Source organism: the organism of the source record quoted next, unplaced genomic scaffold (genome assembly GCF_019419815.1).
Source record: "Pyrus x bretschneideri cultivar Hongxiangsu unplaced genomic scaffold, Pyrus_bretschneideri_v1 Contig19, whole genome shotgun sequence".
NCBI classification, from domain to species: domain Eukaryota; kingdom Viridiplantae; phylum Streptophyta; class Magnoliopsida; order Rosales; family Rosaceae; genus Pyrus; species Pyrus x bretschneideri.
This window is the reverse complement of record NW_025999490.1, coordinates 4819939-4926453: the sequence shown is the minus strand read 5'-3', so window position 1 is coordinate 4926453 and position 106515 is coordinate 4819939. Positions and strand designations below refer to the sequence as shown.

The 106515-nt window shown below is 37.3% G+C and overlaps 18 protein-coding genes and 2 non-coding genes across 33 annotated transcripts; 9 read left to right on the top strand and 11 right to left on the bottom strand.

The window, feature by feature from the left end:
• Positions 1-1435: 1435 nt before the first annotated feature.
• LOC103930153 (splicing factor U2af large subunit B) lies at positions 1436-7258 on the bottom strand. 2 transcript variants are annotated; one of them, XM_009339484.3, is made up of 18 exons: positions 7082-7258; positions 6521-6708; positions 6229-6330; positions 5909-5976; positions 5285-5355; positions 5149-5190; positions 4971-5030; positions 4581-4641; positions 4322-4449; positions 3796-3911; positions 3570-3668; positions 3409-3484; positions 3146-3234; positions 2986-3052; positions 2813-2911; positions 2573-2654; positions 1994-2061; positions 1436-1886 (listed from the first exon to the last, which is right to left on the bottom strand). In XM_009339484.3, the coding sequence occupies exons 1-18, from the start codon at positions 7241-7243 to the stop codon at positions 1749-1751; spliced, it is 1716 nt and encodes a 571-aa protein (XP_009337759.2). In that variant the 5' UTR covers positions 7244-7258; the 3' UTR covers positions 1436-1748. The 2 variants fall into 2 exon arrangements, with proteins under 2 accessions (XP_009337759.2, XP_009337822.2); XM_009339547.3 differs by having other exon boundaries at positions 5285-5343.
• Positions 7259-10901: 3643 nt separating this feature from the next.
• On the top strand, positions 10902-12489 carry LOC103930009 (CBS domain-containing protein CBSX5-like). Its single transcript, XM_009339326.3, has 2 exons — positions 10902-11288; positions 11369-12489. Exons 1-2 carry the CDS (start codon positions 10927-10929, stop codon positions 12243-12245), a joined length of 1239 nt encoding a protein of 412 aa, XP_009337601.2. The 5' UTR covers positions 10902-10926; the 3' UTR covers positions 12246-12489.
• An 85-nt stretch (positions 12490-12574) lies between these two features.
• LOC103929920 lies at positions 12575-15334 on the bottom strand. 2 transcript variants are annotated; one of them, XM_048582332.1, is made up of 4 exons: positions 14983-15334; positions 13352-14558; positions 13112-13202; positions 12575-13008 (listed from the first exon to the last, which is right to left on the bottom strand). In XM_048582332.1, exons 2-4 carry the CDS (start codon positions 14348-14350, stop codon positions 12812-12814), a joined length of 1287 nt encoding a protein of 428 aa, XP_048438289.1. In that variant the 5' UTR covers positions 14351-14558; positions 14983-15334; the 3' UTR covers positions 12575-12811. The 2 variants fall into 2 exon arrangements, with proteins under 2 accessions (XP_048438289.1, XP_009337492.2); XM_009339217.3 differs by having other exon boundaries at positions 13352-15334.
• A 2343-nt stretch (positions 15335-17677) lies between these two features.
• Positions 17678-20833, top strand: LOC103929780 (E3 ubiquitin-protein ligase AIRP2-like). 2 transcript variants are annotated; one of them, XM_009339115.3, is made up of 5 exons: positions 17678-17943; positions 18695-18845; positions 18938-19004; positions 19128-19329; positions 20138-20833. In XM_009339115.3, the coding sequence occupies exons 1-5, from the start codon at positions 17864-17866 to the stop codon at positions 20346-20348; spliced, it is 711 nt and encodes a 236-aa protein (XP_009337390.1). In that variant the 5' UTR covers positions 17678-17863; the 3' UTR covers positions 20349-20833. The 2 variants fall into 2 exon arrangements, with proteins under 2 accessions (XP_009337390.1, XP_009337325.1); XM_009339050.3 differs by having other exon boundaries at positions 17683-17943; positions 19095-19329.
• Positions 20834-22481: 1648 nt separating this feature from the next.
• LOC103929689 (sphingolipid delta(4)-desaturase DES1-like) lies at positions 22482-24362 on the top strand. The gene is given in 7 exon segments (XM_009338945.3): positions 22482-22639; positions 22641-22761; positions 23361-23375; positions 23377-23654; positions 23656-23701; positions 23703-23748; positions 23751-24362. Coding segments are annotated over 7 exon segments (975 nt in total). The 5' UTR covers positions 22482-22595; the 3' UTR covers positions 24176-24362.
• On the bottom strand, positions 24302-26557 carry LOC103929591 (tetraspanin-19). 3 transcript variants are annotated; one of them, XM_048582437.1, is made up of 6 exons: positions 26118-26539; positions 25757-25856; positions 25481-25561; positions 25213-25338; positions 24776-24919; positions 24302-24658 (listed from the first exon to the last, which is right to left on the bottom strand). In XM_048582437.1, the coding sequence occupies exons 1-6, from the start codon at positions 26285-26287 to the stop codon at positions 24647-24649; spliced, it is 633 nt and encodes a 210-aa protein (XP_048438394.1). In that variant the 5' UTR covers positions 26288-26539; the 3' UTR covers positions 24302-24646. The 3 variants fall into 3 exon arrangements, 2 of the variants coding, with proteins under 2 accessions (XP_048438394.1, XP_009337122.2); XM_009338847.3 differs by having other exon boundaries at positions 25213-25317; positions 26118-26532; XR_007257705.1 differs by lacking the exon at positions 24302-24658 and having other exon boundaries at positions 24841-24963; positions 25117-25338; positions 26118-26557.
• A 517-nt stretch (positions 26558-27074) lies between these two features.
• Positions 27075-27147, top strand: TRNAV-UAC. Its single transcript has one exon. It is a non-coding gene; the product is annotated as a tRNA-Val (tRNA).
• A 312-nt stretch (positions 27148-27459) lies between these two features.
• LOC103930366 (general transcription and DNA repair factor IIH subunit TFB2) lies at positions 27460-32801 on the bottom strand. Of its 2 annotated transcripts, none has more exons than XM_048582331.1 (15): positions 32364-32801; positions 31722-31889; positions 31545-31613; positions 31299-31452; positions 31007-31107; positions 30840-30885; positions 30690-30749; positions 30116-30184; positions 29773-29856; positions 29573-29656; positions 29358-29443; positions 28833-28923; positions 28378-28458; positions 28072-28146; positions 27460-27989 (listed from the first exon to the last, which is right to left on the bottom strand). In XM_048582331.1, the coding sequence occupies exons 1-15, from the start codon at positions 32474-32476 to the stop codon at positions 27846-27848; spliced, it is 1425 nt and encodes a 474-aa protein (XP_048438288.1). In that variant the 5' UTR covers positions 32477-32801; the 3' UTR covers positions 27460-27845. The 2 variants fall into 2 exon arrangements, with proteins under 2 accessions (XP_048438288.1, XP_009338006.1); XM_009339731.3 differs by having other exon boundaries at positions 31299-31392; positions 32364-32799.
• A 1079-nt stretch (positions 32802-33880) lies between these two features.
• On the bottom strand, positions 33881-36209 carry LOC103930512. 4 transcript variants are annotated; one of them, XM_048582575.1, is made up of 6 exons: positions 36039-36168; positions 35696-35768; positions 35543-35596; positions 35035-35138; positions 34529-34567; positions 33881-34440 (listed from the first exon to the last, which is right to left on the bottom strand). In XM_048582575.1, the coding sequence occupies exons 2-6, from the start codon at positions 35706-35708 to the stop codon at positions 34306-34308; spliced, it is 345 nt and encodes a 114-aa protein (XP_048438532.1). In that variant the 5' UTR covers positions 35709-35768; positions 36039-36168; the 3' UTR covers positions 33881-34305. The 4 variants fall into 4 exon arrangements, with proteins under 4 accessions (XP_048438532.1, XP_048438531.1, XP_048438530.1 ...); XM_048582574.1 differs by having other exon boundaries at positions 35696-35743; positions 36039-36149; XM_048582573.1 differs by lacking the exon at positions 35696-35768 and having other exon boundaries at positions 33881-34396; positions 35045-35138; positions 36039-36209.
• A 2706-nt stretch (positions 36210-38915) lies between these two features.
• LOC103930665 (allantoinase) lies at positions 38916-44043 on the top strand. Its single transcript, XM_009340060.3, has 14 exons — positions 38916-39278; positions 40847-40940; positions 41059-41179; positions 41287-41360; positions 41445-41558; positions 41643-41728; positions 41950-42009; positions 42205-42353; positions 42433-42559; positions 42645-42800; positions 42928-43038; positions 43119-43229; positions 43392-43490; positions 43625-44043. Exons 1-14 carry the CDS (start codon positions 39192-39194, stop codon positions 43751-43753), a joined length of 1518 nt encoding a protein of 505 aa, XP_009338335.2. The 5' UTR covers positions 38916-39191; the 3' UTR covers positions 43754-44043.
• Positions 44044-45871: 1828 nt separating this feature from the next.
• Positions 45872-50304, top strand: LOC103930747 (putative nuclear RNA export factor SDE5). Its single transcript, XM_009340154.3, is given in 12 exon segments — positions 45872-46997; positions 47553-47578; positions 47786-47863; positions 48260-48324; positions 48411-48496; positions 48499-48672; positions 48906-48988; positions 49112-49168; positions 49384-49451; positions 49573-49679; positions 49761-49834; positions 49909-50304. Coding segments are annotated over 12 exon segments (1503 nt in total). The 5' UTR covers positions 45872-46432; the 3' UTR covers positions 50029-50304.
• A 444-nt stretch (positions 50305-50748) lies between these two features.
• Positions 50749-53331, top strand: LOC103930840 (monothiol glutaredoxin-S17). The gene is made up of 3 exons (XM_009340262.3): positions 50749-51036; positions 51145-51219; positions 51904-53331. Exons 1-3 carry the CDS (start codon positions 50866-50868, stop codon positions 53134-53136), a joined length of 1479 nt encoding a protein of 492 aa, XP_009338537.2. The 5' UTR covers positions 50749-50865; the 3' UTR covers positions 53137-53331.
• A 169-nt stretch (positions 53332-53500) lies between these two features.
• On the bottom strand, positions 53501-55682 carry LOC103930927 (pentatricopeptide repeat-containing protein At4g21705, mitochondrial). 3 transcript variants are annotated; one of them, XM_009340357.3, is made up of 2 exons: positions 55341-55682; positions 53501-55123 (listed from the first exon to the last, which is right to left on the bottom strand). In XM_009340357.3, exons 1-2 carry the CDS (start codon positions 55581-55583, stop codon positions 53879-53881), a joined length of 1488 nt encoding a protein of 495 aa, XP_009338632.2. In that variant the 5' UTR covers positions 55584-55682; the 3' UTR covers positions 53501-53878. The 3 variants fall into 3 exon arrangements, with proteins under 3 accessions (XP_009338632.2, XP_048438287.1, XP_048438286.1); XM_048582330.1 differs by having other exon boundaries at positions 53501-55143; positions 55341-55482; XM_048582329.1 differs by having other exon boundaries at positions 53501-55130; positions 55341-55482.
• Positions 55683-55966: 284 nt separating this feature from the next.
• On the bottom strand, positions 55967-58659 carry LOC103931012. Its single transcript, XR_007257646.1, has 2 exons — positions 58521-58659; positions 55967-56532 (listed from the first exon to the last, which is right to left on the bottom strand). It is a non-coding gene; the product is annotated as an uncharacterized LOC103931012 (transcript).
• Positions 58660-66864: 8205 nt separating this feature from the next.
• On the bottom strand, positions 66865-69248 carry LOC103931103 (E3 ubiquitin-protein ligase RMA1H1-like). 2 transcript variants are annotated; one of them, XM_048582328.1, is made up of 3 exons: positions 69069-69248; positions 68516-68577; positions 66865-67763 (listed from the first exon to the last, which is right to left on the bottom strand). In XM_048582328.1, exon 3 carries the CDS (start codon positions 67726-67728, stop codon positions 67000-67002), a length of 729 nt encoding a protein of 242 aa, XP_048438285.1. In that variant the 5' UTR covers positions 67729-67763; positions 68516-68577; positions 69069-69248; the 3' UTR covers positions 66865-66999. The 2 variants fall into 2 exon arrangements, with proteins under 2 accessions (XP_048438285.1, XP_009338820.2); XM_009340545.3 differs by lacking the exon at positions 68516-68577 and having other exon boundaries at positions 69069-69247.
• Positions 69249-79070: 9822 nt separating this feature from the next.
• LOC103931390 lies at positions 79071-81352 on the top strand. The gene is made up of 8 exons (XM_009340894.3): positions 79071-79288; positions 79394-79483; positions 79884-79943; positions 80086-80125; positions 80214-80307; positions 80692-80751; positions 80842-80933; positions 81011-81352. Exons 1-8 carry the CDS (start codon positions 79197-79199, stop codon positions 81095-81097), a joined length of 615 nt encoding a protein of 204 aa, XP_009339169.1. The 5' UTR covers positions 79071-79196; the 3' UTR covers positions 81098-81352.
• Positions 81325-83732, bottom strand: LOC103931249 (protein LOL2-like). 2 transcript variants are annotated; one of them, XM_048582572.1, is made up of 4 exons: positions 83458-83732; positions 82765-82866; positions 81967-82076; positions 81325-81602 (listed from the first exon to the last, which is right to left on the bottom strand). In XM_048582572.1, the coding sequence occupies exons 1-4, from the start codon at positions 83534-83536 to the stop codon at positions 81531-81533; spliced, it is 363 nt and encodes a 120-aa protein (XP_048438529.1). In that variant the 5' UTR covers positions 83537-83732; the 3' UTR covers positions 81325-81530. The 2 variants fall into 2 exon arrangements, with proteins under 2 accessions (XP_048438529.1, XP_009338990.1); XM_009340715.3 differs by having other exon boundaries at positions 82765-82872; positions 83458-83715.
• A 622-nt stretch (positions 83733-84354) lies between these two features.
• LOC103931470 (DNA-directed RNA polymerase II subunit RPB2) lies at positions 84355-91262 on the bottom strand. Its single transcript, XM_009341006.3, is given in 24 exon segments — positions 84355-84849; positions 84980-85285; positions 85287-85403; positions 85497-85796; positions 85893-86039; positions 86132-86185; positions 86269-86338; positions 86422-86537; positions 86667-86762; positions 86858-86935; positions 87022-87147; positions 87253-87357; positions 87437-87592; positions 87863-87979; positions 88063-88170; positions 88268-88344; positions 88555-88765; positions 88865-88909; positions 88997-89117; positions 89195-89346; positions 89433-89630; positions 89726-90016; positions 90107-90328; positions 90838-91262. Coding segments are annotated over 24 exon segments (3582 nt in total). The 5' UTR covers positions 91087-91262; the 3' UTR covers positions 84355-84729.
• Positions 91263-93681: 2419 nt separating this feature from the next.
• LOC103931554 (CASP-like protein 1C2) lies at positions 93682-95385 on the top strand. The gene is made up of 3 exons (XM_048582579.1): positions 93682-94030; positions 94263-94365; positions 94712-95385. Exons 1-3 carry the CDS (start codon positions 93876-93878, stop codon positions 94946-94948), a joined length of 495 nt encoding a protein of 164 aa, XP_048438536.1. The 5' UTR covers positions 93682-93875; the 3' UTR covers positions 94949-95385.
• Positions 95386-98455: 3070 nt separating this feature from the next.
• Positions 98456-103270, bottom strand: LOC103931647 (probable ubiquitin-conjugating enzyme E2 24). Its single transcript, XM_009341192.3, has 9 exons — positions 102617-103270; positions 102411-102478; positions 100747-102212; positions 100485-100616; positions 99898-100296; positions 99739-99802; positions 99463-99602; positions 99053-99364; positions 98456-98944 (listed from the first exon to the last, which is right to left on the bottom strand). The coding sequence occupies exons 3-9, from the start codon at positions 102202-102204 to the stop codon at positions 98699-98701; spliced, it is 2751 nt and encodes a 916-aa protein (XP_009339467.2). The 5' UTR covers positions 102205-102212; positions 102411-102478; positions 102617-103270; the 3' UTR covers positions 98456-98698.
• Between the last annotated feature and the right edge of the window lie 3245 nt (positions 103271-106515).

The window sequence follows — 106515 nt, the reverse complement described above, 5'->3', positions numbered from 1 at the left end:
TTTTTAGATTACATTAGTATTCATGTCCGTTTGTACATTTTAGTTAGAGATGATTAATTTCTTTATAGTAATAAACAACACGACAATATCCTTTTTCTTTACTAAAGTTAGTAACAAATTTGGATCATCTTCGAACTTTAGTGTCCGATGTCTAAGTAGGCCAACAGAATGAGTTAATGAGGATCGTTAGATTTAATTTGAATGGTCCGGATTGCCTGATCATTGAGCTCAAGACAATGAGATCAAGAGTAGATTTATGTCCGATTGTAATATAGTGATATTTTGCCATACCAAAAAGAAAGGCGTGAAGTTCGATCTCGTTTGCTTAGTTTAATCCATCTGCTAGCAAATTTCAAAGACTAGATTTATGAAATGTAACAGCTAAAGTACAATGGTAATGCTCGCCGCCAATTCAGGCTGTTATTACCAAAATCTGTTATCCTAGTCAGTCGGATTAGAAAATGGAGATAAAACTGAATGGGTATTTTGGAAACAGTCAAAACGTGTGTGAGTTGTACGAACGCTCTTATCCAAAACTAAAGAACAAGTATAAACAGTGTTTCGAAAGAAAAAAAAAAGAACAAGTATAAACAAGGTAGAGGAGGAGGAGGAGGAAAATGTGTGTTGTGAGTGACAGTGATCTGAGTCATCCAATCCAACCTTTTATTTCATTGCTCTTTTGACTGTTCCCCACGCCTCTGACACATACATGTGGCTGATAATCGACAGCCTAAATAAGGAGAAATTTTTTATTATGCTCAAAACACAGATGATACACAACGTGCTATTATACAAGTAGAGGAAAGTTTTATTTTCTAACTTGTTAATTTTTTAACACAAGTACCTCACCGTTTGTGTAGTGACACATAATGTACCACCCATGTTCAAGCATAAAAAGTCTCTCCCAATGAAGCTGAAATTACTGAAATATACCATTTGAAAGCGGTTATAGAACTTATTAAGTCAACTAGACTTCGCAAACAGATGTTTGTTGTGTTTATCATTTTCGTGTCATACCGGTTATTTTAGTGGATCGTGTTATGTCAAACCTACTATCTTAACAAATTATGTCATGTCAATTTAGAATTCTTAATAGATGATCCGATAACGACTTAAATCGTTAAGGTTGTGTCATTCTAATATCTAGACCTTGCAACCATAATGTGTCAATGTCATATCCGTTATCTTAACGGGTTCTTAACAGATGATCTGATAACGACGCAATTCATTTACATTTTTTTTTCTCATAATGACCTGACTCATTAACAAGTTGATCTGAAACCTGAAATTTCATGTCGTTTCGTGTCATATTAACAACTCGAGAAAGAATTTGCCAATTCCACAAGTTAATATATTTATTGAATTTTCTTGGCAGGAATGAAAAAAAAAATCAAATAAAAAGAATAATAAGGGGGAGCCAGAATGGAGTTTATGGTGAGGGAAATCAACATGAAAAATAAGTTTATGATGCTTTTGTACAAACATCGAAAATAAATGAGTTGCTCGGCAAATCACAAGACCACCATTAATCTTAGTTTGTACACCATCATATTGATACAAACCAACCTAAATTGCCCGAAAGCCAGGTCAAACATCAAAACACCTAGAGAACAAAGGCGCCGAAAGGCACTCGTTGATTTTCGGTTCCTTGAGCAACCATTACCCACATCTGAAAGTTCGTTTTGAAACGTACAGCTAATTTACACCACAAGAAAAAGATAAAAACCCAGGCCGGGGGCTTAGTACTCTTACGCACTATAGTCCCTGTTGTAGTATTTCTCTTCTGGATAGTAAACGGCATGCACTATGTTACCTCCGAATTTTCTCCCACCGAGTACATTCTTTGCGTTGGCGCAACCCCCAGTGTCAGTATATTCCAAGAATACCTGAAAACGTTGTATAATTATGGAGAGAAGGAAGCTACATGTTCAATCCCAGAGAAAAAAGAACACCATTAAGAGCATAGTAAATAGATGCAGCACAGTAGTTTTACCTTTCCAACGCCTGGAATCTGTTCTCCATTTTGATCCGCACGAGGAATAACAACATTCACCAGAGTTCCTAATCATTCAAAACAAGAGAAACTCCTCAGTTCCAATCATAACCATAGCAAATGCCAAGCAACGGAAATCTCTTACAGTCTCCACTTGTTTTGCGGCACTGTATAACATGATTGTTTCCCCTATGCAACAAAAGCAAGAGAAAGAGGTGGTCCGGTTGTACAGTACATATCCCAACTTAATTGCAGAAGCCAAAATTTTAAATATTTTATTTTGGAAGTCTTAAGAAATTACATCGGGTAGATGTTCAGTACTTCATTCTTTCCTAGTAAGTAGTTTAACAGTCAAGGTTTGGCCAACAAAATAAGCTAAGTAATAAAACATATTCATTCTCAGAAAATTTTTATTGAGCGCTTTTAGAGGTCCAGGCACTCAATTTTAATTATCCCTAAAATATTCACTTGAAAAAAAAAAAAAAATCAAACGTCTCTGCTCAGCAAAATACAAACATCCACGCACACAACAAAAGTTTTAATAAAAATGAACAGGCAGACAGGTTAGGAAGAAAATACCAAATTTGCTGCATTCATCCCTCATGTCTTCTAGTATTTCGACATACTCTTCATCATCACCTAGTTGATCAGCGGTAATCGCCTTCATCATGAGAAAACACATGAATCAGCCAGTTGGAACAATCAAATATTAACTCATAATAAACAATCCTAATTTTTTTTAAATCGAGGGTGCCAAAACTAACTATACAAACAAAATGCATGAATTCTATATAACTTTATTTTCAAATGGGATACTACCTCAGTCAAGCATAGGACTTTAGTGGGAGTTTCACCACTAGCCATTGTTGCCATTCCAGCTCCTAGAAGATTGAAGTCACCAACCTGCAAGGCCATTTTCTACAACGAAAGACATAACTCAACAATGCATTTCCTAAAACATAAATGGGGAACCAAGGATATGTATTCCATACCTGCATGGCTATATGCTGTTGTGCCTGTACCAAGATATTTTCTTGCTCTGTTTTAGACTGCCCATTGCTGTAAAATCATTGCAAAAAGGTTTCAAATTATCTAATTGGCTTGAAAGGATAAAAAGATCAGGCTTGCCCTTTAGTTTGAAAGAATACCAACCTGGCAGTAGCACGCCGGACAGTTAAAGTTTTATCACCCATTTTTAAGCCATTGAGAGCACCACAAGCAATGTCTGTCACAGTTGGATCCTGAAGTTCTAGAACATTAGTTGACCAGATTTCCAGGAGTGACCTCCAAGAATCATAAAACAGTATATATGTATTAAAAGAGAGAATACTGCCTAAAATCAATCACTAAGTAGAAAACAAACAATTGAAAATGTGACAACAATCAAAATCAAAAGCCGGGATTTGAGTATGTACCTGATAAACACAGAATCCATATCCTTTAGAGTTTCCTGTGTCTTTATCCTTTACGAGGTCAAAACCACGGAGAGGTCTGCAGTGATCAATATGTTAGAATTTGCAAATACAATTTATCATAAATGAGGAACGTCAAGATTGCTGGAAATTTAAGCCCATACCCAAAGGACTGTAGCAATTCTCTAATCTGAGCTTCAGTGAAGTAGTAAGGTAGCCCACCCACAAAGATACGGTCAGGTCCCTCGGCTCCACCAACAGCACTGCCAAACAAATACAAAATTAATACAACATAAGACTTTTACAACTCAACACCAAATTTTTTAAAAGTAATTCTAAAGAGTATGAAACTAAAGTAGTCTTAAAATTAAATAACTGAAGTCAACCTACCCTTGTGTGAGACCAACGGCAGCTAAGTTAAGGTGAGGACTTGGTTGGCTAGGACCAAGTGCTGCAGCTAAAGTAGGATTGTAGTCTGTTGGCCTTCGTACCCTCACAGCAACCCCCTGATAAATCAAAAGGAGCATGTCAACGAAGAAATATTTCCTTCATACCCCACAGAGCACACAGAAAGAAAGAATAAAACATTATCCAAAGATTCTGAAACCTAAGCCCCATCATAACCAACAAGTACAAATCTCAATTTCTTTTTACATATTTAAGATAAGTCTCTATAAAATTGTATGGTTCCTTACCCAATAGAGTTAACCAACTTAATGAATTTGATCATACTGAAAATAGAAAAGGCTTTAATCCGATAGACATGATAACATTTAAGTTCTACACCAGTTATGCTGCTTATTTTACCCTCATATTCTTCTTTAACAGTACTTTACCAGTGACGCCCTCCCCTATGACAATTATAAACAGATCAAACAAAAAACAAAACTGTAATGATAAATTGAAATTGACATGCCTCAAATATAATTCCATCTAATGCCATTGCATTACTTGCTTCTTCAACCGTTCTCATCTCCACAAATGCAAACTTTTTCTCATGATTAATATAGACATTTACTACCGCATCACCTGCAAGTTCAGATACTGGAAAACACACTGCTCTCAGATAAAACCCATGAGATAATATAAATGCACTGCTGGTCTAGATCCTGAATCATGTAATACATTAAGGTGCATGCTGAACTTAGTTAAAGTGAGACTATGATTACACATACCTGCACCAACAGAATTTCCCCCAATGGCAGCCATGACTTGGCTAAAGAATGTGGCAATTGTCTGACAAAAAGATCAATTCCATCAAAGTCTTTCAAGGAATACAGGAAAAATACTTTGAACAAGAAAGAGGCAAACAAGAATTTCAAAAAATGTAAAACATTTAATCAAAATTTTGGCTTATTTGTAACCCAGTGCAGTTGGCCCTGTAACAACCTACAAAAAAACTGCCTTATGAGCTTCCTTATGTACATAGTAAATCCCCAGATTCTAGAGTGATGACACAAAAGGCATCAAACTTTAGCCCAGATTCCCTGTCCATCTCAAGTATAGACTCAAAACATTTGCTGTTACTTGGGAAAGAATCCAAAACGAAAAACCAGAAATATAACCTGCTCATTAGCCAAGGGAGGAAGCCCACCAACATATACCCGACGTGCATGCCTTGTAGCCTGCAAAAGAGAAAGATATATATCCTGCTCATCGGCCAATGAAAACGCCGTTCATGTATTTATGAGAAAAATAAACTATGTAAATTTAAATATATGAACACAAATATAATAATTTTACCTGCTGAGTCATGGCTTGGGCTGGCATCAAAGGAAGAGCCATCTGTAACATACAAAAGAACATGAAGTTATTCACAAAGAACACAAACAAAAATTGAAATCAAGATTTCATAGAAGCTTATACTGGTGAAACGTACATGCGATGCCCCAAAAGGTAATGAATTTTGTACTACTCCTGGCATCATTTGCGGAATACCTGACAGTTGTCCTGCATTATTATTATTGACAGAAGTGGAGCAAGCAATAACAGAAGGATATGTAGTACAGCTTTCCGGAAAAAAATGTCGCAACTACACTGGTAATGTAATCCATCTGAAAGCCCAGAAGTATCCTTTACATTACATATAAAGCTAATATTGCATACCTAAGATATACCATGAAATAATAAAGTAAGAAACAAATTCCATCAATGGGGATGGTAGGGAAATATCTGTAAGTCTACCAAATGGCAACTGTATCAGTCGAAGGAGAAGAATGTCCAGCTAATCGTTCCATTGGTTCTCCCTTGAACATCAATTGACGTAGTCATGCCAACTCAACGTCGCCTTCTTACCCAAACCATAAAAGCAAACACATACAAACAACAACACAACAACAACCAAACAACACAACAATGGCTCTCAGTTTCCGCAATAAACCAATAAGAAAGATAACTTCTAACATGCTCAAATAAATAACAGGAGATCAGGAAGCTAAACTCAAATGAAAAGTGTTACACATACTTTGACAAGAATTTGGTGATCGGGTAGTTAGATCCAAACCTGAAACGGGAGCATTAGGCAGCACAGACCCAGCAGGTGGTGCCATATCAAAGCCGCTTGTACGCTTGCTGCAGACAAAGATTTCAGCAAGATTACAATGGAACAATGCAGCTTTCAAGACAAATACTAACAGCATCTATACTATGTTTTAACCACCTAAAGCTTTTGAAATAGAAATAATGTCCGAACAACATTACTAAACACCAAATGCATAACCTAAGTGAGCGAGAGAGATATATTTCTCATCAACTAAAGATACAGTCAGATGTCATGATCAAGAACAATATGAAAGTGAACGTTTATGTAGAAGTTCCCCTTACCTCTTTGAACGAGAACGGGAAGGAGATCTGTCACTTGAGGGAGAACGAGAACGTGATCTATGTCTATGCCTCCTTTCTCTATCTTGATCATAATCACGATGCCTACAAGACAAACATACAATGCAAGCAAACGAAAAGTCAAAATTTTGTTTTTCCACTTACTAAGTCCACAATGCAATTGAAGTTATGAGAACAGCTTGGATATTTTATTTCATTAAAACGCAGTGCAGGAAGACTCAAGCCACAGTATGTATCAGTAATTTATAGAACAAATAAGAAGCACATGCTTAACCTGTCAAAATCTTCGTTTCGACTGCGGCGATAGCCATTGTACGAGTTCCTCCCTCTGTCAAATCTTCCACTTCTATCCTTAAACTCCCGTGTATACCGGCCACCATCTTTTTCTCTATCTTGACCTCGGTCTCGGTCTCGCTCTCGATCTCTCCACGAGCTCTCACGTTCTGATCCACGAGAATTGTGCTGAGGCAATCAAAACATCACTCAGCCATTCGATAATCGTCACATAAACATACTAACAGAAAACCGTTATCCGAAAAAACGTACGCATCATTCTTTCAGGTAATTCATAATAAAATCAAGTAATTCATTTAAAATTTATCGTTTCCTCTAGGGATTCACACTCAAATACGCCCAATTACTTCCTAATTTCATGCCCTAATTGATTTAACAAACAGAAACATCATACTCTGGAAAACAAAAATTACAAAAAAAAAAATTTAATCCGATTCGACAAATTAACCAATCGAATATAAACAAATTGACAAATCAAACGAGAAAGCATAGCTTCAGAAGTTGGATTAACGAATTAACAGAACGGAATTCAGAAAAGAACCTTGCTGCCGCCTTCGTAATCTGACATTGTAGCAGTCCGAATTTCAAATGAGAAGAACCCTAAATATGGAAATTCGCTGGAACCAGAAGCTCGCGATTTGCAGGCCCTTTTGATCTGGTGTATGTGAGCACCATCACGTGTAACTAGGCGCCGTCTCGGCATTGGACGCGATTGCTATTAGGCCCGTTTGGACGGCGCCAATTCAGTAACTTTGAACTAGGCCCACATGTAACAAACCGTGTTTATTCAGATAAAGCCCGCTACATTAAACGGGCCTAACTCGGCCCATGAACTCCCACCCGGTGCCAGATTAACAAAAATGCCCTTTCGGCAAGTCTCAAGTCAGTTTATTAGGAAATAGCAATTGCTGGTTGGGAGTACGATCGTCGCTACAAAGAGACTTGCATCTTGACTATACTTATTTTAAAATATGAAAATTTTAATGAAAAGCTTCTGATATTATTTACTTTAACAAAAGACACATTTTTACGTTAAAAATCAATTATAATACTATTCATTTTACCATTTATGTTGTCCTTATATTTAAAGCTCAAAATGAACCGTACCGAAAATTTTTCATTAAAATTTTCAATAAAATAACAAGAATAATCAACTAATTCTCCAACAAGCATAAAGTAAGAAAAAAGGCAAGAGAGAAGAACAATTGGTCATAAACACCAAGGAAACAACGAAAAACGTCGGGAAACATGCCACCGCTCCCGAAACAGCAGTTGGAGGAGATAGCGGTCGGGAGTGGAGCAAAAGGGCAAGTGAGATTTCTTTTAGTTGCATGTTTACTTATCCATTAGAATAGTGGTGACAGCCACCACCGAATTAAGGTGATGAGTAAATTCGCATTCCAAATAATTCAATTCTTAATTTTATAGGGATCGAACTCTAAAGATTGGAATAGTAAGTCAGATTTCAAATTTTTAATTACAAATTACAGCATGTTTGGAGGTTACTTAAGGAACAACAAAAGTAATTAGTAAACAATTTTAATAAAAACGCATAAAGAAATGTTAAGAAGAATCTCAAAAGTGAGATTTTTCATAGATTCTATGCTACCTCATATTTTTTACACAATGTAGTATAACGTATACATGAAAATTGATGCTAAATTATATGATAATAGAAAATCTATAGAGATTTCACTTTGCATTACACAAACTCGAGATTTTGACTTTTCGTCTATCCAACACCTTCTCAATTTAATTGCTAAATACAGACATATAATCAGTCGTCAGTTCAGGAAAAAAATAATAATAATAATAATAAAACAAATTAACAAACAAACCAAGCTAGATTGGAGGATTGGAGGATCGGAGAATTGGATCCGGAGAAGGTCCTGGTAGTCCCGCTTGACTTGTTACTTGATCTGACGGCGCAGAGGATGTCGTACAAACCACAAAACGTGAGCGCTGACGCACCCACCGCATTATCAACCAAAATAAGAGGCACCACCACATCAAACATCATTTGCGTTGGCTGAGATTAGCGGATCTAAATTAAAGCCCGAAAGATGGCCCACGAAAATCATGGTTTGTTTTTGGATCCTTGTGGGGTAGGTGAGGCACAATGGGCCCCACTACTACATACAGCCAGCCCCTTTCGTTTGATGCTCTTCTTGTTTGGAAAAAAAGTAAATATTAAACTGAGAGGGATGCTTTAATTATGAATCCGACAATCATGTTGATGATCTATATAGCACCAAGGAAAGACAAAGACATCGTTCTAAAAGTGTTTTTAAAATTACTAAAAGCATTTTTAGTGAAAATTTTATGGAATCAATTCATAATAAAAATGTAAGTAATTTTATGAAAGTACTTAAAGTACTTACTGAAAAACACATAACTAGTATTTTTTTTTTGCAATAATGTGATTCTTACATAAAACACTTCAAATGTTATTTAAACTCAAAAACGTTTCAGTTTCAATCATTTTAAAATCACTTTCAAACGAATATTAAGCGGTAAAGATACGAACGTTTATGTAACCAAACAAGCACAGGCATTTCATGCGAGTTTATTCTAGAGTTTTGTACATGATGAGCTTTCCTCATCAACAAACAAAAAAAAAATGGATAAAAATGATAGTGAGCACTAAAATGTTGTGATTTTGTGCGATGTTAATCTCTCATTAAATTATCGAGATGATTACTTCAAACTCGAGAAAAAAAAATTTATTGTGACGAAAATACGGGTAATACATTACGTGTTTTTATAGAAGTGGTGGAAATTTTTATTTTTTAAGTTATTTACTTTTTAACATACATATTTCATTATTTGTATAATAACATGTGATGTACTATTTCGTATATCAGTCACACTGAAAAATATCTCTAAACTCGAGCAAATGTCTATAATGGAGTACATTCTCTCTAATCAGTGTCTTGTCTTTACTTTACATCTGAAAACGAGTGGGAGTTATTTTGCACCTTTTTTTTTTCCATTTGTAAATTACAAATTTTGTACATGATCACCGACGTCGAATGGACCATAATTATATACAGTTCTCCTGATATCAATTTCGGTAACAGTTGGGAGCTTCGTATTAATCCTTAAGCAACAAATAATATCAATGCAAACGTCTAAATCAGTATACTCTCGCCAATCATAACACAAAAGCACAATATTTTTTTATTGAGTATCTCTCGTAACGTCACATGTCATTGATTATAGTTTCCATTAAGAAATGGCTGAAAATATTAGAACATGGACCTTGCAAAGATTCCATAAATGCGGCTAAACATGTAGAATTTGTAGCCATAAAATTTGGAGTGGCTTGCCACATCAATAGAGAATATGCTTGCTTAGATATTCTTCAGTAATACCACATTACAGTGTAATGATGAAATCTAAATATATTAGAAACTATTATTAGATGAATTTTAATTATTTATAATAGAGATATTTATCGATTTGTCTTCCAAACATGTACATAGCTGCCAATTTTCTCTTGAAATTTAATTTTAGTTAATTACTCCATAAACTTTTATAATAATCAATTTCCCCTGAACTTTAACTTTAGTTATTTACATCATGAATTTTTATAAATAGCCAATTTCCTCTGGCTTTAGATTTAAAAAATTTCATCCATCAAATTTGCCTTCATACAGTTATCATGTTGTTCGCGTGAGGAAGATGGATAGATTGGATGAAAACTTTTAAAATCTAATGCCATGGTGGAAATTTACTATTTATAGAAATCCATGTGATAATCAACTAACATTGAAGTTCAAGAAGAAATTACCTAATTATAAAAATTAAAAAAAATAATCAACTAAAATTAAAATTCAAAGAGCATATAAATCCGGAGAACAAATTAACACATATTTTTTATAATATTACCTTGCTCTAGACACCTTCCTCACGCGTACAAATCCACACCTTTGCTCTAGACACATTTTTTCTTTTTCTTTATTAAGTACATTAATATTTTTACATTAAAGAGATGAAGAGTTTGGCTAAGTCATATAATAAGCAAGCTAATTTAGCATCGAATTTGTCATCTACTAGATTCAAACTTAAGACCTTTAACTTCAGAATAAAGAAGAATACCATCGGACCATGGTAACGAGTGACACTTTTTTTCTTTATTTTATTAATTTTTTGTAAGCTAAATTTTCAGTGGCTGATCGCCAAAAAAAGAAAAAAACAGCAAATTCCGTACAAAATATTATCCGCGCGAGTCCGCGTCCGTGTCCTCCGCAACAGCCGCCTTTAAATAGCCCGCCAAGTTCCAACCTCACACATTCACAAACCTCAAGCCCAATGTTCTCAATTTGCTCAGGTTTGATCGGTTGATTGGTTTTCGGTTTTTTATTTTCAGTTTTCGATTCGTGCATGGCATCGCTTCTGCTTTCGCAAGAAGCGTCCGATCTCTGCCTCGGAAAGCCTCCGCTAAAGTCCGTGTCGATCTCCGCCACGGTCGGGGAGGCATTGTCGGCTCTAAGGCGGCTCGGCGAGAGCAGCCTCAGCGTGTGGAGCTGCGACCACTCCTCAGAAAAAAGCAACGTTAGCGTCGTCGGCAGTTCCGACTCCACGGAGGACTGCCGATGCGTAGGAAAGGTTTGCATGGGGGACGTTATATGCTTCTTGGGGAAAGAAGAGAACTTGTCGTCTCCGGCGAAAGCGCTCGAGGCTCCGCTGGAGGTTTTGATTCCGAAAGGATCTGGCCTTGTTAGGCATTTGGAACCACACGCCAGGTTTATAGTTTTTCATATAGATGAATTGCTCTTACTCTTTTTTATTCCTTGCTCATTTGATTCTTTTTGTAATTTTTCAGCTTGGTGGAGGCCATTGATCTCGTTTTAGAAGGTGCACAAAACCTTGTGATTCCGATTCAAAGCCGCTGGACCACAGCGACAAGAAAAAAGCTCCTCCCCAACCGCTCCTTCAACACCCTCCACAACAACCGTGAATACTGCTGGCTCACACAAGAAGACATCATCCGCCACCTCCTCAACTACATAGGGCTCTTCAGCCCCACCTCAAACACCCCCATCAACTCCCTCCATGCCATCGACACCGTAAACATCCTAGCCGTTCATTACGACGACCCTGCCTCGGCCTCATTGCCCCTCATCTCTCAATCCCTCGCCCAGCAAACTTCGGTTGCCATTCTTGACGTGGACGGCAGGGTGATCGGGGAGATCTCCCAATACACCCTCAACACCTGCCAAGAGTCCGTGGCAGCTGCCATTGCCACGCTTTCCGCAGGTGACCTGATGGCGTACATTGACTGCGGTGGTCCGCCAGATGAGCTGGTGCAGTTGGTGAAAGAGAGATTGGAGGAGAAGAAATACGGGGCGTTCTTGGAGCTAATGGAAGAAGAGTCAACAATGTCAATGTCGTCGTCTTCTTCTATCTGTTCAACGTCTTCGGATGAAGAGTTCGGGTGGGGAAGGAGGTCCGGGGGAGGGTATTCGGCACGATTAGTTAGGAGGTGGGAGGCAATTGTGTGCTATCCGTGGAGCTCCTTGGTGGCGGTGATGGTTCAGGCGCTTTCGCACCGCGTGAGTTACGTGTGGGTTGTAGAAGAGGATGCGACTTTGTCCGGCATAGTAACCTTTGCAAGCATGTTCAAAGTTTTTCGGGAACGTTTGAGGTCTATGGGAATAACGGAAGATGAAGTCACACAATTTAGTTTAGCTAGTCTTTGAAGCTAGTCCAGTTCAAGATAACCTACTATAGAAAACAAGGCCTATAGGGACATGAGATCATGATAAGTCACACAACGGATTTATCATAATAATTTAGTATCGAACTTACTACTTACGAGAGTCAAATCTAAAACATTGTATGGTAGGCCAAAAATCCAAGTGTGATGCAATTAATCACACTCCTGAAGTTGTGGTTGTTGTAATTCTTCCAATGTTGTTACCGAGGCGTTGATGGTTTTCTTCACGTGACCCAGATGTTGATCCGACCACCTGATAGTCAATTATAAATTTACCATGCTCCAAACTATTTTACATAAAAAAAAGTAACATCCTCACAATCAACCTATTACATACATAATTTAGTAAATTTAGCGTTCGCCGCCGATTATTATTCATCTCCAATGTGAACTTTTTTTCCATTTTCTCTTGTCATCACTTTTATTTCCTTTTTTTATATGTATACAAATATATCTAAGAAGCACCATCTGCACGGAGAGCCTACAAAGACAAAATTTGGAACAAAAAAATGAAGAAACCGATGCAACAACGCATTGTTTCGGGTTTAGTTAAGAGTAAAGTCGCCTACTGCCAAGCTCCAACATGCACGATGATAAGGCTTCTCTTACTTGGACATTGTTCGAGTCCATATCGAGTGCATCTTCATACAGCCTCTTTGCCTGCTCTAGTAACTTCACCTTCTCTTTACCATTACTGGGACGTAGTCGGGATCGTTGCTGTAGTGCCACACCCCATCGAAATAGAGCTGTAATTTTGCAAGTTTTCAAAATTCAAAATAGAATCAAATATCTTATACACTTTCTTCCAGAAAATTATGAGGATGAGGAGGGGGGAGACCAGAAACATACCATCCGGGGCATAAACATTTCCCTTTGACATCATTGCATCGAACTTATCAATTGCAGCCAAGAACAGTTCGTCGGCATCAAAAGCTGCTTCCTGAAATCCACAGAAGAAAGGGTTTAAAGTGTAATTCAACTGACCATAACGTGGCTTACACAACTGAGCAATGTTAAGAGTTCCTCAACCTTCAATGATAAGCAAAATTTGAAGGAAAAAAAATGCTCAAAGTTTTGTTAAGTTCTTACCGGTCCAATATCTGCAATCAACTGTGCACGGAAGGTAAGAGCAAGACCCCAATTGTATAGTGCTCTCACATCATTCCCGTCAATTGATAACGCCATTCTATACCTTCTGCCTGCTTCCACAAGAAGTTCCTCGCACTCTTCACAAACATTAATGAGGACCGATGCAATGTCATCTTTACTTGTGACTTTATCCTGCATTCTAATCCATTTCTCAACCGATAAGGGGTCACTTCTTGAAAGGTGCATTCTCAACTCGCGACTAATCCTTAATTTTAATTCTCCATGAAGAAGGCAAGTGTTGCCTAACTGGCCCACAGCCAATAAACTCATGGGCTTCATAGCTATGGCTTTGGACAGTAATTTGGCTGACCTGTATAATACGATCTCTGCACGCTCTTCATTGTGTCTGACCCTTATAAATTCCTTGGCTTGTTTTAGAAGATCATTAGCTTCTGTAACATACCTGTCAAATAATATATCATCCAAAACCAACGAAGATGAAAGGGAAGGTAGTTCATTCTCATGTCCAGGCAGGTGATCACCAAGCTGGGAATCGTCATTGCGATTTACCTTCTCTTCTCTACCATGAAACTCATAAGTTCCATTCACATTTTTTCCCCTGATATTAGAAGGCCTGTAAACCCCATTAGATTTATCGTCCATCTGTTTTGTTCTGACACCGAAATCTACAGAATCAAGTAGACTTTCAGGGAATTCCCACGTTTCAGCGTGATAACTAGCATCCATCTTCATAGACACGTGACCATTGCTTTGCAACCCATTATTCTGATAATTAAACACTTTTCTAGCTGTAGATCTGTTAGGACCCCCGTCCGCCTCCTCTGAACTCATCTTATTATTTTCCAAAGCAACTTTGGTTCTTCCATATCCAGCCTCATCAAAACCAGACTTACTATACACTTCTTGAGAATGAACAGAACCGAGAACCACTCCTTTAACAGGAGGCATTGAACCGTTCCCTCGAGATTGATCATCCATCACTTTCTCCGTAGTCTCTCGCTTAACATTGTTTTTCACTCTACCAGACTTCGAATCAGCCAATTTGTCGTTAAATAAACCTCCGATGTACTGGAACAACTCGTATCCAATCTCAGCAGGCTCTTTCTTTCTTTTACTCGCCTTTTTGCTCTCAGCTAACTCAACACTGAACTTCCCCAAGTTCTCAACAGACCCATCAGCAACATTCCTAGCATTCAACACCGACGAACCAATACTTTCAATGACCTTTACATAACTTTCCAAATCAGTAACTGTAATTTCTCTACAATCAATAGCTTTTTGTATATCATACTTCAAATTACCAACTTTAACATGGAATTCGTCGAAAATTTCCACCAATTTCCTCAATTTATCAGATTTAGCAATTAAATTTTCTTCCTTTCCCCTTCTCTTATCTCCAATTAACCTCACTTCACCAACGCCTCCACGAACAAATCCAAACGAAAACCCAATTGCGAAAACTAAAATCGACGCTGGAAACACAACAATAGAAGAAACCCTAACCCTAGAAATGGCGAAAGCACACACAAGGCCTAACAAAAACACGAAAACATGTTTCTTATCGTCGATTCCTATAGAATTCAGAAACTGACGAAACTGATCGGACTCACCAGAGGGACCCGAGCCGCCGGCTAATCTGAAGTCGTCCCACCCGCCGTAACTCGCCGATTCAGAAGCACACTTAGCTCCGACGGAAGAGAATCTAAAGGTTCCGGGATTGCAAGACCATTTTCTGCGAGAAAATTGAAGAAAGTTCTGGCTTCCCTAAAAAGTGACGGAAAATGGAAGATGAAAGCCGATGGCGAAGATTGGGGATTCGAACAATTTATAGTGAATTGCGAAATTAGGGTTTTCATTGGGAATTGTGAGGAGGAGGAGGGACTGTACGGACGGCCGTGCTGCTGTACCGCACGGCAACAATTAAGCTTCTTCAGTTCTCGCAGTCCTCAGCTGAGTGCACAATCATTCGTTGCACTTGAACTATATGGGCAATTTTGTAATTTACGGATAGTGGTGGGTACTTTTGTCATTTCACCAATCTTAGTACGTTTCACCTAATTTCTTGTCCATTTGCAAATTTCATTTGCTTGCGTTGTTTTATTTATACTTCACATTTTGTTAATTATTTGTAAAAATTATTACAAACAAATAACTTTAACTTGTATTTGTTTAAAAATCTGCTTATGCCATATGTAATATTATAATTTCGACTTTAAGCATTCAACACAAAACTGATTGACATGGTATTGGAAAGACTCGAGATTATTCAAGCATTTTCAATGCAAAACTTTCATATTGAATGTGAATGTTCTCTTCATGCCACGTTACGTGGCACATCTCTTATTTTATTAATGATGTATGAGCATGTGTGATTATTGAGACAAACATGTTAACGGTCTCATCGATCCAAGTAGCCTGATACTGTGTGAGAATACAAACCATCCAACCAAAACTATTGAGCCTGAACTGTATAATGGTGTTTCATGCCCTTCATTAGTTCATGATCCGCTAATTTTATGAGAATCGAAGTTTCCTCTAATTAAATAGAGACATATATCACTAATCTAAAGACTGGTGCTATCCACACACTTATTTTAATTTTTCACACACTCTTTATTAATTTTTATCTTTTGATTTTTTTCAATTCATTTGATCCGATAACCGAAAATTGAAAGGGTGTGTGAAAGGTAAAAAAAAGTGCATGATAGACCAATCAGCTAGTGTCTTGAACTTCAGTGGAGGTAAGATTTTTGTCATAAATATTTTGAACATATAAGGATCTTTCAAATTCGAATGCAATAATAGTGTGTTGAGAAATGCTAAGGAGATTCTCTTAAAATAAGAATTTTCATGAAAACTCTGTCACCTCATTTTTTTTCTTCATATTTTATAATGTTGGCATGTGAATTGTTTAAAAACTTAAAAGGACGAAGAGTTCTACATTTAGGGAAGTCCTCGACACTTTATGGGACTACCGCAATGATATCCCAACAAGGCAACAACCATGAGCCATAATGCAAATTAAGACTTCAATTAGCAGCAATAATGCTAATTATGTTATCTGATGATCCACGTGTCACTTTGTTGGAACTTGGGACATGAATAATTGCAAAAAGAATAAGATTTTATATCTAGTATTAAAGTTTTAATAACTATTATCTTCTATTAACAGATTTTTAGAAAAATATTTGGCAGATATTCTTGTAGTAGCATGATCCATTTTATTTTGTATTTTAACGATTAAATAATCTATCATTTTAGGGTATCTCTAAAATCTTGGTCTATGGTTTTTTTGGTTGCCAGAACTAGATGTCTTTATGATTTATGTTATGTCTAACTTTTTCAGATGTTTTATAAAAAAAAATTTAAAGAAAAAAAAGCCGAAGAAGGGGATATGCAAATTTATAGAAATATTTATGGATATATCAATATCTACATCAATATCGGTTGTTTTCAACGAAGTGAAGTTCCAATTGAAGTTCCTCTTTTTAATGTGGTTATCATATTACCAAGTGAAGTTCCTCTTTTTTTAACGTGGTTATCATATTACCAAGTGAAGTTCCAATTCTACCATAATGCGTTTATATGTATCATTAACAATAACAAACTCCAGAGGTGGACCGAATCATTGAATGTCAGGCTTTTGTACTAGAAACAATTATCATGAGTTTCGATTTGCACTAACAAATTAACAATACATGACTATGTGACAATTGCCACATTCTGTAAATTACAAAAATTATTTGAAAATTTTGCCTACCTAATATTTTTCAAAACGAAAAAAAAAAAAAGTTAAAGAAAAGGTAATTTTGAAGAAAATAGATGGAAGTTGAAGCGGCAAAAAAGGTAAGAGGAGACGGCGGGTGAAACGATCATGGCATCGGTGCGTGGAGGGAAAGCAAACGAACGAGTAGAAAGGGAAATGGAGAAGTGGCAGACACAACCCAAAGAGAGTGGACAACCCCCGTGAATTCGAACGCCTCTTTTTCGACGCTCCTCTTCTTCTTTTTTATTTTATTTTCCCAAAAAGGAATTAATTAATTATTCTTTATATTAGTATATTTAAGTTATAATCACTTAGTAATACGGTTTGATGGTATTTTTTTTCAGAGATTTTAGATGAAAATCTCGTAGATGACGAATTCAATACCAAATTAGACTACCCATTATGTGATTTATCCGAACTCATTATCCCTTACTATAAAAATATTGATGTACTAAAAAAAAAAAATTTACTAGTGGGGACACGTGTCGAGGCACCGTCTCGTCTTCGCTTTCACCAGCACAGAAGCAAAGCAACACGAAGGCTGAGGGGACTGAAGAAGAAAAAGGAGAGCGAGAGTGTGTGTAGGGAGAGAAAGTGAGGATTTTGGGGAGTGGGAAGAAAAAAATTTAGGGTTCTTGGAGGGGCTGATTGAACATTTTTCTATCTCATTGGGTTTGTAATTATTTCATATTTTTTAAAAAAAAAATTTTTGTAAGACTTTGGAGATGTACATAGCTTCAATGCGAAAGTCGTTCAAGGACTCTCTGAAAGTTCTTGAAGCTGATATTCAGCATGCAAATACTCTGTAAGCGATCATCTGCTCTCTTAATTTAATGGTTTCTTCTGAAAAAATTGTTTCTTTTGTTAAATAATATTTATTTTGTAAATATTCTGCTTGAATTCTAGTGTTAAAGGTGTGAACTTTAACTCCATTTTTATTTATATTTCATATTGGAAGTGTAAGATTTTTTACCTTTCAGCCTGGTTTGTTTTGATTTATTTTCTTCTGGGTTGTCAATTTATTTTTGGTTATTGTGCAGCTTAAAGATCATAAAAATTAATAAATAAATAGCTAAGAATTATTTTACACTGACAGTATGATTCTGGGAAAGCAATTGTTTAATTGTTTAAGCAGATATTTATTTGTGCATTAACCTTATCTTGATGAAGTTTGAGGGAGCAACCAAACCAAAATTGTCAGGGATTAAATGGGTTTACGTGGCCAATGGGTTCCACCTGCTGGTGTTGTTTTTAATTTCTTGTTCATAATTTTTTTTTTTTTTTAAATTATTTGTTCATTGTTCTTGGAATGTAGCGTTTTAGTCTCATTGTTTTGAATGCAACAGATATGTTACGGTGGGAAAAAACACGCTTAATCATAATTTTTAGTAGAATGCTGCAATGATAAGATCGATTGGAAAGATAGTTTTATCGAGAGAGAGTAGTTGGATTGGTATCTGTTATGAGTTAATGATAATTCTGTGATCTTGGTAGTTTAATCCGATAATTAGTTTTCTGTTTCTGTTCAATCCTTATGTTGGAAATGTGAGGTGCAGGGCCTCAGATTTTCCGAGGGAGTATGATGGTGCTTGTCTTCAGATGAGAATGTCGTACAGTCCAGCCGCTCATCTCTTCCTTTTTCTGGTGCAGTGGACTGGCTGCAACCTTGCAGGAGCCCTCGGGCTGTTAAGAATTCTAATCTACAAGGTTGAAGTTTGTAGCTTGAATAGCTTCTATTTCTTTGAGTTAGATTCCAATCATGGATGTGGGTGACCTTCACATTTTCGCTTACACTACAGGTTTATGTGGATGGCTCGACCACCATGTCTACGAAGGAAAGGAAAGCAAGCATCAGAGAGTTCTATGGTAAATTTCTGATTGCACAACTTTTACTTTTTGGTGCTTGTTGAGCGGTAAAGGGTTTATTTTCCTACTGATGCCTCATCTCGTGGACAGCTGTTATTTATCCCTCTTTATTGCAACTTCAAGGAGGTGTCACCGATAGTGAAGATAAAAGGCAGAAGGCGGTATGCATGGAAAGGTATTGCAAAAGAGATGATGAGGAAAGTAGACAGTGTTCAGATATAGACATTGAAAGAGAAGAGGAATGCGGTATATGCATGGAGACAAATAGTAAAATTGTATTGCCGAACTGCAACCACGTTTTGTGCCTAAAATGTTACCGTGATTGGTACTCTCTCTATCTCTCTCTCTCTCTCTGACCTTATTTAAACATCGAAGTTCGCCTGCTCCTCTATATTTCTGGTACTTTTTTGGGAAGATTCATGTTTTCAGTCTTGCTCAGAAATTATGTTGCTTTCTGTATCAAATAGTTGATAAGACGTTGAGCCCTGCAGTACGTTGGTAACTTTGCCTAAAGTTGAAATGCACTTTGAGCTACGGCATCAGTGAGCATAGTGGTTTTAAGTTATGGTAATTGGAAAATTGAACGTAGAAATGATTGTAGTGTAGACTTGCGGCTTCTAGGTTCAGTAGTAGGTTGCAGAAATATCTCCCCAACAATTTTCCTGTGGGTGTGGGATAAGAACTTTTCTAGACCTCTCACTGTTGCTCCAGACTTTGTTGTTTGTTAAGATTCACTTACACCCATCATGGTTGTTTTATTGGCATTTGAATTGAGAAAGAATGAGAAACCTTGTACCATGGGTTTACCATTAAAAGTTCAGCCAGTTGTCGTCGCCTAAATCCTAAACTCTATGGTACATTTTTCTTTGGTTCTAGCTTGTACTCATAATTTGATTTGTCCGCTGACCAGATAGGTATTTGCTTTGTTGTACACTGTATCGTCATTAGATATTTTGAAATACTATACTTTCCCTTTAAATCATTTATGTGATGAAGGAATTGTGAAGCATAGAAATCACCAGCTTTAGCAAAATATATTTCCATGAACTCTGGTCCTCCCAAAGGGAACTTGCTGGTTCATTTGTGTCTACATGAATATGAGTGAAACTAACGATCTGTTGACACATTTGCAGGCATACAAGATCTAAGTCATGCCCTTTCTGTCGTGACAATCTTAAAAGAGTGAACTCGGGCGATCTTTGGGTATACATGGACAGCAGGGACATAGTCGACATGGAAACAGTGATGAGGGAGAATCTCAGGAGGCTTTTCATGTATATAGATAAGTTGCCCCTTATTACACCGGATAACCCTTTTGACTCGTATGATTCCCACTTAAGGTGATCGATGGGGTCCAAAACCAGTCTCCCGTTGCAATTTAATGAACTAGTTTCTTTTCTTTTGATTGCATAAGGACTGAAAATTCATTCGGCATGTGTAAGTAGGGCGGTATCATCCCACTTCTGTTCAGAAGACCCGGCCTGAGTTATTGTTGGCTGGCGGGTGAAGTTGAGGAGTTTATAAATTGTATGTAGTGCATTTGTACATGCTTGTACAGCTTTGAAGTTTGCTTAGTGTTTTACATACAAGTCCTCTCCTTGTTTCGAATTGAGTGGGTTCGGACGGAGGAACTGTTCCGACACGGAGCGATGGGCGAACGCAATGTGGTGAGAATTTCTAGTTGATGAAAGACGAGATTATGTTTCTTCGTACTAAGTTGCAACTGATATACAAACGAAAACTTTGAGGATGGATGGGCTTCAACAGTGTTTATTGTTCCTGAAATAATGGACAACTGAAGTAATAGACTTTGTTTTCTCTTATGGGCACATATGAGCTTGTCTGTCTTTCAATTTTCCTTTTTTCATTAGCGTATACTCGTTAGGTTATGTTTTTGAAACGATTGAAAACGTGTTTTCATATAATTAGAAGCGTTTAGGTTATGTTTTTGAAATGGCTGAAAATGTGTTTTCATATAATTAGAAGCGATTTAAACGTGTTTGTCCGAAACAACTAAAGGGTGGCTCTTTTGTGCTTTTTGGAAAAGTGCCCATCTTCAATAGACAAAAGTATTTTCTATAAAAGCATATTCCAAATGGAATCCCGATCCTCTTTGTGAGAATTCGATAATTCGTGAATTATATATGTTTCTTGTATATTGTGCAGTTATAAATGATTTTAAATATTTTTATTTAAAATTAAATACAAATAGTATTAGATAAAAATTGATCGGACAATTTACGATGAACAGACACGATTTACAAATCTTCAAGATCCTCATCGAAAAGATCCCGAGAGGATCTTGTTGGTTCCAAATGGGTGCATCTGCGGGACCTTCTTATGCCAACTTGGCAAGTACGAGCGATTGACCATGTATGAGGTTACCTGAAAGGGTGAAGGACTTAATCGGCACATGCACATTGACAGAAAAATTTGGACTAGGTGACCTTGCAAATTGACACGTGATCAGCCAATAACACAATGTCACATTAAGGCCATCTCCAACCGATCTGGTCAAAGAGCTATAGGACAAAAAATAGCTCGGAATGACACGAAAATCGTCTCCAACCAAGGGTTAAGCCAAAGGGCTTGTGGGCTCACTGGGCCCAAACCCCTAAATTAGGCCAGCAGGCTGGCCATTTCAGCCAACCCTCCAGCCCAGTCCAGCGCTAAATGTCAAGCTTGACATTTTGCCAGCCCTGCCAAGCCCTTAAGCATCAGAATGTCAAGCTTGACATTTTACCAGCCCTCCAGCTCAACCTATTTGAATGCCAATGGTTAATTGGTGTCAGCATGACGACAACTAGCAACGGGTAGCTAACATCATGCTGAGGAAATTTGCATTTTTTTTCTTTGGACAAATTTTAAAAAAAAAAAATTCTAATTTTTTTCCTATAAATACCTATACCATTCATACAACATTGAAATCTGAAGATAAGAAGTGTTATTTAAATAATAATTCTATCTAAAATTTGCACAACCAATTATATCTCGACACTTGGTGAAAGGGATCCGTTCTTTTTGTTATCCTACGTGGGTTTTGTGTCCTTGTCATAGATAAAGAGAGACACGTAACTAAAAGATTTAAAAAGTAGAAAGAGTAATGTTATTCTTATCACAATTTTATACCACATTTATTTACCATCTTAGGTGGCAAATGAGCCGGACAAATTATATCATTTAATTTCAATATTTTTATTAATTATAACACTTGAATAATCTTAGGTGGAAGAATGAAACTCCTCGTATACTATAATCATCATTTAATTAATAATATTTTTATTAATTATTGATTAACATTTTGAAATTAAATTTAAATGATATGGCTGTCTACATCAGATGCAATCTAAAATTATATACAATTATGATATAAAAATATAGTAAAAATAACGTTATTCAAGTGGAAAAGGATGCGTGCTTTTGGTTGGCAAAGAAGTCCACTCATGCCACAAATAGAAAGAACTACTCAGATTCGAAGTGAACCAGGAAACAAAAAACAGACATAAATATTAGAGAGAGAGAGAGAGAGGAAGCCAGGAAGAAAGAGGGAAGGAAAAGAAAGGGTCTTTTGAGAGAGAGGAGGAGAGAGAGATGGGAAGAGGGGGAGAGAGAGAGGCAACAGAAGAGGAGGGAGTGGGCTACAGACTTCTTCTGGTCCTACACGGATGAGCCTCACGCTTCTAGGCGCCGTCACATCCTCTCTCAGTACCCTCAGATTAAGGAGCTCTTTGGTCCCGACCCCTGGGCTTTCCTCAAGGTATCTCACTCCACACTTTGGCTTTCCAGAAATTCAATCCGCCATTTTTGTTGGGTTTTCTTTGTTTTGCCTGTTTGTGTTTGTTTTTTTCCATTGGTTTTATCTGTGACAGTGACAATGTTGGTGATTCCAAGAACATGGTGCGGATACGATTTTTGATTTGTTTCTGCAATTGGGTATTGAAAGCTTTCCGCTTTTCTGAATTATGTTGCGAATTTCATACGCGAAGTGGCCATTTTTTGCATTAAATGTTAGTTTTCGCACATGTTAGTTTTGGGAGCCAAAGTTTTGAGCTTTCTGAACTAAATGTCCTGTTTACGCAGCGAAATATGGTGTTTTAAGATGTCATGAACAAATTGCGCATGCTGCTTTTGCGAATTTATGCTTCCTCACTTGATATCTCATTTGTGCTCTTCGTGTGAATCGAATTTATGCTTTCTATTGTACTGGTTTAGGTTCAACAGGTGAATTTCGCAGAGTTTTGTCAATGTAGAAATTGGAGTATTAGTGTTCTAGTTTGAGATGAACCGAAACGTAAATGTCTCCGTTAACTATATTTTGATTTTGTTTAATGACCTTCAAATGAAATCATGGTGCAGATTACTGTGGTTGTCTTTGCTTCGGCTCTGGACTGCAACAGCCCTCCACAATGCAGGCTGGCTGAAGATGCTAGCGATAGCCTACTTCTTTGGCTCGTTTCTCAACCACAACCTCTTCTTGGCCATCCATGAGCTCGGTCACAATCTCGCCTTCTCCACTCCAGTCTACAACAGCTGGCTCGGTATTTTTGCTAACCTCCCGATTGGTGTTCCCGTGTCTGTCACCTTTCAAAAATATCACCTTGAGCATCATCGTTTCCAGGGAGTAGACGGAATTGATATGGACATCCCAAGCAAGCCATGTGGTGACTAATGTGGTCACGAAATCCATATGGGTTCGCCCTCCTTCAACTGTTCTTCTATGCCCTTCGGCCTGTGTTTCTCAAACCAAACCCCCTGGTTATTGGGAGTTCCTCAACTTTTTCATTCGGATAGCCCTTGACGTTGCCACGGTCTACTTTTACGGCTGGAAATCTTTTGCTTACTTGATCCTCTCTACATTTGTCGGCAGTGGGATGCACCCAATGGCGGGTCACTTCATTTCGGAGTATTATTTCTTTAACCCTGATCAGGAGACGTATTCTTACGATGGCCCTCTCAGTCTCCTAGCTTGACATGTAGGCTACCACAACGAGCACCATGTTTTCCCCAGAATTCCCGGGAGCAAGCTTCATAAGGTGAAGGACATTGCACCGGAAGACTACGAGGGTTTGGATTCGTATAAATCTTGGAGCCAAGTGATCTACATGTACTTAGCTGATCGAACTGTTGGACCGTTCAGTCGAATGAAGAGAAAGGCAACAAAATCTGAATAGATTCTCTCTCGTGCACTATTTTGTTCCATTTTTTTTGTATCCTATACTGGTTCTTAAACGGGTTATTCGTTCTTTTACTTTCGATTGTTTGTAGGGTTATTCGTTTTACTGTTGTATAGACCGAAGAAAAGGAAGTTATACTTATTCATTAATTAGCAATTGGAAAAGAAAAAAACATTTTGTTTAAGCTATGAACCCTATTTTATATATCGAAAAGATGGAAAGAGATTCGAGGTATGCTATGGTCAATCGGCCATCCATCCTCATCTGGGCCGCTTATGCTAGCAGAAGTCTGAGACATTCTTAAACCAAAAGAAGTAAACCAAGGTAGGAAAACATCATCACTATACATATGGATTCTAAGAACCAAAGGACACAGCAACAAGACTTCAGTTTCTTCTCCCCCAAGCATCTGGTGACAGTGAGTGGTATCATCGGTACTATCATAGAGCTCTAGTATCTTTGTTCTCTTCACTTGATTGACTGAGAAGGAGAAACAGAAAGTGATGCATCAAATGTCAAATCCATAGAAAGAAGAAAATGTCGTAAAATAAAAGAATCTGAAGCAGTGAGATTGCAGGTTTAGGAGTGAATTCTTACATTCCAGTTACTGTTCTTGGCAGGTTGACCATTAGGATTTATGAGCGGGAGTCTCTCCGGGGGACACTCTTCATCGCTATCGTAGCTGGATCTTTGGTTTGGCCCTGCAGACCTTAGAGCTGTGGCTAGTACGATTGATAAACCCTGCAGATTATCTACTTTAGTCCCCATGACAGCTGATAATGTTAGTCGGAAACACTTATAAAATCAAATTATAGGAAGAAAAGACCCTCGCCTATACTGAAATAACATTCGGTGCAATAACAGTTGGGTCCAGAGTTTCTCTTTCGAAATAGAGATTTAAGCCGTTTCGACTATAGACCATAGTTCTAAGGGGCTTACTTGTGAAAACCCTAAACTTTAACAAGATGGATTTAAATGCGTTTTCAGAACACTGGCTGTTATTGTTAGCAAAAGCATCAAACACTTAAAACCACCTGTGCTAAGACGATGAACAAGCCGATCCACTGAAATATGTCCAATTTCGACTCGACAAAATCTTTGAAATCACTGAACTTTCCTGTCCGGTCATATGGCAAATCCTGAAAAACGAAGAACAAATTGAGTCCAAGCAAAAACAAAACGACATTCTAAACTACTTTAGCATGCAGAAAAGAGGGTTCAACATTGGGCGAAAAAAGGCGGGCACGCTGCCTTGGCCAACTGACTTAACTCACATCTACGAAAACAAGGACTATGGTTTACCTTTTCCCAGTCTGAATTTAAAAGTATATCTGCAGCCGCTGCAAACTCCAGTAGAAGCAGCAAAAACATGATCAACATATACTAGAACTTGTTCAAGGTCAACATGAAAGGTGTTTCTTCAGTACAACCGGGTGTATACGTCCCCATAAGTATCTCCCGTGTCACTTGACACAAAAATACTAAAAAGGCGATATACCCCTGTTACAGGTTAGAATATCTCAAACATAAGATAAATTCGAGTTTGCAACACCTATGTACAAAACCAGAAAAGGATACAAAAGAGAGGCAACAGCCATGCGTAAACTTTGCAGCAACGTGACCTATGCATGTTATTATGCACACGGTAAAACCGGCGCCAATAGAAGTGCATATAAACCTACAATTTCAAGAGAGGGATGAAAATGGTAAATCATTACTACGATTGATAAAATAAAAAGTAGTCTGGCTATGGACCAGACGTCCATTATGTATATGAACGGACTATTGATCCGTCATTTATAATGTATCGATATCATTTTCTCCAACATAAACAATTACTACCACTAATATACATAACCCTTCGTAAGGGGGATCCGACTAAACTGTAGTTGTACGAGATTCATATCGACACGGTATCAACTATCAAGAGAGTGCTTACCATGGAGGAACAACACTCTGATGGTCAAAGGGCGAACCGTCAGAGTCCCTCAGCCAAACTCTAAGCATCCAAAGGCCATACAGAATCATAGCAATTCCAACCATTCCCAAAAGTGAGTTCATAGCTTTCAGCAGTGACTGCAGGCAGATTCTTGCAATTGTTGCCGCCATTGTAGTAGCTAGCTAGTGACTACCAAAGCTTTTCAACTTGGACAAAGTAAGAACTCCAAATTAAAGATTACAATTAAACCTCAATCCCTTGTTCAGGACCGCTTCTGGAATGGTTGAAAACGCTTTCCAACAAACAAAACCGCTTCAAAGTAAAAAAACTTGAAGTATGCAACGTTTAAAAGTTCGATGTTTTAGTTCATAAATTCTTCTTAATGATTAAGGGATGGTGGTACAACTTGAATTCTGTTCAAGACATTTGTTGAGAAGTGCCGAGTAGGAAATTTCTAAGAAAGTGAGTAATGTGTCTTTTTACTAAGATTTTTGTGAGTAGATTTTGTCCTGTGATACTGATATATTGGTCTGTTCCAATCCCACACGTTATCATGTTTGGGGTGATATTTGCGTACCTCGTTTTGCCTTTCACACATCTTTCTCAATTTCTAACCGTCAGATTGAATGAACTAAAGAGGATCAAATGATAGAAATTATCATGAGATGTGTGAAAGGTCAAAAAAGGTGTGTGGATAGCAAGATGCCAATGTTTAACTTTAGGTGGCAGGAATAAAGTAATTTTAAGGAAAAGAATCAGTAACCTCGCTCATGTGTGCATTCTAGTATTAATTACTTTAGGTTTTAATTTACTCGCACTTTTGACATCACCATCACTTTATGGATTTGTCACTTTCCAAGCATCGGGTAGCACAAGTCGATTTGTCTAGTTCGATATATGCCGGGTGGTGTGTGTCAGTTTGGTACAATATTTATAAAATCGGACATCTAATAACAAGTTGCTGTGGTGTAGTGGTTATCACGTTAGTCTTACACACTAAAGGTCTCCAGTTCGATCCTGGGCAGCAACAAGCTTTCAATTTTTTGTTTATTCCTCATTTATGCTTTCATTTTTTTAATATTTTTCTTTCATTTGCAATTTGAATTTATTTTTTTTCTTTATTAAAAACTAAAAAACTAAAGGATAGGATTAGTAACACAAACCAACGATGAAAGAAATAAAAGTAATAATCATTCCGTTACTAAATTTTAATTAAATATAATAACTTAAAATTCTTTCTACCATTATTATTCTTCTCTATCTACAGCAATAAAACCCATCAACGAAATAATTATCAAACTAACATTGAACGAATAAAATTTCATCAAACAATCGCTTTCGATGAAGAGAATTCTACAAAGTTTTATTAAGAAACCGTTAATATCCTTTGGTACAAGCTCCAATTCCAAAACGGAAAACGACGGTACGTAAAATCATGTCGATCAGTCTAAATCCAGCTCGATTTTGCACATTGCAATTTCAAAATTGCACATTCCATCTCGTAGTGTGTACATATATACAGCCAAGATATGCGCAGAAAATTGCATTGATCCCGCAATTTTCCACTGCGGTTGCCATGCAAAGTTAAAACTCCAAAAGAGGTACGACTTTGCAAGCAATTCCAGCTACAAGAACATATCTTTTATATGTAACAGCTCCAAGGATCTTAGACCGAGCATTTTCCGCAGCAGCGAGGTTTGCCGGAATTTGTTAACTGATAACAGCCCCTTACTGCCTTTGACGTCCAAGATATTCTCGCATTTGCACGTGGTTTTCTGCCTTGACCACTAAACGCATCTTTTTCGAGTTTACATCCTCCCACAGCAGAGCATTATAGCCTCGCGCAAAGTCAGAAGCACCCTCGAGGAGTTCCTGGCAGTTATAAAAGAAAAATCATAATAATGGAAAGAAAAAATAATAATACACGCGTCAATTTTGATAAGCGGATTGTCACCCTGGTTGGAAATTCATCGTAATAATAAGCTGGAGTCATCTCAACCCTATTCAGATCTGTTTCCCACAGCCTAATCTGCCAGATACGAGTGAATTTGAAAACGTCAGAATACCACCATGCATGGAAGTCCCTTACAACAGAACATAAATAAAAACCATCCAATTCAAAGAACTCTGTCATATTTAATATTTATAGAAGAGCATAGCCGAGCTTGATATTGGACAATTTTTACTCCATCGGAGTCGAGCAGATTGAACTCTCAAATATTTTGCTGAATTCAAACATGAAGATAGAGAGGGACCAGACCTGATCTGTGACGTTCTCAGGTACGGATGGTACTCTCTCGGCAACACGTGGATGTGCATTCTGCTGAAGAAAAGATATTATCTGCCAAAAAAAAAAAATTAGACTTCCAACATTCCAGAAACAGTTTCAGCAACCCTTTTCTCCCTTGTGACTTGGGAGGATGTGCACGTGTGCTTACAGAAAGATAGGTACTACAACTTGAAGCCTTTCCAATAAGCACACGGGCAATTGAAGAAGAACATCTTAATTGTTAAGCTTGTGAAGCAAAACATCCCTAGAAAGGCTCTATCTTTCTACTGATTTGTTGTACAAGAATTGAGGCAGTTATCTCAACTAAGTATACCATCGTTTTTTTCCACGACTCTCAGACAACTTGACAAGGACTAAGCATACCCAAAAGTACTTAAGACTTATACTGAAAACTAAAAGTAGATTAACGAAAAGAAAATATTTGCCTGTTCTCCAGTGATGCCATTTTCAAAAGCACTGTACAAACTTTCTTTTGTTATTGCTCCAACAATAAGGTTTGGAAGTTGATATTCTACCCTGCAGAGAGTGGAAAAAGAAAATTTTAGAATTTTAATAAAAACTTAACTCAGAAATTAACAAGAACAAGAAGTACTGTATACCAACACAACCAAAACAATGACACCACCCATTGTAGCTAAATGCTACCTTTCCCCCTTAATAAAAGAAAGGTCCAGCCTGACCCTAGGACGAGAAAATTCAGAGGCAGGAGATCCAAAAATGCATTTATAAGCCTACATCTTGATTTTCTTCTACCATCTTTCTAATATGTATCAGAAAATAAAATATGCATCTCTTTGTGCTTTCAACAATGTATAGGCCAAAATTAAACGAATATAAACTAATATTCAAACAGCATGCAATAATTATTTCACCTGTCTCGTGACTAAAAGAAAACAGAAACTGCAAGGCAAACTATACAAGACAATTGATAGACCGATTGGTCAGCATACCTTGAGAAAAGACGTAAAATTTCACAATGTAATTTAGATGTTGAGTAGGCATAGAGCCTGAAGTTTGTTTCCACAACAACAAATCCCTGAACAAAAAGTGAGTAAATAATTCGTAAGTAGCATGTATAGCCATGGAACTGGTTTTCTTGATGATAGGGAATCAGTTGTGGAATAACCAATTTGAGACAAACCTAGAATGAGTAAAAATAACATACCTGTTTCCTCGATGATGAGTCTGTCAAGCTAACTGACAGATTAGTAGCTAATTCAGTAGGTATAAACCAACTGTCTTTCCTTCCCTGGATAAGTACACAAAAAGACAGCAATTTAAAAATTGAGGCTAGGATATGGTTAAACTATCATCTGGGCAAGTATTAGCACATGTTATACCAAGAATAAATCACAAAAGTATAACCTGCTGAAGTTTGATCAGTCCCAAATCTGCAAGATCCTTGATTATATTCCTCTGCCTCTCATTCAATGTATTTATGTTATATGCCTTACACACAAAAAAGAAAATATAATCAAGGGGTGAGAGAAAAATTCCAGTACAAACTTCCCCTGTGGAAGGAAATGCTTTCTACAAAAAAATAATGAATTGAATTCTATCAAAAGTTCTTATGACAGCATTTACTGCAACACTATTTATGTTTCAGTTGGAAAAATAATATTAGCCAGAAAAGAAAATATGGGGAAATTCAATAAAGCACATGCTACTGCAAAAGAATAGTCATGTATAAAAGGCATATAACTAATACCTCGCCTGTAACATGAAAACTAAGTTCTAGCAGAAACGAAATCAAATCTGCAGAATCTAACCCACGCTCCTGCAACAAATAAAATTGAGGAGAGATCAGATATAAGATAAAACTCATGAACACAGCTACTGAGAAGAAAAACTTAAGTTGCACTTTCTTATCATTTGCATCTCAATAACTTAGTGTGGGATAACAGTCAACATCACAAACAACATAGTCACATTGTACTTTCAACTTCTAACTCGAGTCCTCAAGGAAACACATTAGGTAAAATTTTCCTTATTTCGTCTGCCCAAATGATTATAATTAAATTCCCTCGATAAATTAAACCATAGGAACACACACAGAATAATATAAAAATACTAAAAAATATTTGGTTGACAATATGAATCATTAAGCCCCGGAAAGAAAAACCTTCCAACTGTTCTGCTTAAATCAGCTTTTCTAGTACTTGATAAACTACTTGGAACTGTAATAGAAGCTCAGACTTCAGAGTATAGAGTAAGAACAAACAAAAATATCAGGTTAATGGTCTGGAAAGGAACCAACAAGTTATAACGTAATGAATCCATACCTCCGAGTTAGAGATGTACTCTCTGATGATGTACCAGAGTTGCGCATTTGTATCCATCAACTGTGGTATTCACATATCAGAAATAATTTCCAGTAAGAATTAAGAGAAATCAAACATGCTGCGTGCAAGCAGTTGAAGCGGTTTGCATACCAAGAACTGGAAACCACTTTCAGTTAATCTTGGAGCTTCTCTATCCCTGTACAAACAGAAAATGGAAAACCCCAATATTAGATATGAGACACAATGCTAATCTTTTCAAATGTGCAAAAGAAAGAAAGGCTTGTTTAGCGGGAAAAACTAATAACAAAAGCAAGGACCTTTGACTCAAAAGACCCCGCTGGAAAGTTTTCATCATAGACGAACTGATGTTCGATGGCCTCTCACTTTGAGATGAGTTGATAAGTTGCAGCAAGAAACACTGATATTACATGACAGAAAGTCATAAAGAAGAGCAAACCTAAATTATAAAACTTCACAATAAGAAGTTATAAAAAATAATAATATACAACTATACATCATAGTCACCACAGTACACAGAAGGCAGAAAAAATATCTAAAAACGCAATCATGAATTCAAAAAGGTAATAGATGCATGGGTGAATTCCACACCTCCCATTGTTCTAAGGCAAAAGCCTGAAGATCCTCCAAGCTTGGGAGCCTCACTGTTATATTTGAAGGCATTGGTTCTCTTGGCAAAACTACACTGCAGTATAAAAAGGTGAAATAATGAACGGAGGCCCTGAAACTTCTGCATGAGTGAACCCTATACATAAACGCATAACCCACTATCTTGTAATTACTTTGATCCCTAAACCTTGAATACAAACAAATAGAAGTAGGGGACGCAAAACTCACCCGTGTACCAGAAGCTTCTTGAGATTAGTCTGAAATATAGGATTTAGTGTGTAAGTTGTTTCCCTCTTCCTGTCATAAAGTCAAAAATGAAAACAATATAAATAAATAAAAAAGATACCACCCAGCATCAAATTCAAAATGTTCTTCTGGAAAACCATAAAAGAAAGCTCGAATCACCTGTCCACAGTTTCAGTAAATATTCTCAATTGAATCAGCCGATCAATTGCAACTCTATGTTTCGAGACCCCATCAGGAAGCACCCACTCCTCCATTGACTTGGCAGTCACCGGAACTTCAATGCACAACAGTTGCAAGACATATTTCTTAGCCAACGGTGGCAGAGACCTGAAAATTGCAGCTCTATAATTATTACTAAGCTAGTTCATATACACTTAATCAACAAACATAAACTAAAATACAACCCAAAATAAACAAGTACATAAAACCAATATGTGAAATGCGAAAGCAACTCGAAACCTAAAAATTGTACCTATATGATCATCACTAACTCATCAAAGATCACAGTGCATAAAGATCACAGAGTCGTTCATATGCACTAATAAAAAAACACACACAAATGAACCCAAAAACAAAGCTAATGTGCCGCAATGACAAAGAAAACCGAGACCCGAAAATTGCACCAAGATGATTATTCACTCACTCACTCACTCATCAAAGACTACAGGGCTCAGTTAGTTCCCTATGCACTCAATCAACAAACACAAATTAACCCCAAAAATCGATGAGCAAATAAAGCTAATACTCGACATTGCAAAAGCGAAAAAAGATTGAAGTAAGAAAAGCAGAAAAGGTCAAGACCTGAGAATTGCTTCGCAGATGAATGCATTCTCGTATAGCTTGTCGAGCTTCATGGCGGGCAGGGCGGCCACCATGTCCATGAAATTCTTCGCTATGATCCTCACCTGAGGCATCTTTGATCCAATCCAATCGGGAGTTCTGCCCCGCTCTGAGATTCTAGGGTTTTTCTGAGCTTCAAGAATCAATCCCCTCCAAACAGGGGTTTAAGAATTGAAATTAAATTCTAGGGTACAAACTTTCAGATTGTGTTTCTTGCACGCTTCTGTGTCTTCAGTGGGAGTGTGACTGAAGGTCGACAAATTGACGCCGTATATGTGATTTTCTCCGATGATTGAAGATCGCCGGAGGCCGTCTTCTTCGCTTTTTGGTACGTTTGTTCTAGTTTCTTCGATGTGATTTTATTCATACGACCGCGCCTTTTCTCTATACGACGGCGTTTTCGATTGAATCATGACTTATTTTTCATTGTTGAAATATCATTTAATTTTGGAGTAGGCTTTTTAGCCAAAATGATTCTTGAACTTTGCATAACACATCACTTTGGTCCTTAAGATTTGAAATCAATAGAAGTAATCCCTGAGATTGTCCTACCATCAATCATTTTGGTCATTTAGTGTAAAATTTTGTTAAATAAGGATCAAAATGACAAATATACCCTCAATTAATAAACAATTGACCAAAATGATTTGACAATAATTAAGGGTATTGTGGTCATTCTATTCTTATTTAATAGAAATTTTTAAAGGAATGACCAAAATAATTGATGTTAGACAAACTCAAGGAACAATTCTATTTATTTCAAATCTTAGGGACCAAAGTGATGAGTTATGCAAATCTCAAGGACCAAAGTGAGGAGTTATGCAAATCTCATGAACCATTTTGGTTAAAAAGCCTTTTGGAGTAATACTAGTGAGACCATAATTTTAAATCAAATTTGCAAACCAAAGAGCAGGACGGCTAATATAATTAGGAATAGTGCTACTCAGACACTCATTTTTATTTCCCACACACCCTTATTAATTTTTATCATTAATCTTCATCAATTCATTTTACTAAAAAATAAATAGTGTGTAAAAAGAATAGCACTACCCTATAATTATGCTCAACCAGATCAGAACCCTACTTCATGTGCAATAGCTAAACTAATTATAATTTGGGTATATTTCATGAACCCTATGCTTCATTTTTTCAGTGTGACACCGCTTATCGCACTGTGTTAATAATATACCTTGGAGTCTCGTTTGGTTGCTAGGAGCCTGAGATTGTATTGGAGTGAATAACTTGCTGCATCTAATTTGAAGCAAGAAATGGAGGTCCAAGTTGGAAGTAGAACGCGATCGAGGGAAAACATTTCTCGTGACTAATTTATTTTCTACCTTCAATTTAAACAAAATATTAACATTTTTTGCTTCACTCAACATACATAAATCTACCGACTCATCTACCCCAACTCAATCATGGCAGCTTGGCTTCTCCACTTCTACACTTCGATCAAAAACGAATCCACAGTGAACAAATTCTCAAACATTTTTCCTACCATTGAACTTGCAAATATATCAATAACAATTAAATGGAATGAGATCCATTCCAAATCTTTGTGTCTGAAGCCCATAAACCGAGAGATCCGAACCGTTCAAATTTTGAGTTTTTGTAAAGTGGGCCAGTGTGATGAATTAATAGGGGCCAATAGGAGTGAAATTAAGTGATCCATTCTCTTGGTCAGTGAGCTTCGGACATAGGGATCCGGAGTGGATCTCAATCTCAAATTGTCTCCAACTCCAGTACAATAGAATGGGGATCCAGTCTACAGTAAAAAAATCTGGAAGCCTGGATGTTAGTTGACGCGAAAGGCATATAAATAGCAAAAAGAAAATTAAATCCTGCAAACTATCAACTAACTATAAATGTATCTATTTTGTAGTATAGTTAGGTCTGTCTCTCACTATGCAGAAGTGCTAAGTATGTCGTCGGTCGTTGCCATGGGTTCAGCAGGGTGGGCGGGTGGCTTTTCAACAGGGGGAGGCTTAGGCGGCCTGTTTGGACGAACTTTATCAGCTATGTCTGGATTTTTATCAAACTGCGACATCAAGGAACTTTATAACTTTCAAAATATTCATCCTAGATAAAATGTAACCAGAACTTTACGGGGTTGAGAACAGACTAACCTTGAAACCGCAACCAGATACACAAGCATGAAAACACTCCTGCACATAGAATTGCATCAGCAATAACTCATCTGAAAAAATGTGCATTGAATCAGGGACCATGCTTTAGGACGATGATGATATGCAACCATATGAACCTTTCCACTCATATTCACTAAGTTCAAGATTTTAAATCATGGGGCATTTAGCTATATCAGATAGTACCAAATTACCAATTTTCTTATGGCTGTCATGGGACAAAACTAGTTGTTTAAAGCATAAATTTTCCTACTTTTCACCTTATATACAAAAATAATACTCATGGTTGGTCAAAATTACAAAAAATTAGTGAATCATGAGGCGAGTATAGTGAACAACACTGCCATTAGTGACTACAACTTTTGGACTTGAGAAGATACAAGAGGCGATAACGATTTAACAAACATTACCACGTGTTCGTATTATCATTGAAAATGTTACTCATTATTCATTAGCATGCTAAGAAGAAACTATAGAGGGAAACATACCTCTGAGTACCTGTCAACTCCGGGAGAACGGTCAATGCAAGCACTCCATTGCTGGTCCTTTAAAACAGGATCCTTATAGCATATCACATTGCACTCCTCCAAGCCTGTGTTATATATACTTGCTATATCACTTGAAGCATTTAACCAACTACATAATAATTTACTTATGGACGGAACCCCACCTCAATCTAGTAGCATACTAACTCTAAACCAATAGTCTACTTCCATATCAAGTTTCTGATTTAGAAACGATAAGAGCCAAGCTAATCCATGAGCCAAAAGTTAATGCAGATGGGGAACTTCCCACAGCATAAACAAAGTCAGTACGCTATGGGTAGTCAATGGCTTCTTAGAAACGCCATTTTAGTAATGTGTCCGTAAACATCAAGGTGACAAAAAGCTAAAATTCAAAACGAAAAAAACAAGAGCGAACCAAACAACCAGAACATATATTCTCATCTAAGTATGTTCATACGAAAACTGAATTGAAGAACAAATTAATACTCACATTCTTCCCAAGTCTCTCCATCCGCATCGCACCCCTTTTTGCAAAATACTCGCCCTACAGGAAAAAAACACACAATTTACAGTGATCCAGGATAATAGTTCCAAATTTTTAAACAATCAGTATTCAAACACAAATTCGAGTGCTTGCTTGTACCTAAAGCAAACATTACTCCAACCCCAATTCACCAGGAAAATTCCGCCACTAAAAACGCAAAATTGGGTCAAAACTGATCGTACAAAATACAGAAATCAAAATTAGGGGTCGAAAAACTCTGCAATTCATCACCTACGTTAATTACCCAACACGAGATTAACATAAATAGCGCGATAATTTTGATATCAGTATCATTTCGAGCGCGAAAACAAGCGAAATGGCCGAAATTAGAGCAAAAAATTTGAAATTAGTAAACGAAAACGAAAATCAAAAGAAATAAAGGAAATCAAAGATTCAGGAGGAAGCAATATTTCAGAGCGAGTGAGGAGGAGAATGGGTTTACATGGAATCTGCATAAGAGCTGCGTACTTGTGCGTGCATTGGTGGCCGCACGGAGACCCCCATTGATGCGGTGTCATCTTCTTCTTCTTTCTCTCGGCCTCTGATCAGAATTCTGCCCTGTGGAAATGGACCGGTGGGAAAATGGGGAAAGGCAATCGTGGGTGATTTTGTAATTTACGTTAGACTGGAGGTGTAAATTAAAGAGTTCAACTAGACCCATCCCCCACCACAAAAAGTTAAAAACTTGAACTGTTATCTTCTGACCAACCATTATTCCTAAAATATCCTTTATATTAAAATTCTTTTTATTTTTATTTTTATTGAGTAAAAAAAATCTACAAAAACACGATTCAATTAACCAGGATACATAATGAGAATCACATCTATACAATACATTTTACACAATTCCTGACGTCTTCTCCATCCTTCAGCATGCCACCCGCCCCAAGAACATTGTGTTCCACTTCATATGCACCTCTCACAACAATCGGTATGTGGATTGTGGATTGTGGACAGACAAGCCTTTATCCTAGTTTTCAAGGTTGTTTGCTGGTACTGACAACAAAAACAAATAGATCAAATTAAAATGCCCAAAGGTACTGGGACTTGATTTTTAGAAGATTTAGAGAGGTGGGTTGTTCTAGAAGATGGGGAAGAACAAACCTGCTAACAGAGAGAGTAGGGGTTTTTCTTTTCTACGGTCTTAGATGTCATTTTACAAGAGAGTAAATTAGGTATTAAATTTTTTTATTAAAAGATGGGTAGGGAAATAAGACAATGGGATGAGTTTATCACCACTCTTGAAACGCATGAAAGATGTGTGATACGATTAGAGTAGTGTTACACATATTTTTTTTTTTCTTCGATGGAAATCTTTAGAACTACCGCTGCTTATCTTTCAATTTGTCTCTGATCATCAATTGAAATGTGAATAACATGTCCTCCTCTCTTTAAAACAAAGGGCGCTTCTAGTTATGAAATCTTATTGAAACTGTCTACATCTAGTCCATCCTTCGGAACCATATCACATCTTGTATATGATGAAATATGATGAATTGAGACTGTATTTTGTAAACATGTAATTTTCTTGAATAAGTTATCTATATATTGATATTCTTCGATTCGACGGTCAGAAATTAAGAAAAATGTACAAGAGATAAAAATGAGTCAGTGGATAGCACAACCCTATGATGAATCCAAACATAATATAGACAACCGGGCCCCGATTAATCCACTCCTCAAGAAGGGAGTCATGAAAAAACTAGGGGCTTCTCGAAAACATTATATTTTAGTACAAGAATACAAAGACTATTCGCCTCTCTGGAAAGCAGAAACATGAATAAATATGGATGAAGCAATTGACGGAGCAACCAACGTATTACGTCATGGACCATACTTGAAACAAGTCCTCCAAATGAAGATCATTTAGAATGTCAATAACATTTTTTTAAGAAAAAGTAAAAACTCAAAGTCTAAAAGAAATTCCTCCGAACTGTATCATTTCTTTTAAGATTTTATTCCAATACAGAGTGAAATCTCTAGAAGTTGTATTTGGTTGGTGTCATGTCAATATGTTCTTCTTTGAAAGTGAAATTATTCATATATTTGTCAATATGTCAAATGCCAATGTACACAAAAATCTCAAACAATCACAATTCAAATAGAACTTGTGTAAGAAGGGAGAAAATAATGTACATGTGAAAGGGTGAAAAAGAGAAAAAGAGATGAACACCGTGTATATTTATGTGGACGAAATTGGAGATTTATTTCTTTAGTATTCAGTTAACTAATAATTCTGGTCTCATTTGTCTAATGTTACGTTAATCCATAATGTACATGCTTGTAGTTTTGCTCACTACTCTCAAGTATTGATAGTGTTTACTACCTTATTTATCACCGTTGGATGAATTCAAATTTCAAGATTTGTGTCTATCCGTTACATAAATCTCGAAATTTAAACTCATCTAACAGTGATAAATAGGATGGTGAACATCAGCAGCTCTTAAGAGTGCTGAGCAAAAATATTCTCAATGTACAAGCCTTTGTTGATGTTATCAATAAACACTATTACAATCCAATGAGACAATAATGTACCAGAATAACGTAGTTTGATTATCGTCAAAGATAAATTTGAACTACATTATGTAAAGTTAAGCTCACCTCTTTTGTTTTTTAATATGAATAATATCATTTGTTCAAATAAAAAACTTTAACCAACGTAATTTTGTATTCAACAGAATCTAAAAGGTACGAGAGGAAATTGACCAATTTAATGTAAACGAAGGCCCTAACTGAAAAATGGGAAGAAATAAGAAAATTATACGCGTACCCCAGGGCCCACGCCTGAAACGACAAAGCCCACCCGTTGAAAAGGCAATCAAGATTCAGGAATCTTGCTCCCAAACGATACGGGTACCCCACCCCTGTTAGGACAAAGCCCACTTGTTCAAAAGGCATCAGGATCCAGGCATCAAGATTCAGGAATAAATCCCAGGTGGTGTTTTTATTTTTTATTTTTTAATAAATGATGTTATTTACGGTAAAGTGAAAATGATAAACTAAAAGTCAAACATCTTAACAATATTATAGTTCAATTTTGTTTTTGGCAAAACTTAAACTTAAAATATATCACTTACGATTCTAAAGAATACTAATAGCTCGTAATACAAAATGATCTTCCCGAGTTGGGGCACATGGACAGCCCTAAGGTGCACTCCCCCACTTTGTCGTATGTCTACTCCCCACGTACGCGTATCCCACTGTCTTATACATGGACCCTATTTCCCCCACGTGAAGTAGATAAGTGCCACGTGGACTTCTATCAACGTCCAACTAGACAACATGCGAAAGGATCTTCTTCGGATTCCTTTCTCATAATTCACAAAATCAGGAATTTTGAGCAATAGAAAATTGATTCAAAATTTTAAAGTGAATTTCTATTGTAATCGTTGGATTAAATTTCTATAACATGGATTTCCTGCTAGATTAAGAAGAAGAGATCCGGAGATATCATTTTCAACAACAGGAACTCCCACTGGTGCGTTGAATCTGCATAAATAGAGGGGGAGAGAGAGAGGGGAGAGAGAGAGAGAGAGAGAGAGAGAGAGCACTTGTTGTTTGACAGTGTCTGCAGTCAGAGGAGGGAGAGAGAAAAATGGAGGCGCTGCAATGGAGGATATTGCCGCTGCTTACGATGATCGCTTCTTTCCTACTATTTTTCTATTTCCGGTATCCCTCCCAGGTCTGATGACAAATTTATTTTTTGTTTCATGTAATTTAATTGGATTTTTTTCCCCTTTTCATTTGTTTCATGTAATTTATTTTTCTTTTCATTTGTTTATTTTGTTGGGTTGTATTTACGTATTATTTTGTACTGATTTTAATGATGTAAAAATGTTATTAAGTTACTGGTTTTCCGTTAATACTGGAAGATTTAGAGTTAGATTAAATTTTGGTTTTTTCTCAGCCAACCAAACACTATTTTTATGTAGAAACTTGCAACGTATTACTGTTTTGATTCTTCACTCTCAGGGATGCTTCTTTGATATTTTTGTTTTATTGTTTTTTTTTCTTGGTGGGTTAATTTTATATTTTTGTTTAATACTGATGCTTAAGGCAATCGAGAAATAGGGAGTGCAATGAAATACTTTTGATTTTTGTAATTTATATATATATATGATTCCAAATTGTTCGTTTGTTTCGCTCATTTTCTTACCAACCAAACTGTGTTTTGTGCAGACAATCATTGGAATATACCATATGAATTTTTAGGGTGATTATTTTCCTGTCTAATCCATTCAAAGAAATGGAGTGCAAAGAAAGCAAAAGATCAGTTTATGAAACGATATTATTTATCGATCTAAACTTTTTTTTCATTGAATTTATATGGTTTTCAAACTAGAAAAATCAGAACTAGAGACTCGAATTTTCCGTTTTTCCTTGGACGTTTTCTCTGCATTTTCTCATCAAGCAAACACTATTTTCTTTTAGAAAAATCATTGCAATTAAAGGACCGTGTTGATTCTGAGTTATAATTCTTTGACTTCATCTTTTCCCTTCAAATCCTCCTCCATTCCATTCCATTCTCCTTCTATTTGGACGGTGTGGTTTGGTATTGCTGCTTTAAAAAAAAAAAAAAACTGTTTCTGTTGTGCCGTGAGAATAAGCTTATTTTTGCAACGTCACGTTTTCAATTTTTTTTCCATCTAAAATTGTGAAAATAAGCTCTTTTTAAATGTTTACCAAACATATTTTTAAGCTCATCTTTTTTTTATACCCATTTTTTATAAAAGAACTTCAGTACCGAACTAATACTAGACCATGTCAACATTTTTTTTGTTGATTTCTTTGTAAGGAGAGGAAGATAAAGAAGGAAATGAGAGAGAATCCTACTCCGACACGTCAGTCGGTGTATAATTCCAATTTTCGTTTGTTGTTTACTTTTCTTTTGATAGTGGACAAGTGGATCTGAAATATTAAAATACTGGGTGATATGAACTTGTTTTAATTTGTCAAATAATAGATGATAGAGAAGTTATGCTGTCCTACGTTCCACCCCACTTAGAATATTCCACTAAGAAATTTTGGTGACATCATTTCTTTTTTTTGACGTGAAATTAGTATATAATATATCCACTAAATTTTTATTTACAGAAATGTTATGGACGTTATGTGTTGTATTCGTGTGCATGTCAGACTATATTTTTGTTCGAATTTTAAGTTGTGTAATGTGTTGTGTTTGAAATTGCCAACGTCCAAAAAATTAAATGCCATTTTGACAGAGTTCGATCAAAACCCTTTATTTTGCAGCAATATCCGAAAAACTGCAGCCTGCTGCCTTTCCAACATTATTGGATCGCCAGCAAGCGCATTGTGACACCTCAAGGGGTTATTTCCGGAGCAGGTAAGACGATATTCTACACTAATTTACGAAGAAGAATGATATAACTTGAGTCTAAGAGCGGGCGGACACGAGGTTTTAGCACCAAATAATTAAGTTTACGAAATGTGGAAATGTGCAGTTGAGATTAAGGATGGGAAGATTGCCTCAATTGTTAAAGAAGAGGAAAAGCATGGGAAGATCAAGTCGGAAAATGTGATTGATTATGGAGAGGCCGTTGTCATGCCTGGCCTGATTGATGTGTAAGTTATGACAAAATCAGTTGTCTTTTCGATCGGTTTCTTCATCGTCACGAAGGTAATTAGGTTTTTAGACTTGAGCTTAAACGCGTCGTTTGTATTGGTTTCAGGCATGCGCATCTCGACGATCCTGGAAGAGCTGAATGGGAAGGATTTCCGTCAGGAACTAAAGCTGCTGCTGCTGGTATGCCTATGTAACTCTGCTGCATTCTTTTGTTTTCATCGATTTTTGAAATTGAGAATGGATTTATTTTTCGCTTTCTTGCAGGCGGGATAACAACATTGGTTGACATGCCTCTAAATAGTGAGCCATCGACGGTTTCTAGGGAGACTTTGGAACTCAAGATTAAGGCCGCCGAGAGCAGAATTTACGTTGATGTTGGTATGAACTTGAAACTATGCGTTGGGGATACAGTTATGCTCAAATATTTAAGAACTCGCTTAAATTTAAATACAATGTGAACAGGCTTTTGGGGAGGGCTTGTTCCTGAAAACGCGTTCAATGCATCTGCTCTCGAGGACCTCCTAGATGCCGGTGTTCTTGGTCTAAAGGTAACTATTCAAGTAGTGAGTTTTGTGCCTAGAGAGAGAACTGTTCCATTACATTTCTTGTGCCACAAGGAACGCTCTTACCAACTAATTCAAACATCGTGTGGATCTAATGGAGACCAAATTTGCTATTTTCCTGCTTTAGGAAACAGTGTTCTACCCGCAAATTGTGCAGGATGTTTATGATCCTCGTCTAATGAATTTTTCGATGTCTATTTTTGTAGTCTTTTATGTGTCCATCCGGGATCAATGACTTTCCTATGACAAATGCCAGTCACATTAAGGTTTGTTTCATGAGATTCATCCCTCCCACTATCACATAAAACATCTAATTTACCTTGCAATTAAATTAAAATAAAATAATCGCCATCTTATTTGTTGATTGTATTGCTGCATCCATTGGCATTCTTGAGATGAATGTTGCTTTCGCAGTTCTGACGTTTTTAAAAAATCTGTGTTTTCAATTACTTGTTCATTAGGAGGGACTGTCTGTACTAGCGAAATACAGAAGGCCTTTACTTGTACATGCAGAGAAGGTACAAGAGCTCGAAAGCAACTTGGGAGTTGAAGATGGTAGTAACAATCCTCGTTCTTATTCAACATATCTCAAGACCAGGCCACCTTCATGGTAAGATATTGTTCGTGTGGATGCTAAGTCCTCGTTCTAATTTCACACGATAACTGTGTTTCCTCTGTTTATGAAACAGGGAAGAGGCAGCAATTAAGGATCTCTTGACCTTGACAAAGGACACGAGGATTGGTGGCCCGGCAGAAGGAGCTCATCTTCACATTGTTCACTTGTCAGACTCACGCTCTTCATTAGATCTTATTAAGGTATAGTCTTCAACAATTGTGGTTTATATAGCGTCTTGTTACTCTCTCCGATAGGCGATACGTGCATTTTTCTCCATTATTGCAGGAAGCGAAAAGTGGGGGTGATAGTTTAACTGTTGAGACATGCCCTCACTACTTAGCTTTCTCATCCGAAGAGATTCCCGATGGAGACACGCGTTTCAAGTGTTCTCCACCCATCCGCGATGCAGCCAACAAGGAAAAACTGTGGGAGGCTTTGTTGGTATGTACTTATTTTCTGTTTGCCTGCCTCCTTACAAAGTGATTTTCCATACTACTCTAATTGATGGAAAGAGGATGGTTATTTACCGTCAAATTGATTTCATTTGGCTTTTGATGTTTTGTTTCAGGAAGGACACGTTGACATGCTAAGCTCTGATCACTCACCAACTCTGCCGGAACTTAAGCTTCTCGACGATGGAGACTTTTTGAGGGCTTGGGGTGGCATATCATCTTTGCAGGTTGGCATACTTTTGCCTTCAAATGTTAAAAAGTTGCGATTTGTTTCAGCTAACCGACATTGTTTTCGGGGCACTTGCAGTTTGTTCTTCCTGTAACATGGTCATATGGCCAGAAATATGGAGTGACATTACAACAGTTAGCTTTATGGTGGAGCGAAAGGCCGGCCAGGCTCGCTGGACAAAAATTGAAGGTGGAATTATCATCAAATTTTCCTGCTCAAATCTGAAGTTTCGATTTTAAAACACAGGGAAAATTGCTTTGTTTTAGCCAATTTTTGCGCAGAAGCGGATATTGATATGCACCAAGAAAAACTAAAATATGTCTAATTACTAATTAAATTACAATTTTGCAGGGGGCAATTGCGATAGGGAATCACGCAGATATCGTAGTATGGGATCCAGATGTGGAATTCGACCTCGATAACGAATTCCCCACGCATGTCAAACACCCAGTACGCATTTTTCTTGATCACATTTTGAGGAACCCCTATGCATTCGGTTTAATCTATTGAACCAGTTCTATGTTATCGGAGTTCATTGCTTCGAGCAAGCATTTTACTCTCCTGTGTTACCTTTCAATATGTAGGGTATTTCAGCTTACTTGGGGACAAAGTTATCCGGAAGAGTTGCAGCCACATTTGTAAGAGGAAACCTTGTCTTCGAAGAGGGGAAACATGCTCCTGCACTCTGCGGCGTTCCAATTCTGGCAAGCTGAGAATGAAATAAGAACTGCCAATTGGCGAGCGGAATCGCACAAAACTCTCTTGTATATATGGTTGTATGATCAAATTCTCGTTCATGTAGGGCTCTGCCACAGTTAAATATTGTTCATGACATCCATCTTCTCTAGGGTTTAAGCGTACGTATAGCCTGTTTGACACAATATGGATTTCCTAGATGCAGGTATGCGCACACAAAAATCACAATTTGTAGATTTTTCTTCCACCATAAAACACAAAAAGTACACAAATTAAGGAACGTTTAATAACAATTTTGATTTTGGTTAGTTTTGTGAAGCATTTTGTACTTGTATGATGCTAAGTGGTACAGGCTGCATATTTAAATGGTGTAACAGGCTGCATATTCGCAAGTGGAACAGGCCTTATGAGCTTTGTTCATCCAGTGCACAAGGTGAGGGCGACTAGGCGCGAAGACGACAATGGACAAGTTTGTGGAGTGATGTTTCAGATGGATCTGTGCACGCGAGTCCCCAGCATCCCGTGCACCGGTAGGGAATCAAATTGGGACGACAAGTGTTTTCTAACTGGTGGGTTCTAAACAAAGACTTTGTGAAAAAATTAGAGCCACTGGCTCTGCCGTGCTTTGTGATCCCTAGTGGCACGGAACACATTTGATCACTGTGTTTAACTCCGTTTGCAATTTCAGTCCAATTTCTAAGTTCCGTCAATAAAATTAGCGGGTGAAGGCCTTACAACAGTAGGGCAAAAGCTGCATAACACTTTTTTTTTTTTTTCACAAGTTTGGGGGTTTTTATTAAACTTTTGTGACACACATTACACAATGATGCTTATTACACAAGATATGTTTATTTAGCTAGGGATGGGGAAGCCTTGGCGGCTATGATCATGGCCCATGCCACCATCATCACCGCCTTGGCCGCCACAATGACCACCGCCTTCCTCACCACCACTTCCACCACATTAGCCACCACGATTGCCACCTCCATAGCCATCACCACATCCACTGCCTTGGTCACCACAACTACCATCACCTTCTCCGCCATCGTATCTACCACCTTGGTCACCTCCGCCGCCAAAACTTGGATTGAAACTAATACCACCTCCAATAATCCCTCCTCCCATTTGCCCGCCGAGCCCTCCTCCCATTTGTCCCCCGAGCCCTCCTCCCATTTGCCCGCCGAGGCCTCCTCCCATTTGTCCCCCGAGGCCTCCTCCCATTTGTCCCATTTGTCCGAAGCCGAGGGAATCTGGCCTGTCAACTAGTACAGCTTTATCCTTGCCAATACTAATTGCCCTATGAGCAGAGCTCACTCCCCAGCTAAGTAATAGCAAATAAGCTACGCATGCCCATTTTTTTGGTGTTGCCATTTTCAATTGCTACTTACTTGCCTATGATCTTCTTCTTCTTCATGTTTAGGGTTTTTATACTGTAAAATCTGCGTGCAGATGAGTTTGTTTCAGTGAAAACTGGCATAAAAATGGCAGTTGGTTGAGCAAACCTACGGGAAAGCAAGCTAATCAAGATGCATTTGGTTATGGAAGCCAGGGCATCATGGTGTTTATGTGATCAGATAATTACGTGCGTTGTTTGCAATTGTTTTGAACAAATAATAGTTCAAAATAAAAAGTTGCAAACCTAAGTACGACAACCAAGTTGATTAGAGTGGTGTATTTTAGCTCTGTATTCAATCTTGAATCAATTTTTGTTGTTGTTTCGATGACTAGAAAAGTAAATTTTCAATCAATCTCGTCTACTTATATTATAATAACACGTAATGTACCGTCTTATGTTCTAGGTACAAAAAAATCTCTTCTCAACAAATGACGTAACCCACATACACATCATCTTATACTTCTTGATTACAAAAAATTAAGAAACATACCAAATATCTCCCAAATTAATATCAAATTAGAAACTAAAATCATTCAGTAAGGTAATTCCATCGGCTAATGCATGCAGACGCACATACATCAACATCCCCGTATCATTTACGTGGACGACTTCCCTACCATCACACAGTTCAGTCAGCCAAATCCATGTATTTTTGGTTGGTAATTAGCCAGGTAGGCAATAACCAATCAGTACTTAAAACACTCGACTTGACCAATCAATCACTCAACAACTTCCCTCGGAAGGAACGTGCCTTGGAAGGGAAAAAAGCGAGTGAGCAAACAGCGAAGGCGCCAAAAGCGTGCTGCTTTCTTCTGTTTCTTTGTTTTTGGTTTTTTTAGATTTTTTTAGATTTTATTTATTTATTAATTTTGTTTATTTATGCAAAATATTCTTCAATCCTCTCACTCTCATAACTCGCTCATGAATTAGTTGTATAAGTATCACAACACTCTCGCTCTCGCTCTCGCACCATCTTCGTCTCCAAATCCCCATTCTTTTGGGTTTCGCATTCGGATTTTTTTGAAACTATTCGATCCAATCTCTCACTGCTGTTAGATTTTTTGAATAAAACAGCGTCTTTGAGTGCCAAAAGCTTCGAACTTTGAGTCTCCGATTCCAAAATTTTGATCAATTTGTGTGATTTTTTGTGATCGTTCAAATCGGTTTGGTTGATTTGCATTTCTGATTCGAACCCAGAATTTTGTTTTGGAAAAAAATTCATCTCTGCTGTTCTAATCAGTGTGACTCTCTTCGTCTTCCTCAGAATTCTTTTCTTGTTATCCGTCGAGTTTCTAGGAAAATGGAGGCCTCTGGTTCGAACGGCGCATCGATTGTCACTGACGAGATGGCGCTGAGGGGTTTGCTGGAGGCGTTCGGGCCCGCGTTTTCTCTCGATCAAATCGCTTCTGCGTATTGCAAGGCGGGGAAGAATGCTGACGACGCCGCCGAAGCTCTGGCTCTCTCTGCACCCGATGGCGGAGAAACTTCCAGATTACCTGTCAATAGTATCTATAAGAAGCCACCGTATCAGGCAAACGGGAATGGGAATGGGAATATGAATGGGAACGGGAATCCCGGATCTTCAAAGCCGAAATATCGGCCGGTTTCAGCTGGTAGCGTCTCGAACATTATTGGGAAGCATTATGTTAAGAAAACGGCGCCGACACCGGCAAATGGGTCTCGTGAAGCAACCAAGCCGTTGAAGCTGAACTCCAGTGTGTTGCCAATGTCAGAAATTTGGGTCGAAAACGATAAGTCTAGTTCTTCAAAGGATGATCGGCTCCACCAGGACATGGAGGATTTTCTGTTCAGTATGCTTGGAGTTGGGTTCAAGCTAGAGAGGGATCGGATTCGGCAAGTTCTTGGTACAGTTTTGCTCTTTTATTAGTTTTCTGTTTCATCCATTTCGATTTGCGTTGTTCTTTGGTTTATATATTTACATGAAGTGTTTGTATTTGTGAGTTTGACATGATTGTTGAACTTGTCAAGGATGATTCAAATTTTGTCTAGCATAATGTGGTTAGACACGCACTCACTCAGTTGAAGTACCGTGCACACTCTTGGTTATCGGAGTTGGGAGAGAAGATTGGGAAGAAAGAACATTGAAGAGTAGAGGGCAAGAGTGAGTTGGTCTAGAGAAGGAAGACGAGAATAAAAGTAGGATAATGATTAGGTTGGTGCAATGTATGATTATACCATAATTTACGGAAAGAAAACTTAATGCTTGAGGCATTTGAAATGTTGACTTTTGAGACACGATGAATTGAGTGTTGAATGTTTTGATTGCAGTCTGTTTGATGGTTGTAGATTTAAGATGATTATTTTGATTTCATTTCACGGATGTTAATGTGGTGTTTAAGAATTGTTTTATCAATGACCTTAATATGTGAACACTAATCCTGGTTTATTTGGACATGCAGATAGTTGCGGATATGATATGGAAAAGGTACACTAAACCCTCTTTACTTATCGAAACCTGAAAGCCAGTCTCTTTACAATTTTTGTAGCCTTTTCGTTACTCTAAGATGTATGTGCAATATAATTTTCCAATTTTCTAATGTTATACAAATATCTTTCATATGCTACACACTGAAAAGCTATGTATAGAAAGAGTACTTCTAAGCAATAACATTTTCCTTTTAATACCGTTCAGAGCATGGAAAAACTGATTAATCTGCCAGCATCAACTTTCGAAAAAAGGAACGAACTTGTTGGAAAATCCAGTGAGAAGGTTAGTAACACTTCCAAAACGGGATTTGTGTGCTTTCTGATTTCTACCAATAACATGTCAAACTGCATCACTGATGCACATTTGAATCAGTTCTTCAGAAAAGTAAATTCAATCTTAATTTCATATAAGGAGGTAATACTAAGAGAGCTCACACTCTACGGAAGTGCATAAATTAATTCAAGGATGCATTCATGCAGTTTTGTACAGCTCTTGTAATCGATATTTGAGTGTAAAAGTTTGTTATTGTTTTGTCATAGTTTTGGGGGATGGGGCATTTTGTGTAGCATTTAGGCTTTAGGTACAGTAAGATCTAGTCCATGAAATTGTTCCAGCATGCTTAGTAAATTCTACTTTGGTATTTATCTCCTTGCCGTCTTATTTGAGATTATTGTCCAGTCTGCAGATTTGTCCCTGAAATATAAAGTATCTTCTGACAGAAAATCCAAAAACTACACCGAAGGGTATTGCTTCAATACTTAGTTATAGTTCATTAGTTCCTAGTTTATTATATCAATCACTCTGACATGTCTATGCTCATCTCATGCAGTAACAGAGATAGGGCTTCAAATACAAAAGGAGCAGAAGTTACTGAACAGGAAAAGGAGAGAAATGATCTCCCGAAGGGTATTCTGGCTTCCTGTTTGGTGCTTCTGAGAGAACCGAGGAGACACCAGTGGAGCGACCAAGAAGTACAATAAAGGCAGGGAGTAGATATGGAGCCTATGGACACCTAGTTGCTGAACCTCCGCAAGATTTCATTTCAGAGTACAAGTCAGCTGTTGTGTATCAACAGCATCATGTCGAGGATGGTATGCACCCTTTTCTATATATGGGAGAAACTTCATTTCCCTAATACCCTTTGTGGAGGGAATGGTGGCCTTAGGAATTTATTCAATTCCTATGAAATCCAGATTAATCCAAAAGACAGACCTATTAAGGCAGTAGCTAAATTCCATGTGTGGTTGCTCAAGTCAATTTGCCTGTCAAATTTATGTTTATGTCTTGTATTTTCCTTCATGATTAAAGTGTGTTAGAATTGCAGACGCAGATGACGAAGATAGCTACCAGGGTCTCCGTAAGTCTTGGAAGGAGTATCGGAGTACAATGAACGACTATTACCAGGCTGTATGTAACTTTTTATGGCTTATCTTATGTGCAATTATTTGATATATAAAACATGGAGGGTAGAGTCTCTTAGTAGCCTTCAAATTTCACACTATCGAGTAAGGATATCAACTCTTTTGTTAGGCTGTAGCCGCATTTGCTAAGAAGGATCGTGATCAAGCTTACAAACTTCTAGAACAAGTAAGGTTTCTGTCTTTCTGTTATGAAGTGATGGGATATGAGTTATATTTTTTTCATGCAAATAACAGAAAAAACAAGATTCCCTGACAAAGAAGATAGCATCTTCCGACTGTTGCAAATAGCTTTTACATGCTTCAAAAATTGAACAAGGCGTACTGGCGTAGTAATATTTGCCTTGACAAAATGAATTTATAACTTCTATTGTGCTACCACAGGGACGTTTTTTCCTCGAAAAGGCGTGTGAAGTAGAGGAGAAGTCGAATGAAATGATTCTTAAACCTAGGTTAGCATCCGTTTTATTGATAGTTCTGTGGTGTGTGCTTTGACACTTTGTGGAAATTTGTTACTGGCAGTGTATAGGGTCCGACAATGCTAATTATCATCATTTTTCGTTTCCTCGTCAGAAATGTTGAGACACAAGGTGAAATAGTGCTTGACGTGCAAGAATGCGGTGCCAAGGAGGCAATACGTCTTTTGAAGTGTCAAATTTCCTCATTTTCTGGTATCTCATGTAAGTAATCGTTCTCGTGTTCCTATTTTTCTTACGATTTTGTTTCATGGTTACCGAAATTTTGTGTTATCTTCGAGTCAGCAATCAAGTTTCTTAAGGTCATATGTGATACAAAAGAGGAAGATATCTCAAAGGGGTCTCGAAGACGATCATTGGTAAGACTGGTTCATAACTACTTGGTGCATCTGTTTAAACAATTACTTGACTGTTGTATTTTAAATCGACGCAGATTTTGAAGCTACTGCAGGAAGAATCGATTAAGTGGACCGAAGGAGAAAATGCTGGAACAATACTAATCCACTTAGACACTGTTAATCGGAGACAAGTAACTTTTGTCAAGAAGAAATGAAATAAAGTGCTTTCTCGAAAAGGTGCTTATGAGATTGAGATTTAGGGATGATCGACAATCAAATCGTTGAAGGAGAGAGTAATTAACTTTTGCAACATGTGATTTAAGATTTTGAAAGGAGTTGGAGTGAATTTTTGTTCCAATTTATGAGGTCTACTTTCTTTGAGTAATGAAACTCTTCAATTACCAAAGAAAAAAGAACAGGCATTTGCATTGTAATGGCTTTGAACTAAAGTTTATTTCATCTTTTGGTTGAAAATATTGGTATATCTTTTATCTTTCTTGTCATACGGATAATGCTGTCTTACTAGACTTGTTAGATTGTGAATTTGCACCAAGCATTCAAGTAAAAACTTAACCATGTAAATCGTTTTTGTTTCTAATCTGACAACATAACATGTTATGCGTCAAGCATTGCAAGTAAACTTATTCAATTGTCACAATGGCTACTTCTTCCCCCTCAAATGTTCCAAATATACGTTACCGAATTAGCGCTTACTTTCTAATAAAATTCAAGGCGTGACGATGCAAGTAAGGTGTATTTTTGTTCACCGCCTTACCTATTAACATTTGATCAGTTTAAATTTTAAAATTTATATCAATCAACTACATATATTTTAAAATTTAATCTTATCAAACGATAATAAAATGAGATGGTAAGCATGTTAACAAAAACATTCTCTTTCCAATCCATAAAATCAGGTCAAATATTTTGGTAGCCCTGAATGATAAAGGGTGGTGTAATTCACATATAAGCAGCTTCAAAACCCTCCGTCTCTCGTCTGTTTCTCTCGCTTTTGGTTGTGGGTTTTCCGAATTCAGAAGACTCCGTTCTCCATGGGTGGCTCAGTGAAGGATGTGCAGTCGCAAAAGGAGCTCGATAGCTTGGTCCACGGCGGCTCGCCGGTGGTTCTGCACTTCTGGGCGTCGTGGTGTGAGGCTTCCAAGCACATGGACGAGGTCTTCGCCCACCTCTCCACGGATTTCCCGCAGGCCCATTTCTTAAGGGTAACGTTTCATTCTCTTCTCTGAAGTTTTTTGCTTTTTCTGTTTTCTGTGTGTGCATGTATATATTTTTGGTTTAACTTTTAATCTACCATTGTTTGTAATTTGTAGGTTGAAGCTGAGGAACAGCCGGAGATATCCGAGGCCTATTCGGTTTCCGCTGTGCCGTTTTTCGCCTTTGTGAAGGTATGCTTATTGGATTTATACATGTTTTCTTGGTGATTTTGATGCTGCCAGTTTGATTTTTTGAATGAGCATGATTACGTTGTTCGAATTCAAATTTGAGAAGAGAGTTTTGCATTTGGTAAATCTGGTTGTGTGAATGTGGGGTTTAGTGTCCAATTGCTTTTGGGTTGCGGGTGATTTAAATTTGAGTCTGGGGGCTTACTTTTTTTGTTTATTATATGATACTTGCAGCAGTATGATTGTTTCGAATGAGATTTAAGTACTCATTGGCTTCAATTATGATGGAAAACTCAAAATTTGAGAGAGTTTGGTGGAGATTCAATAGGAACACTTTGTTAGTTTGAGTGACTGGAGAAGGATAAGGATCTGTGAATGGTGACATGGATTGTGATGTGACTATCGGATAATAAAAGAAGCCTTATGTTACACCTTATCAGTTCGAATGACTACCCGCCCAAAGAATGATTTACTAGATGCGAGACAATTTTAGATGGTTTAGGATGATTTATGATTCATGAGTTTGGAAGATACTTAATCTAGTTGGATACGTGGTAAAGCTTGTTAATTTTGAATTGAGTGAGATAATTCCATATGATTGCTGTTTCGTTGTTGGTTTGGGTTCTCCTATTGTTCTGTATATTTTTCTTATCCTTGTCATGTTCTGTTTGTGCTTTGATTTTCCAGGATGGAAAGGTTGCGGATACATTAGAAGGGGCAGATCCATCCAGTTTGGCCAATAAAGTTGATAGGGTTGCTGGATCAGTTAACCCTGGAGAACCTGCTGCTCCTGCCAGCCTTGGGATGACTGCTGGACCAACCATACTCGAAACAGTCCAAGAGTTAGCAAGAGAAAATGGTTCTTCCCAGGTAAAAGTTCAAGCACAAAATGGTCCTGCTGATGCCTTGAAAAGGCGGTTGCAGCATCTGATTGACTGTAATCCAGTCATGCTTTTCATGAAAGGAAGCCCTGAGGCACCCCAATGTGGATTTAGCCAAAAAGTTGTAGACATTTTGAAGGAAGAGAAGGTCAAATTTGGAAGTTTCGATATTCTTTCAGACAGTGAAGTCAGAGAGGGGTTGAAGAAGTTTTCTAACTGGCCAACGTTTCCGCAGCTTTACTGCAAAGGGGAGCTTCTTGGTGGGTGTGACATAGCAATTTCAATGCACGAGAGTGGTGAATTAAAGGAAGTTTTCAGAGACCATGGAATTGATACTACCGATTCTGCTGGGGCAAAAGTAACTGAAGCTGGAAGTGGAAAGGGTGGAATCTCGGCATCTACTGGTGTGAGTGAAACTCTTAACTCTCGACTCGAAAGCCTGATTAATAAAAGCCCTGTTGTGCTGTTTATGAAGGGAAAACCAGATGAACCAAAGTGTGGTTTCAGCCGAAAGGTGGTCGACATCCTTGTGCAAGAAAAGGTGGACTTTGAGAGTTTTGATATTCTTTCTGATGAAGAAGTCCGTCAAGGGCTCAAAGTTTATTCAAACTGGTCCAGTTATCCTCAGCTATACATCAAAGGTGAACTTATTGGTGGATCAGATATTGTATTGGAGATGCAAAAGAGTGGGGAGCTCAAGAAGGTTTTGGCAGAGAAAGGGATTGTTCTGAAAGATACTCTTGAAGATCGTTTAAAGAAATTGATTAATTCTTCACAAGTAATGGTCTTCATCAAGGGCACACCCGATGCTCCCAGATGCGGTTTTAGTTCCAAGGTCGTGAATGCCCTTAGAGAAGAGGGTGTGAGTTTTGGGTCCTTTGATATTTTATCCGACGAGGATGTGAGGCAGGGGCTTAAAGTCTTTTCCAACTGGCCAACCTTTCCGCAGCTCTATTACAAAGGTGAGCTGATCGGAGGTTGTGATATCGTGATGGAGCTGAAAAGCAACGGAGAGCTTAAATCTACCCTGACAGAGTGAAGCGCAGTCTCGTTTTATCAAACAATCCTGGTTATCCTAATCTGATGTAAGTGTCTGCTGACATTAGACACATTCCAGTTTGCTTGAGGTGCTTTCTTACCATACACTTTCATATATGTTTTCTTGTGTAATCAGTGGTTACGTACTTCGGATTATTTATGATCAATCTGAGCAATATCAAGAAGTTTATCGGTTGCTGCTTGCTTGGTTATTTTTCTCGAAGAGGTCGAACTTGGCATCTGGTCGAAATAATTTTTAGAGGAAGTAATTTTTCAGTACCGTCTGCACTTCCGCTTAATTTTGTCACGTATTTTTTTGTTGATTTATTCAATCTAATAGCTGAAAAAAGGTAGACCGGTTCGAATGACATCCTTCAAATCGTAAACATATTCCATTGCTTTCATGGGTTATAACATTGTCACAGTACACAGCAAAAAATTTTACGAAATCTCAACAATTGCGTTTTTCACAGAAATTGTTCTACGGTTTTTAATCGATTTTGTGAAACTCCACAGAAACCGTCATAAAATCTATTTTCACAGAACTTTCACCACGCCCCTAAGCATCCAGAGATGTTCTGATCGGCGAAACTGTTCCGGAGATGTTCTCTTGTCACCGTTGAAACTGGGGACAATGGGCAGAGGGAGACGGTGGCTTCGTACTTGTCTTGGGATAATAATTTCTTCGCCATCGCCATCGCCATCGCCATTGCCATTGCCATTGAAATATGCTTCTGTAGAAGCTAGTTTTCTCTCATGGCAAGGATTTTCGCTGTCTCTGCGCCATCGCCGTCTATTTTATCAGCTTTCAGTCGATCCAAAACACTATTCACTTCTATACCCTCTCTTATATATGCCTTTAACAAAGCATGATACATGTGCTTGTTCACCGGGATGACTTTCCTCAATGCCCCAACAAAAGCTTCCGCATCTTCAGCACTGCCTTCGTCACCAAGCCAACTCAATAAGGTTGTCAGTGTCACTTCTCCGAGGTTCGGCTTCCATCTTTTCTCGGAAGACAGACGGAGGGCCACCTTCAAGCACTTAAAAGCCTTCTTCATCTCACCCTTATTCACATGCCCCGCCGCCACTGTTTCCCAACTTCTCGCTGTGGTTGCTTTTCCCTTCTCCATCAAGTCTTCAAGCAGAGCTTCTGCTCTCTCGTACAATCCCTTTACGGTGTAGCCTGTAATGACAGTTTGTGGCACCCGAAAATCGTAACAGTTTCCAGACAATTCCCACTCCTCCATCACCTTCTCAGCTTCATTGAGCTCACCGAGCCTCACCAGAGACACCAACATGCCCATATAATCCCTGTTTATGCATCTCTTACAAGCGCTCTTCTCAACACCCCATAACCTCAAAACTTCACCCTTACTTCCCATACTCGCATAGAGCGAAATCAGATGATTGTAGCCAAGTCCGTCTTTGTTATCTAGCCTCTCTTCCGACTTCTTTAAAGCATTCATTGCCTTATCGGTTTGGCCTTCTTTAACATAGAAATTGGCGACGACAGCATACGTGTTCCAGTCCATGACAATGTGAGGCTGGCTTTCCATCTCTTTAAAAACCTTTTCCATTCCTTCAAGATCAGACCTCACGCCATACGAATTGATGCAGATTCTATAGCTGAAGTTGTCCGGAGGAACATTGTTCTCCTTCATCTCAGCTAGAACGCCGGGGACCTTCTCATGCTGGCCAACATTCGTATACAAACACATGATGTCGTTGTAAGTAAGAGGCGAGGAAACAAATCCCATCTCCTTCATTTTGCGCAAATGAGCGACGGACTTATCCACTTTGCGCTGCCGGACATAGCAATTCAAAAGAGCACCATACGTCTTGATGTTCTTATCTTCGTCCCTCAAATTATTGAAATATTCTTCCGCGGAAACAAACCCACGTACCTTCCCAATCAAATCCAGCTGCACGGCATGCTCAACCGGCGAAAATATGCATATCCCCTTCTGATTCATCCACTCTGAAATCTGCAACCTATAACAGATTACTACGACAGCAGAGGAATTTCCAATTACTTGCGATACAAACAAACACATTAACTAACAAAAATCCTAATTCCCTCTTTCACTCACTTTCTTTAACTAAAATTTAGTTACTTTGATGCTTCTTCGAATTTTCTTTCATTTTCTGAGCAACCAAACAGGGGATAACACAAAGTACAAGGTAAGAGAGAAAGATGGAAACCTGGAGGGCTTGGGAGAAGCGTTTCCGCTTTCGGAGGTCGTGAATGATGCGCTGAAGCTCGGCGACTCGGACCTTGTTGCCATTGTAGACCCAGTCGTCGAGCTCTGGAACCACATTCAAGCTAGGGTTTCCGAGCGGGCTGATTTTGTTGTAGAGGGTCGGCTTCTTGGTCCTGCTCGTGTAGTAGGACCTGATCGCCATCGCATTTCGGATTAGGGTTCTAGCGAAGAGCTTCGGATCCATGATTTGGGGTTTAGGGTTTTTGGAGTTGGGGGAGAAGAACCAGAGAAATGAAAATGAAGGGCGGCTTTTGGAGGAAATTTGGAGGAAAGGGGCCTGATGTTTCTGAAATTGGGCCTTTTAAGTAAGAACTCATTTTCATTATCGCCGTAAAAATTTATTTGATTTGGAAACCGTTTAGTCATTTATATGTGTCGAACAAATTAACAGTTATGAAAATATGTGTTATTGTCATGATTAATCGTCAATTTCTTTGATTCACATAAATGACTAAACGGCCTTTAATTTAAAGGATTTGTCTGGAAATGATCTTTAGATGATGATGCAAAATATGAACAATTTCAATCAGTTATAACTTTTATACGATGAAATGATGTCACATGAAATATGACAAAATTAGTAACTTGACATAGCATTGTGACCATCACACCAAAAAGTTTCTCGTGAATTCGGTTTAGCTTGATGATTATTTTCATAATTACAAAACCCCGATACCAAAAGCTAGCAAACACTGCAGAAAAAAGGCAGCATGTTTATATGATACCCAAGATCCAAAATACATATCCCATAAAACCTGACCAATTTGTGTCGACCAAATCAACAGTTATGGTAACAATCAGCATCGAGCTTTGTTCCGATGGTCATCCATGTACTGAGCTACGCAATCCAACAGCTTATTTTCCAGTGTTCTGAACTGAGCTATTTGCACCTGCAGCTCCAACTGCTGTTTTCTCAGGTTCTTATTCTCCTCCATTAATAGCAGGCAATTGTTTTCTTCTGCTGCTGCCAGTGCAGTGCTTGTGCTCCCACTCTCTTCTGAAGCCTTCAGATACGCTGGAAAAGCACTTGGTTCGCATTTCTTCCTGGTGATCTCAACTAGCATGTGCCTGCAGCCCTTTTGGAACTTTTCATGCTTAAATTCCCACAGTTTTGGTGATGTTTTCTTGAATCCCTGCTTTTGGTTTTGAGGGTTAGAATCACAAGTTGAATTGCCAAACTTTTGACTAATGTAATTCATGATCGGAAATGCTTTTATAGGCAGTGCTTTTGCTCATAAGCAAACACAAACCAACCCTAGGGTTGAGAGTACTGTAACCCACCGAGTCATGAGATAAAAAGAAGAAAACCTTGATATATGTAGCGTATCCAAATGGGATTAAGGACATACTTGGGAGAGACTTTTTAGTACGCCAAAAACACGATCTGGTACACCAAGTGTAATGATATAATTGATTGAAAACTTGAAAAAACAAATTTTCCAATTAGTAGTAATACTTAGTGTATCAAATCATGTCATCGGTACACTGAAAAATTTCTTGCATATTTGAGATGCTGCACTAAAAACATGCACAAGTGCTTTGACTAGACGCACAACAAAATTTACTAAAATTCTTGTCGTTGGATTAAGAAAACAATTTTCTTTTGGGAGTATGGTACTTTAGACAATTATTCGTGCAAAAGGATAAAGGGAACCTACCACGACTGCACTTGTTTATTCCAAAACCAAATTTGACCATTGGTGCTAATGCTTCCAAATTAGACAAGGATGAGAAATAATTGATTGAAAATGATTAAGATAAGTACAGTAATATTTTACAAATGGATCTATCTTGGAGATTCTAATTGCAATCGGAAAATTTTATTTTGCCTCTCTCACATCACGTCAAATTAAGTAACAAGAGATTTAAAGAAAAACTTTTTAGTTAAAATAGTATCTGAACTTTACATAACTCCTTACTTTGGTCCATGAGATTTAAAATCGAAAAAGTGATTTCTGAGTTTATCCACCATCAATTATTTTGATTATTTTATGAAAAATCTCTGTTAAATAAGTAAAATGATTGACGGTGAACAAATGTAACATCCCACATCGTCTTAGGGAGTGGATCCTTTAAGCCTTATATATATATATATATGTATATATTCTCATCTCCACCTAACACGAGGCTTTTTGGGACCTCACTGGCTTCGAGTTTCCGTAGGAACTCCGAAGTTAAGCGAGTTCTTGCGAGAGCAATCCCAGGATGAGCGAGTTCTCGCGAGAGCAATCCCAGGATGGATGACCCACTGAGAAGTTCTCGTGTGAGTTTCCAGAAACAAAACCGTGAGGGCGTGGTCAAGGCTCAAAGCAGACAATATCGTGTTACGATAGAGTTGAGCCCGAGATGTAGTGGGGATCCGGGCCGGGATGTGACAACAAACATAGGGACCATTTTTATGAAAGTCAAATCTTTATGTAATTTCAGAGACTAGTTTAGCTCAAATGTCTTTAAAAAAAAAACATATGAGAGAGTAAATACGCAGTTACACCAGGTTTTTCTCATGGTCGGTAGAAGTTTATGCTTTATTATTGCTCACGTAACTCAAAACTATTGCAGTCTGTAGAGTGTAATTATTTTGACCAATTAAAACTATCACAAATTTTTGACTTTCACAATAATTTATATATTCTCGTTGACTAGTGTTATACGGGGAGAGAGGTATACGCAACAAAGATAACCATCGTCTTCAATCCATGAAATCTTTGAATGAGTAGATCACTCAATGCTTTGAACGAGTAGATCAATGAATGCAAAAAGCTCTGCAGAAATCAAAACATTGACCCTTTTTGCTGATCGACGAACGTTAGTATTCCGGCGGGTAAAGGCTGTTTGCCCAACAAAATACCGTTCGTCGGTCAAATGATATTTCTGGTAGTGATGGTTCAAACCCTAGATTTTTTTTCTTTATCTATGAATTACTGGGTTCTTGATCAAGTGATCAGAAATAACCAAACAAAAGAAATTTTCTAAAAGCTTTCTAAACCTTAAGTATATAACATAGATATAATTTTCCATGTATATACGTTCTTTGTATAATTAAAGCAAATAGATGAGGTTCTGATTTCAAATCTGATATACGGAAATGGTTGAAATAGAAAGATAAGGGCGGGCGACTCACATAGGTATTAAGTTGGCGAATGAAGCTGGAGAAGTTGTTGTGCTTGAAATATTTAGGCAGCAGGAGCTCTGAGAAATCAGCAGGAGACCATACTATAAATCCAGTGCCCTCTACATTCCATGACACAATATTCCTCTTCCCACCACCATCTCCTCCGACATCTTGTTCTTCTAGCAGATCAAACGTCTTCGACAGAAACGGGGCGGCGCTTCTTGTTCGGGAAGAAGTTTCAGCCATCTATGGCTGGCTAGCTAGCTTTTGAAACTTTTGTTTCCACAGAGTTCCTAAAATATTCTACACTGTACCAGCCTCTTATTTATGCCATGCTTTCACCCTCGAGCTTTTGGAAAGTACTAGCTAATGGCGTGGAACGTTGACTGCTTCCTTTTAACTTTCTTTTACTTTAAGTTTGTCAAGTTCATGCAACTTTCCCAAAAAACCCAATTTAGCTTTTTTTTATTTTATTTTTATTTTTATTTTTATGTAACAAAAGTAGATGGAGGCATATAAATTCATTTGTCTCATGTTGGACAATGACAAGTGGCGGATTAAAAAAAAATTGTACTCGTAATTGTAGGTTAGAAAGAGAAATACTAGCAAAGATACAATAACGTATTAGAATAAATTTACTCCGGCCCTTTGGGAGTTATTCTCGTATATGGTGCTATAGTATATGTTCTAAGGGTTAGACTGCGTAGTTTGCCAATTAAAGCGGTACACAACTTGGATTTAGAACGTCATAAAAGAATTCATTACTATTTGGTGTGGATGTCAAAACGTTGTGAAGTAAATAATCTTGCATTTTGTTGTTATTGTACCGTTTATTCTAGTTCTTACCGCAACAAGCAATAGGAAGTCAGGATGTTATTGTCGTCAACACATCTTTTCCTGAAAATTATTTAATGGGTATCATATACAAATAAGATCCTGAATTAGATAATATTGTGTAACAATCTATGTTATGGGATTTACATATACCCATAATTGCTGTTATAATTGAAATTGGGAAGGATCTTGATATTTCAAAAAATAAGACAATTTCATATGTTGCAACATAAAACATGAAGCAATTGCATACATTGGTTTTTATGTAGATCCGCTTATAATGACATTGATATTTCTTTAATTTTATATTAATAGAAATATAGTTTATATGATTAAACAAAATTTCTAATAATTGACTTGACTAAGCATCTAAATTAGTACACAATACTTGAAAATCCAATTAGGTAATGACCATAAGGCTCTTTTATAATAAAAACTCAAGTAGTGGTGTATAGAAAATCCTTGGGAGAAATAAAAGAGGAAATTTTAGGGTTTTGGGTGCACAGAATGATTGTGTAGTCTTCAGTCACCCCAATGGTAACCCCGCCACCCCACCAACCCCAAGATATTCAAACATTGAAAGGATAACCAAAAGGCCGCGAACTCTGACCCATTTTTGGAACAATTTGGCAGAGTTTCAGGTGTATTTTTGCGAATGAAGATTCTTTTTGGATTTTTTTTTGTGAAGATTCTGAAAATCTTTAAATTGTATTTGTTCATTATAAATCATGTTTGATCACTCGAAAAACGATGAACGAATATAATTTGAAGATCTCTAGGATAATTTCGAGATCTATATATTACGTAGATCACGAAATTTAAACTCATTTAAAGGTAATAAATAAGATAATAAACAACACTATCACTTGAGAGTCGTGTGCAAAATTTTTTTATTTGAATACATTTTTTAGAAATGAGGGAACTCTCTTAAAAGTTGGAATTTTCATGAACTCTCTGCTCCCTCATGGTTTAACATCAATTTTGTGCTAATATTATAAAGCATTGTGTGAAAAACATAAAGTAACAGAAAGTACATAAAATTCTACTTTTTAAAATGGGAAAGAGATCCTTTTCGGATCTCTTCCTCTAAAGCTCAAGGATCAAATAATCACGGTATTTAAAATTTGATCAAACGGCTAAAAACATATAAGTTAGGAAAAAATTTAAAAGCTATAATAATATTTCACCGTTTGATCAAATTTTTAATAGTCCAGATTACTTGATCTCTGAGTTTTGGAGGGAGAGATCCGGAGAGAATCTCTTTCCTTAAAAGAGTCCTGTTAGTACTTCTTTAAAATTTTCTATATGTAAAAACGATATAAAAGTGGTATTGATTAAAGAAATCAGATACAGTGCTTTAAACAGCTTACCGACCAAACAGAGTCATGAGATTAGTATATCAAAAAGTACAGAAAATGATCCTCTCCGAATCCTCTTTGTGGAAATCCGAGGAATCCATTAATCATAATTGTTCATCGTACATCGTGCGGTTAGTTTTCATTAGATACTATTTATATTCAATTTAAAATTTAAAATTTAAAATTATGTATGATGAACAGCTGTGATTGATTGATCCCCGGATCTCCACAAAGAGTATCCGAAGAGGATCCTTTTCCAAAAAGTACAATATAAAACCAAGGACTAATATAGTAGGCTTTGATGAATTAAGGTTCGGGCTTTTTAGTCAAAATAATCCCTTAGATTGGCATAAATTTTCACTTGGTTCTTGAAATTTGAAATCGATAGAAGTGGTTCCTAAGTTTTGTCCATCATCAATCATTTTAGTCATTCGATATAAGTGGTTCCTAAGTTTTGTCCACCATCAATCATTTTAGTCATTCCATGAAAATCTCCATTAAAGATAATAAAATGACAAAAATACCCTGAATTTTTGTCAAATCATTTTGACATTGTTTTAGAAGAGAGTATTTTTGTCTTTTTGATCCTTACTTAACATAATTTTTCATGGAATGACCAAAATGATTGATGTTTGACAAACTCAATGACCACTTCTATTGATTTCAATCTTAGGGATCAAAGTGAAGAGTTATGCAAATTTCATAAATCATTTTGGTTAAAATGCCTTAAGGTTAGTCCGAGGTAAAAAAAAACCAATAACACCAGGGGGGATAAATACTGAGACTTGAACTTAAATTCTATTTTTTTTTCTTTTTTCTGATTCCAACTTTAGCTGAAAATTGTTGAGTTAAGAGCGTTTATCTCTACATCGGATTCACCTTTCTTATTATTGCTTGTATAAAACAGAAGTTCATGGAAAGCTATGGACAATGACATGGAATGAGTTATAAAAATTGTATGTTTAGTGTTTTTATTTTATTTTTTACTTTTTAACAAACAATATTATCTATATTAAAGGAGACGAGGGTTTAGCCTCACAATGGGCTAGCAATAATGTAATTCAGATTTGCCTTTGGCGAGAATCGAATCTAAGACTTCTCACTTACAAGGGGGCGGTATTTAGTGTTTTTATTATGATTGTTTTAACTAATCAACATTTGTTTATAATATTTGAGTGAGCAATTATGTGTGGAATCTTGGTCATGTGTTTCAAATTTTAAAAAGGAACTAACGAAAAGTATAAAAAAAATTTAGTTTTAATGAAAAATGACAAAAAAATGTATAGTGAATAGTACCAGGAAAAGATGAAAATATGATTTTTTTTATTAAAAATGAACAGTATCGGAAGTGTTTCGTTAAAACTTCCCATTAAAAAATGGATGGTGCTTAAAAAGTCATTGAAGATTCCAGAAGTGAAATCATGTGAGTTTTTGTTTCGGAATCATATAATCTACGACGTGTAACTGGATTTAGTCTTAATATTTTTCAATACGGTGCGCCAAACAAAGCTTAATCATTAAACAAAACGTAAAAGATATATGGATGCTTCAAAAACCAATGATTTTTTTCTAATGTACATTAGAAGTGCGTGGTTAACATACTTATCGGAAAGAGCCGTTAGATTTCGTAAAGTTAAATAATCTTACAGCTCACTTTTAGATGTATAAGTTAAATGTACATTTTGATTTGCATTAGAAAAAGCATAGAAATTCCGACCACATATGGGCCTCACCCTCCTTTTACTACCATTAGAATAAGCATACTGAGGCCCATCTCTCTCTCATACTCTCTTTCTGGGCCAATAGGCCCACTCATCACCCAGCCGCTGTCCCTTGTTTGACGGACTATTACTCGAGACTACTTTTTTCAAGTTAACTACTGTGGAGTGTAACCACCACGTGACGGTTAAGTTGTCGGGGACAAATTTTAGATTTGTATTTTATGTTGTAATTTTTGGATTTAATGTCTAGGGTTAATAAATAAATCACACGCTAGCTTGATATGAAGAGTTTGATATGTTAGTTTATCTCTATGAGTCTTTTTGGCTTAAAAAAATGAATTATCGTAATGAAGCGACTAGTTGTTCTCATTTTTTTTTTAAAACAAAATTACTGTAGAGTCGATAACAATTCTTTTGCGAAACTATTTCCAAGGCAATTTTGAGTCTTAACCATCGCTTGGCCGTACAAATAATTAATAACTTGTACACAAGTATAATTAAAACATCTTTCTTAATGTAGACGGTGGTTAAGTACAAGCATACAATAGCTAATTAATATCATTCAATGAAATTGAAAGAAACCGTCACGAGATGAATCAGTTGTTGGAGATGAATTTTATACTTGTATTTCACATAACACGTCATGAGTTTGATTTCTAGCACTGGTGAATCGCAGCCACCAGTGAACGCTGAAATTTTGTGAATCTTTTAAACCCTCAAAAGAGTAGATTGTCATGGCAAAACCATCGGCTAATCTTTTTTTTTTTTTTTTTTTTTTTCTTTCAAGAATGAAACGGAAAGAAAATTGGGATTCAAGTCTATAACTCTTTGAGCTTAATAATACAACATAATCTCATTGACCAATAAAAGGACATAAATTTCAATGTGGTTGAGTGGGCCGGTCTTGAATATGATGTGAGGATTTTCAAACGCTGGCATAATTATAGGTGGCCACTTTGATTTCTGATATCCATATGCGTTCAGAATGTCAAGCGACACAAATAAATAAGTGGACTTAAAACACATGTGGTCGCAAATAACAACTTGTTGTGGCTAAACCCTATTTGGTAAACGGGTGAAAAAAAGACGTGTACGAAAAATTTGTGAATGATTTGTAGCTCTGTTGCTTAAGAGCATTTTTTTTGCACCAAATTATTCTATAGTTTGTCAAAAAAAAAAAAAAATTGTGAATGATTTATGTTTATATGTTTAGATACGTTAAGCTCACGAGAGTAAAATTTTGAGTTAAATATAATCTCATACGACATGAAAATGGCACTTTGCAATTTTAAAACAATACTTGAAAGATTTACCATTTGATGCAATCAAATGTTGAAGGCCCAAATAAATGGATATAAACACATATCATGTAGTATAATGACATAATACGAACATGACATGTTGTCAGGCTTACTATTTACGACATTTAAACGCTCGAATGTTAAACAACAAAAATAAGTGGACCTAAACCACATGTCTTAGTAGTACAAAGCTTAAACACTTAATAGGTAAATAGGTGAAGCACGATATGATGCATTTACATAACTTACAAATGGGTATAGGTTTATATATTCTGGCATGAGTCCATGGATCGAGTTTAAGTTGAGCCGAATAATTTTACAAGATATTACAACATAACGCAACAGATGCTAAAATACGACAGATCATTAGGTCAAATATGTAATAATTGATGCAATGGAGTGTAAAACGACAAACTTAAGTGGACCTAAAACAAATGGCAGCTGACAAGCAAATCAAATAGACAAACCTTATCGATGCATATCACTCACTACCTCACACTGGCATCAACTAAAGATTGCAACATCAAATCAAATGAAACTTTAAACAAAAGTTTTTGATATTATTCATTTTAACAAAAAAATCACATTTTTATACTAAAAAGTCAATCTTGATACTATTCACTTTACCCTTTATTTTATCCTTATCGTTAAAACTCAAAGATTTTAAGTCATTTTCATTAATTTTCCTCAAATCAAGTAGGATGTGTAAAGTTAACGTTTTAAGCCGAGGGATGATCCACAGTTGGGTTTTGGGTGCCCAAATTGATGACAGACACCACCACACCAGCATTATCATCACACTCAACACATTTGGGGATGCACATTCAACCACAGATCTCTGTGTCCACCACGATCTAATTTCATCATCACAAAGTTACAAACCCTTTCGGTTGAGGATTATATAAGATTCTTGGATTTAAAATTACGAGAAATTCTGACATATAATCAATTGTTTATTCTTTTATTAACATTTCTCTTGTTATGTATTATGTATACTTTAGTTACACCGTAGAAATTTCTCGATGTTAGGAGTAAAACAACTCTTTTGTTGCAGCAACATAAGAGTCAATTTGTTTTGGACATTGTGGTCAGTGACGCAAAAAGTTTATTGGTTTGGCCAACAGCTTTTGATCAGGGATTGGTAATAAAAAAAAAAATGTTGAAGATGATGTTTTTGGAGTTGAGATCCTCACTGAGTTTCAGTTTGGAACCTAAGGATCAAGAAATTTTGACCATTTAAATTGAATCTGACGGTTATCATAAACTCATTCCACTGACCCATCTCACACAAACCAAGGGCTCGGAACTCTCTCTCTCTTTTTTTTTTTGAAACAGTCTATATTTCCTGATCTTTGAGTTCCGGACAGTGAGGTCTAGAGATGCTTCAAATTCGTGTTTCTAGGTTGAGTATAACCAACTTAATGTTGTTACTTGTACATTTCAGTGGGAAAGTGGATGGGTATAGGTGAACCAATTGCCAGAACGTTCATGACCACCTGCCGAATTGAGGTTGATGGAATAACTTCTGGGGCGAAATGCATGCACCCATCGTCAATAATGCATGAAACAACGTATATAAGATTGCTACGAAAATATGATAGATGAGTAGACATAGCACGCGTAAGAAGTCATTTTTTTTTACCAAAAATTGACAGATGCGCATACATTTCTCATTTTGTAGACAAACGTGCATACATTTCTCATTTTGTAGACAAACGTGCATACATTTCTCACGTTGGAGTTTGAGTGAAATATTTGTGTATTCTTGGCAGACTGCGATTCCCGGTTAATCACTCGAGCAATAATTCATTTCTTATTCCCCTATCTTACTATTGAATTCTCCTTAGTTTCTGGCTCCACCACCACCACCCACCCCAATCTCTCCCGTTCTTATTGGTCAACACACCAAAAAATGGAAATCAATCATTAAGATGTGTCAGGATTCACCAAAAGCAATATATAGAGCTTGTCTGGCTGATTGGATTGGTAAAAGCACTTTTGAAAAAACCTCATAGGCTTGGCCTCTTGTTACAACGGGGGATAGAATTTCTAGCTGTAAGCCTGCACTATATGTGACCAAGTTGGCTTAGAAGAGACCCACTGTGAAATAATTGTTGGCTATTTAGTATGGACCCGCCTCCCTCCCAAAGCACTTATTAAAACCAGCTTTTAAGCACATCTTTAATTTAATTATACTTTGATTTGAAATTGAAATTTCCTAAGATTATTCAATAATGTTAGTCATACGTTGATGTAATCTCCAATTTTTGCCTAGACCCACTTAAAATAGCAATCTTGGATGCCCCCTTTTTTTCTTTGCTACCAACGGAGAGATTCTTACTGATCACTGGGGGATGTATCACCCATCTGTCTATATGGCTCATCTCTTGAGGCGGATGAGGATATATCTTCAGTGACACTTGCGTTTTTCTCAAATCAGCGATGTTGAAAAAGACAATGATAAAACCAAAACTGAGGATGATTTTGAATAAAATCTCTAGAATTTGTAGCTGTAAGCCTGCACTGCATGTGACCAAGTTGGCTTAAAAGAGACCCACTGTGAAGGAAAAGGATCTTTTCTTAGGGATCATAGAGATTCCACAATTATGTTCGTTCATCGTATATTGTGTAGTAAAAAATTATTTAAAATTTAAAATTCAAATATAAATAATACTTGATGAAAATTGATCTTACGATGTACACTAAATGAACATGATTACTAAATTCCTAGAAAAAGTATCCGGCTAATTTCCCTTCCCCACTGTGAAATAATTGTTGGCTATTTAGTATGGACCCGCCTTACCTCCCAAAAGCACTTATTAAAGCCAGCTTTTAAGTACATCTTTAATTTAATTAATTATAATTTGATTTGAAAATGAAATTTCTTATATTCAGTAATATTTGTCATTCGTTAATGTAATCTCTAATTTTTGCCTAGACCCACTTAAAATTGGAATCTTGATGCCCGTTTTTTTCTTCGGTACCAACGGAGAGATTCTTACGTATCACTGGGGGATGTATCCCCATCTGTCTATAGGGCGCATCTCCTGGGACGGATGAGGATATATCTTCGGTGACATCTGCGTTTTTCTCGAATCAGCGACATTAAAAAAGACAATGATAAAACCAAAACTAAGGATGATTCTGAATAAAATCTCTAGGATTACTATTACCCCATATATTTCAAATCTAATGTCATCTATCTATGTTCCCAAGCGTTAATTATACAGTATACAAAATGGCAGCAGCAGGAGAATGACCAAGTCTCTAAACTTCAGAAGACAAGAAGGCACAAAAGCAAGCAACAGAAGAGGAAAATAGATATTCTGTTTAGTGACTTGTCTGCCTGCATCTCGTGCCTCCTCAGCCTCGGAGTACTACTTCCAGTTAGGTGATACGAATTTGGATACCCATATACGCTCTGCGAGTTTCCGAACACCCTTGAATAAACCATTTCCCCAAACACCCCAACCGCCGGATGGTGGATACCTGCCACTGCAGTGCCTCTGAGGTCAAGCAGCGGCGAGGAAGAATGTTCCCCTAAACTGCTGTATGAATGAGGGTTATATTGTTGGTTCTGATAAGGGTTACGATACGGAAGTTGCTGGACCGTCTGAGAGGTGCTAGATATGAGAGCTTGTGCATCGAATGCTGATGGTCTGGGAGGTATTACCATTCCCCCGTAGAGTGCTACCTTTCCTTCAAACTCAGGTTCAGAAGTTGCTTGGCCCCGGCCATAAAGTGGGACCATGGTAGTGTGTGATATATCAGCCTTGCAAACAGGGCACTGAGGGCACTCATCGGAGGCAAGGGACGCACTCTGAACATGAAGCCATTTGTAAATGCAAGGCCAGCAATATAGATGGCCACAGAAGGTGACCACTGGCTCGTGTGCAAAGTCTAAGCAGATGTTGCAGTCAAAGCCACCTTTGGAATTTTCTGATTCTGTTGTTTCTCCGGCGATGGATTTGCATTCGTGTGCAAAGTATTGCTGCAACGCCATTTTTCGGTTCTTCTAATTTGTTTTTTTCACCAATACTGCAAAAGATAAGACAAATGAAACCAGTTTAGTAGCAGGAGTTTTCTGAAGCTCCCTCATCTGATGTTCTACCTTGCAAAACAATCAGAAAGAAAATCTAACAAATGGAAGACAAGACAACTGTTTGCGAGAAAGAATAGTATGCACAATCACGTTGTGAGAGACAAATGAAACCAATTCAGATACAATGGTAACTACAAATAGCACCCGCTCATAGCACCTTGGATGTAGTTTTCTGCCCATTTAGGTTTTGCTTCCTAATAGTCGATTTTAAGTTTCAACCCATTCATATAGGCTTATGTAACAGATACCACCGGAAACTGTTGTACACAAACAGTTATGTTGGAGTTGAGATCTAACAACACAATTAGCAGCAACAATTCCTCAACTTCAACAGAGCATCTAAATTGCTATAGAACAGCGAAAGAAAATCACTGGCTACTGACGAGGAAACTGAACCAACCCCAAACCCTCCATCAAGAAGAACACAAAAACCAACGATATTTTCCGGTTTTTCTCTCACCCCAGCTCCATGGTAGACACAGATCTGAAATAAGGGATTCAACCGACAGCGATTCAAGGCATATCACACTTAGCTGATCAACCTTGTTCAAGCCTATACATCTCACTACCACCCTCAAAGTTGTGGGAAACCCCTCCAGCATGAGGTGAAGTACAACAGTCAAAGCAAATCATAATAAAATTCCGATATATAACCAAATATAAACCCCGAAAAGACGAAGATGCATACCTACATGCTCCTAAACAGTTTGATCAAGCTTAACATGCGCTTCGAAACCATATCTCACAAACCTATCATAGAATTGAACAGGATTGAGTCAAAGAAAACCCCAGAAGCCTCACATCTCTTGGCCTACAATCTAGCGTCAGATCACTGTAAACCAAGCATTCAATACTATGGCACCCTATCCACATCCCCACAAGAAAAAAAGACACCATTTTTGTGTTGTGATAAAAGGCAAATGCTTGAGAATTGTTTCTCAAACAAACAAACTTCCCAAGCATTTCCCTTTTCTCTTTCCCCAAACCACTTTCCCAGCAACCAAACAAGCCCAAAAATCCAAACATGACAAATTTGCAAGCAGAAACAAAGCTAGATCTGCGGCTCAACAAATCAAACCACAGAAACATCCTCCACAAAACCCAAAACCCACAAATTTTACTACTATTTCAACGTCCTCTTCAAGTTTTTTCAGCTCAACAGAGAAAAGCAAGGTGAACTTCAAGAACAAATGCACCCAAAAAAGAAAAAACAGTAAAAAACAAAAAAATTACAGGCGTACCGTGAAGAGAAACGCAGAAGTTCGGCACAGAAATTGCTTTCAGTCTTACTACTATCCTTCCTTCCTTCAAAGCTTCAATCTTTTTTCTGGGTATCTCGGAAAGTTTGCAAGTCGAGCTTTTATGGCTATTTTTAGCAGAGAGACGGAGAGCGTTGGACAGGAGGACGGGGATGGGCGTGCCGTTCGTCTTGCTTTTATAGGCAAGTGCCACTTTCCGCTGCTTGACGCGCGCGTGACTCCAGATTTTATAAATTTTTCTTGGTAAACATAAAATATTGTCTTTGTCTTTGGATAATATTTCGGTTAATGTGGATTGGCAAATAAAAACCCACGCTTGATTTTCGGGGTCAACGTATTGGTAAACATGGACTAGTAAAAGTTGGACTCTTTTTTTTTTGGATAAAAAGTTGGAAAACACTGAGATTCTTGTGTTGTATGTAATCCAATCGTTCTGTTATAACAACCGTCTAAATTAAAAGAATTTATATAGAGTTTTTCTTAAACGGATATAGATATTTTCTTTAGTGAAAGGTATCAGGTTCGATTCTCATTAAGAACGAGTTTGTATCACATTATTTTTAGTCTATTGTGACACTAAACTCACCATCTCCTCTTAATATAGATAATATCACTTGTTTCAAAAAAATAAAACAGCAAAGATAATAAAGACTTTGCAGTACATGTCGGAGTTAGGTCATTGTACAATCATAGAATGTTACTCTTCATTTGCAATTTCGTACAGAGCAAAAGAGGAGGAATCTAGCCCGTAAACTTCTAGCCATCCATATACCATTGATACCTAATTAGAGAAAGCAGAAGCACCAACGATGGAGACATGAAAACAAACTCAACGAAAAGAATATAAGATAGAAAGGGAAAGAAAAAAAAAATAGAACCCTTTGCCATGTAACCTATGATACCTCACATTTCTCCATTTTCACCAACTTAATGACAATATTATTCTAAGAGTAGGATTATCTCCCTTTTAAATTTTCCCTTTCTCTCATTCTACATAAACGATCACAATTAAGACACGTCAACATATTTTGTTGACTTCTTTATAGAAAGACAAAAAGAAATGTGAGAGAGAAGGGAAGGTGAAGGGAACGGAATGTGATTGTGTAAATTTAAAATATGAATCCCAATAGGATTTGGAGATCCTCGTAAGCTTTGTATTACTTATAAGACAAGAAAGTTCATCATATTAAATATAAATAATGAATAAGTGTCATAGTGTGAAATAAAATTCTCACACACAATTGAGCCGTTCTCTCTTTATGTTGTCCCTCTCTCTCACCCACTCTTAAAATTAGTTTACAACAATAACGTAGTTATGAAAGGAAAAAAGAAATGTTTTTATCACAATTGGGTCCTTGAAATTGGACAAAATGGTCCAAGAAATATTGGTCACTTGAAAATGGGTCCAGCAAATCAATTTTGTCATTCCGTTACATTCTGTCAAATTTTCTGTTAATGTGCTAATGTAGCACATGAATATTACCGACCGAATTCCTCTGACCCTCTCCAAACTTCCTCGCCAATCGAACGCAGACGTTGGATTATACTCAAAGATAACATCATAACAATATTAAGCAATTGGTGGAGTAACAATATATAACCGGCTGATATGAATTATGATGAGTTCTTCTATTACCCTAACACACACATTCAAGTACTTGGGAAGTAGAGTATTAAGCCCGTGTCCTTGACCAATGACCACATGGAAGAGGATCTTCTCCATATCTATTTTGTGGGGATCTAAGAGATCCCTACATTTTAACGGTTTATCGTATATCATGTGACTAGTTTTTGTCAAATACTATTTGTGTTTAATTTAAATAAAAATACCAATTCCTAACCACATAACCAAATCCCATCCCCAAATTTTTTTTATTGTGACTGGAACACGAGTGGTATACCATATGTTTTTATAGAAGTGGTGAGAAATTTTATTTTTTTAGTTGTTAACTTTTTAACACACATATCCCACCATTGTATAGTGACACGTGATGTATCACTCCGTGTACTGATTACACTGAAAAATCTCTCATCCCACCCATATACCCAATTAATTAAGGGAATTGTTATTAGCACTTCAAAAATCTCATTATACACTCCTTGTAAGTGTATTTTTCTTTCCTAATATAAAAAGTTTAGAGTATAGAATGAGATTTTTGAAGAGCTAATAATAATTCTCTTAATTAATTCAATAATAATGATAATATCAATATTAATATCGTTAATAACTTACTAATATAATAACTTAGCATGACATAAAGTAAAAGTATAAAGTCACATAAAATGAAAGCGGCTTTTCGTAGAAAACAAAATAATAATAACAAAAGGAGCCGGTCCCTCATGTTTATAACTTTTATTCTAGATTGTTACATAAAGCCACATAAACGTTCCCATTTAACGGTACAAAGTTACGGCCTCATGAAGAGCATCTTCAAATGAGACAATAAAATATCAAAATCAGCAATAACGGTAACAAAAGATAGTATTAATATTTTCCAACCGAGAAGTCAAATCTAATGTAGCATGACATAGATTGACATCTATTCTCCTTACTGCCAAATTTGACAACATCTTCAAAAATTTTAATTAATTATTAAATGCTTTTTATTAATTTTTTATTGGTTTAAACCATTATCATTTTGTTTCTTTTCATTCCTAATGCAAAGAAAATACATATGAATTATTATTTTATATTTAAAATTTGACATATCAATTAAAGATCAAAAATTTAAAAATGCTAAAATACCACGTAAACATTCAAATTTAGATTTTAGGTTTACAATGCGAAGGAGATGGTAGACGGCACTAAATGACAAATTGACAAGTCACGACAGAGTTACTAAGGTATTCCCGTCAAAGTGCTAAATTGTTGTCTGACTTTACTGAATAAAAAAATAAATAACAACAGATATAATAGTGTTTTAATAATTAAATTAAGTCGAACAATTTCCAGCTTTCCCGTATCGTTCACTCTCCGCTTCCAGAAGCCGGAAGAGAACCGCACCTACGAAAGACATATCTCTGACGTACGAGATTGTTTTTTCTTGTTAGCATTTTTTGAAACACGGTTAGGAGTGATTTACATATTTTAAATATATTTTATATGAGTGGATTGATAAAAAAAAGTTAAATATTTGAAGTAAATAAATAATCTTAAATCATGCTAAAAAAAATATCTTACAAACCAATTAAAGCAGTTGAATTCACATTATGATTAGAGAAAATAATATTTAATAAATAACTGATTGAATCACATTATAATTAGCTCATTGTGAGGCGAAGCCCATATTGTTTGTTCAAAAAAAAAAAAAAATCATTTGACAACTAATTTAATCACATTATTATGCGCGTGCAAAAGACATTTTTTATAATTGACATTACACGCTTTTTAAGATGTTTTGAACGTATTTAAAAATAGAGAAAATAATATTTAAAGAACGACTGATTGAATCACATTATTGCTAACCTATTGTAAGATACTAATTAAAAAAAGTATAAAATTAATTATTAAAAAACAATGGTAAAATGACAAAAATACCCCTGCATTATTTTGAGCTGTTTTTGAATTTTTTTGTTTTGGGGGCATTTTTGTCCAAAAAATTTTAGTGAAGCTTGTGGCTTCAGAAGGAGTTGTTGACTTTATATATAAAGATATATAAATACAGAGAGAGCTTGCAACTATACATAACATCACTTGCGAAGCCAATGAAGTTTTAACGTTGAACAAACCTAAGTGATTCATTTTAATAATGCATTATGAATCCCAAAGTAAATGTTTATGACAATCGTTCATGCGAAAGGCAGACGTGTGTGGATACAAGGACTAAACTGCTAGATTAAGCTCGAGAGGGATATTTTCCGCCAACTGAAAATTTATGTAGGACCTAGTGCATAATGAAGTTGGGTGGTTAGTTCGGATTAGGGCAAAGTATACAGAGGTGCGGCCTTGATTGTGTCAGGTCAAAGATTTAACGGATTTTTTTTTATGAAATTAACAAAAGATAACAAAGTGAGCAAAAATTGAATTTCATATGCAAAGTGAGATGAAAATAAAGTTCTAAATATAACAAAAAGTAAACCTAAAATTATATTGGTGATAATTAAAGTAGACAAACGAGCATATATATATAAATGAGACTGCAGACTGCTGATAATGCATGCATTGCATGGGATCAAAGCTCCCTTCCCCTCCTTCTAGAAGGCTTGACCGGATTTGTGGTAAGAGTAGAATTTTTTTTTTTTATAATTACACGGTTATGATTAAATCACGTCAACATCTTGTTTTAAAATCTTTATATAAAAAAAGATTAAAAAAAACAAATTGAGCGAGGATGAGAGAGAATAGGATAACAAAAGGGCGGTTAACTGTTGAGCAAAGTTGTGCACATGACGCGACCAACTACTTTTGTTTTGTCAAGCTCCTGCCGATAAAACCCTTACATGCATCATCACCCGAACGTATTCATAATTAATATATTATTTAAAAAATTAAGCGTAGAAAGATTCGAATTAGAAAGTGCAAAGGGAGAAATACACTGACTTAGCTAATTTATCTAAGCTCGGATCTATTGTAATTTAAATACTTATTAAAAAATAAAAATGGCAAATTATAAAATATTTACAAAGTTATGTTAAAACAACAGAGCATCAATAAAGTTAATCTCACTCGCAACGTGTTTAATGATAATGACTAGGCATCAAGCAAGTATCTCCGATATTCTCATGAATCGTACTTAAAACTTTTAAGACAAATATTACTCGAAAAACAATTGATTCAAACACTTTATTTTAGACTACAACTTTTTGATCATTTTGCTCTTTTGGATACACACAGACAATTCTCATGCGCACGCCTCACCTGCCGATGGAGAATTGTCATTTTTATTTTTTATTTTAAAAAGGGATCGTCAGGTTGTTGCGCCATGACAGTTCATTCTTTCAGGGATTGAGAAGACTGACACATGCATTTCAGCATCTCATGGGCTACCATCGTGTATTCACCAGCGTCATGAATTGAACCTAAAACATGTCATATGAAATACAACCATATAATTTGTCTCGAACCACTAAACCATCCTAGGTGGTTAGGGAGAATTGTCCTTTCACATGAACCATATCTTACTATGTTTTTGTTATCTTTTTAATATTTTAATTTATTGACTATTATTTATTTACTTATCACAAATAGTTGGTCTTTGTCTCATCCGCCTTCTCTCGTGGGTGGACATGAATCCACGTGAAAGATGAAGCATTTGAGACACGCATATAACTTTGAAGCTGGCTAGCAAAAGTTTGAAGCACTAGAAGTTAAACACATCTCCTCTATCTTGTACAAATCTTGCAAGCAATATGCGTGTTCGTGAGTTCTTGTTTTTCCACCTCAACGTGCATATACCCAAAAATTCTGAATACTTCAGAATACACAATATTTTGAATGTTTTGACCGTTAAATTTTATATGTTTTTTAAAAAGAATCTAACGTCTGCCCCAAGTCGAAGGCCTGTGATTGACTGGCAGAGGAGCTTCATAGACGTCCCACAAGTTGACCGATTTGACGGAAAATGGTAACATGGAAATTGGACAACCACAACTGTCATTTTATGGACTAAAGATGATGTTAGGTTTTATCGTGAATGTCACATACTACTGCTAATTTATTACACGTAAAATTATTTATTTGTAAAACTCGTCTTATCAATTGTATTATTCTCTTATAAAATAATATTATACGGAGGTCTAATAATTTGTGATGATCACTTGAGAATTTATCTAAAAAGTTATTGTGCAAAAGTTTTTTTCTTGTATTTTTTTTTTCACGGAAATGTAAGATGACATTTTTGGATTTAGACTAAATAAAAAATCATTAGTGAAATAGTTTTTGATTTAGTACTTGAAGGTTTTGTTTTTTTTTGTTTTTTTTTTTTTTTTTTTTTTGGAAACACCTAGTTCATCATTTCGGAGGCTTTGAAGACTCACAGAAAGACATTTTAGTCCTTAAAGGAGTTTTAGAATATGATGAACTTGGGACCGAAATATTAGATTGAAGATACATGAATGATCCCAACATTATGTTTCTTAGTTAAATTTCCTATATAATATTATTGATTTAAATTACTGCTACAATGCTATTCCGAGTGCCGAAAGTCCTCTACAAGTAGAAAAGTAGGGGAAGGAGAAGAAGTTGATACGCTATAGACACCGAAGGTGGACCAGACTAAAGAGTAACTCTACAGCCTCGGAGAGTTATCAGTTGACAAGTTGTAATCGGATTCCTTCTTCGATTTCTCTTTTTAGCTAAATTGACAACCGATGGTTTATATATATATGGACAAGGATGACCTCGTGGCTCGTCCTAATACGATTGGACCACTCAGCTCTAGCATCGCGACCCCATTGAACTGTGTGTAAGTACTGTACTTGGTGATATGAACATTACAAGTCTTCATAGTTCACATGCGAGGGAACCGTTGTTAAAGTCATGAATTTGTTAATTTTTAATGTTCATGTGGGCCCAGATTGCCACGTGGCATTCAATTATTGTTCACACAAGCGCCACGTCATAGGTTAATATCTGTTTTAACGAAAAACTTGACAGATGTATGAAAATATCATAATTTTCATTTTAGGTACCAGATTGAAATGAAAAAAAACTTACGTATAAAAGGTTGAAAACAAAAAAATTTCTTGGTAGTAAACTGAACACATTACATGCATCATCACCCGAACACATTCATAATTAAAGTATTATTTAAAAAAATAAACGAAGAAAGATTGCACAGGGAGAAATACACTGACTTAGCTAATTTATCTAAGCTCGGATCTATTGTAATTTAAACACTTACTAAAAAATTGAAATGTCAAACAATAGAATTACAAAGTTATGTTAAAACAACAGAGCATCAATAAAGTTAATCTCACTCGCAACGTGTTTAGTGATAACTGATTAGGCATCAAGCTCTTCACAAGTAAAGTATCTCCGATATTCACATGAATCGTACTTAAAACATTTGAAGACAAATATTATTTGAAAAACAACTGATTCAAACACTTTATTTTAGACTATAACTTTTTGATCATTTTTGTATTAGGCATCAAGCTCTTCACAAGTAAAGTATCTCCGATATTCACATGAATCGTACTTAAAACTTTGAAGACAAATATTATTTGAAAAACAATTGATTCAAACACTTTATTTTAGACAATAACTTTTTGATCATTTTTGTTCTTTTGATGCATGCACACAGAAAATTCTCATGCACACAGCTCACCTGCCGGTGGAGAATTGTCATTTTTGTTTTTTATTTTAAAACGGGATCAGTTGGTTGTTGCGTCATGGTAGTCCATTATTTTAGAGATTGAGAAGACTCGTACATGCATTTCAGCCTCCCGTGAGCCACCATTGTGCATTCACCAATACCAGAAATCGAACCCAAAACGTGTCATATGAAATACAACCCTATAATTTGTCTCCAATCACTAGATCACCCCGTGATGGTTAGGGAGAATTATCCTTTCACATGAACCATATCTTACTATGTTTTTGTTTTCCTTTTAATATTTTAATTTATTGACTATTATTTATTTTCTTATCACAAATAGTTGGTCTTCGTCTCTCATCCCCTTTCTCTTCTCGTGGGTAGACATGAATCCACGTGAAAATGAAGCATTTGAGACACGCACATAAGTTATAACTTTGAAGCTGGCTAGCAAAAGTTTGAAGCACTAGAAGTTAAGCACATCTCCTCTATCTTGTACGATTCTGCAAGTAATATGCGTGTTCGTGAGTTCTTGTTTTTTCACCTCCACGTAAAATTCTAAATACTTCGAAATACACAATATTTTGAATGTTTTCATCGTTAAATTTTATATTTAAAAAAAAAAAAAATCTAACGTCTACCCCAGGTCGACGGCCAGTGATTGACTGGCAGAGAGCTTCATAGACGTCCCACAAGTTGACCGATTCGACAGAAAATGGTAACATGGAAATTGGACAACCACAACTGTCATTTTATGGACTAGAGATGATGTTAGGTTTATATCGGAATGTCACGTACTACAGCTAATTTATTACACGTAAAATTATTTATTCATAAAACTCGTCTTATCAACTGTATTAGTTTCTTATAAAATAATATCATGTAGTGGTGTAATAATTTGTGATGATCACATTTGAGAATTTATCTAAAAAGTTATGGTGCAAAAGTTTTTGTCGTGTATTTTTTTTTTTCACGGAAATGTAAGATGACATTTTTGGATTTAGACTAAATAAAAATCATTAGTGAACAAATGGTTTTTGATTTAGTCCTTGAAGGGTTTTTTTTTTTCTTTCTTTTTTCTTTTTGGAAACACCTAGTTCATCCTTTTGGAGGCTCTGAAGACTCATAGAGAGACATTTTAGTCCTTAAAGGAGTTTTAGAATATGATGAACTTGGGACCGAAATATTAGATTGTAGATATACGAATGATCCCAACATTATGTTTCTTAGTTAAAATTCCTATATAGTATTATTGATTTAAATTATTGCTACAATGCTATTCCGAGTGCCGAAAGTCCTCTACAAGTGAAGAAGTAGGGGAAGGAGAAAAAGTTGATACGCTATGGACTTTAAACCGAAGGTAGACCAGACTAAAGAGTAACCCTACAGCCTTGAAGAGTTATTAGTTGACAAGTTGAAATCGGATTCCTTTTTCCATGACCTCGTGGCTCGTCCTAATTCGCTTGGACCACTCAGCTCTAAGCATCGCGACCCCATGAACTCTGTGTAAGTAATTGACTTGGTGATATGAACATTTCCAAGTCTTCACAGTTCATATGCGAGGGAAGGGAATCGTTGTTCAAGTCATGAATTTCTTAATTTTTAATGTTCATGTGGACTCAGATTGCCACTTGGCATTCAGTTATTGTTCATGCGGGTGCCACGTCACATGTTAACATTTTGTTTTAACAAAAAACTTAATTGATGTATGAAAGTGTTAGAATTATCATTTTAGATACCAAACGGGGATGAAAAAAAAACTTATGTATATAAGGTTAAAAACCAAAAGAAATTATGATAGTAAACTGAGATTTACCTTTAAAAATTTAACATAAATAATTAATGAGGCTTGAGTATTTATCAGTTAGTAAATTGATACAATACTAACCAATCGTTTGGATACCAAAATCCTAGATCATAAAACTCCATAGCTGTCGGCCTCTTGTTTCGACTTGGAGCCGGTGGCAGCCCTTGTCTCATTCTCCCAACCTTTCTCCTTCCTCTTCTCATGGATTATTGCAGTTTTGATTTTCGTTTTAGTATTTTCATCTATAAGTGCCTCCTTGGTGAGTTTATTTGTGAGTATCTCATACTGATTATTTTAATTTTATGTTTGTGCTTATGTTTTATTTGGTTCTCCTGTGTCTTCGTTGTTTTTGGTGGTTTCGTTAATGGTGTTGAGTACAAAATTCATGTTGGTATCGACAATAGTTGGTTTCTTGTCAGTTTCTCTTCCAAGTCCACATTGCTCGTTAACAAAGAGCGCCCTTATATTTGTTATATTGTCGTTTTTGTGCGCATAATTTCTCAAGTTTATTTGGTTTTGGAGTGTCATCTCAATCTTCTTAAGTTCGAGGGGTATGAGATTACATTATGTAATTGGAAATAAGAGTCGTGTTATTATTAACTTAATAACCATCTAGCACTTGAACGCTACATAATATAAAATTTCAAAGAAAAAAAATGTATATTATCTGCTTCCGGCCCACTTATAGCCCAAAATGCCTGACTCAACAAAAATTTACAAATAGTTATATAAAAAAGAAAAGAAAATATAATCACCATTTTTAATGGGAACTGTTATTAGCACTTCAAAAATCTTATTCTAATTATAGAAAATTTAAAGTGCACAATGATATTTTTGAAATGTCAGTAACAATTTCCTTTCTAATTTATAAATTCAGCAGTTTAGTAGCTACTCGCGAGTATAAATACGGGCACAACTTTCCCATTCAGAAATTCGAAATATCCAGAAAAAGTACCAAATTTGAAAGCGCGGGAATCTCACTCGGTGACTCAAACGACCTTCTTCAACCTCCAAGCCACAATCCTCAAGCTCCAAACCCTAACAACAATGTCGACCGCCAAAGCAAGCAACAAGAAGCGCAGGACCGACCCGGAGATCGCCAAATCGGACCACCTCGATCTCGACCTCGACCTCTCCAAGTGCGTCTTTCCGATTAATCGATTCTTCTCTTTTCATTTTTCAATTTTTTGCTTTGCGATTTGTGGATGAAAGCGTGCGGTTCTGAATACGGTGGAATTTTGCAGTGATATCAAAGGAATCATGTCAGCGATTCATCAGATCCGAGAGAAGGCTCACAAGGACGGTCTGAAGAAGAACGAAGAGACGATTTCGAGGTGAGTCGAATCGTTTCGGTCCGATCAGGTTTCGTTATCGCTTAAATTGGAAGCTTGCGATTTTTGTAATTGATGCTGATTTGTGTTTGTTCCTCCCCTTCGAATTTTCCATTTCGTAAACAAATTGCAGTATATAAATTGATGAAAATTCTGATAACTGACAGAGATTGCTTGCTTGTTTTATTGAACGCGTTCGTTCTGATCCGATTTACGATCTGAATTTGTAATGCTACTATTTAAGATGATTAATCATTAATTAATTTACTATCGATGTTTGGTACATATAAAATTTGAATCAACATAAATGAGTAAGAAATCAGGAATTAGGTTTTGTTAATACATTCTGTTTTCGTTGTCCGTTACTTCGAATTTGTATCGTTACTCTGTGCTTGCGTGACAGTGTGGCAGCTGAGGTCAGGTCTGCCATTGATGAGCTCAAGTCCAAACTCGAAAAGGATAGGTAACCAAAATTTCGAAGAAACGCCAGCTTAAGCTACTACATGCTTGTCCCTTTGCATCAGTAGTTTCTTCAGTCTTTGCATTGATAGTTTCTTCGCAACAAGTGAACTAATCAGGTACATTTTGTTTTCTTTACGTGTTAGGCAAAGTTTCGCTAAATCCCTCTCGAAGAGCTCAAAAGAGGTATGTTGAAAACAATGGATGATCCGGCAAAGAAATTTGAATTCGCAGTTGTTTTAACTCTGATTAATGTTTGTTTTTATGCAAGCAGTGTGAGAATTGCTTGAAGACTGAAGCTGCAAAGTTCCAAGCACTTCATGAAAAGTTCTGCAAGGACCAAGCAAGCCATCTGCAGGCCTTGAAAGGTAGTTCCTTGTAGTTCAAGTCTTCACTCCTTTCATCGAATTTCTCTTCTTGCTTTAAATCCAGCAACATAGATAATCTGGCTACAGTAATTGAGAGAGAGGTGCTCGACTATGTTAACTATCAGAAACTGGTACATTTTTTGGTTTCATGGATAGGAGGTCTACTTTACACATAGTTCCCTAGTCCGCCTCCGTTTTCCAGTAACTTAAGAACATACCCGAGCTGCAGTAATCCGCGGATAGACCCTCGACACTGTTAAGCATTGTTCTCTTTTGCTAAAGAAATGTTTTTGTTGAACTGCGTTCCAAAAAATGGGAGATACAACAATGCAAATGACTGCTGCTGGTCTTTCTTTTTACTAACCGGGGAAGTTTGTTCGACAGGAGTTATTTCGACATATGAAGAAGAGAAGGAAAGGCTCTGCACACGATACGAACAATTGAGTACGCAAAAAAAAAAAAAAAAAAAAACTCTCTTACTCGTAACCGTAGGATAGGAATCGGATAACTAATGTTCTGATGGGTTGATGTCAGGGAAGAGAGAAAGGAGTATGATTTCTGAGCATGAGAAGGCTTGCGCTGATAAAATTAACAAACTGGAAGAGTCATTGAAAAAGAAGAAGCAGGTACTCTCTCTCTCTCTCTCTCTCTCTGTGCAAAGAAGTCTCAAAACCAGATTTATTCATCTGTTTGCAACACACAGGACGACAGAACTTTCAGCGTTCTGAGAAAGTCTCTTGGTTCAATTTTGGACAATGGTTCCGACGAGGACATCCCGGCTGATGATTGAAGATTACTTCAGAGTTGAAAAGGGCAGTGCTACAAATATTCAGCTGTTAAATCTCCATTAACCCGAGGTATTACGTTCACTGATACTTTTGAAATGATATGAGCCGTAGGTGTAAGGTTTCTTTTCTCAGTTTCACTATGTTAGTGAACCAAAATTGATGTTAATGCTCGTTAGTGTCGTTATACTGTAATTCCCCATGACTTTCAAGAATGCTTAGTCCGAAACAGTTTAGCAAGGCACAACAATTTAACTTCATATACGGTATCAAATAATTACCTGCTACATGTGAAAAATCGATCACATATTAATTTTGGAGAAGAGTTCCGGTGTAAGCTCTTCGTTCTTCCCTAATCCATGCAACGGCAATATAACGCGTTGTACCGCCAAGCTTCAGATGCTAGTTACATTTTGTAGACTGCCTCGCATAAGCAGTTTAATGAACAGGATTTGGAGGAGTTGGTGATTGCCCCTGTTGGACGGACCATGGAGGGCGCTTGTTGTGTTCCTACAAAGAAACGTTTCACATCCATCACACATACGAAACACAAGCAATTGCATTCTGATCTACTTGCAATAACTATACGAATGACAGACTACATAATTCGAAAGTGCTTTTCTTGTTCTCCCCCGTAACAATACTATTGACTACTACAAACGAAACAACACCATGAAGGTACAACTGATAGAAAATAACCTTCCTCGTCATATCGTACCTAATGTGAAGTCTACAAATCCATAACTTATACTTAGAAGTTTAGGAAAATCGTCTTTCGTGTGATTATCCCTGAATATTATTCCGAATGCTAGCCTCTTGCTAGTGATATTCACATAGGTAACGTTATTTTTTTCCATGTAAATTGTTTACTTACCCCAACTTCTGTCACAAAATGGCACGAGGAACACCTAACGGAAGGCGCTCCATATGGGTACATCAGCAACACTGCACAGCTACCACATTTAACTTGTCCAACCTGATGAGCTGATAGAAGAAGAATCCGTTAGATTTTGCCCATTTGCCATCACGACGGCAAATCACCAAACATCTTACATTTGCAGAAGAGAAAATGACACTTTACTACACAGACAATAGGCTCGAAGGCTCTGGTAACTCAAACTTATCAAATCTACAAGAGAAGCAATAGAATTATAAATTACTTGCAATTTAACGATGAGGAGTGTACGGGAAGAAAGACAAATAAGCGTATTGCACTTGAAGCTAGTTTTAACAACTCAAGTCCGTGACTCAATTTTAATACCATCGGGGTTTTTCGCTTAGAATCAAGTATGGCACACTGCTTGTGGTTTGTGGAAATCGCGGTTTAGGGTTCAAGGTTTAGGCATAACGCATTTTATTAGAAAAAGATTTCATTGTATGGCACTACTACATAAAACTATGACTGAGGCACTGCAGGGCTCAATCAATTCAAAAGATCCGATCAACTTTGTTAGAGTACATCGCGAATTTTTCATATTTGAGGTTTGGTTTAGATCGAGCTTTAGCTTCTCTTTCCCAATTTACATTGTTTCCATATATTTTTGCGCTACGTATAGAAAATCATCATAAATTATCGTAAAGTAAGAACAAAGAGGAGGGAATGAAACAGAGAATCTTAACTTGTTAGGTGCACACAAAGTATCTAAGTGAAAGAGGAAGAGAGAAGAACCACCTTCAAGCACGAAGTTGACGGTCTGACAGCACGAGCACTCGACATGTGTGGCTCCTCGAGGATACTTAAGCAGCCGGCGGCAAGAACCACAAACCATTTGAGCTATTTCTACATCACAATTACACAACTCACCAGGTGAGAAAATCTTGCACTATTTTTACTTCATCTCAAAAGGAAATCAAATGCTCCAAACAACATTCTTCTCCGGAATCCAATAATCCACATTCTGTTATTCATTTCCAATTAAATTACCCAAATTATTCACTTTCCATTTTCACATTCGAAATTAGAGACTTTTGAAACAAATGCCAGGTGGGTTACTCTTTTTTTTTGTCGATACAAGCGATATTCTACCTTAAACAACTAAAATGCGGGGTGAGGATGATTCGAACTCGAGTGAGTGTACAAGGAAGCACGTACGCTCTAGCCAATGCAGCTACGCCCACGTGTGCGACTTGATGGGTAAAATTTAAAAGTGAACCCAACCCAGTTACAGTTGCTAAATGCAAACCATAATCACATATATCAATAAAAATAAAGTGAATAATTAAAATAGAAGAATACAAAAATATTCTCTAAGAAAAAGAAAAACCCAACTGACACGAAACGCGGAGAGAAACGGAGTCTCCGATTGATATAATAAGTTGGTTGTTATTAGGGGGTTATAAAATGGAGGGAGGCTGACTGACTCACCGGAAGGCGGTGATGGCTGCGCGGCGATGGATTGGAGCTCCGGCTGCGGCGCTTCGTCTACTTCCACTTTGCTCTCCATCCTCCACCTCCTCCTCTGTGCCTTTCTCTTGCTGTCGCTTTGCACAAATTGCGGGTTGCAGAAAACGACTTGGAGTTGGACGCCTCGTGATACGGTGTCGTTTTAGGGGCCAACGTCAAGCGAAATGCTGACCTGGCATTAAGATGTAGATTTTGTTGCCGCATTTTGGGCAAAAGGATCATCTCCGAATTTCTTCCTCCTAATCCATCAAATCAAATAATCTGTGCTATTAAAATTTGATTCAACGATTACAAAAATGGGATCCTTTTAAAGTTATATTAATTATAGCCGTTGGATAAAAATACAACGACTCACAATGATTGGTCAGGAGGATCCTCTCCTTGGGCTCAGGAGAGGATCCAATCCATGTCTTATACTACCACGTTTCGTTAACACGTGGTGGCGCCAATGATTGAGGACGAATCCCAGCCCGTATTCCGTACAAACATGTCTTAACTTTAATTATTGGCACTGGTGAACTACACAATAATGGTAAAAAAAAGCTGAAATGCCTATCCACCAGCTGGTCCCCTTTTAAGTGAAAATAAAAACTCATCCTCCCTATCTTATATTACCCTATTCCGTGAACTAGACTAGTAGAGACATTAGTTTTTCTGACATTGAAGAGCCCCTATTTGCCCAAGTTCAAAGTTTTGAACTTGTCTTGCAAATTTCAGATGAGACTTTAAAGTAAATTCTCACTAATATCAAACATAAAAACATCTTAATGAAAGAGCAATCCCGATTATAATAAGGATTATAATCGTTGACAATGATTAAGAAAAGATTAGGAAGAAAAAGGCGAGGCAACCGCAACGTATCAATGAACTCAGATATATTTAAGGATGATGTCATACATGTATTTACTTAATGATAGCTTAACTACAGGAAAATACAATTAGTTCCAGCTCTCCAGCTTAAAACGAGACGAAAACAAAACTTTCATCACAATATGGTTTGAACCGATTCCAAAAACACAGACATTCGACTCCGATGAAAATGCATCTACTAATTCTGATTATCTTGTTCCAAACCTGCCCAACAGGAACCGATGAACCTTCTGATTCGCCTTCAACCTCTTGAAACTCCGGGCGTGTATCTATTGTTATCGCGGTAAAGCCTATTAACTTCGTGCTTGTTTAGACGAGAACTCAGAAAACAAAGAACATGTTGTGTTTCAGCAATCAACTATATCAGGCTCCTTTCTTCTTTTGGTTTTTGGCAGGCTTGATGTCCTTTGTGAGCATTCTTGGCGCTATGGCCATCGACATTAGCTCTTGGAACAGCAGCTTGCAGGCATAAGGAATGTAAACCTAGACAAACACAAGACAAGCAGCGGATAGCATTAACCTCGCACCGATCAGAGCAATATTACAACTCTAGGCATGAATTCATGTACCGTATGAGAGAGCGAGAGAGAGAGAAAGAGAGAGATTGATTTACCTGAACAATGTCGGTTTTGTTCTTGCAACCCCTGCACTCAAACGAATTCTTCTTGAGATTTGCAATAGCTATTAACCCACAACGTTCACAGACATGAACCCTATATGCATCACTCTGGTCAAACAATCTTTCTTTCAGAAAGTGAGCAGCACCATGGGCAATCATGCAATCTCGTTCCATTTCCCCGAAGCGTAGACCACCATCACGAGATCGTCCCTCAGCTGGCTGCCTTGTGAGGATCTGCACTGGACCCCGTCCACGTGAATGGATCTTATCGTCGACCATATGCTTCAGTCTCTGGTAGTAATGTGGGGCCAAGGAATATCATAGCGCTGAGCCGCCTGCCCGTGTGACCGTTATACATGGTCTCGAATCCACGCATTTGATACCCACAACTGTGAAGAGCTTTACTGATATTGTCCACCTAACAAAGAAGAAGATAATAAGATATGGGAATTTCCAGGAAAAACAAAACCAACTAAAGACACATTTCAATTCATGAGGAAGTGCAACTCACCGTGACATCTGTAAAAGGTGTAGCATCTCCTTCCTTTCCCATATGAGCTGCAACCTTCCCCATAATACACTCAATGAGCTGACCAATTGTCATCCGAGAAGGAATAGCATGCGGGTTCACGATTATATCGGGGGTCACCCCTTCCACAGTCCATGGCATGTCTTCCTGGGTATAAGTCATACCCACCGTCCCCTTCTGTCCATGCCTGCTACTAAATTTATCACCAATCTGAGGTATTCTGACAGACCTCACCCGTACTTTAACAAACCGCAACCCATCAGCATTGGTCGTCAGTAGAACCTACAAACACAGAGTAAATGTCAGTCTTGTGATAAGAAGACAGTAGATCTGCAAGCAGCAGCGGTGGGGAGGGGGTGGGAGTGAAATACAACGAACCTGATCAACTATGCCGGTTTCACTGTGGCGCAAACTTATGCTGTGGTCACGCCGTGTATAACGTGATGTAGTTTGCCCTGGAGCCTCATCCTGAGCCATGGGTGTAGTCTTTCCTATGATGACATCCTCACCAGAAACCCTAGTTCCCTAATAAGGTAATATCAAAGAAAATTAGTTCATCTTTATTTCAGATATAGTATGACAAAAAATCGTAGTAAGACAAAGATACATATACTTACAGGAGGAGCAAGACCATCATCATCCAATTTGTCATAAGAACCATGTCGCATACCCTGTAAACTCAAACCTTAGCATAGCGTCCAATACTACATGAGTGGCACCATTAAAAACATAAGCTAGAAGTTAAAATTCTCACCATGGTATTTGCTCTGTCAGGACGCCCAAAATCCTCTTTGACAAGGGTCCCCATCTTTTTCTCCTCGTCCCTGTGACAGGAAAAAGTCATCGATGCAACATTGTAGGAAAACAAATGATTTGTTTTCAAAATAGCTGTTACAGATAAACTGACCTATAAGATCGGAAGAATAGTGACCGGAAGAATCCACGGTCCACAGAGGATTGATTCATAATGACAGAATCTTCCTGGTTATAACCAGAATAACAGGAGATGGCAACAATAGCGTTCTGATGTAGAATGGAAGACAGAAAATGTTCATCATCAGACTTTAGCTAGAGAGAGAGAGAGAGAGAGAAGCATATCATCTGAAGTGGAGAAACAGAGAGAGGCATAGTAAAACAAAGTTAAATACTTACGATGCCAGCAGGAAGCTGCCTGAAGTGGAGATGCTCCATGGCTCTTGTGGTGACAAGAGGTTTCTGAGGGTAGTATAAAACATATGCCAATGTATCCTGAGTGAAGCAACAAGAAGATTGTCATTAATCAACTGTAACATTCAACAGTAGAAGATAAAATACTTGATTACAATGTGGGAACCAAGTCATACCATTCGGAACTGATAATTGGTGACATAAATCCCCATAGCTTGCTTTCCCATAGCAGATTGATATGTATTACGTGGAGACTGATCACAACAATAGCTAATAAATAGATGGAATAATAACTTATAACATAAACAACACATTAAATTCACTTGTACGACAAGATCACCTGATTATGATCGGGAAACGGTATAATAGAAGCACAAACACCCAAAATAAGTGATGGGTGGATTTCACAATGAGTATAAGTGTCCGAATATGCCTCCTCCGGATTGAGTCTTGCTTGGACAAGATCCTGCAGACGAATTTTTCCAAATTGAACCATGAATCCCTACAGCTTCTACATGTCCGTTTATAATCCAAATAAAACAAGATGCATTTTTCCAGAAAGAACTCTAACATTAATTGTCATGGAAATCATTGTCGTCTCCTCTTCTTCAGTGTCAATATATTCAATATATCCCTTTGCTACAAGGTCATGCCAACCAGCATCTTCAGGGCTTTCCTGAAAAAAAATATAAGGGTAGAGTGATGTAAACATCGGATGTCCCAAGAAGGAAAATAGAAGATTTCAGCTAGCTCACCCTCTGCTGCAATGCATGAATATCTCTCTTCTTTATGAGAAGCCTCTGTTTGTCCACAATGAATAATGGACGACTGCAACGTCCATAGTCAGTATATATCCGCAATTCTTTCAGACGGATATCTCTCACAACCCCAACTTCAGTGTTGACATCAACCTGCACAAGTACAGAGTAATCAGCATCTGTAACGTTTATTGTGACAATTAAACGTGAAAAGTCACCAGACAGAATATAAGCAAGCGCTAAGAAGATTGGGCGGGTAAGAACAAAGCACAAGATGAAAAGGAAAAGAGGAAGAAAAGAATGGAGCAATTAACCAAACATAGACTCTACTTATAAAGCCAATGTTAGGTTGAGCATTTTTCTTTTGGCACAATATCTAACCAAAATAACAATTTTAAAGAAATAAATGAAAGAGATACTGACCCGTCGCCTTAGCTTTCTCAATGTCCTCACCAACATTTCAGGATCACGATGGATTCCAACCCAACAGCCGTTAACAAAAATTTTTGTAGCTTGGGGTATAACCGCAGGAGAAATTTCCTACAGTCAAGATAAAGATGCTTGTCAAACTAAATAATAAAGAAACCATAAAATCAGAATCCATTAGAACTAACAGAACAAACCTCAAAGTTTTCTGTACCCCATTCTTCCAAAAATTCCAAGATTGGATATGCAGCTGATCCTACGGTTATGTATACCATCAATGCAAGATTCTTTACAAGCCCGCACGCCTGGCATAACAGACAGACATTTAAGTGCCATGTACAGCAAGAAAGGGTTTTTCAAGCAAACTTGCAGACTCAAAAACTTTTAAAATGTGATACTCACTTGCCCTTCAGGTGTCTCAGCTGGGCACATCATTCCCCATTGCGAATTATGCAGCTGACGCGGTTTAGCCAATTTCCCTGATAAAAGAAACCTTGGTTCAAAAGAAGGAGCGGTAAATTCTAACAAGCCACAGGTAGCAGTAGCAACAAGATGATTGGGCAAAAATAGACATTAAAAGGTTTTGCTTTACATCATAGATGAGTCTTATAACTGCAATCCAGAGACCTTACATTTGAAACATAACTATACAAAACACAGCAGAAGCCAGAAAGCAGAAAGTGGTTTACCTTCACGCCCTATTGGAGAATTCAGTCTTCTCAAGTGTGAGAGAGTGGATGCGTATGTCAAACGATTTAACACCTGCGACACTCCAGCCCTTGTACCAGCTGCATTTGCTTGCCCCCAGTTTCCAGTGGCAAGTGAATATTTGAGGCCACTCGTAATGGTTTTAGCTTTGATGGCAAATTGCAGATTAAGATCCTTTCCATTGTCAACACACTGCAACATGCATTAAATATGTAAGTATAAAACCAAATAAAATAGAAATTTAATAAACAGGGTTCATGTAAAAAAAAAATCAGGGTTAATGTAAGCAACCTTCTGTGCATAAGCTCTCACATCCTTGGTCAACTTCCTGAATAGCTGCGATTGCATAAACAGTTCTGTGGTCAACAACATATTGGCAAAAAATTCATACAACCTCTAATTTCCACTAAAAAAAAAACTTACATTTCGAAATAAGCCTCCGAGTAAGGGACCAGCAAGATCAAGCCTCTTGTTGCCATAATGATCCCTGTCATCTTCTGGCCTCCGTCCTAGTGCACATAGTAGAAGCCTGTGGACGATATATCTGGAACAAGCACAAATGCATACTTAGTTAACAATTCAAAATCCAACTGCATGCTAATGCATATCATAAAAACCTACCCAAAATAGTAAGCTTTCTTTGTCTCACAAAATTCTCCAACACCAACGTGTGGAAGCATTTCCTTTTGCAGAATCTCTTTCGCATACTTGATTCTCTTGTCTCTACTTACACCAACATTTGCACCTCTCTTTCCAATATAATCTAATGCAACCTGTATTAGAAAATAGAATATTAAGCCACATGCTAAAAAGAATATGAGAAACTTGTAGACATTAAACCATGAAATAAATAAAGCACCTGTTGATTCTGAATCACAAATGCTTCTTCCAGAGAAGGTCTAAGCAGCTCCATCATTTGAGTATCAGAGAAGTCATAACATATGTGCTCTAGGATATCTTTATCCGCAACAAACCCGAGAGCCCGGAACACAATAATAATAGGAATTTCACCTTTAATATATGGAAGGGTAGCTTTGATGTACTGTCCCGAAGAACCCTGCGATAACAGAAATGCATACAAACAAAATGAAACAAATAGCAGACAATACATGAACAAAAAAAAAAAATTACTGCCACAATCAGTTCCATTACCCCTTTAGAACTAGTCCGAGCAAGCATCCGAACAAACATGGTACTGGGTGGCCTGTTTTGAGACTCCGCCATAGACCGAACTTCAGCCACATAGGCATACTTGTTAGGCTGCCTCTTCTTGAACACATAGACGTGATTGGTGCTCATCTTCTCTTGAGCAATAAGAACCTTTTCACTCCCATTTATAATAAAATATCCACCTTGATCATATGGACACTCTCCCAGCTCAGTTAAATCTTTCTCCGAATTCTGGTACAGCGTGCAATAACTAGACCGAAGCATTATAGGAACCTGATAACATACAACAAAACAAATTCAACCAAGCTGTTGACTAGCAGTGTTATATTCATCCATCATTACAGAATTAATCACATTACACACCTTCCCAATGAATACTTTGGTGAAATCCTGGGTCTCAGTGAGTTCTTCGCCATCGTGTCCTTTCTTTATCATCCTCTTTGAGACATCAACATACAAGGGTGCTGAGTACGTCAGATTTCTAAGTCTTGCAGCTTTGGGAAATAAGGTTGCAGTTTCTCCATCGGATTCGGTCATCATGGGCTTACTCAAATAAATCTGACCAAAGCTAATCTTGCATACAGTCTGCAATCCAACCCAACAGTGTTACAGCTCCAAACAACATAACCATGAAAAATGCTCCAAGTTCTACTATCTTTTCATCCAAATATTCAACTGTGATATAGAAACCCTGGATCCCAATTACTTGTCCAGCTTTAATTTTTTGCACCAACTATTACCCATAAAATCATCGAAACTACGAAGCTTAAATTCTTTAATAAGACGACTACTTGATCGAAGACAACAGCATTAAAGGTCGAAACAAACTAACCATGAAAATGCTCCAAAGTCTACTTCAGTTTCGTAACAAAAATCAACAATCAGAATGGAAACCTAGCTCCCAATTGCTTATAAAATTGTTGTTTCGCGCACCAAGGATTACCCCTAAAACTACGAAAAGTTCGAATTCGTTAACAACAATACCATTTAATAGAAGACAACCATTGGCAAAACCCGCCCTAAAACCCCCGTTTATTTCCCTAGAGAAAACGCAGGCAATTTCACACCCATAATTTCCCGGGAGGAAACCCTACCTCGGCGAAATCGGGCTGGTGCCCCGGGTTGTGCTGCGACTCGGGCCGAATCTCGATATCGGCCGACTCGTCGACAATCTCCTGCATTGTGTTCTGAATGAATTCGTCGAACGAGTCGAGCTGCTGGCGCACCAAGCCCTTCTCCTCGAAGTAGGCGGAGATGACGGCCCACGCGTCCTCCTGCGTGATTTCATCTTCATCGTCGTCGTCCATGTACTGCTGATCGTCGTACTCGTGCTCCTCCTCCATGATTTACGGCGGAGGATTGGGATTGGAAACCCTAGGTCTAGGTCCGCTGGAATTCTCTGCGTCCGATTGAACGGTGTCGTTTCAAAGTGCGAGCGAAACCCTAGCGTAGCTTTTTCGCTGTCGGGGTTCGGAGGAGTACTGCAGAGTTGAAAAATGAAAGTTTTGACGAATGAAGTGCGCTTTTATTGGGTCCATACTCCATAAGCGGTTCAGTGGGGGACAAAACGACGTAGAGATTTAGGCGGTTTTGGCCGTAAGAGAGAGAAACGACATTGACTCTGGTAGTCGATCAGAGAAAAATGCTCTTTTAAGCTAACGCCAAACTAACATCTTCATATTCCACAAAATATATTTTTGGTGAAAACTTTCTTATAATTCATTTCTTAATCTTTTGAGAACGGGTCGCAATAAGCATGTTATTGGTCGAACAGTTGTCCAAAGATCAAGGTGGAATGAATGAGAGCATGAAATGGCCGAGATAATTTGAGGCAAATCAAGATGAATTGTGAACTATGTCTGAAGTTAAACAAAATTTGTTGGATGGTGAAGTCATTCTGCTTGCCAGAATGTCAAAGTGTGAATTTCTGGCACACCCGCAAGAATTTGAATCATTTTTGTTCTTTTTTGTACATTTTCTTTTATTTCTCTTACCACTGCAACAAACTATCATATTCATGTTCTTCAAAATATACATTTCCGCGCAAAATCTTTTATAATTCGTATTTAAACACTTGCAATCAATGACTTAAAACCTAAATTTAGATATATTTGAATTTTTTTTTTGTCAATTTTTTTTTTATCTACATCTAAACTACATATTAATATAACTCTCTTTGTCAACCAAATAGGGTGAAAGACTATTTAACAAAACAAAATTTTGCCTTTTTTTAAGCTTCACCTGCAGGTGATTTTAACATTTCTAATTTTTTTTTAAAAAAATATACATTTTAACATCTCTATATTTTTCACTTACTTTTTTTTACTTTCTGTCTTAAATATTCTACTAAATATACACTTATTGCTCAATAAATTGTAAATCCGTTTCCAAATACACTATATAGATTTTCTTAATGTTCATAGAAAATATTTCAAGAAAACAAAAAATTTGCATTTGTACAGAAAAACATGGATTAGCACTCATGGTTTTCAGTCAGTTTTACAAATTTGTACATAAATCATCGTTCAATCTATTTATTTTCAACTTCACCTTCACTATGAAGTTTTGAAAATTAAGGTGATACTTTCCCTTTAGATTCTTGAGTGTAGAACCCCATTTGACAATGTTATGGGCCCCACTACTATATTTTTCACTTATTTTTTTTTAGTTTTTAGCTTAAATATTCTATTAAATATAGATTTGTTGCTCAATAAACCGTAAAAATTCTTCCAAATTCTTTAAAAAATTTAACTTAATGCTCAGGAAAAAAATTATTAAAATAAAAAGTTTGCATTTTTGTCAAAACACATGGTGTTAGAAGGGTTCGACTCACGAAAACCAAGATGGAGTTAGCTCATGCAGAATGAGATGGACCAACTTGTGCCTGGGCTTGCTCCCACTTGCTACAAGAGACGATGGCATGGGGCCCACCCATGCGCACAGCCCAAGAGCCAAATAGCTCATTTTTCCTCCAAGCTAAGCTGTTGGATTTCTAATTGTTTACATGTGGCGCAATCTAGGGCAACATAACTAATTTTGAAGTTCATTGGCCATGATTATTCTAAAGGTTAAAAATTCGAAAAGAAATACCCATATTTTATGGGTGGACTTGCACAAAAAAAATTATTGTTCAAAGTGAATAATAAGGACAATTACATTGCCCTTACCCTCTTAAAGCGAGTGAACTTACTCTTAGATTATGTAGGAAGCTCCTCTTTACTATTGAGTATTTTACTATAAACATGTTAAAAAATTTATTAAAAATTCAAGTGTAACTTGAAAAAATCAAATGCTTCACCATAAAACGGTTATTTTTCTAATTATTTTTAAAATTTTCTACTAAACGTGATAAAAAGGTTTTTAATTATCAAAAATTTGTTTTAGTCATTTCAAAAACAATCTCAAATAGATGGTGTGACATTTTTTTACCTTTGACCAAATTCATGTTACAAACACAATCACATGATAAGAATTGATCATGTGGTGTGCATGCATGCAATCACACAAGATAAGTGGATCATGCTATGAATCACATGATCCCTTAATTTGTAGCATGAGAATACATCTATACATGTTCATACACAAAATCTTCATAAAATCTTTGCATGTAAAAGGAAGCCACGTGTCAAAATCTAGAAGGACTCAAAACATGTTTAGTCGGTGCGGACCCCTTTTTTGTGTAAATGACGGATTTGTATTCCATTGGGAATTGTGGGATCCTAAAGATTCTCACATCTTAATTATTCATCGTGCGGACAAAAATCATTTGACTTTCTTATTTAAAATTAAACACAAATAGTACCTGACGAAAATTGACCGTACAATATACAAACGGCTAAGATGATAGGATCCTCACAAAGTGGGTCAGGAGAGAAGAATCCTCTTCTGTAAACGGCTAGTCTTGCAGCAGCGCATTATCTTCATACCTTTGTGCAGGTAACCAAACCATTCTTGGTTTAAAGAAATACAAAGAAGACAAGTGCCCCTCCACCTCCCCACCTCCTATCTGTCCTCCTAACACACTCTCTACATCTACCCTCTTTTGCTCTAAATATACACTTCAGCATTTGGACTTCCCTAGCTTACTTCTTTGTTTTGGTCGTAAAACTGTGTCGTTTAGGTTAACTTCTCCATGACTGAGAACAGAAGGATCTTCACCACTGTGCTGAGGCTGCTGGCCTTGGCTGCGACTGTTTCTGCCACCATAGTTATGGTCACCAGCCACGACTCTACCAACGTCTTGAACTTGACCTTCAAGGCCAAGTACAACCATTCTCCGGCTTTCACGTAAGTTTGCTCTTCTAGTTTCTTCAAGTTTATAACAATTTCGCAAACATGAGTTAGGTTTGTTAAAAGGCAATATGCATGTTCCCTTGCATCCGAGTTCTATATCGACCCCTCTCTCTCCGTTGATAGTCCTTTCTTTTCCTCGTAATTAATCATCGTGTTAGTGTTCTATATAACTTGTTTTTATCATATTTTGTTTGACTTTTTTGTTTGTTTGAAATCATGGAAAAAGGTACTTTGTGATAGTGGAGGCAATTGTAAGTGGATACAACCTTATAATCCTGCTTCTTTCTTCCAAGGGCTCACTTTGGCGCATGGTTATCATCCTAGATGTGGTAATAATACCATATTTTCCCTTCATTTTCATAGTTTAAGTAAATGTCTTCCTTTCTTAATTCTGAAATAGTTACATTTTTACCAATATGAAATCGGATAAGGAGTTGGATCAAAGATAAGGACTTTGCATGAAACAGAAACGCTAAAATGATAGTGTTCTAAACCAATCATATACAATGTCATCTAAAAAAGTTTGAACACGTAGCGACATGTGATAGGCTAATAGACATGCATGGGTTGGAGACCACTACTTTTGCGTTTTCATTTCATGTAAGTCTCTCCGGCTCGAGAACCGTCAATCTAATTTCCAACTTAATAGAAACTGAGGGATTAAAACTGGTTCAGGTTGCAGCTCTTCTTCTTACTTCCAGCATGTCAGCTGCCTTGGCGATAGCTCAAGTGGGGAAGAAAGGGAACACTCATGCTGGTTGGCTGCCAATTTGTGGACAGGTCTCCAGGTTTTGCAACCATGTCACTGGAGCTCTTGCTGCTGGCATCCTTGCAGCAATGTTTTACTTTGTGCTTAATCTGTTTACCCTTTACAATGTTCTTAATCCTCTATTTATGGTAAAACCTAATTAATTACCATTAGAATTTTTATGGTTAATTTCCTTAATTTTGGTCTTGCTTTCTGCTTAGCTTTTCCCAATACTGTAAAAAGATAGTAAAAATGTAACATTGTACTTGAATGGCAGTTTTTTTTTTTTTTTTTAACAAACGATATTATTTACATTAAATGGAATAATAGTTTGGAATTACGAAAAATTCTTTTTCATATTTTATTTTTTCATGCTATATATGAAGAAAGATTCAAGGAACTGTGATTATCTGCCACCCGTTTATATATGTTTCTTGATCTCTATTTTTTTTTTTTTTTTTTGTCAAATGAAATTACTTCCATTAAAAACTAGTACAAGAAAGAGAGACCAAAAGGCCTCCCATAAACAACAGTAGGTAAAGTAAAAGACCTAAGCAAAATGAGAGCTGTAACTCAAGATACATATGGAGGCTCACACAAACTTAGGCCCATAAGTAGAAAAAACGGACAAAAAATCCTAATCTAAGTAGCATAGACCAAGCCACTCAGTACTACGGTCTGGTGGTATTCCTCTTCACTTGGAAGTGAGAGGTCTTAGGTTCGAATCTCGTAGATAGCGAATTCGATACCAAATTAGGATGTCCATTGTGCGGTTTTACTAAACTTTCCCTCCCTCAAAAGTAGCATAAGCCAAAGTGACTTGTCTCACTGTCTAGGTCAAGTGTGATTTTGATTTGTGAAAATTAACATTTGCTCTCAATAACACAAGGATGATGTTATATACACACTTTTTACCTTGTACACACTTTTTTCAATTTTGATTGTCGGATCGAACTAATTAAAGAAAATCAAATCACAAAAATTAACAAAAGGTGTATGGAGATAAAAAAAAAATGTGTGGACAACACTGCCTAATGCATTATCATGGGGTCTCTTCTCAACGTTTAAAATTTCTGGCATTGAAACCCTCACAAAAAAAGATATCACAGTAGTAAAATTTCTCTGACTATATTTAAATTATCAACAAATCATTTCTTAGGTACATTTTTATCCTTCACAGGGACCTGGATTGTTTGCCCTCCCCAACCTTATACCCTTCTCATTCCCTCTTATTTCCATGATCACGGTTAAATCACGGCAACATTTTATATTGATTTTGTATAGAAATAATAAGACAAAAAGCAATCTAAACCCAACATTTTATATTCTCATTACTTTTTGTTTTATTATTTATATAAAAAAATCAATATAAAATGTTGACGTGGCTTAACCGTGACCACACAAATAGGAGGAGATGAAAAGGGTATGGGATAAGGAGCACAGACAATCCAGGTCCTTTTGTGAGACTAGGAATAGCCGCTGCTGCTGGAGTAGGGGTCAGAGATATAACGACCGGGAATTGAACTCCGTCGTAAAGCTTTTGCTGTGGGGTCGCCACCGATGCCAATGCCAATGCTAATGCCATGCTGTCTTTCTCTGTTGTTAGCTGCTGCTTCAAGAGTCATCCGGATAGATTTCAATAATTTGCAATCGCTGGTGGTTTATTCAATAGAGATCATGTTAGGTAATATAGTGTATCATCATGTAACATGAGAGAGAAGTTAGTTAGTGTTTCCATACCAGGCAAAAGATTATGTAAAAAACAACCCTAGCTACCTTGCAGAATGTTGGAATCCCACATCGGTGAATGGGTTTAAATATGATTACTCACTCTAACTAATACCGAAGTTTTTTGTGGTAAAACCTTACACTTGACGGATTGGACATGTGGTAAAGTTGAGGACAATATTAATGTTTAGTGGAGCCACCCGGCCTGTCGATCTAAAAAAAATCTTAACATGGTATTAGAGCCAGGTTCAGGTCCATACAAGTCAACTGGCTTATCATCAAGAAGGAAGCAAGCCGTGACTTTTAACAGAGAGCCGGCCTCTGAGTTCTATTGAAAACAAGTCTGGACTCTTAACATAAAGCCGACCTCTTAGTTTCAATTGTCGATGTGTGGATCTCCATGTGTGAACCACTAAATGAGGTTACACGTGGGGGGGGAGAGTGTTGGAATCTCACATCAGTGGGTGAAAAGAAAACAATGGGTTTAAATATGCTTATCCCACTCTAACTAATATCGATGTCTTTTGTGATAAAATCTCACACCTGACGGATTGGGCAGATAGTAAAGTTGGGGACAATATCGATGTTGTTAAAGTGGGACCCAACGGGCCTGCTGATCCAAAAATCCAACACATGGATGATCATGTGAATTGTGGGACCTAGTTATGTGCCAAATCATCACATAACAGAATTTTTAACGGAATTGTAACAGAAGAATGATCCAAAAATCCAACACATGGATGATCATGTGAATTGTGGGACCTAGTTATGTGCCAAATCATCACATAATAGAATTTTTAACGGAATTGTGACAGAAGAATCACATTGATTTGGGACATCCATTTTCAGGGACTACATTGATTGATTTTCAATTTCAGAAACTATGATGGATCAATTTCAAAGACCATTTCCTTAATGTTTTTGTATACAGTACCTTATTACCTAAAAATTAAAACTGAGCTAACGAACGAACGAGGACATAGATTCATTGGTTTGTCAAGAATCAGGAGGCCATCTAAATCCCTAGCCACGAGAAAAATCCTGTGACCAACCTTTACGGCGACATTAATCCTTCTTGGCCTCTTTACTCTCTTCCCTCTTGGCATTTTCTATTGTTTAACCTTATTCATCTACTGGTTGTGGTTCTTTCGCTATGTCGAAGAGATGCTATGTGGTGGTGGTTACTCTCAAGCTCTATTCACGACGAGAGCGACATTGGTTGGCCTTTGTAGTTATTTATCATGTGGCTCATATCAAGGTTTTTTTGTCGAAGATTGCAAGATAACTAGAAGGTGGATGTGGTGCTTTCCTTGTGGTAACTTTAGGGTACTTCTTTGGCTTTTGAGGTTTACTCTTCGTAAGTGTTATCTTTATCTTTCATATTGGTTTAATGCTAGCCATTCATGATTGATAAATTGTATTGTGTTTCTGATAAGTTTGTAATTACGGAGTTGTGTTGTTTATCCTACTTCAATAACTTTTTCGTCACAAGTGCCCCCCTTTCCAGAACAATTTGTTGAGGCCAACATTCGGACCTTTGAAATTTGATCTAACGACTAAAGTTGTTATAACTTTTAAAGTGGGTCCTTATTTTTAGCCGTTCAATCAAATTTCAAGAGCCCAAATTGGTGGATTTGGTGGAAGGAAATCCGGAGAGATCCCTTTCCCAACATTCATGATCATCTACAACTTTGACTGGAACTAATGTCCGTGAATCTAATTCCCAGAACATGTTAAAAATTAAATAAAGGTTTAGCGTAAGTGGATGTAAAAGATGAGGTTAGAATCTAATTCATCTGCGCCCAATCGTCAAGAATATATACACAAGCGCGCGCGCGCCATATATATATATAGATGTATGTATGTATGTATATATATGTACGTATGTATGTGTGTGATTCGTATTTCTGTCTTTTTCTTGGCAACCAAACAAGTCCCAGTTCTAACTTTACCACACAACTCAACTCTTACTTTTTATTCATAAATTTTGTAAGCAAGACATACCATATTACAGATGCAGCACATTCCAAATCTTAGAAACCAATTTTTTATACACATCCAAACAACCAGACAAATTTGCATGAGCAATCTTACACAAACACACATTGAAAGCATATGGACTTATTTATTCACATGACAGGAATATCTTCCTTGGGTAACTTTATGTTATAATTTTTGTAACACGTTCATTCCTCCGGCCCGATGAACTGGTTGCAGTCAATTCCCTTGGCGGAAAATGCCTCAACCAATTTTGGAAAGAGCTTAGAGAGCATGATTTTGAACCCGGTAGAGCTTCCCTTACCGTCTTTATCTTCAGTTTTCTCGAAACCAACAGCACACCCTACTGGAGCCCCGTCCATATACGCCTTACACGCCATTAGAATATTTTGGCAGCGGCGAGTGAAGTGTTCGATCACAAGCTCCTCAAAATGCTGCATCAACGTTACTAAGTTACAACGTATACCAAACAATCATTTTGCACTACTAATTAAAACAAGGGAAAAGTAAACCAAATGAGAGTCCATAATTAAGCATTGTACCTTAGGTGGCTTATGGAGTGTGTAGAGCATGGACTTGCAAGTCATGAGGAATGCATTTTCGTTGTAGCTTACAGAGTTTTTCTCTCCCTCGGTTCTTCCTATCTGTTGATCATACCCAGCTTCATTGAAATATGGCTTGTCGTTAAGCACGAGGGCTTGAAGGGAGAGAAGAACTTGAAGAATGGTGGAGCCCCCTGGATTCCAAACTTCAGTGCCTGTGCCCGTCCATGTATTAAGAAGACTGAGACAGACCTTTCCGGACTCGTACAAGTTAGGGTTCACACGTAGCCCACCAGAAGTATAGTGTACCATCTACATAAAATTTCAAGATTGACATGCTAAATTAGCACTCACGATGATAACCATCAATGTGAAATATCAGAACTGCACATCCACATGCAAGTACTTACAGGCGGTTCATGAGGATATTCTGGTGGAAGATAAATATCAAAGAAGAAAAGCCCGTCATGATATGGAGTTCCAGGTGCACCAACAATGGCTGCTCGCAGTAGATCCATCCTTTCCTCGAAGGCGCGGACATAGATTTGTTCTGTTGATGGGTCTAAGTTAGTGTTGTTCCTCTAACGATGGTTAAAAGCACTTTGCATAAGAATATCCCTTGTGTTGCCAACTCATGTTATGAAAACCATTACAAAATAAACTTTAAAAACAGATGAAGTGCTAACCAGGCAGATCTTTCTCGAAGATGCTCCACTCTTGTTGAACCCTTTTCATCCAGCCTCTTTTCACCTACGAAGGGACCAAACGGATAAGAATTATGGCTAACCAGACTATATGAATATATGAAATGGCATGTTTATGGGAAATATCATCAAGTATCTAACCTGAGACAATGCCAACTCCTTGTTTGCACCATGAAAATGGTGGTCGGTGCAATCAGCAATTATGTGAAACTGTCTAAACTGATCTACACTGTCATTAGCTTTTGAATGTGGAATGCTATTCCCCTCAAACCTCTCCAGCTCAGTCGTTGACCGTTGCTCAGTAAAGAGGTCACAAGTTTCCGCTATTCCTTTCTCATGGGGAATCTCAGATTCATTTCCAACTTCAGAAATACAGACTGATGGAGAAGGAGCTGAAAGCGGCACAGACTCATGGGATCCAAAGAGACTCGCAGCTATGCTAGTGAAAAATCCAATGGCAGCTTGAGGAAGGAAAGAGGAACTAGACTCCCTTGTGTAATCTTTTCCAACTTTACTGACATCATCCAAATTCAATAAACCCTGAACATAAAAATGTCGTTTAGCTTGTTGTGAGGAAAATGCAGAAAAAGAGGCTTTCTCCATGGATTTCAGAGTTATGGGAAGCAATAATGTCAAGTTTTTTTTATTGAAAACCAAAACTTCAAACATTACATAAACTTCATATACACCCAAAAAACAGAGAGAGAGAGAGAGAGAGATGGCTTTACCTTTCCGTTCTGGTTAGAAGGTTGCTTCTCATTTTGAATCATCTCTCGGTTCAAGTCCTCGATGTCATCTTCTGCAGGGAGTGCAGCTGAAACTTCATGTTTGTCAAACCGGAAAATTTCATAAGGGGGCACCTGTACCAATGACCAACAAAAAACTTAAACATGATCATCAAAATTTAATGGGAAACCAAAGTCGGCAGGAAATCATTTTACACACAGAATGATGAATAAACAAACCAGTAAGGACGGCTTAAATTTATACCTTGCTTGTAATACCAGTAGCCCATCTCACTTCCACAGCTCCATCCTTGAAGCCTATAACATTTCCAATGTGAGATAGGTAGCGTTTATCAGTGTAATACTCTTGATCTCCACCACAGTTCTTGTCATCAGAAGCAGCCTCCTCGCTCATGTCAATCTTTGTGTGCGGACAGTTTTTATCCGCTTGTTCATCAAACTGATTCTGGACCAACCTGAACACACAATCGCCAAAACAGTAGGAGTAATCTGGGTGCTCAACCAGTTCATAAGCGCTTACAGTTTCCTCCAACTGCTCTCCCTTGGAGTACTTTTCTTCAGGTGCAGTGATAGTTTTCCATTGCACGTTTACTGTATGTTCCTTTGCATCCACACCCCTCACGACACCCCATTTTTGGCTGCTAGACATGTGTGGATCATCGTAAGTTCCTTTTTCCAGGACAAACTGTTCAGGCCAAAATTCATGATCATTTACAACGCTTACCGGAACTAGTGTCTGTGAATCTAATACCAAAGAGTGGCTACCATCTTGCCATGCCACATCAACTTTGGTCCTTGTCTTTATGATCACGAAGACTTCATCCCTTGAATTCGCGTTACTTCTCCGAAATCCTCTTTCTGATTTCTTGTGCTTCTTAACCATCTCACAAGTAGAAGCATTTTGAAAAGCCTGCTCCATGGCAGCTTTATCATCAGCAACTTGAAGCATACACCAGTCACCAAGCTGCCAGTTTGCATGAGAGAAACATGACAACAAATTCAATTTTTTCGAATCCAGCACACGTGGAGGAGCAGGCATTTTCGGATTGCAACCCATGAGAAAAGAGGCAAGCCAGTCAACATACACTAAACCTCCTTCCACAGAACAAACAGTTCCCTCGTCTTGATTTTCCCTCCAGTTACTGCATAACCATCTACTTGATTTGGAAGCAGTTGAGAGTCTGACCTGCACTCTCTGTCCTGGATAATATGGGTACTGAGAATCTTCAAGTAGATTTGGAGAAATAGGTAAGAGTTTCTCTTGATCCACAGCAGTGACCTCACGCTCCGTTCCATCGTCAAAGACAACAGTAACACGGTCAACCACTCTATCCACCCTTCCAAGCCATGGGCCAGAAACAACGTAGTCCCCCACCGAAATGGAGCGGATCTTTGATAGGTTCTTGGAGTTTACATCTTTTATTATATTTCCATTATCACTCTCCAAATCGACCAACATGTTAATCCCAACCACTCTGCCCATCTGTCCAGATGGATCTCTTACAGAGGATACCATGTCCCCATATACGAACCCCCTCTCAAACGCGAGAAAATCATCGATTTTCCCAATGGACGCCTCCAGGCTGGACAATATGTTACTGGCATGCCCGCCATAGAAATATTCGTTTTCCTCTTGATCCATGCTGCTATCAGTCTCACTAAAACTCTCCCAATCAGAGTCACTGAGGAGTGCATTCATCATTCAGATGCCTACGAGAACATTACCATACATCTCAGTTTGATATCAACAATATAAATTAAAGTATGAAACTATGTTTGCAAATCTATTTACATAGATGCATGTGACATGTACATGCACATATAAAACATCACTACAAGATAACACAAATGAAATCCAAAATCAAATGAGCGAAAAGATTAAAGAGTCCACGGTGCAAGGTTTCTCACCTCAACTGCAAGCTGGGAACAAATAAAATTACAAGCTTTCTAGAAAAACTTGGTTAATCTTCACTGATCTGCAAAACAAATATTCTTTGTTAAATCAATTGCCATAGAAAGCACATAAACCTCAACTTAGTACAGAAATTAGAGATATGTAGAGGAAAACATAAAAGTTAATAGATAAGAAGAGAGTAGTAAGGTCGACTACATACCTTTTACGATCCTCTGTGATTAACAGATTCACCTTACACTTTTCCAGTTGATATTTGATAGTGATATCTCCAGTAGGGTACTTTGACCACTAAAACTGGAGATCTAATGCCAAAGGAGATTTGCCCTACCGGGAGGGATAACAGGAGTCAACGAGGACTCCAAATGCCAAAGGAGATTTGCCCTACAAGGGTAACAGGAGTCAACAAAGGACTCCAAATGCCAAAGAAGATTTGCCCGATTACCCCAGGAGAACTTCCAAAAGGAGCTTTTCCCAACTGCAGAAGTATAGCGCAACTGCCAGATGAGATCTTTCTCAGAGGTTGAGGTGAAGCTTGCTGAAATAGCGAGGAGAATGCCAAAGGAGATCTGCCCCAAAGAAACACTGGAGTTTGAGATAAATTGATGACAAGTCAACAAAAGAAGCACTCTTCCCAGCCACTACGAAAGGAAGTCAACCAACGACAAAGGAACTTCAGTAACTTTTGCCAAAGGAGATTTGCTCAACAGAGCTGAAATCACTAGTTGATACAGTAAATATATCATATATATAGAGACATGCACACATGAGATGCGTTCGCGTGTCTCTTGCCAAAGGAGATTTGCCCCAAAAGGAAGCCGAAGTTTCTGTCAGGGATTATCTACTGCCAAAAGGAGGTTAGCCGAGCTCAACGAACCAACAGAATGCAGGAATGGGACCAACAAAGTTCAATCCCGCCAACAGAAGTATGTCTTTACGCTTGGTTTACTGCAATTCAGCTGAAGACTGCGTGATCGCTCAGATAGGTAGGACAACCTTCACCGAGAAAGATCTTGAGAGCTTCTCTATACAGTATGATACTTCAACAACAACACCACCACCTTTATATATATGAAAACTCTAAGGAATCTACAGAATAGCCACTTTTCAAGGCCACAAGTCATATAAGCTTCTGCGAACCTGCAAGAGTCACCTTTTCATTTTAGTGTGACAAAAAAACATAAAAAAAAAAGAACGAATAACAGTCCAACAGAGTTAAAGAGGTTCGAGAATACGAGTAAATGCCTAAAACAGAATAAGTGATATGTAATTTTAAATAAACTCAAGTTTCTCGTGTGTGAAGGGAATGCCTCAAATTGTTAAAGATTTAGCATCTTTGTAAAACAACCGAACAAAAGCACTTTAGGATCTTCTGGAGATTTTGCATCTTTAGCATGTGATCTCTTTTGTTGTCAGTGTATTATTATTACTATTTTGTTTTTGCTATCCTTTATAACAATTAACAGAAACCAGCAAAATGTATCAATTAGAGCAATAATTGAGAGAGATATGATGTTGTATGAATCCTAAGTGGGGTCGGTTGTATGAACAAGGAGCTGGATACAATAAAGCCCTTATGACACAAATTTGGGTCCGCTGTATGAATTTTAGAACACCTCTACTCTATTGAACAGCCGAGATACTTCCGTTGGATAGCAGAGAACAAAAACCATAAAGAAGCTCTTCCTCCAACAAAATCATTTGGGACACGAATCAAACATCTTTCACCAAATAGCTTCAAATCCATGCATGAAACCCATGTATCCACATGCAACCCAAAAAAGTATTAAATTTCCAGAAAAAAAAACCCACCAAGTTCCTTCTATGATTCTATCCCGTTAACCATTTCTTCCCAGAAAAAACCATAGAACAATCATGAAAACGTTAAATTGGCATACTAATCACATCACAAAATTCCAACCCAGAATTTTTTAAAACTCAATGAACAGAAAGTCCAAACTTTCTGCATACCCACCAAAACAAAAATCATATAGTCAATGAAAGCGAACATATTTGAAGACAGAACAAGCGTGTACCTACCATTAGCAGCCTCTGAAAAGCAGGGGAAACCGCGGCAAGAAAAAGTCAAGAATACAGCCAATAATACTGAGAAAACATCAGAAAGCCACCAAAAGCTGACAATAGAAAGTCGACCCAGAACACAACTCCTCGGAAGAATATCAGCCGTCTCATTTTCCCGGGAAAATCATTGGAAGGAGCTAAGGAAAAACTGGGATTCCAGATACGGAGATGCTGCTGCTGCCCGGTTCGAACCCATCCTGCGCGCCGTCTCCGAGCCTCCAAACCGTTGCTGGGCACAGTGGATTGGTGCACATGCAGAGACAGAGAGCTTGTTTTCTTCTGGATTTGGATTTTCGTGATGGTTCGCTAATTTGCAGGGGTTGGAGTCCGTGTGGGTCTGTGTCCGTGTGTGGCAGCCAATTGGATATAAGAGATACAGCGAAAGAATATACCAACAGTATCGGACACAAATACCGCTGCAAGTCGAACTACATTCACTTCATTTTCAGTCAAATTACCATTTTGCCCTTCCTACATTTTTCTGCTAGGAATGATCATGTAACCCTACATTTCCCTCAGACGTGAAGGTAGCCAAGTTGATTCAACTCCGCTCTATATGTCAGTATATCAAAGACTAAATGCTTAATTAAAGATTGTAGTTCACTTAATAGCTACTAATGTTAGTGAAAAAACACTTCAAGAATCAAATTTTAAAGAAAAATCATTAGCATACCAACTTTTAATGCTGAGTATATTTATAGCCAGGTGCAATAACAACTGAGTCTAAGATTTCATTTCAAAATTAGTGATATTTAAGGATTGTTTTATTATTATTTGAGTTTTTGAGTAACATAATTGTAAAGAGGCGAATTAGTATTTAACTCACCGCTTATGCGAAGAATATTCTTCATTTTATCAAGGGGAGATACACAAATGTGATAAACATCAGCAATGCTTTTAAGAGGATGCAAAGCACCTGTATCGGTTTATTTTAAAGAGGAGATAGTATACTACGGCAGCCGCCCATGTTTTTGGAATATTTTGTGGAGACAAAAGAAGTACGATATTCGATATGCTATGAAGCAATCAGTATAATGAAGCGCAAGAGAGGGTGAGGATCGAACTCTTGTTGTATGACTAATGTTAAGTACGTACCTCTCATCATTATATCGTGTGTGGTGTTTTATTGTTTGTCGAGGAATGTGTAGTACTGTAATACTTCACACTCATTGTATAACTAAGTTACGAGTACTAATATTATGCTCTAATGTATAAATTTGTCGTTCATTCATAGTATATCATGTGAAATTGTCAATTCACACAATAATATTTAAAAATATATATTAATACCTTACGTGTAAGTGACAACGCCTAGTATTCTTATTTGAGAAACGAATTAAGACGAACCATTTAAGAAATATTTAAGTACAAAACAAAAAGGCTACAAATATGGTTCCATCCTCTTTTGGGCAAAGTATCGAAAAAGATGAGTAAACTTTAACGCCTTGCTCTAACAGCACTAGAAATTAGACATATAGAATGCTAAAAGAACATGGGCAATGGAAAATGACTAATTCCTAACAACCATACCTTTAAACATCTACTTAGACAAACACATGTAATTTTTTATATGTTTCCTTTCTCTACTGCTACAGTCTCTAATCTCTTTTGAGGTGAATTATTTCAAAGTGTCAAATCTTTGTTGTACTTTTTGTTTTTTGTTGTTGGAGAAATTGTGGATGCATACTTGCATGCACTTTGCCATATGCATGCGTAATGTGCCCTAGATATGACTTCCAATTCAACTCCTGTGACCTCGATGGCTTGTAAGGAAGAGATTTTTTGTGTGCTAAGAACACCGAGCGAAACACCACGCGTCATTATATAATTGGAGGAAAATTTATTTTCACATGTCACTCAAGCTGCATAATGACATGTAGTATTTCACCTCATACTTTAGGTATACTGAAAAATCTCTCCAGGACCATCCATGTTCTTTCTAGGCATACCGATTTGCAGCCATCGGTTCCTTTACTATGGGCAAGCATTTAAGTAATGTAATGACTTCTATATACTCTT

Excerpts from the sequence above, each read along its gene's own strand:
- LOC103930153 (XM_009339484.3), bottom strand. The coding sequence starts at position 7,243 with ATGCCGAGACGGCGCCTAGTTACACGTGATGGTGCTCACATACACCAG. Across the intron at positions 5,977-6,228 it reads TCCCGTTCTCGTTCAAAGAG|CAAGCGTACAAGCGGCTTTG; the intron begins GTAAGGGGAACT and ends CTTTGTCTGCAG. Across the intron at positions 3,669-3,795 it reads GCCGTTGGTCTCACACAAGG|TGCTGTTGGTGGAGCCGAGG; the intron begins GTAGGTTGACTT and ends TTTGTTTGGCAG.
- LOC103930009 (XM_009339326.3), top strand. The coding sequence starts at position 10,927 with ATGGCATCGCTTCTGCTTTCGCAAGAAGCGTCCGATCTCTGCCTCGGA. Across the intron at positions 11,289-11,368 it reads CATTTGGAACCACACGCCAG|CTTGGTGGAGGCCATTGATC; the intron begins GTTTATAGTTTT and ends GTAATTTTTCAG.
- LOC103929920 (XM_009339217.3), bottom strand. The coding sequence starts at position 14,350 with ATGGATGATCAATCTCGAGGGAACGGTTCAATGCCTCCTGTTAAAGGA. Across the intron at positions 13,203-13,351 it reads TGATTGCAGATATTGGACCG|GAAGCAGCTTTTGATGCCGA; the intron begins GTAAGAACTTAA and ends TGTGGATTTCAG. Across the intron at positions 13,009-13,111 it reads AAATGTTTATGCCCCGGATG|CTCTATTTCGATGGGGTGTG; the intron begins GTATGTTTCTGG and ends GCAAAATTACAG.
- LOC103929780 (XM_009339050.3), top strand. The coding sequence starts at position 17,864 with ATGTACATAGCTTCAATGCGAAAGTCGTTCAAGGACTCTCTGAAAGTT. Across the intron at positions 17,944-18,694 it reads ATTCAGCATGCAAATACTCT|GGCCTCAGATTTTCCGAGGG; the intron begins GTAAGCGATCAT and ends TGTGAGGTGCAG. Across the intron at positions 19,330-20,137 it reads CTAAAATGTTACCGTGATTG|GCATACAAGATCTAAGTCAT; the intron begins GTACTCTCTCTA and ends ACACATTTGCAG.
- LOC103929591 (XM_048582437.1), bottom strand. The coding sequence starts at position 26,287 with ATGGCGGCAACAATTGCAAGAATCTGCCTGCAGTCACTGCTGAAAGCT. Across the intron at positions 25,857-26,117 it reads CAGAGTGTTGTTCCTCCATG|GTTTATATGCACTTCTATTG; the intron begins GTAAGCACTCTC and ends TTGAAATTGTAG. Across the intron at positions 25,562-25,756 it reads ATGGCTGTTGCCTCTCTTTT|TATATGTTGATCATGTTTTT; the intron begins GTATCCTTTTCT and ends AACAAGTTCTAG.
- LOC103930366 (XM_048582331.1), bottom strand. The coding sequence starts at position 32,476 with ATGCCTCAGGTGAGGATCATAGCGAAGAATTTCATGGACATGGTGGCC. Across the intron at positions 31,614-31,721 it reads TTTACTGAAACTGTGGACAG|GAAGAGGGAAACAACTTACA; the intron begins GTGATTCGAGCT and ends ACTTTATGACAG. Across the intron at positions 30,886-31,006 it reads CGGGGTCTTTTGAGTCAAAG|GGATAGAGAAGCTCCAAGAT; the intron begins GTCCTTGCTTTT and ends CTGTTTGTACAG.
- LOC103930512 (XM_009339891.3), bottom strand. The coding sequence starts at position 36,114 with ATGACACCGCATCAATGGGGGTCTCCGTGCGGCCACCAATGCACGCAC. Across the intron at positions 35,597-36,038 it reads AGCTCTTATGCAGATTCCAT|GGCGAGTATTTTGCAAAAAG; the intron begins GTAAACCCATTC and ends TTTTTCCTGTAG. Across the intron at positions 35,139-35,542 it reads TGGAGAGACTTGGGAAGAAT|GCTTGGAGGAGTGCAATGTG; the intron begins GTGAGTATTAAT and ends TATATAACACAG.
- LOC103930665 (XM_009340060.3), top strand. The coding sequence starts at position 39,192 with ATGGAGGCGCTGCAATGGAGGATATTGCCGCTGCTTACGATGATCGCT. Across the intron at positions 41,180-41,286 it reads ATGCCTGGCCTGATTGATGT|GCATGCGCATCTCGACGATC; the intron begins GTAAGTTATGAC and ends TATTGGTTTCAG. Across the intron at positions 41,559-41,642 it reads CAGAATTTACGTTGATGTTG|GCTTTTGGGGAGGGCTTGTT; the intron begins GTATGAACTTGA and ends CAATGTGAACAG.
- LOC103930840 (XM_009340262.3), top strand. The coding sequence starts at position 50,866 with ATGGGTGGCTCAGTGAAGGATGTGCAGTCGCAAAAGGAGCTCGATAGC. Across the intron at positions 51,037-51,144 it reads CGCAGGCCCATTTCTTAAGG|GTTGAAGCTGAGGAACAGCC; the intron begins GTAACGTTTCAT and ends TGTAATTTGTAG. Across the intron at positions 51,220-51,903 it reads CGTTTTTCGCCTTTGTGAAG|GATGGAAAGGTTGCGGATAC; the intron begins GTATGCTTATTG and ends TTGATTTTCCAG.
- LOC103930927 (XM_009340357.3), bottom strand. The coding sequence starts at position 55,583 with ATGGATCCGAAGCTCTTCGCTAGAACCCTAATCCGAAATGCGATGGCG. Across the intron at positions 55,124-55,340 it reads GCTTCTCCCAAGCCCTCCAG|ATTTCAGAGTGGATGAATCA; the intron begins GTTTCCATCTTT and ends TATAGGTTGCAG.
- LOC103931103 (XM_048582328.1), bottom strand. The coding sequence starts at position 67,728 with ATGGCGTTGCAGCAATACTTTGCACACGAATGCAAATCCATCGCCGGA.
- LOC103931390 (XM_009340894.3), top strand. The coding sequence starts at position 79,197 with ATGTCGACCGCCAAAGCAAGCAACAAGAAGCGCAGGACCGACCCGGAG. Across the intron at positions 79,484-79,883 it reads AACGAAGAGACGATTTCGAG|TGTGGCAGCTGAGGTCAGGT; the intron begins GTGAGTCGAATC and ends CTTGCGTGACAG. Across the intron at positions 80,934-81,010 it reads CATTGAAAAAGAAGAAGCAG|GACGACAGAACTTTCAGCGT; the intron begins GTACTCTCTCTC and ends TGCAACACACAG.
- LOC103931249 (XM_009340715.3), bottom strand. The coding sequence starts at position 83,536 with ATGGAGAGCAAAGTGGAAGTAGACGAAGCGCCGCAGCCGGAGCTCCAA. Across the intron at positions 82,873-83,457 it reads GCAGCCATCACCGCCTTCCG|AAATAGCTCAAATGGTTTGT; the intron begins GTGAGTCAGTCA and ends ATTGTGATGTAG. Across the intron at positions 82,077-82,764 it reads CGTCAACTTCGTGCTTGAAG|CTCATCAGGTTGGACAAGTT; the intron begins GTGGTTCTTCTC and ends TTCTTCTATCAG.
- LOC103931554 (XM_048582579.1), top strand. The coding sequence starts at position 93,876 with ATGACTGAGAACAGAAGGATCTTCACCACTGTGCTGAGGCTGCTGGCC. Across the intron at positions 94,031-94,262 it reads AACCATTCTCCGGCTTTCAC|GTACTTTGTGATAGTGGAGG; the intron begins GTAAGTTTGCTC and ends TCATGGAAAAAG. Across the intron at positions 94,366-94,711 it reads TGGTTATCATCCTAGATGTG|GTTGCAGCTCTTCTTCTTAC; the intron begins GTAATAATACCA and ends AAACTGGTTCAG.
- LOC103931647 (XM_009341192.3), bottom strand. The coding sequence starts at position 102,204 with ATGATGAATGCACTCCTCAGTGACTCTGATTGGGAGAGTTTTAGTGAG. Across the intron at positions 100,297-100,484 it reads CTTCTAACCAGAACGGAAAG|GGTTTATTGAATTTGGATGA; the intron begins GTAAAGCCATCT and ends TTTTATGTTCAG. Across the intron at positions 99,603-99,738 it reads CTTCGAGAAAGATCTGCCTG|AACAAATCTATGTCCGCGCC; the intron begins GTTAGCACTTCA and ends ACCCATCAACAG.